Source organism: Camelus dromedarius, chromosome X (assembly GCF_036321535.1).
Source record: "Camelus dromedarius isolate mCamDro1 chromosome X, mCamDro1.pat, whole genome shotgun sequence".
NCBI classification, from domain to species: domain Eukaryota; kingdom Metazoa; phylum Chordata; class Mammalia; order Artiodactyla; family Camelidae; genus Camelus; species Camelus dromedarius.
Window position 1 is genome coordinate 2,178,337 of NC_087472.1, and position 137,788 is coordinate 2,316,124.

A 137,788-nucleotide genomic window follows, 5' to 3' on the forward strand; every position below is an offset into this window, starting at 1 on the left:
ACAGTGTACTCCGTCCTGGCATATATAGTTGAAGAGGTTTGGTAACCGCCCCAAACTTGGGGTAGGATTTACTGGGGTGTGTTCTTGGAAACGGTCTGCTGGACACTTACACTGATGGGTCAGCTCCCCTCGATGGTCAGAATCCAAAGCCATAGATGAGGAATGGTCCTGGACATCGCAGGGAGGAAACACCCACCGAGGCTGAATTCCAAACAGGGAATCCACCTCCGGCCCTCCCGACAGCCCTGGGAGACCCCCGGGCACGGGGTCCGGATGTGACGGGCGCTGATGCCCCCTCCCTGGGGGGTGAGAGAGGTGAGGGCCTGGGTGAGGGAGGCCGGCTTCAGGTCTGCACAGGGAAGGAGCCCAGCGCTGCCAGGAGTCAAGGTAGAACCGTGTGGAGGGACTCGGGTTGCAGGGAATCCAGGTCGGTTCTGCTGTCAGCCCTGGGAGACCGCAGGCAGGGTTGCGGGGATCAGTGCCCCAACCCCCACCCCCGCTTCCCTCTCGGGGGTCCTGGCTGTGGAGGGGCCTGGGTCCAAGGGGAGCAAACTGAGGTGGGCAGAGGGAGGGGCCCAGGCCCAGCCTGGAGCCCAGGTGAGGAGCAGAGGGAAGGCTGAGGGACCCCCGGGGAATCCATCTCAGCGCCTGGCGTCCACAGTCCTGGGAAGCCCTGGGCTTGGTGGCCTGCTGTGAGTCCACAGACGCCCCTGGGGGTCTCTGGGCAGTGAGGGCCTTGGTGTGAAGGTGTGGGCTCGGCTCAACAAGGGGGCGTCCCAGGACCCGCCGGGGCTCAAGGTGAGGACCCTGACGGAGGACAGCATGGGCCCCACAGATCCCCGCCCCTGCTGTCAGCCCTGGGAGGGCCTGGGTGGGATGAGCACTCGTGGGGCCCTGACTTCCTCACACCCGGGTCTCCGAGGGACGGGGGTCCTGCGATGAGGGGCGGGGCCTCGGGTGGCCAGAGGCTAGACGACACGACGCCTAAGTGACGACCCTGAGGGAAAACTGAGGGGACCCCGAACCCGGAAAAGAGGCCATCCCACAGAAAGGGGCCCTTGCTATCAGCTGTCCGGAGGCCCGAGGGCAGGACAGGCCCCCGAGTTGTGTCGTGACTGCGGCACCCTGGTCTCACAGAGACCGGGGACTTCGTGTGAGATGAGGGGGGGACCCTCAGATCTGCAGAGGAGAGAATCCCAGGTCCCACTGGGAGTGAAGGTGACGACCGCGAGCGAGCAGTGAGGGACCCTGGACCCCAAAACACAGTCGGTCCTGGGAGGCCATAGGTCGGAATAAGCACCGGCGGCGTTTCCCGCCATCCGGGTCTCGGAGGGACTGGGGTCCTGGGATGAGGGGCGGGGCTTCGGGGGTTCCAAGGGGAGGCTACATGCCGCCTGAGTCAAAGTGAGGACCCCGAGGGAGAACGGAGGGACCCTGGACCCCAAAACACAGTCGGTCCTGGGAGGCCATAGGTCGGAATAAGCACCGGCGGCATTTCCCGCCATCCGGGTCTCGGAGGGACTGGGGTCCTGGGATGAGGGGCGGGGCTTCGGGGGTTCCAAGGGGAGGCTACATGCCGCCTGAGTCAAAGTGAGGACCCCGAGGGAGAACGGAGGGATCCTGGACCCCAAGACAGTGTTGGATCTTGGAGGCCTAGGGGCAGGGTGACCACCTGCGGCGTTTCCTGCCATCCGGGTCTCGGAGGGACTGGGGTCCTGGGATGAGGGGCGGGGCCTCGGGGGCTCCAAGGGGAGGCTATCTGCCGCCTGAGTCAAAGTGAGGACCCCGAGGGGGAACGGACGGATCTTGCACCCCGGGACAGTGTTGGACCTTGGAGGCCTTGGGGCAGGGTGACCACCTGCGGCGTTTCCTGCCATCCGGGTCTCGGAGGGACTGGGGTCATGGGATGAGGGGCGGGGCCTCGGGGGCTCCAAGGGGAGGCTACATGCCGCCTGAGTCAAAGTGAGGACCCTCAAGCAGGAAGGAGGGGCCCCTGAACCCAGAAAAGTGGCCATCCCACAGAGAGTCGCCCTTGCTTTCAGCTGTCCGGCGGCCCGAGGGGACGACAGCCCACGTGGTTTGTCCTGACTTCCGCATCCGAGTCTCAGACAGACCTGGGACATAGTGAAAGGGCGGGGGCCTCAGGTCTGCGGAGGAGAGAATCTCAGGGCCGCCTGGGAGTGAAGGTGACGACCGCGAGTTAGCATTCAGGGACCCTGGACCCCAAAACAGAGTCAGTCCTGGGAGGCCATGGGGCGGGAGGACCTCGGGCAGCAGTTCCTGAAATGCGGGTCTCAGAGGGACTGGGGTCTTGGTATGACGGGCGGGGCCTCAGGTGGGCTGAGAGGGGAATCCCAGGTCCTGCCAGGAGTCAAGGTGACCCCGAGGGAGGAGTGAGGGACCCGAGATCCCAGAACAGAGGGGACGCAACCGATCCTGCCCCTGCTGTCAGCCCTGGGAGGCCTCAATGCGGGATGAGCACACGTGGTGTGTCCTGACTTCGGCATCCAGGGCTCAGAGAGACCGGGGACCTACTATCAGGATGGGGCCCTCAGGTGGTTGCAGAGCAGAATCCCAGGTCCCGCTTGGAGTCCCGGTGAGGACCCTGAGTTAGCGCGGACAGGACCTCCCACCCTAGAAGAGTGGGAACCTGCCAGAGCCCAGGCCTCCTGCCAGCACGCGGGTCCAGGGCTGTGCCACAGTGTAGATCCGAGGTCTCCCCTCCTTTCTCTCCCAGGGGCTCCAGACACCGGGAAGGCCTAGGTCTGAGACACGTGTTCTCGGGTCACAGAGCACAGGAGGCTGGCAGTGCCAGGACTGAAGGTGAGGTGTGGGCCCTGAGTGTGTACCCGGGGGCTCCCGGAACAGAGGGGACCCCGCGAGGCCAACGTCCACTCCACACACCCCGTGTTGCCCCCAGAACCTCGGGCTGTGCCGGCTGCACCCTGAGGAGCCGCCTCACTTCCCCCGTCAGGTTCACAGACGACCGTCCACCAGGAGGAGAGCCCCTGTGAGGCCGAGGGCACCCCTGAAGAGGAGACCTGTAAGTAGCCTTTGTCAGAGCCCCCCACGGTGGGTTTCTCAGCCCGGGCCACTGACACTCCCTTTCTTCCCCAGGCCCGTGGGTCCCCATCTGTCACCCCTGCCCTCGCTGCTCTCAGCTGCCCGACACCACTCACCGTGCCTCCCGTTCAGATGCGTGACCTCCACCACACTGAAGCCGACTTTCACGACCCAAGAGAGGCTGAGGATTCCGAGGATGAGCAGGACATTTGGGTTGAGGAGGAGGAGGGCGCATCCCCGTTGTCTCCCTCCTCCTCCTCCTCCTCCTCCTCCTTCTCCTCCTCGTCTTCCTACTCAGTCCTGTTCCTGGGCAGTGGCGAGGAGGTGGCTGATTCTGGGACACCCAGTCCCGCGCAGAGCCCTCAGGGTGTCTGCCCCTCCCCCACAGCCGTGGCAGCCCCTCCCTGGAGCCAGTCGGAAGACAATGGCCTCAGAAGCCAAGGTGAGGAGGGGCCCAGCACCGGGCAGGACCCGGCAGATGCCGAGTCCCGGCTCCACGATGCATTACATTTGATGATGGTTGACCTGATGGGCTTCCTGCTCCACAAGTACCGCACAAAGCAGCCGACCTCAAAAGAGGAAATGCTGAATGCGGTCCTCAGAGATGACCGGGACCACTTCCCTGCGGTCTTGAGCCAAGCCTCTGAGTGTCTGCAGCTGGTCTTTGGGGTGGATGTGAAGGAGGTGGACCCCAGGGAGCACTTGTATGTCCTGGTCCCCACCCTGGGCCTCACCTACGATGGCATGCAGGACGATGGGCAGAGCATTCCCAAGACTGGCCTCCTGCTGATACTTCTGGGTGTGATTGTCCTGGAGGGCGACTTTGCTCCTGAGGAGGCAGTCTGGGGAGCACTTAGCAAGATGGGGCTGTGTGCTGGGAGGGAGCACTTCATCTATGGGGAGCCCAGGGAGCTCATCACCAACGTGTGGGTGCGGGAGGGGTACGTGGAGTACCGGCAGGTGGCCAACAGCGATCCCGCTCGCCACGAGTTCCTGTGGGGTCCCCGGGCCTACACGGAGACCAGCAAGCTGCAAGTCCTGGAACATTTCCTCAGGATCAATAGAAGGGGTCCCAGTTCTTTCCCGTCCCTGTCTGAAGAGCGAGTGAGTGATGAGGAAGAGGGGGCCTGAGCCAGACTTGCAGCTGGGCTCCTTCTAGGCCCCTGTCCGGCAGCTTCTCCTGCCGGGCAGGAAGTGAGGCTGACTCTTCACTGTGTGTCTGAGGAGCAAGGAGTCAGCATCCTAAGTAGTGAGGGCCCGGGCCAGTGGGGGGGACACGGTGTACAGCATCTCTGGGCTCCTGTTCTCTACAATGATATGGAAGTTCATCTTCATTTCCTTTAGTGATGTTTCAGATGTTATTCGTTTTAATAAATATCAATATACTTTATTTTATTATACAGTCTTTTTAAAGATTACATTTTATTTACAGTTATGAGAAAATATTGGTTATATACCCCTTGTTCTGCAATACATTCTTGAACCTTCCTTACACCCAATAGTTTGTACTTCCCACTCCCTCACCCCTGTATTGCCCCTTGCCCCTCACCCCTCCCCACTGGTAATCACTAGTTTGTTCTCTATGAGCCTGCTTCTTCTTTGTTATACTCACTAGTTTGTTGTATTTTTTAGAGTCCACATATAAATTGATATCATACAGTATTTGTCTTTCTCTGTCTGATTTATTTCACTTAGCATAATGTCCTCCAAGTCCATCCATCTTGCTGCAAACGGCAAAATTTTGTTTTTTATGGCTGAGTAGTATTCCGGGGTGTGTGTGTGTGTGTGTGTGTGTGTGTGTGTGTGTCTGTGTGTGTGTCCATTCATCTGCTGATGGACATTTAGGTTCCTTCCACATCTTGGCAATTGTAGATAACGCTGCTATGAATATTGGGTGCGTGTATCTTTTCAAATTAGTATCTGGTTTTTTTTTTTGTTTTTTTTTTTTTTTGAGATGTATACCCAGGAATGGAATTGCTGGGTCACTTGGTAGTTCTAGTTTTAGTTTTTTGAGAAACGGCATACTGTTTTCCAGAGTGGTCACACCAATTTACATCCCCACCAACAGTGTAGGAGGGATCCCTTCTCTCCACATCTTCACCAACATTTGCTATTTGCGTTCCTTTTGAAGGTAGCCATTCTGACAGGTATAAGGTGATATGTCATTGTGGTTTTGATTTGCATTTCCCTGATGGTTAATTATACTGAGCATCTTTTCACGTGCCTGCTGGCCACCTGCATTTCCTCTTTGGACAAATGTCTATTGTGTTGTTCTGCCCGTTTTTAGTTGGGTCATTTGTTTTTTTGATGTTGAATTGTATGAGCTGTTTATATATGGTGGTTATTGCTCCCTTGTCAGTTGTAACGTTTGCAAATATTTTCTCCCCTTCAGTAGGTTGTTGTTTTAATTTAGTCAGTGGGTTCCCTTGCTGTGCAGAAGCTTTTAAGTATAATTAGGTCCCCGCTGTTTATTTTTCCTTTTATTTCCTTTGTTTTTGGACATGGATCCAAAAAGTTATTGCTGTAATTTATGTCAGAGAGTGTTCTGCCTATGTTTTCCTCTAGGAGTATTATAGTATCCAGTCTTAAATGTAGATCTTTAATCTATTTTGAGTTTATTTTTGTATATGGTGTTAGAGAATGTTCTAAGTTCATTGTTTGACAGGTAGCTGTCCAGTTTTCCCAGAGCCACTTATTGAAGAGACTGTCTTTTCTCCATTCAATATCCTTGCTTCCTTTGTCGTACATTAATTGACGGTAAGTGTGTGGGTTTACTTCTCGCCTCTCTATCCTGTTCCATTGATCTGTGTGTCTGTTTGGGGGCCAGAACCGCACTGTTTTGATTACTACAGCTTTGTAGTATAGTCCAATGTCAGGGAGCATGATTTCTCCAGCTCTGTTCTTCATTCCCAAGATTGTTTTAGCTATTGGGGTTCTTTTCTTTTTCCAGACACTTTTTTAAATTATTTGTTCTGGTTCTGAGAAAAATGCCATTGTTATTTTGACAGGGATTGCTTTGAATCTGTAGATTGCCTTGGGTAGTATGGTCACTGGGTTGTTTGGTCAACAACACTGATTCTTCCAATCCAAGAACACGGTATATCTTTCCATCTGTTGGTGTCATCTTCAGCTTCTTGCATCAGTGTCTTGTAGTTATTGGAGTACAGGTCTTTGGTCTCCTTAGCTAGGTTTATTACTAGATTATTTATTCTCTTTGATGTGATGGTAAATGGGATTGTTTCCTTAATTTCTCTTTCTGATACTCCTTTGTTAGTGTGTAAGATGCAACAGATTTCTGTATATTAATAATAATATTAAATAAGCTTCAGTATCTTAGTTTGTGAATGATATTGATTATACACGTACTGGTACTTAGGCAGCCCAAGACTGAGTTTTGCTATTTTGTAAAACAAATTGGGAAAGTTTCCATCATACTGTGTCATGCCAAAGTAGGTAACACCGCATCGGAATAGAAATTTACTTGGAAATGTGAGAGTGATCAGCACTAAAATCGGTGGGGTCAAGAAAGAGAGAAGTAAAAGTAAACGATAGGTAATTATTGGCTCCTTATCCCTTTTCTTCTGTCAGTCTATAAAATTATAATTATGTGTGTATAACCTGGATTTGTCTGGCTTAGTTAAGAAAGTAGGAGAAAATCAACCTGGATCAGTAGGATCCCTGCTCACCATCTCAGTTCATCCGCAGACGTTCACCGAGCCTCTCCTCTCTGGAGGGCTCGGTGTTAGCAGTGGGGACACTCGGAAAAGCAGGACAGCCCACACCTAGGATAGTCTAGGAGCCGCAGTCACATCGGGAAGTTGGTGAAAGGTCTCCTAAGTCCCATAGGGCAAATAAAAATAGGGCGAGGGGGTGGGGGTCCGGGAGAGAGCACCCAAGTGTAAGTGCCCAGCGCCAGGGCAGTTCGGGGCTTTGGGAAGCTGGGGGGGAGGTCCTTCTGTGGGAGGTGATGGTAATGAAGCTGGGTGGTGGCGGCAGGCAGACGTGCAGACGGCGCTTGTTAGTGGTGAGAGGAACGTGTCAGGTGGGAGATTGCTCTGAGAAGTCCCTCTGGGATCGTGGATACATCTCCTGGGCGAGGGGGGAAGGTGTACTTTGTTCAGGGATGCTTAGAGACCTGGTTATCCTGCCTGAGCTGCTAGGACACTCAGAATGCTCCAACTGCAGGGAGGAGTGGCGTTTGACGTGGCTCACAGTGTACTCCGTCCTGGCATATATAGTTGAAGAGGTTTGGTAACCGCCCCAAACTTGGGGTAGGATTTACTGGGGTGTGTTCTTGGAAACGGTCTGCTGGACACTTACACTGATGGGTCAGCTCCCCTCGATGGTCAGAATCCAAAGCCATAGATGAGGAATGGTCCTGGACATCGCAGGGAGGAAACACCCACCGAGGCTGAATTCCAAACAGGGAATCCACCTCCGGCCCTCCCGACAGCCCTGGGAGACCCCCGGGCACGGGGTCCGGATGTGACGGGCGCTGATGCCCCCTCCCTGGGGGGTGAGAGAGGTGAGGGCCTGGGTGAGGGAGGCCGGCTTCAGGTCTGCACAGGGAAGGAGCCCAGCGCTGCCAGGAGTCAAGGTAGAACCGTGTGGAGGGACTCGGGTTGCAGGGAATCCAGGTCGGTTCTGCTGTCAGCCCTGGGAGACCGCAGGCAGGGTTGCGGGGATCAGTGCCCCAACCCCCACCCCCGCTTCCCTCTCGGGGGTCCTGGCTGTGGAGGGGCCTGGGTCCAAGGGGAGCAAACTGAGGTGGGCAGAGGGAGGGGCCCAGGCCCAGCCTGGAGCCCAGGTGAGGAGCAGAGGGAAGGCTGAGGGACCCCCGGGGAATCCATCTCAGCGCCTGGCGTCCACAGTCCTGGGAAGCCCTGGGCTTGGTGGCCTGCTGTGAGTCCACAGACGCCCCTGGGGGTCTCTGGGCAGTGAGGGCCTTGGTGTGAAGGTGTGGGCTCGGCTCAACAAGGGGGCGTCCCAGGACCCGCCGGGGCTCAAGGTGAGGACCCTGACGGAGGACAGCATGGGCCCCACAGATCCCCGCCCCTGCTGTCAGCCCTGGGAGGGCCTGGGTGGGATGAGCACTCGTGGGGCCCTGACTTCCTCACACCCGGGTCTCCGAGGGACGGGGGTCCTGCGATGAGGGGCGGGGCCTCGGGTGGCCAGAGGCTAGACGACACGACGCCTAAGTGACGACCCTGAGGGAAAACTGAGGGGACCCCGAACCCGGAAAAGAGGCCATCCCACAGAAAGGGGCCCTTGCTATCAGCTGTCCGGAGGCCCGAGGGCAGGACAGGCCCCCGAGTTGTGTCGTGACTGCGGCACCCTGGTCTCACAGAGACCGGGGACTTCGTGTGAGATGAGGGGGGGACCCTCAGATCTGCAGAGGAGAGAATCCCAGGTCCCACTGGGAGTGAAGGTGACGACCGCGAGCGAGCAGTGAGGGACCCTGGACCCCAAAACACAGTCGGTCCTGGGAGGCCATAGGTCGGAATAAGCACCGGCGGCGTTTCCCGCCATCCGGGTCTCGGAGGGACTGGGGTCCTGGGATGAGGGGCGGGGCTTCGGGGGTTCCAAGGGGAGGCTACATGCCGCCTGAGTCAAAGTGAGGACCCCGAGGGAGAACGGAGGGACCCTGGACCCCAAAACACAGTCGGTCCTGGGAGGCCATAGGTCGGAATAAGCACCGGCGGCATTTCCCGCCATCCGGGTCTCGGAGGGACTGGGGTCCTGGGATGAGGGGCGGGGCTTCGGGGGTTCCAAGGGGAGGCTACATGCCGCCTGAGTCAAAGTGAGGACCCCGAGGGAGAACGGAGGGATCCTGGACCCCAAGACAGTGTTGGATCTTGGAGGCCTTGGGGCAGGGTGACCACCTGCGGCGTTTCCTGCCATCCGGGTCTCGGAGGGACTGGGGTCCTGGGATGAGGGGCGGGGCCTCGGGGGCTCCAAGGGGAGGCTATCTGCCGCCTGAGTCAAAGTGAGGACCCCGAGGGGGAACGGACGGATCTTGCACCCCGGGACAGTGTTGGACCTTGGAGGCCTTGGGGCAGGGTGACCACCTGCGGCGTTTCCTGCCATCCGGGTCTCGGAGGGACTGGGGTCATGGGATGAGGGGCGGGGCCTCGGGGGCTCCAAGGGGAGGCTACATGCCGCCTGAGTCAAAGTGAGGACCCTCAAGCAGGAAGGAGGGGCCCCTGAACCCAGAAAAGTGGCCATCCCACAGAGAGTCGCCCTTGCTTTCAGCTGTCCGGCGGCCCGAGGGGACGACAGCCCACGTGGTTTGTCCTGACTTCCGCATCCGAGTCTCAGACAGACCTGGGACATAGTGAAAGGGCGGGGGCCTCAGGTCTGCGGAGGAGAGAATCTCAGGGCCGCCTGGGAGTGAAGGTGACGACCGCGAGTTAGCATTCAGGGACCCTGGACCCCAAAACAGAGTCAGTCCTGGGAGGCCATGGGGCGGGAGGACCTCGGGCAGCAGTTCCTGAAATGCGGGTCTCAGAGGGACTGGGGTCTTGGTATGACGGGCGGGGCCTCAGGTGGGCTGAGAGGGGAATCCCAGGTCCTGCCAGGAGTCAAGGTGACCCCGAGGGAGGAGTGAGGGACCCGAGATCCCAGAACAGAGGGGACGCAACCGATCCTGCCCCTGCTGTCAGCCCTGGGAGGCCTCAATGCGGGATGAGCACACGTGGTGTGTCCTGACTTCGGCATCCAGGGCTCAGAGAGACCGGGGACCTACTATCAGGATGGGGCCCTCAGGTGGTTGCAGAGCAGAATCCCAGGTCCCGCTTGGAGTCCCGGTGAGGACCCTGAGTTAGCGCGGACAGGACCTCCCACCCTAGAAGAGTGGGAACCTGCCAGAGCCCAGGCCTCCTGCCAGCACGCGGGTCCAGGGCTGTGCCACAGTGTAGATCCGAGGTCTCCCCTCCTTTCTCTCCCAGGGGCTCCAGACACCGGGAAGGCCTAGGTCTGAGACACGTGTTCTCGGGTCACAGAGCACAGGAGGCTGGCAGTGCCAGGACTGAAGGTGAGGTGTGGGCCCTGAGTGTGTACCCGGGGGCTCCCAGAACAGAGGGGACCCCGCGAGGCCAACGTCCACTCCACACACCCCGTGTTGCCCCCAGAACCTCGGGCTGTGCCGGCTGCACCCTGAGGAGCCGCCTCACTTCCCCCGTCAGGTTCACAGACGACCGTCCACCAGGAGGAGAGCCCCTGTGAGGCCGAGGGCACCCCTGAAGAGGAGACCTGTAAGTAGCCTTTGTCAGAGCCCCCCACGGTGGGTTTCTCAGCCCGGGCCACTGACACTCCCTTTCTTCCCCAGGCCCGTGGGTCCCCATCTGTCACCCCTGCCCTCGCTGCTCTCAGCTGCCCGACACCACTCACCGTGCCTCCCGTTCAGATGCGTGACCTCCACCACACTGAAGCCGACTTTCACGACCCAAGAGAGGCTGAGGATTCCGAGGATGAGCAGGACATTTGGGTTGAGGAGGAGGAGGGCGCATCCCCGTTGTCTCCCTCCTCCTCCTCCTCCTCCTCCTCCTTCTCCTCCTCGTCTTCCTACTCAGTCCTGTTCCTGGGCAGTGGCGAGGAGGTGGCTGATTCTGGGACACCCAGTCCCGCGCAGAGCCCTCAGGGTGTCTGCCCCTCCCCCACAGCCGTGGCAGCCCCTCCCTGGAGCCAGTCGGAAGACAATGGCCTCAGAAGCCAAGGTGAGGAGGGGCCCAGCACCGGGCAGGACCCGGCAGATGCCGAGTCCCGGCTCCACGATGCATTACATTTGATGATGGTTGACCTGATGGGCTTCCTGCTCCACAAGTACCGCACAAAGCAGCCGACCTCAAAAGAGGAAATGCTGAATGCGGTCCTCAGAGATGACCGGGACCACTTCCCTGCGGTCTTGAGCCAAGCCTCTGAGTGTCTGCAGCTGGTCTTTGGGGTGGATGTGAAGGAGGTGGACCCCAGGGAGCACTTGTATGTCCTGGTCCCCACCCTGGGCCTCACCTACGATGGCATGCAGGACGATGGGCAGAGCATTCCCAAGACTGGCCTCCTGCTGATACTTCTGGGTGTGATTGTCCTGGAGGGCGACTTTGCTCCTGAGGAGGCAGTCTGGGGAGCACTTAGCAAGATGGGGCTGTGTGCTGGGAGGGAGCACTTCATCTATGGGGAGCCCAGGGAGCTCATCACCAACGTGTGGGTGCGGGAGGGGTACGTGGAGTACCGGCAGGTGGCCAACAGCGATCCCGCTCGCCACGAGTTCCTGTGGGGTCCCCGGGCCTACACGGAGACCAGCAAGCTGCAAGTCCTGGAACATTTCCTCAGGATCAATAGAAGGGGTCCCAGTTCTTTCCCGTCCCTGTCTGAAGAGCGAGTGAGTGATGAGGAAGAGGGGGCCTGAGCCAGACTTGCAGCTGGGCTCCTTCTAGGCCCCTGTCCGGCAGCTTCTCCTGCCGGGCAGGAAGTGAGGCTGACTCTTCACTGTGTGTCTGAGGAGCAAGGAGTCAGCATCCTAAGTAGTGAGGGCCCGGGCCAGTGGGGGGGACACGGTGTACAGCATCTCTGGGCTCCTGTTCTCTACAATGATATGGAAGTTCATCTTCATTTCCTTTAGTGATGTTTCAGATGTTATTCGTTTTAATAAATATCAATATACTTTATTTTATTATACAGTCTTTTTAAAGATTACATTTTATTTACAGTTATGAGAAAATATTGGTTATATACCCCTTGTTCTGCAATACATTCTTGAACCTTCCTTACACCCAATAGTTTGTACTTCCCACTCCCTCACCCCTGTATTGCCCCTTGCCCCTCACCCCTCCCCACTGGTAATCACTAGTTTGTTCTCTATGAGCCTGCTTCTTCTTTGTTATACTCACTAGTTTGTTGTATTTTTTAGAGTCCACATATAAATTGATATCATACAGTATTTGTCTTTCTCTGTCTGATTTATTTCACTTAGCATAATGTCCTCCAAGTCCATCCATCTTGCTGCAAACGGCAAAATTTTGTTTTTTATGGCTGAGTAGTATTCCGGGGGGTGTGTGTGTGTGTGTGTGTGTGTGTGTGTGTGTCTGTGTGTGTGTCCATTCATCTGCTGATGGACATTTAGGTTCCTTCCACATCTTGGCAATTGTAGATAACGCTGCTATGAATATTGGGTGCGTGTATCTTTTCAAATTAGTATCTGGTTTTTTTTTTGTTTTTTTTTTTTTTTGAGATGTATACCCAGGAATGGAATTGCTGGGTCACTTGGTAGTTCTAGTTTTAGTTTTTTGAGAAACGGCATACTGTTTTCCAGAGTGGTCACACCAATTTACATCCCCACCAACAGTGTAGGAGGGATCCCTTCTCTCCACATCTTCGCCAACATTTGCTATTTGCGTTCCTTTTGAAGGTAGCCATTCTGACAGGTATAAGGTGATATGTCATTGTGGTTTTGATTTGCATTTCCCTGATGGTTAATTATACTGAGCATCTTTTCACGTGCCTGCTGGCCACCTGCATTTCCTCTTTGGACAAATGTCTATTGTGTTGTTCTGCCCGTTTTTAGTTGGGTCATTTGTTTTTTTGATGTTGAATTGTATGAGCTGTTTATATATGGTGGTTATTGCTCCCTTGTCAGTTGTAACGTTTGCAAATATTTTCTCCCCTTCAGTAGGTTGTTGTTTTAATTTAGTCAGTGGGTTCCCTTGCTGTGCAGAAGCTTTTAAGTATAATTAGGTCCCCGCTGTTTATTTTTCCTTTTATTTCCTTTGTTTTTGGACATGGATCCAAAAAGTTATTGCTGTAATTTATGTCAGAGAGTGTTCTGCCTATGTTTTCCTCTAGGAGTATTATAGTATCCAGTCTTAAATGTAGATCTTTAATCTATTTTGAGTTTATTTTTGTATATGGTGTTAGAGAATGTTCTAAGTTCATTGTTTGACAGGTAGCTGTCCAGTTTTCCCAGAGCCACTTATTGAAGAGACTGTCTTTTCTCCATTCAATATCCTTGCTTCCTTTGTCGTACATTAATTGACGGTAAGTGTGTGGGTTTACTTCTCGCCTCTCTATCCTGTTCCATTGATCTGTGTGTCTGTTTGGGGGCCAGAACCGCACTGTTTTGATTACTACAGCTTTGTAGTATAGTCCAATGTCAGGGAGCATGATTTCTCCAGCTCTGTTCTTCATTCCCAAGATTGTTTTAGCTATTGGGGTTCTTTTCTTTTTCCAGACACTTTTTTAAATTATTTGTTCTGGTTCTGAGAAAAATGCCATTGTTATTTTGACAGGGATTGCTTTGAATCTGTAGATTGCCTTGGGTAGTATGGTCACTGGGTTGTTTGGTCAACAACACTGATTCTTCCAATCCAAGAACACGGTATATCTTTCCATCTGTTGGTGTCATCTTCAGCTTCTTGCATCAGTGTCTTGTAGTTATTGGAGTACAGGTCTTTGGTCTCCTTAGCTAGGTTTATTACTAGATTATTTATTCTCTTTGATGTGATGGTAAATGGGATTGTTTCCTTAATTTCTCTTTCTGATACTCCTTTGTTAGTGTATAAGATGCAACAGATTTCTGTATATTAATAATAATATTAAATAAGCTTCAGTATCTTAGTTTGTGAATGATATTGATTATACACGTACTGGTACTTAGGCAGCCCAAGACTGAGTTTTGCTATTTTGTAAAACAAATTGGGAAAGTTTCCATCATACTGTGTCATGCCAAAGTAGGTAACACCGCATCGGAATAGAAATTTACTTGGAAATGTGAGAGTGATCAGCACTAAAATCGGTGGGGTCAAGAAAGAGAGAAGTAAAAGTAAACGATAGGTAATTATTGGCTCCTTATCCCTTTTCTTCTGTCAGTCTATAAAATTATAATTATGTGTGTATAACCTGGATTTGTCTGGCTTAGTTAAGAAAGTAGGAGAAAATCAACCTGGATCAGTAGGATCCCTGCTCACCATCTCAGTTCATCCGCAGACGTTCACCGAGCCTCTCCTCTCTGGAGGGCTCGGTGTTAGCAGTGGGGACACTCGGAAAAGCAGGACAGCCCACACCTAGGATAGTCTAGGAGCCGCAGTCACATCGGGAAGTTGGTGAAAGGTCTCCTAAGTCCCATAGGGCAAATAAAAATAGGGCGAGGGGGTGGGGGTCCGGGAGAGAGCACCCAAGTGTAAGTGCCCAGCGCCAGGGCAGTTCGGGGCTTTGGGAAGCTGGGGGGGAGGTCCTTCTGTGGGAGGTGATGGTAATGAAGCTGGGTGGTGGCGGCAGGCAGACGTGCAGACGGCGCTTGTTAGTGGTGAGAGGAACGTGTCAGGTGGGAGATTGCTCTGAGAAGTCCCTCTGGGATCGTGGATACATCTCCTGGGCGAGGGGGGAAGGTGTACTTTGTTCAGGGATGCTTAGAGACCTGGTTATCCTGCCTGAGCTGCTAGGACACTCAGAATGCTCCAACTGCAGGGAGGAGTGGCGTTTGACGTGGCTCACAGTGTACTCCGTCCTGGCATATATAGTTGAAGAGGTTTGGTAACCGCCCCAAACTTGGGGTAGGATTTACTGGGGTGTGTTCTTGGAAACGGTCTGCTGGACACTTACACTGATGGGTCAGCTCCCCTCGATGGTCAGAATCCAAAGCCATAGATGAGGAATGGTCCTGGACATCGCAGGGAGGAAACACCCACCGAGGCTGAATTCCAAACAGGGAATCCACCTCCGGCCCTCCCGACAGCCCTGGGAGACCCCCGGGCACGGGGTCCGGATGTGACGGGCGCTGATGCCCCCTCCCTGGGGGGTGAGAGAGGTGAGGGCCTGGGTGAGGGAGGCCGGCTTCAGGTCTGCACAGGGAAGGAGCCCAGCGCTGCCAGGAGTCAAGGTAGAACCGTGTGGAGGGACTCGGGTTGCAGGGAATCCAGGTCGGTTCTGCTGTCAGCCCTGGGAGACCGCAGGCAGGGTTGCGGGGATCAGTGCCCCAACCCCCACCCCCGCTTCCCTCTCGGGGGTCCTGGCTGTGGAGGGGCCTGGGTCCAAGGGGAGCAAACTGAGGTGGGCAGAGGGAGGGGCCCAGGCCCAGCCTGGAGCCCAGGTGAGGAGCAGAGGGAAGGCTGAGGGACCCCCGGGGAATCCATCTCAGCGCCTGGCGTCCACAGTCCTGGGAAGCCCTGGGCTTGGTGGCCTGCTGTGAGTCCACAGACGCCCCTGGGGGTCTCTGGGCAGTGAGGGCCTTGGTGTGAAGGTGTGGGCTCGGCTCAACAAGGGGGCGTCCCAGGACCCGCCGGGGCTCAAGGTGAGGACCCTGACGGAGGACAGCATGGGCCCCACAGATCCCCGCCCCTGCTGTCAGCCCTGGGAGGGCCTGGGTGGGATGAGCACTCGTGGGGCCCTGACTTCCTCACACCCGGGTCTCCGAGGGACGGGGGTCCTGCGATGAGGGGCGGGGCCTCGGGTGGCCAGAGGCTAGACGACACGACGCCTAAGTGACGACCCTGAGGGAAAACTGAGGGGACCCCGAACCCGGAAAAGAAGCCATCCCACAGAAAGGGGCCCTTGCTATCAGCTGTCCGGAGGCCCGAGGGCAGGACAGGCCCCCGTGTTGTGTCGTGACTGCGGCACCCTGGTCTCACAGAGACCGGGGACTTCGTGTGAGATGAGGGGGGGACCCTCAGATCTGCAGAGCAGAGAATCCCAGGTCCCACTGGGAGTGAAGGTGACGACCGCGAGCGAGCAGTGAGGGACCCTGGACCCCAAAACACAGTCGGTCCTGGGAGGCCATAGGTCGGAATAAGCACCGGCGGCATTTCCCGCCATCCGGGTCTCGGAGGGACTGGGGTCCTGGGATGAGGGGCGGGGCTTCGGGGGTTCCAAGGGGAGGCTACATGCCGCCTGAGTCAAAGTGAGGACCCCGAGGGAGAACAGAGGGATCCTGGACCCCAAGACAGTGTTGGATCTTGGAGGCCTTGGGGCAGGGTGACCACCTGTGGCGTTTCCTGCCATCCGGGTCTCGGAGGGACTGGGGTCCTGGGATGAGGGGCGGGGCCTCGGGGGCTCCAAGGGGAGGCTATCTGCCGCCTGAGTCAAAGTGAGGACCCCGAGGGAGAACGGAGGGATCCTGGACCCCAAGACACTGTTGGATCTTGGAGGCCTTGGGGCAGGGTGACCACCTGCGGCGTTTCCTGCCATCCGGGTCTCGGAGGGACTGGGGTCCTGGGATGAGGGGCGGGGCCTCGGGGGCTCCAAGGGGAGGCTATCTGCCGCCTGAGTCAAAGTGAGGACCCCGAGGGGGAACGGACGGATCTTGCACCCCGGGACAGTGTTGGACCTTGGAGGCCTTGGGGCAGGGTGACCACCTGCGGCGTTTCCTGCCATCCGGGTCTCGGAGGGACTGGGGTCATGGGATGAGGGGCGGGGCCTCGGGGGCTCCAAGGGGAGGCTACATGCCGCCTGAGTCAAAGTGAGGACCCTCAAGCAGGAAGGAGGGGCCCCTGAACCCAGAAAAGTGGCCATCCCACAGAGAGTCGCCCTTGCTTTCAGCTGTCCGGCGGCCCGAGGGGACGACAGCCCACGTGGTTTGTCCTGACTTCCGCATCCGAGTCTCAGACAGACCTGGGACATAGTGAAAGGGCGGGGGCCTCAGGTCTGCGGAGGAGAGAATCTCAGGGCCGCCTGGGAGTGAAGGTGACGACCGCGAGTTAGCATTCAGGGACCCTGGACCCCAAAACAGAGTCAGTCCTGGGAGGCCATGGGGCGGGAGGACCTCGGGCAGCAGTTCCTGAAATGCGGGTCTCAGAGGGACTGGGGTCTTGGTATGACGGGCGGGGCCTCAGGTGGGCTGAGAGGGGAATCCCAGGTCCTGCCAGGAGTCAAGGTGACCCCGAGGGAGGAGTGAGGGACCCGAGATCCCAGAACAGAGGGGACGCAACCGATCCTGCCCCTGCTGTCAGCCCTGGGAGGCCTCAATGCGGGATGAGCACACGTGGTGTGTCCTGACTTCGGCATCCAGGGCTCAGAGAGACCGGGGACCTACTATCAGGATGGGGCCCTCAGGTGGTTGCAGAGCAGAATCCCAGGTCCCGCTTGGAGTCCCGGTGAGGACCCTGAGTTAGCGCGGACAGGACCTCCCACCCTAGAAGAGTGGGAACCTGCCAGAGCCCAGGCCTCCTGCCAGCACGCGGGTCCAGGGCTGTGCCACAGTGTAGATCCGAGGTCTCCCCTCCTTTCTCTCCCAGGGGCTCCAGACACCGGGAAGGCCTAGGTCTGAGACACGTGTTCTCGGGTCACAGAGCACAGGAGGCTGGCAGTGCCAGGACTGAAGGTGAGGTGTGGGCCCTGAGTGTGTACCCGGGGGCTCCCGGAACAGAGGGGACCCCGCGAGGCCAACGTCCACTCCACACACCCCGTGTTGCCCCCAGAACCTCGGGCTGTGCCGGCTGCACCCTGAGGAGCCGCCTCACTTCCCCCGTCAGGTTCACAGACGACCGTCCACCAGGAGGAGAGCCCCTGTGAGGCCGAGGGCACCCCTGAAGAGGAGACCTGTAAGTAGCCTTTGTCAGAGCCCCCCACGGTGGGTTTCTCAGCCCGGGCCACTGACACTCCCTTTCTTCCCCAGGCCCGTGGGTCCCCATCTGTCACCCCTGCCCTCGCTGCTCTCAGCTGCCCGACACCACTCACCGTGCCTCCCGTTCAGATGCGTGACCTCCACCACACTGAAGCCGACTTTCACGACCCAAGAGAGGCTGAGGATTCCGAGGATGAGCAGGACATTTGGGTTGAGGAGGAGGAGGGCGCATCCCCGTTGTCTCCCTCCTCCTCCTCCTCCTCCTCCTCCTCCTCCTTCTCCTCCTCGTCTTCCTACTCAGTCCTGTTCCTGGGCAGTGGCGAGGAGGTGGCTGATTCTGGGACACCCAGTCCCGCGCAGAGCCCTCAGGGTGTCTGCCCCTCCCCCACAGCCGTGGCAGCCCCTCCCTGGAGCCAGTCGGAAGACAATGGCCTCAGAAGCCAAGGTGAGGAGGGGCCCAGCACCGGGCAGGACCCGGCAGATGCCGAGTCCCGGCTCCACGATGCATTACATTTGATGATGGTTGACCTGATGGGCTTCCTGCTCCACAAGTACCGCACAAAGCAGCCGACCTCAAAAGAGGAAATGCTGAATGCGGTCCTCAGAGATGACCAGGACCACTTCCCTGCGGTCTTGAGCCAAGCCTCTGAGTGTCTGCAGCTGGTCTTTGGGGTGGATGTGAAGGAGGTGGACCCCAGGGAGCACTTGTATGTCCTGGTCCCCACCCTGGGCCTCACCTACGATGGCATGCAGGACGATGGGCAGAGCATTCCCAAGACTGGCCTCCTGCTGATACTTCTGGGTGTGATTGTCCTGGAGGGCGACTTTGCTCCTGAGGAGGCAGTCTGGGGAGCACTTAGCAAGATGGGGCTGTGTGCTGGGAGGGAGCACTTCATCTATGGGGAGCCCAGGGAGCTCATCACCAACGTGTGGGTGCGGGAGGGGTACGTGGAGTACCGGCAGGTGGCCAACAGCGATCCCGCTCGCCACGAGTTCCTGTGGGGTCCCCGGGCCTACACGGAGACCAGCAAGCTGCAAGTCCTGGAACATTTCCTCAGGATCAATAGAAGGGGTCCCAGTTCTTTCCCGTCCCTGTCTGAAGAGCGAGTGAGTGATGAGGAAGAGGGGGCCTGAGCCAGACTTGCAGCTGGGCTCCTTCTAGGCCCCTGTCCGGCAGCTTCTCCTGCCGGGCAGGAAGTGAGGCTGACTCTTCACTGTGTGTCTGAGGAGCAAGGAGTCAGCACCCTAAGTAGTGAGGGCCCGGGCCAGTGGGGGGGACACGGTGTACAGCATCTCTGGGCTCCTGTTCTCTACAATGATATGGAAATTCATCTTCATTTCCTTTAGTGATGTTTCAGATGTTATTCGTTTTCATAAATATCAATATACTTTATTTTATTATACAGTCTTTTTAAAGATTACATTTTATTTACAGTTATGAGAAAATATTGGTTATATACGCCTTGTTCTGCAATACATTCTTGAACCTTCCTTACACCCAATAGTTTGTACTTCCCACTCCCTCACCCCTATATTGCCCCTTGCCCCTCACCCCTCCCCACTGGTAATCACTAGTTTGTTCTCTATGAGCCTGCTTCTTCTTTGTTATACTCACTAGTTTGTTGTATTTTTTAGAGTCCACATATAAATTGATATCATACAGTATTTGTCTTTCTCTGTCTGATTTATTTCACTTAGCATAATGTCCTCCAAGTCCATCCATCTTGCTGCAAACGGCAAAATTTTGTTTTTTATGGCTGAGTAGTATTCCGGGGTGTGTGTGTGTGTGTGTGTGTCTGTGTGTCTGTGTGTGTGTGTGTCCATTCATCTGCTGATGGACATTTAGGTTCCTTCCACATCTTGGCAATTGTAGATAACACAGCTATGAATATTGGGTGCGTGTATCTTTTCAAATTAGTATCTGGTTTTTTTTTTGTTTTTTTTTTTTTTTGAGATGTATACCCAGGAATGGAATTGCTGGGTCACTTGGTAGTTCTAGTTTTAGTTTTTTGAGAAACGGCATACTGTTTTCCAGAGTGGTCACACCAATTTACATCCCCACCAACAGTGTAGGAGGGATCCCTTCTCTCCACATCTTCGCCAACATTTGCTATTTGCGTTCCTTTTGAAGGTAGCCATTCTGACAGGTATAAGGTGATATGTCATTGTGGTTTTGATTTGCATTTCCCTGATGGTTAATTATACTGAGCATCTTTTCACGTGCCTGCTGGCCACCTGCATTTCCTCTTTGGACAAATGTCTATTGTGTTGTTCTGCCCGTTTTTAGTTGGGTCATTTGTTTTTTTGATGTTGAATTGTATGAGCTGTTTATATATGGTGGTTATTGCTCCCTTGTCAGTTGTAACGTTTGCAAATATTTTCTCCCCTTCAGTAGGTTGTTGTTTTAATTTAGTCAGTGGGTTCCCTTGCTGTGCAGAAGCTTTTAAGTATAATTAGGTCCCCGCTGTTTATTTTTCCTTTTATTTCCTTTGTTTTAGGACATGGATCCAAAAAGTTATTGCTGTAATTTATGTCAGAGAGTGTTCTGCCTATGTTTTCCTCTAGGAGTATTATAGTATCCAGTCTTAAATGTAGATCTTTAATCTATTTTGAGTTTATTTTTGTATATGGTGTTAGAGAATGTTCTAAGTTCATTGTTTGACAGGTAGCTGTCCAGTTTTCCCAGAGCCACTTATTGAAGAGACTGTCTTTTCTCCATTCAATATCCTTGCTTCCTTTGTCGTACATTAATTGACGGTAAGTGTGTGGGTTTACTTCTCGCCTCTCTATCCTGTTCCATTGATCTGTGTGTCTGTTTGGGGGCCAGAACCGCACTGTTTTGATTACTACAGCTTTGTAGTATAGTCCAATGTCAGGGAGCATGATTTCTCCAGCTCTGTTCTTCATTCCCAAGATTGTTTTAGCTATTGGGGTTCTTTTCTTTTTCCAGACACTTTTTTAAATTATTTGTTCTGGTTCTGAGAAAAATGCCATTGTTATTTTGACAGGGATTGCTTTGAATCTGTAGATTGCCTTGGGTAGTATGGTCACTGGGTTGTTTGGTCAACAACACTGATTCTTCCAATCCAAGAACACGGTATATCTTTCCATCTGTTGGTGTCATCTTCAGCTTCTTGCATCAGTGTCTTGTAGTTATTGGAGTACAGGTCTTTGGTCTCCTTAGCTAGGTTTATTACTAGATTATTTATTCTCTTTGATGTGATGGTAAATGGGATTGTTTCCTTAATTTCTCTTTCTGATACTCCTTTGTTAGTGTGTAAGATGCAACAGATTTCTGTATATTAATAATAATATTAAATAAGCTTCAGTATCTTAGTTTGTGAATGATATTGATTATACACGTACTGGTACTTAGGCAGCCCAAGACTGAGTTTTGCTATTTTGTAAAACAAATTGGGAAAGTTTCCATCATACTGTGTCATGCCAAAGTAGGTAACACCGCATCGGAATAGAAATTTACTTGGAAATGTGAGAGTGATCAGCACTAAAATCGGTGGGGTCAAGAAAGAGAGAAGTAAAAGTAAACGATAGGTAATTATTGGCTCCTTATCCCTTTTCTTCTGTCAGTCTATAAAATTATAATTATGTGTGTATAACCTGGATTTGTCTGGCTTAGTTAAGAAAGTAGGAGAAAATCAACCTGGATCAGTAGGATCCCTGCTCACCATCTCAGTTCATCCGCAGACGTTCACCGAGCCTCTCCTCTCTGGAGGGCTCGGTGTTAGCAGTGGGGACACTCGGAAAAGCAGGACAGCCCACACCTAGGATAGTCTAGGAGCCGCAGTCACATCGGGAAGTTGGTGAAAGGTCTCCTAAGTCCCATAGGGCAAATAAAAATAGGGCGAGGGGGTGGGGGTCCGGGAGAGAGCACCCAAGTGTAAGTGCCCAGCGCCAGGGCAGTTCGGGGCTTTGGGAAGCTGGGGGGGAGGTCCTTCTGTGGGAGGTGATGGTAATGAAGCTGGGTGGTGGCGGCAGGCAGACGTGCAGACGGCGCTTGTTAGTGGTGAGAGGAACGTGTCAGGTGGGAGATTGCTCTGAGAAGTCCCTCTGGGATCGTGGATACATCTCCTGGGCGAGGGGGGAAGGTGTACTTTGTTCAGGGATGCTTAGAGACCTGGTTATCCTGCCTGAGCTGCTAGGACACTCAGAATGCTCCAACTGCAGGGAGGAGTGGCGTTTGACGTGGCTCACAGTGTACTCCGTCCTGGCATATATAGTTGAAGAGGTTTGGTAACCGCCCCAAACTTGGGGTAGGATTTACTGGGGTGTGTTCTTGGAAACGGTCTGCTGGACACTTACACTGATGGGTCAGCTCCCCTCGATGGTCAGAATCCAAAGCCATAGATGAGGAATGGTCCTGGACATCGCAGGGAGGAAACACCCACCGAGGCTGAATTCCAAACAGGGAATCCACCTCCGGCCCTCCCGACAGCCCTGGGAGACCCCCGGGCACGGGGTCCGGATGTGACGGGCGCTGATGCCCCCTCCCTGGGGGGTGAGAGAGGTGAGGGCCTGGGTGAGGGAGGCCGGCTTCAGGTCTGCACAGGGAAGGAGCCCAGCGCTGCCAGGAGTCAAGGTAGAACCGTGTGGAGGGACTCGGGTTGCAGGGAATCCAGGTCGGTTCTGCTGTCAGCCCTGGGAGACCGCAGGCAGGGTTGCGGGGATCAGTGCCCCAACCCCCACCCCCGCTTCCCTCTCGGGGGTCCTGGCTGTGGAGGGGCCTGGGTCCAAGGGGAGCAAACTGAGGTGGGCAGAGGGAGGGGCCCAGGCCCAGCCTGGAGCCCAGGTGAGGAGCAGAGGGAAGGCTGAGGGACCCCCGGGGAATCCATCTCAGCGCCTGGCGTCCACAGTCCTGGGAAGCCCTGGGCTTGGTGGCCTGCTGTGAGTCCACAGACGCCCCTGGGGGTCTCTGGGCAGTGAGGGCCTTGGTGTGAAGGTGTGGGCTCGGCTCAACAAGGGGGCGTCCCAGGACCCGCCGGGGCTCAAGGTGAGGACCCTGACGGAGGACAGCATGGGCCCCACAGATCCCCGCCCCTGCTGTCAGCCCTGGGAGGGCCTGGGTGGGATGAGCACTCGTGGGGCCCTGACTTCCTCACACCCGGGTCTCCGAGGGACGGGGGTCCTGCGATGAGGGGCGGGGCCTCGGGTGGCCAGAGGCTAGACGACACGACGCCTAAGTGACGACCCTGAGGGAAAACTGAGGGGACCCCGAACCCGGAAAAGAAGCCATCCCACAGAAAGGGGCCCTTGCTATCAGCTGTCCGGAGGCCCGAGGGCAGGACAGGCCCCCGTGTTGTGTCGTGACTGCGGCACCCTGGTCTCACAGAGACCGGGGACTTCGTGTGAGATGAGGGGGGGACCCTCAGATCTGCAGAGCAGAGAATCCCAGGTCCCACTGGGAGTGAAGGTGACGACCGCGAGCGAGCAGTGAGGGACCCTGGACCCCAAAACACAGTCGGTCCTGGGAGGCCATAGGTCGGAATAAGCACCGGCGGCATTTCCCGCCATCCGGGTCTCGGAGGGACTGGGGTCCTGGGATGAGGGGCGGGGCTTCGGGGGTTCCAAGGGGAGGCTACATGCCGCCTGAGTCAAAGTGAGGACCCCGAGGGAGAACAGAGGGATCCTGGACCCCAAGACAGTGTTGGATCTTGGAGGCCTTGGGGCAGGGTGACCACCTGTGGCGTTTCCTGCCATCCGGGTCTCGGAGGGACTGGGGTCCTGGGATGAGGGGCGGGGCCTCGGGGGCTCCAAGGGGAGGCTATCTGCCGCCTGAGTCAAAGTGAGGACCCCGAGGGAGAACGGAGGGATCCTGGACCCCAAGACACTGTTGGATCTTGGAGGCCTTGGGGCAGGGTGACCACCTGCGGCGTTTCCTGCCATCCGGGTCTCGGAGGGACTGGGGTCCTGGGATGAGGGGCGGGGCCTCGGGGGCTCCAAGGGGAGGCTATCTGCCGCCTGAGTCAAAGTGAGGACCCCGAGGGGGAACGGACGGATCTTGCACCCCGGGACAGTGTTGGACCTTGGAGGCCTTGGGGCAGGGTGACCACCTGCGGCGTTTCCTGCCATCCGGGTCTCGGAGGGACTGGGGTCATGGGATGAGGGGCGGGGCCTCGGGGGCTCCAAGGGGAGGCTACATGCCGCCTGAGTCAAAGTGAGGACCCTCAAGCAGGAAGGAGGGGCCCCTGAACCCAGAAAAGTGGCCATCCCACAGAGAGTCGCCCTTGCTTTCAGCTGTCCGGCGGCCCGAGGGGACGACAGCCCACGTGGTTTGTCCTGACTTCCGCATCCGAGTCTCAGACAGACCTGGGACATAGTGAAAGGGCGGGGGCCTCAGGTCTGCGGAGGAGAGAATCTCAGGGCCGCCTGGGAGTGAAGGTGACGACCGCGAGTTAGCATTCAGGGACCCTGGACCCCAAAACAGAGTCAGTCCTGGGAGGCCATGGGGCGGGAGGACCTCGGGCAGCAGTTCCTGAAATGCGGGTCTCAGAGGGACTGGGGTCTTGGTATGACGGGCGGGGCCTCAGGTGGGCTGAGAGGGGAATCCCAGGTCCTGCCAGGAGTCAAGGTGACCCCGAGGGAGGAGTGAGGGACCCGAGATCCCAGAACAGAGGGGACGCAACCGATCCTGCCCCTGCTGTCAGCCCTGGGAGGCCTCAATGCGGGATGAGCACACGTGGTGTGTCCTGACTTCGGCATCCAGGGCTCAGAGAGACCGGGGACCTACTATCAGGATGGGGCCCTCAGGTGGTTGCAGAGCAGAATCCCAGGTCCCGCTTGGAGTCCCGGTGAGGACCCTGAGTTAGCGCGGACAGGACCTCCCACCCTAGAAGAGTGGGAACCTGCCAGAGCCCAGGCCTCCTGCCAGCACGCGGGTCCAGGGCTGTGCCACAGTGTAGATCCGAGGTCTCCCCTCCTTTCTCTCCCAGGGGCTCCAGACACCGGGAAGGCCTAGGTCTGAGACACGTGTTCTCGGGTCACAGAGCACAGGAGGCTGGCAGTGCCAGGACTGAAGGTGAGGTGTGGGCCCTGAGTGTGTACCCGGGGGCTCCCGGAACAGAGGGGACCCCGCGAGGCCAACGTCCACTCCACACACCCCGTGTTGCCCCCAGAACCTCGGGCTGTGCCGGCTGCACCCTGAGGAGCCGCCTCACTTCCCCCGTCAGGTTCACAGACGACCGTCCACCTGGAGGAGAGCCCCTGTGAGGCCGAGGGCACCCCTGAAGAGGAGACCTGTAAGTAGCCTTTGTCAGAGCCCCCCACGGTGGGTTTCTCAGCCCGGGCCACTGACACTCCCTTTCTTCCCCAGGCCCGTGGGTCCCCATCTGTCACCCCTGCCCTCGCTGCTCTCAGCTGCCCGACACCACTCACCGTGCCTCCCGTTCAGATGCGTGACCTCCACCACACTGAAGCCGACTTTCACGACCCAAGAGAGGCTGAGGATTCCGAGGATGAGCAGGACATTTGGGTTGAGGAGGAGGAGGGCGCATCCCCGTTGTCTCCCTCCTCCTCCTCCTCTTCCTCCTCCTCCTTCTCCTCCTCGTCTTCCTACTCAGTCCTGTTCCTGGGCAGTGGCGAGGAGGTGGCTGATTCTGGGACACCCAGTCCCGCGCAGAGCCCTCAGGGTGTCTGCCCCTCCCCCACAGCCGTGGCAGCCCCTCCCTGGAGCCAGTCGGAAGACAATGGCCTCAGAAGCCAAGGTGAGGAGGGGCCCAGCACCGGGCAGGACCCGGCAGATGCCGAGTCCCGGCTCCACGATGCATTACATTTGATGATGGTTGACCTGATGGGCTTCCTGCTCCACAAGTACCGCACAAAGCAGCCGACCTCAAAAGAGGAAATGCTGAATGCGGTCCTCAGAGATGACCAGGACCACTTCCCTGCGGTCTTGAGCCAAGCCTCTGAGTGTCTGCAGCTGGTCTTTGGGGTGGATGTGAAGGAGGTGGACCCCAGGGAGCACTTGTATGTCCTGGTCCCCACCCTGGGCCTCACCTACGATGGCATGCAGGACGATGGGCAGAGCATTCCCAAGACTGGCCTCCTGCTGATACTTCTGGGTGTGATTGTCCTGGAGGGCGACTTTGCTCCTGAGGAGGCAGTCTGGGGAGCACTTAGCAAGATGGGGCTGTGTGCTGGGAGGGAGCACTTCATCTATGGGGAGCCCAGGGAGCTCATCACCAACGTGTGGGTGCGGGAGGGGTACGTGGAGTACCGGCAGGTGGCCAACAGCGATCCCGCTCGCCACGAGTTCCTGTGGGGTCCCCGGGCCTACACGGAGACCAGCAAGCTGCAAGTCCTGGAACATTTCCTCAGGATCAATAGAAGGGGTCCCAGTTCTTTCCCGTCCCTGTCTGAAGAGCGAGTGAGTGATGAGGAAGAGGGGGCCTGAGCCAGACTTGCAGCTGGGCTCCTTCTAGGCCCCTGTCCGGCAGCTTCTCCTGCCGGGCAGGAAGTGAGGCTGACTCTTCACTGTGTGTCTGAGGAGCAAGGAGTCAGCACCCTAAGTAGTGAGGGCCCGGGCCAGTGGGGGGGACACGGTGTACAGCATCTCTGGGCTCCTGTTCTCTACAATGATATGGAAATTCATCTTCATTTCCTTTAGTGATGTTTCAGATGTTATTCGTTTTCATAAATATCAATATACTTTATTTTATTATACAGTCTTTTTAAAGATTACATTTTATTTACAGTTATGAGAAAATATTGGTTATATACGCCTTGTTCTGCAATACATTCTTGAACCTTCCTTACACCCAATAGTTTGTACTTCCCACTCCCTCACCCCTATATTGCCCCTTGCCCCTCACCCCTCCCCACTGGTAATCACTAGTTTGTTCTCTATGAGCCTGCTTCTTCTTTGTTATACTCACTAGTTTGTTGTATTTTTTAGAGTCCACATATAAATTGATATCATACAGTATTTGTCTTTCTCTGTCTGATTTATTTCACTTAGCATAATGTCCTCCAAGTCCATCCATCTTGCTGCAAACGGCAAAATTTTGTTTTTTATGGCTGAGTAGTATTCCGGGGTGTGTGTGTGTGTGTGTGTGTCTGTGTGTCTGTGTGTGTGTGTGTCCATTCATCTGCTGATGGACATTTAGGTTCCTTCCACATCTTGGCAATTGTAGATAACACAGCTATGAATATTGGGTGCGTGTATCTTTTCAAATTAGTATCTGGTTTTTTTTTTGTTTTTTTTTTTTTTTGAGATGTATACCCAGGAATGGAATTGCTGGGTCACTTGGTAGTTCTAGTTTTAGTTTTTTGAGAAACGGCATACTGTTTTCCAGAGTGGTCACACCAATTTACATCCCCACCAACAGTGTAGGAGGGATCCCTTCTCTCCACATCTTCGCCAACATTTGCTATTTGCGTTCCTTTTGAAGGTAGCCATTCTGACAGGTATAAGGTGATATGTCATTGTGGTTTTGATTTGCATTTCCCTGATGGTTAATTATACTGAGCATCTTTTCACGTGCCTGCTGGCCACCTGCATTTCCTCTTTGGACAAATGTCTATTGTGTTGTTCTGCCCGTTTTTAGTTGGGTCATTTGTTTTTTTGATGTTGAATTGTATGAGCTGTTTATATATGGTGGTTATTGCTCCCTTGTCAGTTGTAACGTTTGCAAATATTTTCTCCCCTTCAGTAGGTTGTTGTTTTAATTTAGTCAGTGGGTTCCCTTGCTGTGCAGAAGCTTTTAAGTATAATTAGGTCCCCGCTGTTTATTTTTCCTTTTATTTCCTTTGTTTTAGGACATGGATCCAAAAAGTTATTGCTGTAATTTATGTCAGAGAGTGTTCTGCCTATGTTTTCCTCTAGGAGTATTATAGTATCCAGTCTTAAATGTAGATCTTTAATCTATTTTGAGTTTATTTTTGTATATGGTGTTAGAGAATGTTCTAAGTTCATTGTTTGACAGGTAGCTGTCCAGTTTTCCCAGAGCCACTTATTGAAGAGACTGTCTTTTCTCCATTCAATATCCTTGCTTCCTTTGTCGTACATTAATTGACGGTAAGTGTGTGGGTTTACTTCTCGCCTCTCTATCCTGTTCCATTGATCTGTGTGTCTGTTTGGGGGCCAGAACCGCACTGTTTTGATTACTACAGCTTTGTAGTATAGTCCAATGTCAGGGAGCATGATTTCTCCAGCTCTGTTCTTCATTCCCAAGATTGTTTTAGCTATTGGGGTTCTTTTCTTTTTCCAGACACTTTTTTAAATTATTTGTTCTGGTTCTGAGAAAAATGCCATTGTTATTTTGACAGGGATTGCTTTGAATCTGTAGATTGCCTTGGGTAGTATGGTCACTGGGTTGTTTGGTCAACAACACTGATTCTTCCAATCCAAGAACACGGTATATCTTTCCATCTGTTGGTGTCATCTTCAGCTTCTTGCATCAGTGTCTTGTAGTTATTGGAGTACAGGTCTTTGGTCTCCTTAGCTAGGTTTATTACTAGATTATTTATTCTCTTTGATGTGATGGTAAATGGGATTGTTTCCTTAATTTCTCTTTCTGGTACTCCTTTGTTAGTGTATAAGATGCAACAGATTTCTGTATATTAATAATAATATTAAATAAGCTTCAGTATCTTAGTTTGTGAATGATATTGATTATACACGTACTGGTACTTAGGCAGCCCAAGACTGAGTTTTGCTATTTTGTAAAACAAATTGGGAAAGTTTCCATCATACTGTGTCATGCCAAAGTAGGTAACACCGCATCGGAATAGAAATTTACTTGGAAATGTGAGAGTGATCAGCACTAAAATCGGTGGGGTCAAGAAAGAGAGAAGTAAAAGTAAACGATAGGTAATTATTGGCTCCTTATCCCTTTTCTTCTGTCAGTCTATAAAATTATAATTATGTGTGTATAACCTGGATTTGTCTGGCTTAGTTAAGAAAGTAGGAGAAAATCAACCTGGATCAGTAGGATCCCTGCTCACCATCTCAGTTCATCCGCAGACGTTCACCGAGCCTCTCCTCTCTGGAGGGCTCGGTGTTAGCAGTGGGGACACTCGGAAAAGCAGGACAGCCCACACCTAGGATAGTCTAGGAGCCGCAGTCACATCGGGAAGTTGGTGAAAGGTCTCCTAAGTCCCATAGGGCAAATAAAAATAGGGCGAGGGGGTGGGGGTCCGGGAGAGAGCACCCAAGTGTAAGTGCCCAGCGCCAGGGCAGTTCGGGGCTTTGGGAAGCTGGGGGGGAGGTCCTTCTGTGGGAGGTGATGGTAATGAAGCTGGGTGGTGGCGGCAGGCAGACGTGCAGACGGCGCTTGTTAGTGGTGAGAGGAACGTGTCAGGTGGGAGATTGCTCTGAGAAGTCCCTCTGGGATCGTGGATACATCTCCTGGGCGAGGGGGGAAGGTGTACTTTGTTCAGGGATGCTTAGAGACCTGGTTATCCTGCCTGAGCTGCTAGGACACTCAGAATGCTCCAACTGCAGGGAGGAGTGGCGTTTGACGTGGCTCACAGTGTACTCCGTCCTGGCATATATAGTTGAAGAGGTTTGGTAACCGCCCCAAACTTGGGGTAGGATTTACTGGGGTGTGTTCTTGGAAACGGTCTGCTGGACACTTACACTGATGGGTCAGCTCCCCTCGATGGTCAGAATCCAAAGCCATAGATGAGGAATGGTCCTGGACATCGCAGGGAGGAAACACCCACCGAGGCTGAATTCCAAACAGGGAATCCACCTCCGGCCCTCCCGACAGCCCTGGGAGACCCCCGGGCACGGGGTCCGGATGTGACGGGCGCTGATGCCCCCTCCCTGGGGGGTGAGAGAGGTGAGGGCCTGGGTGAGGGAGGCCGGCTTCAGGTCTGCACAGGGAAGGAGCCCAGCGCTGCCAGGAGTCAAGGTAGAACCGTGTGGAGGGACTCGGGTTGCAGGGAATCCAGGTCGGTTCTGCTGTCAGCCCTGGGAGACCGCAGGCAGGGTGGCGGAGATCAGTGCCCCAACCCCCACCCCCGCTTCCCTCTCGGGGGTCCTGGCTGTGGAGGGGCCTGGGTCCAAGGGGAGCAAACTGAGGTGGGCAGAGGGAGGGGCCCAGGCCCAGCCTGGAGCCCAGGTGAGGAGCAGAGGGAAGGCTGAGGGACCCCCGGGGAATCCATCTCAGCGCCTGGCGTCCACAGTCCTGGGAAGCCCTGGGCTTGGTGGCCTGCTGTGAGTCCACAGACGCCCCTGGGGGTCTCTGGGCAGTGAGGGCCTTGGTGTGAAGGTGTGGGCTCGGCTCAACAAGGGGGCGTCCCAGGACCCGCCGGGGCTCAAGGTGAGGACCCTGACGGAGGACAGCATGGGCCCCACAGATCCCCGCCCCTGCTGTCAGCCCTGGGAGGGCCTGGGTGGGATGAGCACTCGTGGGGCCCTGACTTCCTCACACCCGGGTCTCCGAGGGACGGGGGTCCTGCGATGAGGGGCGGGGCCTCGGGTGGCCAGAGGCTAGACGACACGACGCCTAAGTGACGACCCTGAGGGAAAACTGAGGGGACCCCGAACCCGGAAAAGAGGCCATCCCACAGAAAGGGGCCCTTGCTATCAGCTGTCCGGAGGCCCGAGGGCAGGACAGGCCCCCGTGTTGTGTCGTGACTGCGGCACCCTGGTCTCACAGAGACCGGGGACTTCGTGTGAGATGAGGGGGGGACCCTCAGATCTGCAGAGGAGAGAATCCCAGGTCCCACTGGGAGTGAAGGTGACGACCGCGAGCGAGCAGTGAGGGACCCTGGACCCCAAAACACAGTCGGTCCTGGGAGGCCATAGGTCGGAATAAGCACCGGCGGCATTTCCCGCCATCCGGGTCTCGGAGGGACTGGGGTCCTAGGATGAGGGGCGGGGCTTCGGGGGTTCCAAGGGGAGGCTACATGCCGCCTGAGTCAAAGTGAGGACCCCGAGGGAGAACGGAGGGATCCTGGACCCCAAGACAGTGTTGGACCTTGGAGGCCTAGGGGCAGGGTGACCACCAGTGGCATTTCCCGACATCCGGGTCTCGGAGGGACTGGGGTCCTGGGATGAGGGGCGGGGATTGGGGTGGCCAGAGGGGAGACCACATGCTGCCTGAGTCAAGGTGAGGACCCCGAGGGAGAACGGAGGGATCCTGGACCCCAAGACAGTGTTGGACCTTGGAGGCCTTGGGGCAGGGTGACCACCTGTGGCGTTTCCTGCCATCCGGGTCTCGGAGGGACTGGGGTCCTTGGATGAGGGGCGGGGCCTCGGGGGCTCCAAGGGGAGGCTACATGCCGCCTGAGTCAAAGTGAGGACCCTCAAGCAGGAAGGAGGGGCCCCTGAACCCAGAAAAGTGGCCATCCCACAGAGAGTCGCCCTTGCTTTCAGCTGTCCGGCGGCCCGAGGGGACGACAGGCCCACGTGGTTTGTCCTGACTTCCGCATTCGAGTCTCAGACAGACTGGAGACTTAGTGAAAGGGAGGGGGCCTCAGGTCTGCGGAGGAGAGAATCTCAGGGCCGCCTGGGAGTGAAGGTGACAACCGCGAGTTTGCATTCAGGGACCCTGGACCCCAGAACAGAGTCAGTCCTGGAAGGCCATGGGGCGGGAGGACCTCGGGCAGCAGTTCCTGAAATGCGGGTCTCAGAGGGACTGGGGTCTTGGTATGACGGGCGGGGCCTCAGGTGGGCTGAGAGGGGAATCCCAGGTCCTGCCAGGAGTCAAGGTGACCCCGAGGGAGGAGTGAGGGACCCGAGATCCCAGAACAGAGGGGACGCAACCGATCCTGCCCCTGCTGTCAGCCCTGGGAGGCCTCAATGCGGGATGAGCACACGTGGTGTGTCCTGACTTCGGCATCCAGGGCTCAGAGAGACCGGGGACCTACTATCAGGATGGGGCCCTCAGGTGGTTGCAGAGCAGAATCCCAGGTCCCGCTTGGAGTCCCGGTGAGGACCCTGAGTTAGCACGGACAGGACCTCCCACCCTAGAAGAGTGGGAACCTGCCAGAGCCCAGGCCTCCTGCCAGCACGCGGGTCCAGGGCTGTGCCACAGTGTAGATCCGAGGTCTCCCCTCCTTTCTCTCCCAGGGGCTCCAGACACCGGGAAGGCCTAGGTCTGAGACACGTGTTCTCGGGTCACAGAGCACAGGAGGCTGGCAGTGCCAGGACTGAAGGTGAGGTGTGGGCCCTGAGTGTGTACCCGGGGGCTCCCGGAACAGAGGGGACCCCGCGAGGCCAACGTCCACTCAACACACCCCGTGTTGCCCCCAGAACCTCGGGCTGTGCCGGCTGCACCCTGAGGAGCCGCCTCACTTCCCCCGTCAGGTTCACAGACGACCGTCCACCTGGAGGAGAGCCCCTGTGAGGCCGAGGGCACCCCTGAAGAGGAGACCTGTAAGTAGCCTTTGTCAGAGCCCCCCACGGTGGGTTTCTCAGCCCGGGCCACTGACACTCCCTTTCTTCCCCAGGCCCGTGGGTCCCCATCTGTCACCCCTGCCCTCGCTGCTCTCAGCTGCCCGACACCACTCACCGTGCCTCCCGTTCAGATGCGTGACCTCCACCACACTGAAGCCGACTTTCACGACCCAAGAGAGGCTGAGGATTCCGAGGATGAGCAGGACATTTGGGTTGAGGAGGAGGAGGGCGCATCCCCGTTGTCTCCCTCCTCCTCCTCCTCTTCCTCCTCCTCCTTCTCCTCCTCGTCTTCCTACTCAGTCCTGTTCCTGGGCAGTGGCGAGGAGGTGGCTGATTCTGGGACACCCAGTCCCGCGCAGAGCCCTCAGGGTGTCTGCCCCTCCCCCACAGCCGTGGCAGCCCCTCCCTGGAGCCAGTCGGAAGACAATGGCCTCAGAAGCCAAGGTGAGGAGGGGCCCAGCACCGGGCAGGACCCGGCAGATGCCGAGTCCCGGCTCCACGATGCATTACATTTGATGATGGTTGACCTGATGGGCTTCCTGCTCCACAAGTACCGCACAAAGCAGCCGACCTCAAAAGAGGAAATGCTGAATGCGGTCCTCAGAGATGACCAGGACCACTTCCCTGCGGTCTTGAGCCAAGCCTCTGAGTGTCTGCAGCTGGTCTTTGGGGTGGATGTGAAGGAGGTGGACCCCAGGGAGCACTTGTATGTCCTGGTCCCCACCCTGGGCCTCACCTACGATGGCATGCAGGACGATGGGCAGAGCATTCCCAAGACTGGCCTCCTGCTGATACTTCTGGGTGTGATTGTCCTGGAGGGCGACTTTGCTCCTGAGGAGGCAGTCTGGGGAGCACTTAGCAAGATGGGGCTGTGTGCTGGGAGGGAGCACTTCATCTATGGGGAGCCCAGGGAGCTCATCACCAACGTGTGGGTGCGGGAGGGGTACGTGGAGTACCGGCAGGTGGCCAACAGCGATCCCGCTCGCCACGAGTTCCTGTGGGGTCCCCGGGCCTACACGGAGACCAGCAAGCTGCAAGTCCTGGAACATTTCCTCAGGATCAATAGAAGGGGTCCCAGTTCTTTCCCGTCCCTGTCTGAAGAGCGAGTGAGTGATGAGGAAGAGGGGGCCTGAGCCAGACTTGCAGCTGGGCTCCTTCTAGGCCCCTGTCCGGCAGCTTCTCCTGCCGGGCAGGAAGTGAGGCTGACTCTTCACTGTGTGTCTGAGGAGCAAGGAGTCAGCATCCTAAGTAGTGAGGGCCCGGGCCAGTGGGGGGGACACGGTGTACAGCATCTCTGGGCTCCTGTTCTCTACAATGATATGGAAGTTCATCTTCATTTCCTTTAGTGATGTTTCAGATGTTATTCGTTTTAATAAATATCAATATACTTTATTTTATTATACAGTCTTTTTAAAGATTACATTTTATTTACAGTTATGAGAAAATATTGGTTATATACGCCTTGTTCTGCAATACATTCTTGAACCTTCCTTACACCCAATAGTTTGTACTTCCCACTCCCTCACCCCTGTATTGCCCCTTGCCCCTCACCCCTCCCCACTGGTAATCACTAGTTTGTTCTCTATGAGCCTGCTTCTTCTTTGTTATACTCACTAGTTTGTTGTATTTTTTAGAGTCCACATATAAATTGATATCATACAGTATTTGTCTTTCTCTGTCTGATTTATTTCACTTAGCATAATGTCCTCCAAGTCCATCCATCTTGCTGCAAACGGCAAAATTTTGTTTTTTATGGCTGAGTAGTATTCCGGGGTGTGTGTGTGTGTGTGTGTGTGTGTGTGTGTGTGTGTCTGTGTGTGTGTCCATTCATCTGCTGATGGACATTTAGGTTCCTTCCACATCTTGGCAATTGTAGATAACGCTGCTATGAATATTGGGTGCGTGTATCTTTTCAAATTAGTATCTGGTTTTTTTTTTGTTTTTTTTTTTTTTTGAGATGTATACCCAGGAATGGAATTGCTGGGTCACTTGGTAGTTCTAGTTTTAGTTTTTTGAGAAACGGCATACTGTTTTCCAGAGTGGTCACACCAATTTACATCCCCACCAACAGTGTAGGAGGGATCCCTTCTCTCCACATCTTCGCCAACATTTGCTATTTGCGTTCCTTTTGAAGGTAGCCATTCTGACAGGTATAAGGTGATATGTCATTGTGGTTTTGATTTGCATTTCCCTGATGGTTAATTATACTGAGCATCTTTTCACGTGCCTGCTGGCCACCTGCATTTCCTCTTTGGACAAATGTCTATTGTGTTGTTCTGCCCGTTTTTAGTTGGGTCATTTGTTTTTTTGATGTTGAATTGTATGAGCTGTTTATATATGGTGGTTATTGCTCCCTTGTCAGTTGTAACGTTTGCAAATATTTTCTCCCCTTCAGTAGGTTGTTGTTTTAATTTAGTCAGTGGGTTCCCTTGCTGTGCAGAAGCTTTTAAGTATAATTAGGTCCCCGCTGTTTATTTTTCCTTTTATTTCCTTTGTTTTTGGACATGGATCCAAAAAGTTATTGCTGTAATTTATGTCAGAGAGTGTTCTGCCTATGTTTTCCTCTAGGAGTATTATAGTATCCAGTCTTAAATGTAGATCTTTAATCTATTTTGAGTTTATTTTTGTATATGGTGTTAGAGAATGTTCTAAGTTCATTGTTTGACAGGTAGCTGTCCAGTTTTCCCAGAGCCACTTATTGAAGAGACTGTCTTTTCTCCATTCAATATCCTTGCTTCCTTTGTCGTACATTAATTGACGGTAAGTGTGTGGGTTTACTTCTCGCCTCTCTATCCTGTTCCATTGATCTGTGTGTCTGTTTGGGGGCCAGAACCGCACTGTTTTGATTACTACAGCTTTGTAGTATAGTCCAATGTCAGGGAGCATGATTTCTCCAGCTCTGTTCTTCATTCCCAAGATTGTTTTAGCTATTGGGGTTCTTTTCTTTTTCCAGACACTTTTTTAAATTATTTGTTCTGGTTCTGAGAAAAATGCCATTGTTATTTTGACAGGGATTGCTTTGAATCTGTAGATTGCCTTGGGTAGTATGGTCACTGGGTTGTTTGGTCAACAACACTGATTCTTCCAATCCAAGAACACGGTATATCTTTCCATCTGTTGGTGTCATCTTCAGCTTCTTGCATCAGTGTCTTGTAGTTATTGGAGTACAGGTCTTTGGTCTCCTTAGCTAGGTTTATTACTAGATTATTTATTCTCTTTGATGTGATGGTAAATGGGATTGTTTCCTTAATTTCTCTTTCTGGTACTCCTTTGTTAGTGTATAAGATGCAACAGATTTCTGTATATTAATAATAATATTAAATAAGCTTCAGTATCTTAGTTTGTGAATGATATTGATTATACACGTACTGGTACTTAGGCAGCCCAAGACTGAGTTTTGCTATTTTGTAAAACAAATTGGGAAAGTTTCCATCATACTGTGTCATGCCAAAGTAGGTAACACCGCATCGGAATAGAAATTTACTTGGAAATGTGAGAGTGATCAGCACTAAAATCGGTGGGGTCAAGAAAGAGAGAAGTAAAAGTAAACGATAGGTAATTATTGGCTCCTTATCCCTTTTCTTCTGTCAGTCTATAAAATTATAATTATGTGTGTATAACCTGGATTTGTCTGGCTTAGTTAAGAAAGTAGGAGAAAATCAACCTGGATCAGTAGGATCCCTGCTCACCATCTCAGTTCATCCGCAGACGTTCACCGAGCCTCTCCTCTCTGGAGGGCTCGGTGTTAGCAGTGGGGACACTCGGAAAAGCAGGACAGCCCACACCTAGGATAGTCTAGGAGCCGCAGTCACATCGGGAAGTTGGTGAAAGGTCTCCTAAGTCCCATAGGGCAAATAAAAATAGGGCGAGGGGGTGGGGGTCCGGGAGAGAGCACCCAAGTGTAAGTGCCCAGCGCCAGGGCAGTTCGGGGCTTTGGGAAGCTGGGGGGGAGGTCCTTCTGTGGGAGGTGATGGTAATGAAGCTGGGTGGTGGCGGCAGGCAGACGTGCAGACGGCGCTTGTTAGTGGTGAGAGGAACGTGTCAGGTGGGAGATTGCTCTGAGAAGTCCCTCTGGGATCGTGGATACATCTCCTGGGCGAGGGGGGAAGGTGTACTTTGTTCAGGGATGCTTAGAGACCTGGTTATCCTGCCTGAGCTGCTAGGACACTCAGAATGCTCCAACTGCAGGGAGGAGTGGCGTTTGACGTGGCTCACAGTGTACTCCGTCCTGGCATATATAGTTGAAGAGGTTTGGTAACCGCCCCAAACTTGGGGTAGGATTTACTGGGGTGTGTTCTTGGAAACGGTCTGCTGGACACTTACACTGATGGGTCAGCTCCCCTCGATGGTCAGAATCCAAAGCCATAGATGAGGAATGGTCCTGGACATCGCAGGGAGGAAACACCCACCGAGGCTGAATTCCAAACAGGGAATCCACCTCCGGCCCTCCCGACAGCCCTGGGAGACCCCCGGGCACGGGGTCCGGATGTGACGGGCGCTGATGCCCCCTCCCTGGGGGGTGAGAGAGGTGAGGGCCTGGGTGAGGGAGGCCGGCTTCAGGTCTGCACAGGGAAGGAGCCCAGCGCTGCCAGGAGTCAAGGTAGAACCGTGTGGAGGGACTCGGGTTGCAGGGAATCCAGGTCGGTTCTGCTGTCAGCCCTGGGAGACCGCAGGCAGGGTGGCGGAGATCAGTGCCCCAACCCCCACCCCCGCTTCCCTCTCGGGGGTCCTGGCTGTGGAGGGGCCTGGGTCCAAGGGGAGCAAACTGAGGTGGGCAGAGGGAGGGGCCCAGGCCCAGCCTGGAGCCCAGGTGAGGAGCAGAGGGAAGGCTGAGGGACCCCCGGGGAATCCATCTCAGCGCCTGGCGTCCACAGTCCTGGGAAGCCCTGGGCTTGGTGGCCTGCTGTGAGTCCACAGACGCCCCTGGGGGTCTCTGGGCAGTGAGGGCCTTGGTGTGAAGGTGTGGGCTCGGCTCAACAAGGGGGCGTCCCAGGACCCGCCGGGGCTCAAGGTGAGGACCCTGACGGAGGACAGCATGGGCCCCACAGATCCCCGCCCCTGCTGTCAGCCCTGGGAGGGCCTGGGTGGGATGAGCACTCGTGGGGCCCTGACTTCCTCACACCCGGGTCTCCGAGGGACGGGGGTCCTGCGATGAGGGGCGGGGCCTCGGGTGGCCAGAGGCTAGACGACACGACGCCTAAGTGACGACCCTGAGGGAAAACTGAGGGGACCCCGAACCCGGAAAAGAAGCCATCCCACAGAAAGGGGCCCTTGCTATCAGCTGTCCGGAGGCCCGAGGGCAGGACAGGCCCCCGTGTTGTGTCGTGACTGCGGCACCCTGGTCTCACAGAGACCGGGGACTTCGTGTGAGATGAGGGGGGGACCCTCAGATCTGCAGAGCAGAGAATCCCAGGTCCCACTGGGAGTGAAGGTGACGACCGCGAGCGAGCAGTGAGGGACCCTGGACCCCAAAACACAGTCGGTCCTGGGAGGCCATAGGTCGGAATAAGCACCGGCGGCATTTCCCGCCATCCGGGTCTCGGAGGGACTGGGGTCCTGGGATGAGGGGCGGGGCTTCGGGGGTTCCAAGGGGAGGCTACATGCCGCCTGAGTCAAAGTGAGGACCCCGAGGGAGAACAGAGGGATCCTGGACCCCAAGACAGTGTTGGATCTTGGAGGCCTTGGGGCAGGGTGACCACCTGTGGCGTTTCCTGCCATCCGGGTCTCGGAGGGACTGGGGTCCTGGGATGAGGGGCGGGGCCTCGGGGGCTCCAAGGGGAGGCTATCTGCCGCCTGAGTCAAAGTGAGGACCCCGAGGGAGAACGGAGGGATCCTGGACCCCAAGACACTGTTGGATCTTGGAGGCCTTGGGGCAGGGTGACCACCTGCGGCGTTTCCTGCCATCCGGGTCTCGGAGGGACTGGGGTCCTGGGATGAGGGGCGGGGCCTCGGGGGCTCCAAGGGGAGGCTATCTGCCGCCTGAGTCAAAGTGAGGACCCCGAGGGGGAACGGACGGATCTTGCACCCCGGGACAGTGTTGGACCTTGGAGGCCTTGGGGCAGGGTGACCACCTGCGGCGTTTCCTGCCATCCGGGTCTCGGAGGGACTGGGGTCATGGGATGAGGGGCGGGGCCTCGGGGGCTCCAAGGGGAGGCTACATGCCGCCTGAGTCAAAGTGAGGACCCTCAAGCAGGAAGGAGGGGCCCCTGAACCCAGAAAAGTGGCCATCCCACAGAGAGTCGCCCTTGCTTTCAGCTGTCCGGCGGCCCGAGGGGACGACAGCCCACGTGGTTTGTCCTGACTTCCGCATCCGAGTCTCAGACAGACCTGGGACATAGTGAAAGGGCGGGGGCCTCAGGTCTGCGGAGGAGAGAATCTCAGGGCCGCCTGGGAGTGAAGGTGACGACCGCGAGTTAGCATTCAGGGACCCTGGACCCCAAAACAGAGTCAGTCCTGGGAGGCCATGGGGCGGGAGGACCTCGGGCAGCAGTTCCTGAAATGCGGGTCTCAGAGGGACTGGGGTCTTGGTATGACGGGCGGGGCCTCAGGTGGGCTGAGAGGGGAATCCCAGGTCCTGCCAGGAGTCAAGGTGACCCCGAGGGAGGAGTGAGGGACCCGAGATCCCAGAACAGAGGGGACGCAACCGATCCTGCCCCTGCTGTCAGCCCTGGGAGGCCTCAATGCGGGATGAGCACACGTGGTGTGTCCTGACTTCGGCATCCAGGGCTCAGAGAGACCGGGGACCTACTATCAGGATGGGGCCCTCAGGTGGTTGCAGAGCAGAATCCCAGGTCCCGCTTGGAGTCCCGGTGAGGACCCTGAGTTAGCGCGGACAGGACCTCCCACCCTAGAAGAGTGGGAACCTGCCAGAGCCCAGGCCTCCTGCCAGCACGCGGGTCCAGGGCTGTGCCACAGTGTAGATCCGAGGTCTCCCCTCCTTTCTCTCCCAGGGGCTCCAGACACCGGGAAGGCCTAGGTCTGAGACACGTGTTCTCGGGTCACAGAGCACAGGAGGCTGGCAGTGCCAGGACTGAAGGTGAGGTGTGGGCCCTGAGTGTGTACCCGGGGGCTCCCGGAACAGAGGGGACCCCGCGAGGCCAACGTCCACTCCACACACCCCGTGTTGCCCCCAGAACCTCGGGCTGTGCCGGCTGCACCCTGAGGAGCCGCCTCACTTCCCCCGTCAGGTTCACAGACGACCGTCCACCAGGAGGAGAGCCCCTGTGAGGCCGAGGGCACCCCTGAAGAGGAGACCTGTAAGTAGCCTTTGTCAGAGCCCCCCACGGTGGGTTTCTCAGCCCGGGCCACTGACACTCCCTTTCTTCCCCAGGCCCGTGGGTCCCCATCTGTCACCCCTGCCCTCGCTGCTCTCAGCTGCCCGACACCACTCACCGTGCCTCCCGTTCAGATGCGTGACCTCCACCACACTGAAGCCGACTTTCACGACCCAAGAGAGGCTGAGGATTCCGAGGATGAGCAGGACATTTGGGTTGAGGAGGAGGAGGGCGCATCCCCGTTGTCTCCCTCCTCCTCCTCCTCCTCCTCCTCCTCCTCCTTCTCCTCCTCGTCTTCCTACTCAGTCCTGTTCCTGGGCAGTGGCGAGGAGGTGGCTGATTCTGGGACACCCAGTCCCGCGCAGAGCCCTCAGGGTGTCTGCCCCTCCCCCACAGCCGTGGCAGCCCCTCCCTGGAGCCAGTCGGAAGACAATGGCCTCAGAAGCCAAGGTGAGGAGGGGCCCAGCACCGGGCAGGACCCGGCAGATGCCGAGTCCCGGCTCCACGATGCATTACATTTGATGATGGTTGACCTGATGGGCTTCCTGCTCCACAAGTACCGCACAAAGCAGCCGACCTCAAAAGAGGAAATGCTGAATGCGGTCCTCAGAGATGACCAGGACCACTTCCCTGCGGTCTTGAGCCAAGCCTCTGAGTGTCTGCAGCTGGTCTTTGGGGTGGATGTGAAGGAGGTGGACCCCAGGGAGCACTTGTATGTCCTGGTCCCCACCCTGGGCCTCACCTACGATGGCATGCAGGACGATGGGCAGAGCATTCCCAAGACTGGCCTCCTGCTGATACTTCTGGGTGTGATTGTCCTGGAGGGCGACTTTGCTCCTGAGGAGGCAGTCTGGGGAGCACTTAGCAAGATGGGGCTGTGTGCTGGGAGGGAGCACTTCATCTATGGGGAGCCCAGGGAGCTCATCACCAACGTGTGGGTGCGGGAGGGGTACGTGGAGTACCGGCAGGTGGCCAACAGCGATCCCGCTCGCCACGAGTTCCTGTGGGGTCCCCGGGCCTACACGGAGACCAGCAAGCTGCAAGTCCTGGAACATTTCCTCAGGATCAATAGAAGGGGTCCCAGTTCTTTCCCGTCCCTGTCTGAAGAGCGAGTGAGTGATGAGGAAGAGGGGGCCTGAGCCAGACTTGCAGCTGGGCTCCTTCTAGGCCCCTGTCCGGCAGCTTCTCCTGCCGGGCAGGAAGTGAGGCTGACTCTTCACTGTGTGTCTGAGGAGCAAGGAGTCAGCACCCTAAGTAGTGAGGGCCCGGGCCAGTGGGGGGGACACGGTGTACAGCATCTCTGGGCTCCTGTTCTCTACAATGATATGGAAATTCATCTTCATTTCCTTTAGTGATGTTTCAGATGTTATTCGTTTTCATAAATATCAATATACTTTATTTTATTATACAGTCTTTTTAAAGATTACATTTTATTTACAGTTATGAGAAAATATTGGTTATATACGCCTTGTTCTGCAATACATTCTTGAACCTTCCTTACACCCAATAGTTTGTACTTCCCACTCCCTCACCCCTATATTGCCCCTTGCCCCTCACCCCTCCCCACTGGTAATCACTAGTTTGTTCTCTATGAGCCTGCTTCTTCTTTGTTATACTCACTAGTTTGTTGTATTTTTTAGAGTCCACATATAAATTGATATCATACAGTATTTGTCTTTCTCTGTCTGATTTATTTCACTTAGCATAATGTCCTCCAAGTCCATCCATCTTGCTGCAAACGGCAAAATTTTGTTTTTTATGGCTGAGTAGTATTCCGGGGTGTGTGTGTGTGTGTGTGTGTCTGTGTGTCTGTGTGTGTGTGTGTCCATTCATCTGCTGATGGACATTTAGGTTCCTTCCACATCTTGGCAATTGTAGATAACACAGCTATGAATATTGGGTGCGTGTATCTTTTCAAATTAGTATCTGGTTTTTTTTTTGTTTTTTTTTTTTTTTGAGATGTATACCCAGGAATGGAATTGCTGGGTCACTTGGTAGTTCTAGTTTTAGTTTTTTGAGAAACGGCATACTGTTTTCCAGAGTGGTCACACCAATTTACATCCCCACCAACAGTGTAGGAGGGATCCCTTCTCTCCACATCTTCGCCAACATTTGCTATTTGCGTTCCTTTTGAAGGTAGCCATTCTGACAGGTATAAGGTGATATGTCATTGTGGTTTTGATTTGCATTTCCCTGATGGTTAATTATACTGAGCATCTTTTCACGTGCCTGCTGGCCACCTGCATTTCCTCTTTGGACAAATGTCTATTGTGTTGTTCTGCCCGTTTTTAGTTGGGTCATTTGTTTTTTTGATGTTGAATTGTATGAGCTGTTTATATATGGTGGTTATTGCTCCCTTGTCAGTTGTAACGTTTGCAAATATTTTCTCCCCTTCAGTAGGTTGTTGTTTTAATTTAGTCAGTGGGTTCCCTTGCTGTGCAGAAGCTTTTAAGTATAATTAGGTCCCCGCTGTTTATTTTTCCTTTTATTTCCTTTGTTTTAGGACATGGATCCAAAAAGTTATTGCTGTAATTTATGTCAGAGAGTGTTCTGCCTATGTTTTCCTCTAGGAGTATTATAGTATCCAGTCTTAAATGTAGATCTTTAATCTATTTTGAGTTTATTTTTGTATATGGTGTTAGAGAATGTTCTAAGTTCATTGTTTGACAGGTAGCTGTCCAGTTTTCCCAGAGCCACTTATTGAAGAGACTGTCTTTTCTCCATTCAATATCCTTGCTTCCTTTGTCGTACATTAATTGACGGTAAGTGTGTGGGTTTACTTCTCGCCTCTCTATCCTGTTCCATTGATCTGTGTGTCTGTTTGGGGGCCAGAACCGCACTGTTTTGATTACTACAGCTTTGTAGTATAGTCCAATGTCAGGGAGCATGATTTCTCCAGCTCTGTTCTTCATTCCCAAGATTGTTTTAGCTATTGGGGTTCTTTTCTTTTTCCAGACACTTTTTTAAATTATTTGTTCTGGTTCTGAGAAAAATGCCATTGTTATTTTGACAGGGATTGCTTTGAATCTGTAGATTGCCTTGGGTAGTATGGTCACTGGGTTGTTTGGTCAACAACACTGATTCTTCCAATCCAAGAACACGGTATATCTTTCCATCTGTTGGTGTCATCTTCAGCTTCTTGCATCAGTGTCTTGTAGTTATTGGAGTACAGGTCTTTGGTCTCCTTAGCTAGGTTTATTACTAGATTATTTATTCTCTTTGATGTGATGGTAAATGGGATTGTTTCCTTAATTTCTCTTTCTGGTACTCCTTTGTTAGTGTATAAGATGCAACAGATTTCTGTATATTAATAATAATATTAAATAAGCTTCAGTATCTTAGTTTGTGAATGATATTGATTATACACGTACTGGTACTTAGGCAGCCCAAGACTGAGTTTTGCTATTTTGTAAAACAAATTGGGAAAGTTTCCATCATACTGTGTCATGCCAAAGTAGGTAACACCGCATCGGAATAGAAATTTACTTGGAAATGTGAGAGTGATCAGCACTAAAATCGGTGGGGTCAAGAAAGAGAGAAGTAAAAGTAAACGATAGGTAATTATTGGCTCCTTATCCCTTTTCTTCTGTCAGTCTATAAAATTATAATTATGTGTGTATAACCTGGATTTGTCTGGCTTAGTTAAGAAAGTAGGAGAAAATCAACCTGGATCAGTAGGATCCCTGCTCACCATCTCAGTTCATCCGCAGACGTTCACCGAGCCTCTCCTCTCTGGAGGGCTCGGTGTTAGCAGTGGGGACACTCGGAAAAGCAGGACAGCCCACACCTAGGATAGTCTAGGAGCCGCAGTCACATCGGGAAGTTGGTGAAAGGTCTCCTAAGTCCCATAGGGCAAATAAAAATAGGGCGAGGGGGTGGGGGTCCGGGAGAGAGCACCCAAGTGTAAGTGCCCAGCGCCAGGGCAGTTCGGGGCTTTGGGAAGCTGGGGGGGAGGTCCTTCTGTGGGAGGTGATGGTAATGAAGCTGGGTGGTGGCGGCAGGCAGACGTGCAGACGGCGCTTGTTAGTGGTGAGAGGAACGTGTCAGGTGGGAGATTGCTCTGAGAAGTCCCTCTGGGATCGTGGATACATCTCCTGGGCGAGGGGGGAAGGTGTACTTTGTTCAGGGATGCTTAGAGACCTGGTTATCCTGCCTGAGCTGCTAGGACACTCAGAATGCTCCAACTGCAGGGAGGAGTGGCGTTTGACGTGGCTCACAGTGTACTCCGTCCTGGCATATATAGTTGAAGAGGTTTGGTAACCGCCCCAAACTTGGGGTAGGATTTACTGGGGTGTGTTCTTGGAAACGGTCTGCTGGACACTTACACTGATGGGTCAGCTCCCCTCGATGGTCAGAATCCAAAGCCATAGATGAGGAATGGTCCTGGACATCGCAGGGAGGAAACACCCACCGAGGCTGAATTCCAAACAGGGAATCCACCTCCGGCCCTCCCGACAGCCCTGGGAGACCCCCGGGCACGGGGTCCGGATGTGACGGGCGCTGATGCCCCCTCCCTGGGGGGTGAGAGAGGTGAGGGCCTGGGTGAGGGAGGCCGGCTTCAGGTCTGCACAGGGAAGGAGCCCAGCGCTGCCAGGAGTCAAGGTAGAACCGTGTGGAGGGACTCGGGTTGCAGGGAATCCAGGTCGGTTCTGCTGTCAGCCCTGGGAGACCGCAGGCAGGGTGGCGGAGATCAGTGCCCCAACCCCCACCCCCGCTTCCCTCTCGGGGGTCCTGGCTGTGGAGGGGCCTGGGTCCAAGGGGAGCAAACTGAGGTGGGCAGAGGGAGGGGCCCAGGCCCAGCCTGGAGCCCAGGTGAGGAGCAGAGGGAAGGCTGAGGGACCCCCGGGGAATCCATCTCAGCGCCTGGCGTCCACAGTCCTGGGAAGCCCTGGGCTTGGTGGCCTGCTGTGAGTCCACAGACGCCCCTGGGGGTCTCTGGGCAGTGAGGGCCTTGGTGTGAAGGTGTGGGCTCGGCTCAACAAGGGGGCGTCCCAGGACCCGCCGGGGCTCAAGGTGAGGACCCTGACGGAGGACAGCATGGGCCCCACAGATCCCCGCCCCTGCTGTCAGCCCTGGGAGGGCCTGGGTGGGATGAGCACTCGTGGGGCCCTGACTTCCTCACACCCGGGTCTCCGAGGGACGGGGGTCCTGCGATGAGGGGCGGGGCCTCGGGTGGCCAGAGGCTAGACGACACGACGCCTAAGTGACGACCCTGAGGGAAAACTGAGGGGACCCCGAACCCGGAAAAGAAGCCATCCCACAGAAAGGGGCCCTTGCTATCAGCTGTCCGGAGGCCCGAGGGCAGGACAGGCCCCCGTGTTGTGTCGTGACTGCGGCACCCTGGTCTCACAGAGACCGGGGACTTCGTGTGAGATGAGGGGGGGACCCTCAGATCTGCAGAGCAGAGAATCCCAGGTCCCACTGGGAGTGAAGGTGACGACCGCGAGCGAGCAGTGAGGGACCCTGGACCCCAAAACACAGTCGGTCCTGGGAGGCCATAGGTCGGAATAAGCACCGGCGGCATTTCCCGCCATCCGGGTCTCGGAGGGACTGGGGTCCTGGGATGAGGGGCGGGGCTTCGGGGGTTCCAAGGGGAGGCTACATGCCGCCTGAGTCAAAGTGAGGACCCCGAGGGAGAACAGAGGGATCCTGGACCCCAAGACAGTGTTGGATCTTGGAGGCCTTGGGGCAGGGTGACCACCTGCGGCGTTTCCTGCCATCCGGGTCTCGGAGGGACTGGGGTCCTGGGATGAGGGGCGGGGCCTCGGGGGCTCCAAGGGGAGGCTATCTGCCGCCTGAGTCAAAGTGAGGACCCCGAGGGAGAACGGAGGGATCCTGGACCCCAAGACACTGTTGGATCTTGGAGGCCTTGGGGCAGGGTGACCACCTGCGGCGTTTCCTGCCATCCGGGTCTCGGAGGGACTGGGGTCCTGGGATGAGGGGCGGGGCCTCGGGGGCTCCAAGGGGAGGCTATCTGCCGCCTGAGTCAAAGTGAGGACCCCGAGGGGGAACGGACGGATCTTGCACCCCGGGACAGTGTTGGACCTTGGAGGCCTTGGGGCAGGGTGACCACCTGCGGCGTTTCCTGCCATCCGGGTCTCGGAGGGACTGGGGTCATGGGATGAGGGGCGGGGCCTCGGGGGCTCCAAGGGGAGGCTACATGCCGCCTGAGTCAAAGTGAGGACCCTCAAGCAGGAAGGAGGGGCCCCTGAACCCAGAAAAGTGGCCATCCCACAGAGAGTCGCCCTTGCTTTCAGCTGTCCGGCGGCCCGAGGGGACGACAGCCCACGTGGTTTGTCCTGACTTCCGCATCCGAGTCTCAGACAGACCTGGGACATAGTGAAAGGGCGGGGGCCTCAGGTCTGCGGAGGAGAGAATCTCAGGGCCGCCTGGGAGTGAAGGTGACGACCGCGAGTTAGCATTCAGGGACCCTGGACCCCAAAACAGAGTCAGTCCTGGGAGGCCATGGGGCGGGAGGACCTCGGGCAGCAGTTCCTGAAATGCGGGTCTCAGAGGGACTGGGGTCTTGGTATGACGGGCGGGGCCTCAGGTGGGCTGAGAGGGGAATCCCAGGTCCTGCCAGGAGTCAAGGTGACCCCGAGGGAGGAGTGAGGGACCCGAGATCCCAGAACAGAGGGGACGCAACCGATCCTGCCCCTGCTGTCAGCCCTGGGAGGCCTCAATGCGGGATGAGCACACGTGGTGTGTCCTGACTTCGGCATCCAGGGCTCAGAGAGACCGGGGACCTACTATCAGGATGGGGCCCTCAGGTGGTTGCAGAGCAGAATCCCAGGTCCCGCTTGGAGTCCCGGTGAGGACCCTGAGTTAGCGCGGACAGGACCTCCCACCCTAGAAGAGTGGGAACCTGCCAGAGCCCAGGCCTCCTGCCAGCACGCGGGTCCAGGGCTGTGCCACAGTGTAGATCCGAGGTCTCCCCTCCTTTCTCTCCCAGGGGCTCCAGACACCGGGAAGGCCTAGGTCTGAGACACGTGTTCTCGGGTCACAGAGCACAGGAGGCTGGCAGTGCCAGGACTGAAGGTGAGGTGTGGGCCCTGAGTGTGTACCCGGGGGCTCCCGGAACAGAGGGGACCCCGCGAGGCCAACGTCCACTCCACACACCCCGTGTTGCCCCCAGAACCTCGGGCTGTGCCGGCTGCACCCTGAGGAGCCGCCTCACTTCCCCCGTCAGGTTCACAGACGACCGTCCACCAGGAGGAGAGCCCCTGTGAGGCCGAGGGCACCCCTGAAGAGGAGACCTGTAAGTAGCCTTTGTCAGAGCCCCCCACGGTGGGTTTCTCAGCCCGGGCCACTGACACTCCCTTTCTTCCCCAGGCCCGTGGGTCCCCATCTGTCACCCCTGCCCTCGCTGCTCTCAGCTGCCCGACACCACTCACCGTGCCTCCCGTTCAGATGCGTGACCTCCACCACACTGAAGCCGACTTTCACGACCCAAGAGAGGCTGAGGATTCCGAGGATGAGCAGGACATTTGGGTTGAGGAGGAGGAGGGCGCATCCCCGTTGTCTCCCTCCTCCTCCTCCTCCTCCTCCTCCTCCTCCTTCTCCTCCTCGTCTTCCTACTCAGTCCTGTTCCTGGGCAGTGGCGAGGAGGTGGCTGATTCTGGGACACCCAGTCCCGCGCAGAGCCCTCAGGGTGTCTGCCCCTCCCCCACAGCCGTGGCAGCCCCTCCCTGGAGCCAGTCGGAAGACAATGGCCTCAGAAGCCAAGGTGAGGAGGGGCCCAGCACCGGGCAGGACCCGGCAGATGCCGAGTCCCGGCTCCACGATGCATTACATTTGATGATGGTTGACCTGATGGGCTTCCTGCTCCACAAGTACCGCACAAAGCAGCCGACCTCAAAAGAGGAAATGCTGAATGCGGTCCTCAGAGATGACCAGGACCACTTCCCTGCGGTCTTGAGCCAAGCCTCTGAGTGTCTGCAGCTGGTCTTTGGGGTGGATGTGAAGGAGGTGGACCCCAGGGAGCACTTGTATGTCCTGGTCCCCACCCTGGGCCTCACCTACGATGGCATGCAGGACGATGGGCAGAGCATTCCCAAGACTGGCCTCCTGCTGATACTTCTGGGTGTGATTGTCCTGGAGGGCGACTTTGCTCCTGAGGAGGCAGTCTGGGGAGCACTTAGCAAGATGGGGCTGTGTGCTGGGAGGGAGCACTTCATCTATGGGGAGCCCAGGGAGCTCATCACCAACGTGTGGGTGCGGGAGGGGTACGTGGAGTACCGGCAGGTGGCCAACAGCGATCCCGCTCGCCACGAGTTCCTGTGGGGTCCCCGGGCCTACACGGAGACCAGCAAGCTGCAAGTCCTGGAACATTTCCTCAGGATCAATAGAAGGGGTCCCAGTTCTTTCCCGTCCCTGTCTGAAGAGCGAGTGAGTGATGAGGAAGAGGGGGCCTGAGCCAGACTTGCAGCTGGGCTCCTTCTAGGCCCCTGTCCGGCAGCTTCTCCTGCCGGGCAGGAAGTGAGGCTGACTCTTCACTGTGTGTCTGAGGAGCAAGGAGTCAGCACCCTAAGTAGTGAGGGCCCGGGCCAGTGGGGGGGACACGGTGTACAGCATCTCTGGGCTCCTGTTCTCTACAATGATATGGAAATTCATCTTCATTTCCTTTAGTGATGTTTCAGATGTTATTCGTTTTCATAAATATCAATATACTTTATTTTATTATACAGTCTTTTTAAAGATTACATTTTATTTACAGTTATGAGAAAATATCGGTTATATACGCCTTGTTCTGCAATACATTCTTGAACCTTCCTTACACCCAATAGTTTGTACTTCCCACTCCCTCACCCCTATATTGCCCCTTGCCCCTCACCCCTCCCCACTGGTAATCACTAGTTTGTTCTCTATGAGCCTGCTTCTTCTTTGTTATACTCACTAGTTTGTTGTATTTTTTAGAGTCCACATATAAATTGATATCATACAGTATTTGTCTTTCTCTGTCTGATTTATTTCACTTAGCATAATGTCCTCCAAGTCCATCCATCTTGCTGCAAACGGCAAAATTTTGTTTTTTATGGCTGAGTAGTATTCCGGGGTGTGTGTGTGTGTGTGTGTGTCTGTGTGTCTGTGTGTGTGTGTGTCCATTCATCTGCTGATGGACATTTAGGTTCCTTCCACATCTTGGCAATTGTAGATAACACAGCTATGAATATTGGGTGCGTGTATCTTTTCAAATTAGTATCTGGTTTTTTTTTTGTTTTTTTTTTTTTTTGAGATGTATACCCAGGAATGGAATTGCTGGGTCACTTGGTAGTTCTAGTTTTAGTTTTTTGAGAAACGGCATACTGTTTTCCAGAGTGGTCACACCAATTTACATCCCCACCAACAGTGTAGGAGGGATCCCTTCTCTCCACATCTTCGCCAACATTTGCTATTTGCGTTCCTTTTGAAGGTAGCCATTCTGACAGGTATAAGGTGATATGTCATTGTGGTTTTGATTTGCATTTCCCTGATGGTTAATTATACTGAGCATCTTTTCACGTGCCTGCTGGCCACCTGCATTTCCTCTTTGGACAAATGTCTATTGTGTTGTTCTGCCCGTTTTTAGTTGGGTCATTTGTTTTTTTGATGTTGAATTGTATGAGCTGTTTATATATGGTGGTTATTGCTCCCTTGTCAGTTGTAACGTTTGCAAATATTTTCTCCCCTTCAGTAGGTTGTTGTTTTAATTTAGTCAGTGGGTTCCCTTGCTGTGCAGAAGCTTTTAAGTATAATTAGGTCCCCGCTGTTTATTTTTCCTTTTATTTCCTTTGTTTTAGGACATGGATCCAAAAAGTTATTGCTGTAATTTATGTCAGAGAGTGTTCTGCCTATGTTTTCCTCTAGGAGTATTATAGTATCCAGTCTTAAATGTAGATCTTTAATCTATTTTGAGTTTATTTTTGTATATGGTGTTAGAGAATGTTCTAAGTTCATTGTTTGACAGGTAGCTGTCCAGTTTTCCCAGAGCCACTTATTGAAGAGACTGTCTTTTCTCCATTCAATATCCTTGCTTCCTTTGTCGTACATTAATTGACGGTAAGTGTGTGGGTTTACTTCTCGCCTCTCTATCCTGTTCCATTGATCTGTGTGTCTGTTTGGGGGCCAGAACCGCACTGTTTTGATTACTACAGCTTTGTAGTATAGTCCAATGTCAGGGAGCATGATTTCTCCAGCTCTGTTCTTCATTCCCAAGATTGTTTTAGCTATTGGGGTTCTTTTCTTTTTCCAGACACTTTTTTAAATTATTTGTTCTGGTTCTGAGAAAAATGCCATTGTTATTTTGACAGGGATTGCTTTGAATCTGTAGATTGCCTTGGGTAGTATGGTCACTGGGTTGTTTGGTCAACAACACTGATTCTTCCAATCCAAGAACACGGTATATCTTTCCATCTGTTGGTGTCATCTTCAGCTTCTTGCATCAGTGTCTTGTAGTTATTGGAGTACAGGTCTTTGGTCTCCTTAGCTAGGTTTATTACTAGATTATTTATTCTCTTTGATGTGATGGTAAATGGGATTGTTTCCTTAATTTCTCTTTCTGGTACTCCTTTGTTAGTGTATAAGATGCAACAGATTTCTGTATATTAATAATAATATTAAATAAGCTTCAGTATCTTAGTTTGTGAATGATATTGATTATACACGTACTGGTACTTAGGCAGCCCAAGACTGAGTTTTGCTATTTTGTAAAACAAATTGGGAAAGTTTCCATCATACTGTGTCATGCCAAAGTAGGTAACACCGCATCGGAATAGAAATTTACTTGGAAATGTGAGAGTGATCAGCACTAAAATCGGTGGGGTCAAGAAAGAGAGAAGTAAAAGTAAACGATAGGTAATTATTGGCTCCTTATCCCTTTTCTTCTGTCAGTCTATAAAATTATAATTATGTGTGTATAACCTGGATTTGTCTGGCTTAGTTAAGAAAGTAGGAGAAAATCAACCTGGATCAGTAGGATCCCTGCTCACCATCTCAGTTCATCCGCAGACGTTCACCGAGCCTCTCCTCTCTGGAGGGCTCGGTGTTAGCAGTGGGGACACTCGGAAAAGCAGGACAGCCCACACCTAGGATAGTCTAGGAGCCGCAGTCACATCGGGAAGTTGGTGAAAGGTCTCCTAAGTCCCATAGGGCAAATAAAAATAGGGCGAGGGGGTGGGGGTCCGGGAGAGAGCACCCAAGTGTAAGTGCCCAGCGCCAGGGCAGTTCGGGGCTTTGGGAAGCTGGGGGGGAGGTCCTTCTGTGGGAGGTGATGGTAATGAAGCTGGGTGGTGGCGGCAGGCAGACGTGCAGACGGCGCTTGTTAGTGGTGAGAGGAACGTGTCAGGTGGGAGATTGCTCTGAGAAGTCCCTCTGGGATCGTGGATACATCTCCTGGGCGAGGGGGGAAGGTGTACTTTGTTCAGGGATGCTTAGAGACCTGGTTATCCTGCCTGAGCTGCTAGGACACTCAGAATGCTCCAACTGCAGGGAGGAGTGGCGTTTGACGTGGCTCACAGTGTACTCCGTCCTGGCATATATAGTTGAAGAGGTTTGGTAACCGCCCCAAACTTGGGGTAGGATTTACTGGGGTGTGTTCTTGGAAACGGTCTGCTGGACACTTACACTGATGGGTCAGCTCCCCTCGATGGTCAGAATCCAAAGCCATAGATGAGGAATGGTCCTGGACATCGCAGGGAGGAAACACCCACCGAGGCTGAATTCCAAACAGGGAATCCACCTCCGGCCCTCCCGACAGCCCTGGGAGACCCCCGGGCACGGGGTCCGGATGTGACGGGCGCTGATGCCCCCTCCCTGGGGGGTGAGAGAGGTGAGGGCCTGGGTGAGGGAGGCCGGCTTCAGGTCTGCACAGGGAAGGAGCCCAGCGCTGCCAGGAGTCAAGGTAGAACCGTGTGGAGGGACTCGGGTTGCAGGGAATCCAGGTCGGTTCTGCTGTCAGCCCTGGGAGACCGCAGGCAGGGTGGCGGAGATCAGTGCCCCAACCCCCACCCCCGCTTCCCTCTCGGGGGTCCTGGCTGTGGAGGGGCCTGGGTCCAAGGGGAGCAAACTGAGGTGGGCAGAGGGAGGGGCCCAGGCCCAGCCTGGAGCCCAGGTGAGGAGCAGAGGGAAGGCTGAGGGACCCCCGGGGAATCCATCTCAGCGCCTGGCGTCCACAGTCCTGGGAAGCCCTGGGCTTGGTGGCCTGCTGTGAGTCCACAGACGCCCCTGGGGGTCTCTGGGCAGTGAGGGCCTTGGTGTGAAGGTGTGGGCTCGGCTCAACAAGGGGGCGTCCCAGGACCCGCCGGGGCTCAAGGTGAGGACCCTGACGGAGGACAGCATGGGCCCCACAGATCCCCGCCCCTGCTGTCAGCCCTGGGAGGGCCTGGGTGGGATGAGCACTCGTGGGGCCCTGACTTCCTCACACCCGGGTCTCCGAGGGACGGGGGTCCTGCGATGAGGGGCGGGGCCTCGGGTGGCCAGAGGCTAGACGACACGACGCCTAAGTGACGACCCTGAGGGAAAACTGAGGGGACCCCGAACCCGGAAAAGAGGCCATCCCACAGAAAGGGGCCCTTGCTATCAGCTGTCCGGAGGCCCGAGGGCAGGACAGGCCCCCGTGTTGTGTCGTGACTGCGGCACCCTGGTCTCACAGAGACCGGGGACTTCGTGTGAGATGAGGGGGGGACCCTCAGATCTGCAGAGGAGAGAATCCCAGGTCCCACTGGGAGTGAAGGTGACGACCGCGAGCGAGCAGTGAGGGACCCTGGACCCCAAAACACAGTCGGTCCTGGGAGGCCATAGGTCGGAATAATCACTGGCGGCATTTCCCGCCATCCGGGTCTCGGAGGGACTGGGGTCCTGGGATGAGGGGCGGGGCTTCGGGGGTTCCAAGGGGAGGCTACATGCCGCCTGAGTCAAAGTGAGGACCCCGAGGGAGAACGGAGGGATCCTGGACCCCAAGACAGTGTTGGACCTTGGAGGCCTAGGGGCAGGGTGACCACCGGTGCCATTTCCCGACATCCGGGTCTCGGAGGGACTGGGGTCCTGGGTTGAGGGGCGGGGCTTCGGGGGTTCCAAGGGGAGGCTACATGCCGCCTGAGTCAAAGTGAGGACCCCGAGGGAGAACGGAGGGATCCTGGACCCCAAAACAGTGTTGGACCTTGGAGGCCTAGGGGCAGGGTGACCACCAGTGGCATTTCCCGACATCCGGGTCTCGGAGGGACTGGGGTCCTGGGTTGAGGGGCGGGGATTGGGGTGGCCAGAGGGGAGACCACATGCTGCCTGAGTCAAGGTGAGGACCCCGAGGGGGAACGGACGGATCTTGCACCCCGGGACAGTGTTGGACCTTGGAGGCCTTGGGGCAGGGTGACCACCTGTGGCGTTTCCTGCCATCCGGGTCTCGGAGGGACTGGGGTCCTGGGATGAGGGGCGGGGCCTCGGGGGCTCCAAGGGGAGGCTACATGCCGCCTGAGTCAAAGTGAGGACCCTCAAGCAGGAAGGAGGGGCCCCTGAACCCAGAAAAGTGGCCATCCCACAGAGAGTCGCCCTTGCTTTAAGCTGTCCGGCGGCCCGAGGGGACGACAGGCCCATGTGGTTTTTCCTGACTTCCGCATTCGAGTCTCAGACAGAATGGAGACATAGTGAAAGGGAGGGGGCCTCAGGTCTGCGGAGGAGAGAATCTCAGGGCCGCCTGGAAGTGAAGGTGACAACCGCGAGTTTGCATTCAGGGACCCTGGACCCCAGAACAGAGTCAGTCCTGGGAGGCCATGGGGCGGGAGGACCTCGGGCAGCAGTTCCTGAAATGCGGGTCTCAGAGGGACTGGGGTCTTGGTATGACGGGCGGGGCCTCAGGTGGGCTGAGAGGGGAATCCCAGGTCCTGCCAGGAGTCAAGGTGACCCCGAGGGAGGAGTGAGGGACCCGAGATCCCAGAACAGAGGGGACGCAACCGATCCTGCCCCTGCTGTCAGCCCTGGGAGGCCTCAATGCGGGATGAGCACACGTGGTGTGTTCTGACTTCGGCATCCAGGGCACAGAGAGACCGGGGACCTACTATCAGGATGGGGCCCTCAGGTGGTTGCAGAGCAGAATCCCAGGTCCCGCTTGGAGTCCCGGTGAGGACCCTGAGTTAGCGCGGACAGGACCTCCCACCCTAGAAGAGTGGGAACCTGCCAGAGCCCAGGCCTCCTGCCAGCACGCGGGTCCAGGGCTGTGCCACAGTGTAGATCCGAGGTCTCCCCTCCTTTCTCTCCCAGGGGCTCCAGACACCGGGAAGGCCTAGGTCTGAGACACGTGTTCTCGGGTCACAGAGCACAGGAGGCTGGCAGTGCCAGGACTGAAGGTGAGGTGTGGGCCCTGAGTGTGTACCCGGGGGCTCCCGGAACAGAGGGGACCCCGCGAGGCCAACGTCCACTCAACACACCCCGTGTTGCCCCCAGAACCTCGGGCTGTGCCGGCTGCACCCTGAGGAGCCGCCTCACTTCCCCCGTCAGGTTCACAGACGACCGTCCACCAGGAGGAGAGCCCCTGTGAGGCCGAGGGCACCCCTGAAGAGGAGACCTGTAAGTAGCCTTTGTCAGAGCCCCCCACGGTGGGTTTCTCAGCCCGGGCCACTGACACTCCCTTTCTTCCCCAGGCCCGTGGGTCCCCATCTGTCACCCCTGCCCTCGCTGCTCTCAGCTGCCCGACACCACTCACCGTGCCTCCCGTTCAGATGCGTGACCTCCACCACACTGAAGCCGACTTTCACGACCCAAGAGAGGCTGAGGATTCCGAGGATGAGCAGGACATTTGGGTTGAGGAGGAGGAGGGCGCATCCCCGTTGTCTCCCTCCTCCTCCTCCTCCTCCTTCTCCTCCTCGTCTTCCTACTCAGTCCTGTTCCTGGGCAGTGGCGAGGAGGTGGCTGATTCTGGGACACCCAGTCCCGCGCAGAGCCCTCAGGGTGTCTGCCCCTCCCCCACAGCCGTGGCAGCCCCTCCCTGGAGCCAGTCGGAAGACAATGGCCTCAGAAGCCAAGGTGAGGAGGGGCCCAGCACCGGGCAGGACCCGGCAGATGCCGAGTCCCGGCTCCACGATGCATTACATTTGATGATGGTTGACCTGATGGGCTTCCTGCTCCACAAGTACCGCACAAAGCAGCCGACCTCAAAAGAGGAAATGCTGAATGCGGTCCTCAGAGATGACCAGGACCACTTCCCTGCGGTCTTGAGCCAAGCCTCTGAGTGTCTGCAGCTGGTCTTTGGGGTGGATGTGAAGGAGGTGGACCCCAGGGAGCACTTGTATGTCCTGGTCCCCACCCTGGGCCTCACCTACGATGGCATGCAGGACGATGGGCAGAGCATTCCCAAGACTGGCCTCCTGCTGATACTTCTGGGTGTGATTGTCCTGGAGGGCGACTTTGCTCCTGAGGAGGCAGTCTGGGGAGCACTTAGCAAGATGGGGCTGTGTGCTGGGAGGGAGCACTTCATCTATGGGGAGCCCAGGGAGCTCATCACCAACGTGTGGGTGCGGGAGGGGTACGTGGAGTACCGGCAGGTGGCCAACAGCGATCCCGCTCGCCACGAGTTCCTGTGGGGTCCCCGGGCCTACACGGAGACCAGCAAGCTGCAAGTCCTGGAACATTTCCTCAGGATCAATAGAAGGGGTCCCAGTTCTTTCCCGTCCCTGTCTGAAGAGCGAGTGAGTGATGAGGAAGAGGGGGCCTGAGCCAGACTTGCAGCTGGGCTCCTTCTAGGCCCCTGTCCGGCAGCTTCTCCTGCCGGGCAGGAAGTGAGGCTGACTCTTCACTGTGTGTCTGAGGAGCAAGGAGTCAGCATCCTAAGTAGTGAGGGCCCGGGCCAGTGGGGGGGACACGGTGTACAGCATCTCTGGGCTCCTGTTCTCTACAATGATATGGAAGTTCATCTTCATTTCCTTTAGTGATGTTTCAGATGTTATTCGTTTTAATAAATATCAATATACTTTATTTTATTATACAGTCTTTTTAAAGATTACATTTTATTTACAGTTATGAGAAAATATCGGTTATATACGCCTTGTTCTGCAATACATTCTTGAACCTTCCTTACACCCAATAGTTTGTACTTCCCACTCCCTCACCCCTATATTGCCCCTTGCCCCTCACCCCTCCCCACTGGTAATCACTAGTTTGTTCTCTATGAGCCTGCTTCTTCTTTGTTATACTCACTAGTTTGTTGTATTTTTTAGAGTCCACATATAAATTGATATCATACAGTATTTGTCTTTCTCTGTCTGATTTATTTCACTTAGCATAATGTCCTCCAAGTCCATCCATCTTGCTGCAAACGGCAAAATTTTGTTTTTTATGGCTGAGTAGTATTCCGGGGTGTGTGTGTGTGTGTGTGTGTGTCTGTGTGTCTGTGTGTCTGTGTGTGTGTGTCCATTCATCTGCTGATGGACATTTAGGTTCCTTCCACATCTTGGCAATTGTAGATAACACTGCTATGAATATTGGGTGCGTGTATCTTTTCAAATTAGTATCTGGTTTTTTTTTTGTTTTTTTTTTTTTTTTGAGATGTATACCCAGGAATGGAATTGCTGGGTCACTTGGTAGTTCTAGTTTTAGTTTTTTGAGAAACGGCATACTGTTTTCCAGAGTGGTCACACCAATTTACATCCCCACCAACAGTGTAGGAGGGATCCCTTCTCTCCACATCTTCGCCAACATTTGCTATTTGCGTTCCTTTTGAAGGTAGCCATTCTGACAGGTATAAGGTGATATGTCATTGTGGTTTTGATTTGCATTTCCCTGATGGTTAATTATACTGAGCATCTTTTCACGTGCCTGCTGGCCACCTGCATTTCCTCTTTGGACAAATGTCTATTGTGTTGTTCTGCCCGTTTTTAGTTGGGTCATTTGTTTTTTTGATGTTGAATTGTATGAGCTGTTTATATATGGTGGTTATTGCTCCCTTGTCAGTTGTAAAGTTTGCAAATATTTTCTCCCCTTCAGTAGGTTGTTGTTTTAATTTAGTCAGTGGGTTCCCTTGCTGTGCAGAAGCTTTTAAGTATAATTAGGTCCCCCGCTGTTTATTTTTCCTTTTATTTCCTTTGTTTTAGGACATGGATCCAAAAAGTTATTGCTGTAATTTATGTCAGAGAGTGTTCTGCCTATGTTTTCCTCTAGGAGTATTATAGTATCCAGTCTTAAATGTAGATCTTTAATCTATTTTGAGTTTATTTTTGTATATGGTGTTAGAGAATGTTCTAAGTTCATTGTTTGACAGGTAGCTGTCCAGTTTTCCCAGAGCCACTTATTGAAGAGACTGTCTTTTCTCCATTCAATATCCTTGCTTCCTTTGTCGTACATTAATTGACGGTAAGTGTGTGGGTTTACTTCTCGCCTCTCTATCCTGTTCCATTGATCTGTGTGTCTGTTTGGGGGCCAGAACCGCACTGTTTTGATTACTACAGCTTTGTAGTATAGTCTAACGTCAGGGAGTATGATTTCTCCAGCTCTGTTCTTCATTCCCAAGATTGTTTTAGCTATTGGGGTTCTTTTCTTTTTCCAGGCACTTTTTTAAATTATTTGTTCTGGTTCTGAGAAAAATGCCATTGTTATTTTGACAGGGATTGCTTTGAATCTGTAGATTGCCTTGGGTAGTATGGTCACTGGGTTGTTTGGTCAACAACACTGATTCTTCCAATCCAAGAACACGGTATATCTTTCCATCTGTTGGTGTCATCTTCAGCTTCTTGCATCAGTGTCTTGTAGTTATTGGAGTACAGGTCTTTGGTCTCCTTAGCTAGGTTTATTACTAGATTATTTATTCTCTTTGATGTGATGGTAAATGGGATTGTTTCCTTAATTTCTCTTTCTGATACTCCTTTGTTAGTGTATAAGATGCAACAGATTTCTGTATATTAATAATAATATTAAATAAGCTTCAGTATCTTAGTTTGTGAATGATATTGATTATACACGTACTGGTACTTAGGCAGCCCAAGACTGAGTTTTGCTATTTTGTAAAACAAATTGGGAAAGTTTCCATCATACTGTGTCATGCCAAAGTAGGTAACACCGCATCGGAATAGAAATTTACTTGGAAATGTGAGAGTGATCAGCACTAAAATCGGTGGGGTCAAGAAAGAGAGAAGTAAAAGTAAACGATAGGTAATTATTGGCTCCTTATCCCTTTTCTTCTGTCAGTCTATAAAATTATAATTATGTGTGTATAACCTGGATTTGTCTGGCTTAGTTAAGAAAGTAGGAGAAAATCAACCTGGATCAGTAGGATCCCTGCTCACCATCTCAGTTCATCCGCAGACGTTCACCGAGCCTCTCCTCTCTGGAGGGCTCGGTGTTAGCAGTGGGGACACTCGGAAAAGCAGGACAGCCCACACCTAGGATAGTCTAGGAGCCGCAGTCACATCGGGAAGTTGGTGAAAGGTCTCCTAAGTCCCATAGGGCAAATAAAAATAGGGCGAGGGGGTGGGGGTCCGGGAGAGAGCACCCAAGTGTAAGTGCCCAGCGCCAGGGCAGTTCGGGGCTTTGGGAAGCTGGGGGGGAGGTCCTTCTGTGGGAGGTGATGGTAATGAAGCTGGGTGGTGGCGGCAGGCAGACGTGCAGACGGCGCTTGTTAGTGGTGAGAGGAACGTGTCAGGTGGGAGATTGCTCTGAGAAGTCCCTCTGGGATCGTGGATACATCTCCTGGGCGAGGGGGGAAGGTGTACTTTGTTCAGGGATGCTTAGAGACCTGGTTATCCTGCCTGAGCTGCTAGGACACTCAGAATGCTCCAACTGCAGGGAGGAGTGGCGTTTGACGTGGCTCACAGTGTACTCCGTCCTGGCATATATAGTTGAAGAGGTTTGGTAACCGCCCCAAACTTGGGGTAGGATTTACTGGGGTGTGTTCTTGGAAACGGTCTGCTGGACACTTACACTGATGGGTCAGCTCCCCTCGATGGTCAGAATCCAAAGCCATAGATGAGGAATGGTCCTGGACATCGCAGGGAGGAAACACCCACCGAGGCTGAATTCCAAACAGGGAATCCACCTCCGGCCCTCCCGACAGCCCTGGGAGACCCCCGGGCACGGGGTCCGGATGTGACGGGCGCTGATGCCCCCTCCCTGGGGGGTGAGAGAGGTGAGGGCCTGGGTGAGGGAGGCCGGCTTCAGGTCTGCACAGGGAAGGAGCCCAGCGCTGCCAGGAGTCAAGGTAGAACCGTGTGGAGGGACTCGGGTTGCAGGGAATCCAGGTCGGTTCTGCTGTCAGCCCTGGGAGACCGCAGGCAGGGTTGCGGGGATCAGTGCCCCAACCCCCACCCCCGCTTCCCTCTCGGGGGTCCTGGCTGTGGAGGGGCCTGGGTCCAAGGGGAGCAAACTGAGGTGGGCAGAGGGAGGGGCCCAGGCCCAGCCTGGAGCCCAGGTGAGGAGCAGAGGGAAGGCTGAGGGACCCCCGGGGAATCCATCTCAGCGCCTGGCGTCCACAGTCCTGGGAAGCCCTGGGCTTGGTGGCCTGCTGTGAGTCCACAGACGCCCCTGGGGGTCTCTGGGCAGTGAGGGCCTTGGTGTGAAGGTGTGGGCTCGGCTCAACAAGGGGGCGTCCCAGGACCCGCCGGGGCTCAAGGTGAGGACCCTGACGGAGGACAGCATGGGCCCCACAGATCCCCGCCCCTGCTGTCAGCCCTGGGAGGGCCTGGGTGGGATGAGCACTCGTGGGGCCCTGACTTCCTCACACCCGGGTCTCCGAGGGACGGGGGTCCTGCGATGAGGGGCGGGGCCTCGGGTGGCCAGAGGCTAGACGACACGACGCCTAAGTGACGACCCTGAGGGAAAACTGAGGGGACCCCGAACCCGGAAAAGAGGCCATCCCACAGAAAGGGGCCCTTGCTATCAGCTGTCCGGAGGCCCGAGGGCAGGACAGGCCCCCGTGTTGTGTCGTGACTGCGGCACCCTGGTCTCACAGAGACCGGGGACTTCGTGTGAGATGAGGGGGGGACCCTCAGATCTGCAGAGCAGAGAATCCCAGGTCCCACTGGGAGTGAAGGTGACGACCGCGAGCGAGCAGTGAGGGACCCTGGACCCCAAAACACAGTCGGTCCTGGGAGGCCATAGGTCGGAATAAGCACCGGCGGCATTTCCCGCCATCCGGGTCTCGGAGGGACTGGGGTCCTGGGATGAGGGGCGGGGCTTCGGGGGTTCCAAGGGGAGGCTACATGCCGCCTGAGTCAAAGTGAGGACCCCGAGGGAGAACGGAGGGATCCTGGACCCCAAGACAGTGTTGGACCTTGGAGGCCTAGGGGCAGGGTGACCACCGGTGCCATTTCCCGACATCCGGGTCTCGGAGGGACTGGGGTCCTGGGTTGAGGGGCGGGGCCTCGGGGGTTCCAAGGGGAGGCTTCATGCCGCCTGAGTCAAAGTGAGGACCCCGAGGGAGAACGGAGGGATCCTGGACCCCAAAACAGTGTTGGACCTTGGAGGCCTAGGGGCAGGGTGACCACCAGTGGCATTTCCCGACATCCGGGTCTCGGAGGGACTGGGGTCCTGGGTTGAGGGGCGGGGATTGGGGTGGCCAGAGGGGAGACCACATGCTGCCTGAGTCAAGGTGAGGACCCCGAGGGAGAACGGACGGATCTTGCACCCCGGGACAGTGTTGGACCTTGGAAGCCTTGGGGCAGGGTGACCACCTGTGGCGTTTCCTGCCATCCGGGTCTCGGAGGGACTGGGGTCCTGGGATGAGGGGCGGGGCCTCGGGGGCTCCAAGGGGAGGCTACATGCCGCCTGAGTCAAAGTGAGGACCCTCAAGCAGGAAGGTGGGGCCCCTGAACCCAGAAAAGTGGCCATCCCACAGAGAGTCGCCCTTGCTTTAAGCTGTCGGGCGGCCCGAGGGGACGACAGGCCCACGTGGTTTGTCCTGACTTCCGCATTCGAGTCTCAGACAGACTGGAGACATAGTGAAAGGGAGGGGGCTCAGGTCTGCGGAGGAGAGAATCTCAGGGCCGCCTGGGAGTGAAGGTGACAACCGCGAGTTTGCATTCAGGGACCCTGGACCCCAGAACAGAGTCAGTCCTGGGAGGCCATGGGGCGGGAGGACCTCGGGCAGCAGTTCCTGAAATGCGGGTCTCAGAGGGACTGGGGTCTTGGTATGACGGGCGGGGCCTCAGGTGGGCTGAGAGGGGAATCCCAGGTCCTGCCAGGAGTCAAGGTGACCCCGAGGGAGGAGTGAGGGACCCGAGATCCCAGAACAGAGGGGACGCAACCGATCCTGCCCCTGCTGTCAGCCCTGGGAGGCCTCAATGCGGGATGAGCACACGTGGTGTGTCCTGACTTCGGCATCCAGGGCTCAGAGAGACCGGGGACCTACTATCAGGATGGGGCCCTCAGGTGGTTGCAGAGCAGAATCCCAGGTCCCGCTTGGAGTCCCGGTGAGGACCCTGAGTTAGCGCGGACAGGACCTCCCACCCTAGAAGAGTGGGAACCTGCCAGAGCCCAGGCCTCCTGCCAGCACGCGGGTCCAGGGCTGTGCCACAGTGTAGATCCGAGGTCTCCCCTCCTTTCTCTCCCAGGGGCTCCAGACACCGGGAAGGCCTAGGTCTGAGACACGTGTTCTCGGGTCACAGAGCACAGGAGGCTGGCAGTGCCAGGACTGAAGGTGAGGTGTGGGCCCTGAGTGTGTACCCGGGGCTCCCGGAACAGAGGGGACCCCGCGAGGCCAACGTCCACTCCACACACCCCGTGTTGCCCCCAGAACCTCGGGCTGTGCCGGCTGCACCCTGAGGAGCCGCCTCACTTCCCCCATCAGGTTCACAGACGACCGTCCACCAGGAGGAGAGCCCCTGTGAGGCCGAGGGCACCCCTGAAGAGGAGACCTGTAAGTAGCCTTTGTCAGAGCCCCCCACGGTGGGTTTCTCAGCCCGGGCCACTGACACTCCCTTTCTTCCCCAGGCCCGTGGGTCCCCATCTGTCACCCCTGCCCTCGCTGCTCTCAGCTGCCCGACACCACTCACCGTGCCTCCCGTTCAGATGCGTGACCTCCACCACACTGAAGCCGACTTTCACGACCCAAGAGAGGCTGAGGATTCCGAGGATGAGCAGGACATTTGGGTTGAGGAGGAGGAGGGCGCATCCCCGTTGTCTCCCTCCTCCTCCTCCTCCTCCTCCTCCTCCTCCTTCTCCTCCTCGTCTTCCTACTCAGTCCTGTTCCTGGGCAGTGGCGAGGAGGTGGCTGATTCTGGGACACCCAGTCCCGCGCAGAGCCCTCAGGGTGTCTGCCCCTCCCCCACAGCCGTGGCAGCCCCTCCCTGGAGCCAGTCGGAAGACAATGGCCTCAGAAGCCAAGGTGAGGAGGGGCCCAGCACCGGGCAGGACCCGGCAGATGCCGAGTCCCGGCTCCACGATGCATTACATTTGATGATGGTTGACCTGATGGGCTTCCTGCTCCACAAGTACCGCACAAAGCAGCCGACCTCAAAAGAGGAAATGCTGAATGCGGTCCTCAGAGATGACCAGGACCACTTCCCTGCGGTCTTGAGCCAAGCCTCTGAGTGTCTGCAGCTGGTCTTTGGGGTGGATGTGAAGGAGGTGGACCCCAGGGAGCACTTGTATGTCCTGGTCCCCACCCTGGGCCTCACCTACGATGGCATGCAGGACGATGGGCAGAGCATTCCCAAGACTGGCCTCCTGCTGATACTTCTGGGTGTGATTGTCCTGGAGGGCGACTTTGCTCCTGAGGAGGCAGTCTGGGGAGCACTTAGCAAGATGGGGCTGTGTGCTGGGAGGGAGCACTTCATCTATGGGGAGCCCAGGGAGCTCATCACCAACGTGTGGGTGCGGGAGGGGTACGTGGAGTACCGGCAGGTGGCCAACAGCGATCCCGCTCGCCACGAGTTCCTGTGGGGTCCCCGGGCCTACACGGAGACCAGCAAGCTGCAAGTCCTGGAACATTTCCTCAGGATCAATAGAAGGGGTCCCAGTTCTTTCCCGTCCCTGTCTGAAGAGCGAGTGAGTGATGAGGAAGAGGGGGCCTGAGCCAGACTTGCAGCTGGGCTCCTTCTAGGCCCCTGTCCGGCAGCTTCTCCTGCCGGGCAGGAAGTGAGGCTGACTCTTCACTGTGTGTCTGAGGAGCAAGGAGTCAGCATCCTAAGTAGTGAGGGCCCGGGCCAGTGGGGGGGACACGGTGTACAGCATCTCTGGGCTCCTGTTCTCTACAATGATATGGAAGTTCATCTTCATTTCCTTTAGTGATGTTTCAGATGTTATTCGTTTTAATAAATATCAATATACTTTATTTTATTATACAGTCTTTTTAAAGATTACATTTTATTTACAGTTATGAGAAAATATCGGTTATATACGCCTTGTTCTGCAATACATTCTTGAACCTTCCTTACACCCAATAGTTTGTACTTCCCACTCCCTCACCCCTATATTGCCCCTTGCCCCTCACCCCTCCCCACTGGTAATCACTAGTTTGTTCTCTATGAGCCTGCTTCTTCTTTGTTATACTCACTAGTTTGTTGTATTTTTTAGAGTCCACATATAAATTGATATCATACAGTATTTGTCTTTCTCTGTCTGATTTATTTCACTTAGCATAATGTCCTCCAAGTCCATCCATCTTGCTGCAAACGGCAAAATTTTGTTTTTTATGGCTGAGTAGTATTCCGGGGTGTGTGTGTGTGTGTGTGTGTGTCTGTGTGTCTGTGTGTCTGTGTGTGTGTGTCCATTCATCTGCTGATGGACATTTAGGTTCCTTCCACATCTTGGCAATTGTAGATAACACTGCTATGAATATTGGGTGCGTGTATCTTTTCAAATTAGTATCTGGTTTTTTTTTTTGTTTTTGAGATGTATACCCAGGAATGGAATTGCTGGGTCACTTGGTAGTTCTAGTTTTAGTTTTTTGAGAAACGGCATACTGTTTTCCAGAGTGGTCACACCAATTTACATCCCCACCAACAGTGTAGGAGGGATCCCTTCTCTCCACATCTTCGCCAACATTTGCTATTTGCGTTCCTTTTGAAGGTAGCCATTCTGACAGGTATAAGGTGATATGTCATTGTGGTTTTGATTTGCATTTCCCTGATGGTTAATTATACTGAGCATCTTTTCACGTGCCTGCTGGCCACCTGCATTTCCTCTTTGGACAAATGTCTATTGTGGTGTTCTGCCCGTTTTTAGTTGGGTCATTTGTTTTTTTGATGTTGAATTGTATGAGCTGTTTATATATGGTGGTTATTGCTCCCTTGTCAGTTGTAAAGTTTGCAAATATTTTCTCCCCTTCAGTAGGTTGTTGTTTTAATTTAGTCAGTGGGTTCCCTTGCTGTGCAGAAGCTTTTAAGTATAATTAGGTCCCCGCTGTTTATTTTTCCTTTTATTTCCTTTGTTTTTGGACATGGATCCAAAAAGTTATTGCTGTAATTTATGTCAGAGAGTGTTCTGCCTATGTTTTCCTCTAGGAGTATTATAGTATCCAGTCTTAAATGTAGATCTTTAATCTATTTTGAGTTTATTTTTGTATATGGTGTTAGAGAATGTTCTAAGTTCATTGTTTGACAGGTAGCTGTCCAGTTTTCCCAGAGCCACTTATTGAAGAGACTGTCTTTTCTCCATTCAATATCCTTGCTTCCTTTGTCGTACATTAATTGACGGTAAGTGTGTGGGTTTACTTCTCGCCTCTCTATCCTGTTCCATTGATCTGTGTGTCTGGGGGCCAGAACCGCACTGTTTTGATTACTACAGCTTTGTAGTATAGTCTAACGTCAGGGAGTATGATTTCTCCAGCTCTGTTCTTCATTCCCAAGATTGTTTTAGCTATTGGGGTTCTTTTCTTTTTCCAGACACTTTTTTAAATTATTTGTTCTGGTTCTGAGAAAAATGCCATTGTTATTTTGACAGGGATTGCTTTGAATCTGTAGATTGCCTTGGGTAGTATGGTCACTGGGTTGTTTGGTCAACAACACTGATTCTTCCAATCCAAGAACACGGTATATCTTTCCATCTGTTGGTGTCATCTTCAGCTTCTTGCATCAGTGTCTTGTAGTTATTGGAGTACAGGTCTTTGGTCTCCTTAGCTAGGTTTATTACTAGATTATTTATTCTCTTTGATGTGATGGTAAATGGGATTGTTTCCTTAATTTCTCTTTCTGGTACTCCTTTGTTAGTGTATAAGATGCAACAGATTTCTGTATATTAATAATAATATTAAATAAGCTTCAGTATCTTAGTTTGTGAATGATATTGATTATACACGTACTGGTACTTAGGCAGCCCAAGACTGAGTTTTGCTATTTTGTAAAACAAATTGGGAAAGTTTCCATCATACTGTGTCATGCCAAAGTAGGTAACACCGCATCGGAATAGAAATTTACTTGGAAATGTGAGAGTGATCAGCACTAAAATCGGTGGGGTCAAGAAAGAGAGAAGTAAAAGTAAACGATAGGTAATTATTGGCTCCTTATCCCTTTTCTTCTGTCAGTCTATAAAATTATAATTATGTGTGTATAACCTGGATTTGTCTGGCTTAGTTAAGAAAGTAGGAGAAAATCAACCTGGATCAGTAGGATCCCTGCTCACCATCTCAGTTCATCCGCAGACGTTCACCGAGCCTCTCCTCTCTGGAGGGCTCGGTGTTAGCAGTGGGGACACTCGGAAAAGCAGGACAGCCCACACCTAGGATAGTCTAGGAGCCGCAGTCACATCGGGAAGTTGGTGAAAGGTCTCCTAAGTCCCATAGGGCAAATAAAAATAGGGCGAGGGGGTGGGGGTCCGGGAGAGAGCACCCAAGTGTAAGTGCCCAGCGCCAGGGCAGTTCGGGGCTTTGGGAAGCTGGGGGGGAGGTCCTTCTGTGGGAGGTGATGGTAATGAAGCTGGGTGGTGGCGGCAGGCAGACGTGCAGACGGCGCTTGTTAGTGGTGAGAGGAACGTGTCAGGTGGGAGATTGCTCTGAGAAGTCCCTCTGGGATCGTGGATACATCTCCTGGGCGAGGGGGGAAGGTGTACTTTGTTCAGGGATGCTTAGAGACCTGGTTATCCTGCCTGAGCTGCTAGGACACTCAGAATGCTCCAACTGCAGGGAGGAGTGGCGTTTGACGTGGCTCACAGTGTACTCCGTCCTGGCATATATAGTTGAAGAGGTTTGGTAACCGCCCCAAACTTGGGGTAGGATTTACTGGGGTGTGTTCTTGGAAACGGTCTGCTGGACACTTACACTGATGGGTCAGCTCCCCTCGATGGTCAGAATCCAAAGCCATAGATGAGGAATGGTCCTGGACATCGCAGGGAGGAAACACCCACCGAGGCTGAATTCCAAACAGGGAATCCACCTCCGGCCCTCCCGACAGCCCTGGGAGACCCCCGGGCACGGGGTCCGGATGTGACGGGCGCTGATGCCCCCTCCCTGGGGGGTGAGAGAGGTGAGGGCCTGGGTGAGGGAGGCCGGCTTCAGGTCTGCACAGGGAAGGAGCCCAGCGCTGCCAGGAGTCAAGGTAGAACCGTGTGGAGGGACTCGGGTTGCAGGGAATCCAGGTCGGTTCTGCTGTCAGCCCTGGGAGACCGCAGGCAGGGTGGCGGAGATCAGTGCCCCAACCCCCACCCCCGCTTCCCTCTCGGGGGTCCTGGCTGTGGAGGGGCCTGGGTCCAAGGGGAGCAAACTGAGGTGGGCAGAGGGAGGGGCCCAGGCCCAGCCTGGAGCCCAGGTGAGGAGCAGAGGGAAGGCTGAGGGACCCCCGGGGAATCCATCTCAGCGCCTGGCGTCCACAGTCCTGGGAAGCCCTGGGCTTGGTGGCCTGCTGTGAGTCCACAGACGCCCCTGGGGGTCTCTGGGCAGTGAGGGCCTTGGTGTGAAGGTGTGGGCTCGGCTCAACAAGGGGGCGTCCCAGGACCCGCCGGGGCTCAAGGTGAGGACCCTGACGGAGGACAGCATGGGCCCCACAGATCCCCGCCCCTGCTGTCAGCCCTGGGAGGGCCTGGGTGGGATGAGCACTCGTGGGGCCCTGACTTCCTCACACCCGGGTCTCCGAGGGACGGGGGTCCTGCGATGAGGGGCGGGGCCTCGGGTGGCCAGAGGCTAGACGACACGACGCCTAAGTGACGACCCTGAGGGAAAACTGAGGGGACCCCGAACCCGGAAAAGAGGCCATCCCACAGAAAGGGGCCCTTGCTATCAGCTGTCCGGAGGCCCGAGGGCAGGACAGGCCCCCGTGTTGTGTCGTGACTGCGGCACCCTGGTCTCACAGAGACCGGGGACTTCGTGTGAGATGAGGGGGGGACCCTCAGATCTGCAGAGGAGAGAATCCCAGGTCCCACTGGGAGTGAAGGTGACGACCGCGAGCGAGCAGTGAGGGACCCTGGACCCCAAAACACAGTCGGTACTGGGAGGCCATAGGTCGGAATAATCACTGGCGGCATTTCCCGCCATCCGGGTCTCGGAGGGACTGGGGTCCTGGGATGAGGGGCGGGGCTTCGGGGGTTCCAAGGGGAGGCTACATGCCGCCTGAGTCAAAGTGAGGACCCCGAGGGAGAACGGAGGGATCCTGGACCCCAAGACAGTGTTGGACCTTGGAGGCCTAGGGGCAGGGTGACCACCGGTGCCATTTCCCGACATCCGGGTCTCGGAGGGACTGGGGTCCTGGGTTGAGGGGCGGGGCTTCGGGGGTTCCAAGGGGAGGCTACATGCCGCCTGAGTCAAAGTGAGGACCCCGAGGGAGAACGGAGGGATCCTGGACCCCAAAACAGTGTTGGACCTTGGAGGCCTAGGGGCAGGGTGACCACCAGTGGCATTTCCCGACATCCGGGTCTCGGAGGGACTGGGGTCCTGGGTTGAGGGGCGGGGATTGGGGTGGCCAGAGGGGAGACCACATGCTGCCTGAGTCAAGGTGAGGACCCCGAGGGAGAACGGACGGATCTTGCACCCCGGGACAGTGTTGGACCTTGGAGGCCTTGGGGCAGGGTGACCACCTGTGGCGTTTCCTGCCATCCGGGTCTCGGAGGGACTGGGGTCCTGGGATGAGGGGCGGGGCCTCGGGGGCTCCAAGGGGAGGCTACATGCCGCCTGAGTCAAAGTGAGGACCCTCAAGCAGGAAGGAGGGGCCCCTGAACCCAGAAAAGTGGCCATCCCACAGAGAGTCGCCCTTGCTTTAAGCTGTCCGGCGGCCCGAGGGGACGACAGGCCCACGTGGTTTTTCCTGACTTCCGCATTCCAGTCTCAGACAGACTGGAGACATAGTGAAAGGGAGGGGGCCTCAGGTCTGCGGAGGAGAGAATCTCAGGGCCGCCTGGGAGTGAAGGTGACAACCGCGAGTTTGCATTCAGGGACCCTGGACCCCAGAACAGAGTCAGTCCTGGGAGGCCATGGGGCGGGAGGACCTCGGGCAGCAGTTCCTGAAATGCGGGTCTCAGAGGGACTGGGGTCTTGGTATGACGGGCGGGGCCTCAGGTGGGCTGAGAGGGGAATCCCAGGTCCTGCCAGGAGTCAAGGTGACCCCGAGGGAGGAGTGAGGGACCCGAGATCCCAGAACAGAGGGGACGCAACCGATCCTGCCCCTGCTGTCAGCCCTGGGAGGCCTCAATGCGGGATGAGCACACGTGGTGTGTTCTGACTTCGGCATCCAGGGCACAGAGAGACCGGGGACCTACTATCAGGATGGGGCCCTCAGGTGGTTGCAGAGCAGAATCCCAGGTCCCGCTTGGAGTCCCGGTGAGGACCCTGAGTTAGCGCGGACAGGACCTCCCACCCTAGAAGAGTGGGAACCTGCCAGAGCCCAGGCCTCCTGCCAGCACGCGGGTCCAGGGCTGTGCCACAGTGTAGATCCGAGGTCTCCCCTCCTTTCTCTCCCAGGGGCTCCAGACACCGGGAAGGCCTAGGTCTGAGACACGTGTTCTCGGGTCACAGAGCACAGGAGGCTGGCAGTGCCAGGACTGAAGGTGAGGTGTGGGCCCTGAGTGTGTACCCGGGGGCTCCCGGAACAGAGGGGACCCCGCGAGGCCAACGTCCACTCAACACACCCCGTGTTGCCCCCAGAACCTCGGGCTGTGCCGGCTGCACCCTGAGGAGCCGCCTCACTTCCCCCGTCAGGTTCACAGACGACCGTCCACCAGGAGGAGAGCCCCTGTGAGGCCGAGGGCACCCCTGAAGAGGAGACCTGTAAGTAGCCTTTGTCAGAGCCCCCCACGGTGGGTTTCTCAGCCCGGGCCACTGACACTCCCTTTCTTCCCCAGGCCCGTGGGTCCCCATCTGTCACCCCTGCCCTCGCTGCTCTCAGCTGCCCGACACCACTCACCGTGCCTCCCGTTCAGATGCGTGACCTCCACCACACTGAAGCCGACTTTCACGACCCAAGAGAGGCTGAGGATTCCGAGGATGAGCAGGACATTTGGGTTGAGGAGGAGGAGGGCGCATCCCCGTTGTCTCCCTCCTCCTCCTCCTCCTCCTTCTCCTCCTCGTCTTCCTACTCAGTCCTGTTCCTGGGCAGTGGCGAGGAGGTGGCTGATTCTGGGACACCCAGTCCCGCGCAGAGCCCTCAGGGTGTCTGCCCCTCCCCCACAGCCGTGGCAGCCCCTCCCTGGAGCCAGTCGGAAGACAATGGCCTCAGAAGCCAAGGTGAGGAGGGGCCCAGCACCGGGCAGGACCCGGCAGATGCCGAGTCCCGGCTCCACGATGCATTACATTTGATGATGGTTGACCTGATGGGCTTCCTGCTCCACAAGTACCGCACAAAGCAGCCGACCTCAAAAGAGGAAATGCTGAATGCGGTCCTCAGAGATGACCAGGACCACTTCCCTGCGGTCTTGAGCCAAGCCTCTGAGTGTCTGCAGCTGGTCTTTGGGGTGGATGTGAAGGAGGTGGACCCCAGGGAGCACTTGTATGTCCTGGTCCCCACCCTGGGCCTCACCTACGATGGCATGCAGGACGATGGGCAGAGCATTCCCAAGACTGGCCTCCTGCTGATACTTCTGGGTGTGATTGTCCTGGAGGGCGACTTTGCTCCTGAGGAGGCAGTCTGGGGAGCACTTAGCAAGATGGGGCTGTGTGCTGGGAGGGAGCACTTCATCTATGGGGAGCCCAGGGAGCTCATCACCAACGTGTGGGTGCGGGAGGGGTACGTGGAGTACCGGCAGGTGGCCAACAGCGATCCCGCTCGCCACGAGTTCCTGTGGGGTCCCCGGGCCTACACGGAGACCAGCAAGCTGCAAGTCCTGGAACATTTCCTCAGGATCAATAGAAGGGGTCCCAGTTCTTTCCCGTCCCTGTCTGAAGAGCGAGTGAGTGATGAGGAAGAGGGGGCCTGAGCCAGACTTGCAGCTGGGCTCCTTCTAGGCCCCTGTCCGGCAGCTTCTCCTGCCGGGCAGGAAGTGAGGCTGACTCTTCACTGTGTGTCTGAGGAGCAAGGAGTCAGCATCCTAAGTAGTGAGGGCCCGGGCCAGTGGGGGGGACACGGTGTACAGCATCTCTGGGCTCCTGTTCTCTACAATGATATGGAAGTTCATCTTCATTTCCTTTAGTGATGTTTCAGATGTTATTCGTTTTAATAAATATCAATATACTTTATTTTATTATACAGTCTTTTTAAAGATTACATTTTATTTACAGTTATGAGAAAATATCGGTTATATACGCCTTGTTCTGCAATACATTCTTGAACCTTCCTTACACCCAATAGTTTGTACTTCCCACTCCCTCACCCCTATATTGCCCCTTGCCCCTCACCCCTCCCCACTGGTAATCACTAGTTTGTTCTCTATGAGCCTGCTTCTTCTTTGTTATACTCACTAGTTTGTTGTATTTTTTAGAGTCCACATATAAATTGATATCATACAGTATTTGTCTTTCTCTGTCTGATTTATTTCACTTAGCATAATGTCCTCCAAGTCCATCCATCTTGCTGCAAACGGCAAAATTTTGTTTTTTATGGCTGAGTAGTATTCCGGGGTGTGTGTGTGTGTGTGTGTGTGTCTGTGTGTCTGTGTGTCTGTGTGTGTGTGTCCATTCATCTGCTGATGGACATTTAGGTTCCTTCCACATCTTGGCAATTGTAGATAACACTGCTATGAATATTGGGTGCGTGTATCTTTTCAAATTAGTATCTGGTTTTTTTTTTTGTTTTTGAGATGTATACCCAGGAATGGAATTGCTGGGTCACTTGGTAGTTCTAGTTTTAGTTTTTTGAGAAACGGCATACTGTTTTCCAGAGTGGTCACACCAATTTACATCCCCACCAACAGTGTAGGAGGGATCCCTTCTCTCCACATCTTCGCCAACATTTGCTATTTGCGTTCCTTTTGAAGGTAGCCATTCTGACAGGTATAAGGTGATATGTCATTGTGGTTTTGATTTGCATTTCCCTGATGGTTAATTATACTGAGCATCTTTTCACGTGCCTGCTGGCCACCTGCATTTCCTCTTTGGACAAATGTCTATTGTGGTGTTCTGCCCGTTTTTAGTTGGGTCATTTGTTTTTTTGATGTTGAATTGTATGAGCTGTTTATATATGGTGGTTATTGCTCCCTTGTCAGTTGTAAAGTTTGCAAATATTTTCTCCCCTTCAGTAGGTTGTTGTTTTAATTTAGTCAGTGGGTTCCCTTGCTGTGCAGAAGCTTTTAAGTATAATTAGGTCCCCGCTGTTTATTTTTCCTTTTATTTCCTTTGTTTTAGGACATGGATCCAAAAAGTTATTGCTGTAATTTATGTCAGAGAGTGTTCTGCCTATGTTTTCCTCTAGGAGTATTATAGTATCCAGTCTTAAATGTAGATCTTTAATCTATTTTGAGTTTATTTTTGTATATGGTGTTAGAGAATGTTCTAAGTTCATTGTTTGACAGGTAGCTGTCCAGTTTTCCCAGAGCCACTTATTGAAGAGACTGTCTTTTCTCCATTCAATATCCTTGCTTCCTTTGTCGTACATTAATTGACGGTAAGTGTGTGGGTTTACTTCTCGCCTCTCTATCCTGTTCCATTGATCTGTGTGTCTGGGGGCCAGAACCGCACTGTTTTGATTACTACAGCTTTGTAGTATAGTCTAACGTCAGGGAGTATGATTTCTCCAGCTCTGTTCTTCATTCCCAAGATTGTTTTAGCTATTGGGGTTCTTTTCTTTTTCCAGACACTTTTTTAAATTATTTGTTCTGGTTCTGAGAAAAATGCCATTGTTATTTTGACAGGGATTGCTTTGAATCTGTAGATTGCCTTGGGTAGTATGGTCACTGGGTTGTTTGGTCAACAACACTGATTCTTCCAATCCAAGAACACGGTATATCTTTCCATCTGTTGGTGTCATCTTCAGCTTCTTGCATCAGTGTCTTGTAGTTATTGGAGTACAGGTCTTTGGTCTCCTTAGCTAGGTTTATTACTAGATTATTTATTCTCTTTGATGTGATGGTAAATGGGATTGTTTCCTTAATTTCTCTTTCTGGTACTCCTTTGTTAGTGTATAAGATGCAACAGATTTCTGTATATTAATAATAATATTAAATAAGCTTCAGTATCTTAGTTTGTGAATGATATTGATTATACACGTACTGGTACTTAGGCAGCCCAAGACTGAGTTTTGCTATTTTGTAAAACAAATTGGGAAAGTTTCCATCATACTGTGTCATGCCAAAGTAGGTAACACCGCATCGGAATAGAAATTTACTTGGAAATGTGAGAGTGATCAGCACTAAAATCGGTGGGGTCAAGAAAGAGAGAAGTAAAAGTAAACGATAGGTAATTATTGGCTCCTTATCCCTTTTCTTCTGTCAGTCTATAAAATTATAATTATGTGTGTATAACCTGGATTTGTCTGGCTTAGTTAAGAAAGTAGGAGAAAATCAACCTGGATCAGTAGGATCCCTGCTCACCATCTCAGTTCATCCGCAGACGTTCACCGAGCCTCTCCTCTCTGGAGGGCTCGGTGTTAGCAGTGGGGACACTCGGAAAAGCAGGACAGCCCACACCTAGGATAGTCTAGGAGCCGCAGTCACATCGGGAAGTTGGTGAAAGGTCTCCTAAGTCCCATAGGGCAAATAAAAATAGGGCGAGGGGGTGGGGGTCCGGGAGAGAGCACCCAAGTGTAAGTGCCCAGCGCCAGGGCAGTTCGGGGCTTTGGGAAGCTGGGGGGGAGGTCCTTCTGTGGGAGGTGATGGTAATGAAGCTGGGTGGTGGCGGCAGGCAGACGTGCAGACGGCGCTTGTTAGTGGTGAGAGGAACGTGTCAGGTGGGAGATTGCTCTGAGAAGTCCCTCTGGGATCGTGGATACATCTCCTGGGCGAGGGGGGAAGGTGTACTTTGTTCAGGGATGCTTAGAGACCTGGTTATCCTGCCTGAGCTGCTAGGACACTCAGAATGCTCCAACTGCAGGGAGGAGTGGCGTTTGACGTGGCTCACAGTGTACTCCGTCCTGGCATATATAGTTGAAGAGGTTTGGTAACCGCCCCAAACTTGGGGTAGGATTTACTGGGGTGTGTTCTTGGAAACGGTCTGCTGGACACTTACACTGATGGGTCAGCTCCCCTCGATGGTCAGAATCCAAAGCCATAGATGAGGAATGGTCCTGGACATCGCAGGGAGGAAACACCCACCGAGGCTGAATTCCAAACAGGGAATCCACCTCCGGCCCTCCCGACAGCCCTGGGAGACCCCCGGGCACGGGGTCCGGATGTGACGGGCGCTGATGCCCCCTCCCTGGGGGGTGAGAGAGGTGAGGGCCTGGGTGAGGGAGGCCGGCTTCAGGTCTGCACAGGGAAGGAGCCCAGCGCTGCCAGGAGTCAAGGTAGAACCGTGTGGAGGGACTCGGGTTGCAGGGAATCCAGGTCGGTTCTGCTGACAGCCCTGGGAGACCGCAGGCAGGGTGGCGGAGATCAGTGCCCCAACCCCCACCCCCGCTTCCCTCTCGGGGGTCCTGGCTGTGGAGGGGCCTGGGTCCAAGGGGAGCAAACTGAGGTGGGCAGAGGGAGGGGCCCAGGCCCAGCCTGGAGCCCAGGTGAGGAGCAGAGGGAAGGCTGAGGGACCCCCGGGGAATCCATCTCAGCGCCTGGCGTCCACAGTCCTGGGAAGCCCTGGGCTTGGTGGCCTGCTGTGAGTCCACAGACGCCCCTGGGGGTCTCTGGGCAGTGAGGGCCTTGGTGTGAAGGTGTGGGCTCGGCTCAACAAGGGGGCGTCCCAGGACCCGCCGGGGCTCAAGGTGAGGACCCTGACGGAGGACAGCATGGGCCCCACAGATCCCCGCCCCTGCTGTCAGCCCTGGGAGGGCCTGGGTGGGATGAGCACTCGTGGGGCCCTGACTTCCTCACACCCGGGTCTCCGAGGGACGGGGGTCCTGCGATGAGGGGCGGGGCCTCGGGTGGCCAGAGGCTAGACGACACGACGCCTAAGTGACGACCCTGAGGGAAAACTGAGGGGACCCCGAACCCGGAAAAGAGGCCATCCCACAGAAAGGGGCCCTTGCTATCAGCTGTCCGGAGGCCCGAGGGCAGGACAGGCCCCCGTGTTGTGTCGTGACTGCGGCACCCTGGTCTCACAGAGACCGGGGACTTCGTGTGAGATGAGGGGGGGACCCTCAGATCTGCAGAGGAGAGAATCCCAGGTCCCACTGGGAGTGAAGGTGACGACCGCGAGCGAGCAGTGAGGGACCCTGGACCCCAAAACACAGTCGGTCCTGGGAGGCCATAGGTCGGAATAATCACTGGCGGCATTTCCCGCCATCCGGGTCTCGGAGGGACTGGGGTCCTGGGATGAGGGGCGGGGCTTCGGGGGTTCCAAGGGGAGGCTACATGCCGCCTGAGTCAAAGTGAGGACCCCGAGGGAGAACGGAGGGATCCTGGACCCCAAGACAGTGTTGGACCTTGGAGGCCTAGGGGCAGGGTGACCACCGGTGCCATTTCCCGACATCCGGGTCTCGGAGGGACTGGGGTCCTGGGTTGAGGGGCGGGGCTTCGGGGGTTCCAAGGGGAGGCTACATGCCGCCTGAGTCAAAGTGAGGACCCCGAGGGAGAACGGAGGGATCCTGGACCCCAAAACAGTGTTGGACCTTGGAGGCCTAGGGGCAGGGTGACCACCAGTGGCATTTCCTGCCATCCGGGTCTCGGAGGGACTGGGGTCCTGGGTTGAGGGGCGGGGATTGGGGTGGCCTGAGGGGAGACCACATGCTGCCTGAGTCAAGGTGAGGACCCCGAGGGAGAACGGACGGATCTTGCACCCCGGGACAGTGTTGGACCTTGGAGGCCTTGGGGCAGGGTGACCACCTGTGGCGTTTCCTGCCATCCGGGTCTCGGAGGGACTGGGGTCCTGGGATGAGGGGCGGGGCCTCGGGGTCTCCAAGGGGAGGCTACATGCCGCCTGAGTCAAAGTGAGGACCCCGAGGGAGAACGGAGGGATCCTGGACCCCAAGACAGTTTTGGACCTTGGAGGCCTTGGGGCAGGGTGACCACCTGTGGCGTTTCCTGCTATCCGGGTCTCGGAGGGACTGGGGTCATGGGATGAGGGGCGGGGCCTCGGGGGCTCCAAGGGGAGGCTACATGCCGCCTGAGTGAAAGTGAGGACCCTCAAGCAGGAAGGAGGGGCCCCTGAACCCAGAAAAGTGGCCATCCCACAGAGAGTCGCCCTTGCTTTCAGCTGTCCGGCGGCCCGAGGGGACGACAGGCCCACGTGGTTTGTCCTGACTTCCGCATTCGAGTCTCAGACAGACTGGAGACATAGTGAAAGGGAGGGGGCCTCAGGTCTGCGGAGGAGAGAATCTCAGGGCCGCCTGGAAGTGAAGGTGACAACCGCGAGTTTGCATTCAGGGACCCTGGACCCCAGAACAGAGTCAGTCCTGGGAGGCCATGGGGCGGGAGGACCTCGGGCAGCAGTTCCTGAAATGCGGGTCTCAGAGGGACTGGGGTCTTGGTATGACGGGCGGGGCCTCAGGTGGGCTGAGAGGGGAATCCCAGGTCCTGCCAGGAGTCAAGGTGACCCCGAGGGAGGAGTGAGGGACCCGAGATCCCAGAACAGAGGGGACGCAACCGATCCTGCCCCTGCTGTCAGCCCTGGGAGGCCTCAATGCGGGATGAGCACACGTGGTGTGTCCTGACTTCGGCATCCAGGGCTCAGAGAGACCGGGGACCTACTATCAGGATGGGGCCCTCAGGTGGTTGCAGAGCAGAATCCCAGGTCCCGCCTGGAGTCCCGGTGAGGACCCTGAGTTAGCGCGGACAGGACCTCCCACCCTAGAAGAGTGGGAACCTGCCAGAGCCCAGGCCTCCTGCCAGCACGCGGGTCCAGGGCTGTGCCACAGTGTAGATCCGAGGTCTCCCCTCCTTTCTCTCCCAGGGGCTCCAGACACCGGGAAGGCCTAGGTCTGAGACACGTGTTCTCGGGTCACAGAGCACAGGAGGCTGGCAGTGCCAGGACTGAAGGTGAGGTGTGGGCCCTGAGTGTGTACCCGGGGGCTCCCGGAACAGAGGGGACCCCGCGAGGCCAACGTCCACTCAACACACCCCGTGTTGCCCCCAGAACCTCGGGCTGTGCCGCCTGCACCCTGAGGAGCCGCCTCACTTCCCCCGTCAGGTTCACAGACGACCGTCCACCAGGAGGAGAGCCCCTGTGAGGCCGAGGGCACCCCTGAAGAGGAGACCTGTAAGTAGCCTTTGTCAGAGCCCCCCACGGTGGGTTTCTCAGCCCGGGCCACTGACACTCCCTTTCTTCCCCAGGCCCGTGGGTCCCCATCTGTCACCCCTGCCCTCGCTGCTCTCAGCTGCCCGACACCACTCACCGTGCCTCCCGTTCAGATGCGTGACCTCCACCACACTGAAGCCGACTTTCACGACCCAAGAGAGGCTGAGGATTCCGAGGATGAGCAGGACATTTGGGTTGAGGAGGAGGAGGGCGCATCCCCGTTGTCTCCCTCCTCCTCCTCCTCCTCCTTCTCCTCCTCGTCTTCCTACTCAGTCCTGTTCCTGGGCAGTGGCGAGGAGGTGGCTGATTCTGGGACACCCAGTCCCGCGCAGAGCCCTCAGGGTGTCTGCCCCTCCCCCACAGCCGTGGCAGCCCCTCCCTGGAGCCAGTCGGAAGACAATGGCCTCAGAAGCCAAGGTGAGGAGGGGCCCAGCACCGGGCAGGACCCGGCAGATGCCGAGTCCCGGCTCCACGATGCATTACATTTGATGATGGTTGACCTGATGGGCTTCCTGCTCCACAAGTACCGCACAAAGCAGCCGACCTCAAAAGAGGAAATGCTGAATGCGGTCCTCAGAGATGACCAGGACCACTTCCCTGCGGTCTTGAGCCAAGCCTCTGAGTGTCTGCAGCTGGTCTTTGGGGTGGATGTGAAGGAGGTGGACCCCAGGGAGCACTTGTATGTCCTGGTCCCCACCCTGGGCCTCACCTACGATGGCATGCAGGACGATGGGCAGAGCATTCCCAAGACTGGCCTCCTGCTGATACTTCTGGGTGTGATTGTCCTGGAGGGCGACTTTGCTCCTGAGGAGGCAGTCTGGGGAGCACTTAGCAAGATGGGGCTGTGTGCTGGGAGGGAGCACTTCATCTATGGGGAGCCCAGGGAGCTCATCACCAACGTGTGGGTGCGGGAGGGGTACGTGGAGTACCGGCAGGTGGCCAACAGCGATCCCGCTCGCCACGAGTTCCTGTGGGGTCCCCGGGCCTACACGGAGACCAGCAAGCTGCAAGTCCTGGAACATTTCCTCAGGATCAATAGAAGGGGTCCCAGTTCTTTCCCGTCCCTGTCTGAAGAGCGAGTGAGTGATGAGGAAGAGGGGGCCTGAGCCAGACTTGCAGCTGGGCTCCTTCTAGGCCCCTGTCCGGCAGCTTCTCCTGCCGGGCAGGAAGTGAGGCTGACTCTTCACTGTGTGTCTGAGGAGCAAGGAGTCAGCATCCTAAGTAGTGAGGGCCCGGGCCAGTGGGGGGGACACGGTGTACAGAATCTCTGGGCTCCTGTTCTCTACAATGATATGGAAGTTCATCTTCATTTCCTTTAGTGATGTTTCAGATGTTATTCGTTTTAATAAATATCAATATACTTTATTTTATTATACAGTCTTTTTAAAGATTACATTTTATTTACAGTTATGAGAAAATATCGGTTATATACGCCTTGTTCTGCAATACATTCTTGAACCTTCCTTACACCCAATAGTTTGTACTTCCCACTCCCTCACCCCTATATTGCCCCTTGCCCCTCACCCCTCCCCACTGGTAATCACTAGTTTGTTCTCTATGAGCCTGCTTCTTCTTTGTTATACTCACTAGTTTGTTGTATTTTTTAGAGTCCACATATAAATTGATATCATACAGTATTTGTCTTTCTCTGTCTGATTTATTTCACTTAGCATAATGTCCTCCAAGTCCATCCATCTTGCTGCAAACGGCAAAATTTTGTTTTTTATGGCTGAGTAGTATTCCGGGGTGTGTGTGTGTGTGTGTGTGTGTGTGTGTCTGTGTGTCTGTGTGTGTGTGTGTCCATTCATCTGCTGATGGACATTTAGGTTCCTTCCACATCTTGGCAATTGTAGATAACACTGCTATGAATATTGGGTGCGTGTATCTTTTCAAATTAGTATCTGGTTTTTTTTTTTTTTTTTGAGATGTATACCCAGGAATGGAATTGCTGGGTCACTTGGTAGTTCTAGTTTTAGTTTTTTGAGAAACGGCATACTGTTTTCCAGAGTGGTCACACCAATTTACATCCCCACCAACAGTGTAGGAGGGATCCCTTCTCTCCACATCTTCGCCAACATTTGCTATTTGCGTTCCTTTTGAAGGTAGCCATTCTGACAGGTATAAGGTGATATGTCATTGTGGTTTTGATTTGCATTTCCCTGATGGTTAATTATACTGAGCATCTTTTCACGTGCCTGCTGGCCACCTGCATTTCCTCTTTGGACAAATGTCTATTGTGTTGTTCTGCCCGTTTTTAGTTGGGTCATTTGTTTTTTTGATGTTGAATTGTATGAGCTGTTTATATATGGTGGTTATTGCTCCCTTGTCAGTTGTAAAGTTTGCAAATATTTTCTCCCCTTCAGTAGGTTGTTGTTTTAATTTAGTCAGTGGGTTCCCTTGCTGTGCGGAAGGTTTTAAGTATAATTAGGTCCCCGCTGTTTATTTTTCCTTTTATTTCCTTTGTTTTTGGACATGGATCCAAAAAGTTATTGCTGTAATTTATGTCAGAGAGTGTTCTGCCTATGTTTTCCTCTAGGAGTATTATAGTATCCAGTCTTAAATGTAGATCTTTAATCTATTTTGAGTTTATTTTTGTATATGGTGTTAGAGAATGTTCTAAGTTCATTGTTTGACAGGTAGCTGTCCAGTTTTCCCAGAGCCACTTATTGAAGAGACTGTCTTTTCTCCATTCAATATCCTTGCTTCCTTTGTCGTACATTAATTGACGGTAAGTGTGTGGGTTTACTTCTCGCCTCTCTATCCTGTTCCATTGATCTGTGTGTCTGTTTGGGGGCCAGAACCGCACTGTTTTGATTACTACAGCTTTGTAGTATAGTCTAACGTCAGGGAGCATGATTTCTCCAGCTCTGTTCTTCATTCCCAAGATTGTTTTAGCTATTGGGGTTCTTTTCTTTTTCCAGACACTTTTTTAAATTATTTGTTCTGGTTCTGAGAATAATGCCATTGTTATTTTGACAGGGATTGCTTTGAATCTGTAGATTGCCTTGGGTAGTATGGTCACTGGGTTGTTTGGTCAACAACACTGATTCTTCCAATCCAAGAACACGGTATATCTTTCCATCTGTTGGTGTCATCTTCAGCTTCTTGCATCAGTGTCTTGTAGTTATTGGAGTACAGGTCTTTGGTCTCCTTAGCTAGGTTTATTACTAGATTATTTATTCTCTTTGATGTGATGGTAAATGGGATTGTTTCCTTAATTTCTCTTTCTGGTACTCCTTTGTTAGTGTATAAGATGCAACAGATTTCTGTATATTAATAATAATATTAAATAAGCTTCAGTATCTTAGTTTGTGAATGATATTGATTATACACGTACTGGTACTTAGGCAGCCCAAGACTGAGTTTTGCTATTTTGTAAAACAAATTGGGAAAGTTTCCATCATACTGTGTCATGCCAAAGTAGGTAACACCGCATCGGAATAGAAATTTACTTGGAAATGTGAGAGTGATCAGCACTAAAATCGGTGGGGTCAAGAAAGAGAGAAGTAAAAGTAAACGATAGGTAATTATTGGCTCCTTATCCCTTTTCTTCTGTCAGTCTATAAAATTATAATTATGTGTGTATAACCTGGATTTGTCTGGCTTAGTTAAGAAAGTAGGAGAAAATCAACCTGGATCAGTAGGATCCCTGCTCACCATCTCAGTTCATCCGCAGACGTTCACCGAGCCTCTGCTCTCTGGAGGGCTCGGTGTTAGCAGTGGGGACACTCGGAAAAGCAGGACAGCCCACACCTAGGATAGTCTAGGAGCCGCAGTCACATCGGGAAGTTGGTGAAAGGTCTCCTAAGTCCCATAGGGCAAATAAAAATAGGGCGAGGGGGTGGGGGTCCGGGAGAGAGCACCCAAGTGTAAGTGCCCAGCGCCAGGGCAGTTCGGGGCTTTGGGAAGCTGGGGGGGAGGTCCTTCTGTGGGAGGTGATGGTAATGAAGCTGGGTGGTGGCGGCAGGCAGACGTGCAGACGGCGCTTGTTAGTGGTGAGAGGAACGTGTCAGGTGGGAGATTGCTCTGAGAAGTCCCTCTGGGATCGTGGATACATCTCCTGGGCGAGGGGGGAAGGTGTACTTTGTTCAGGGATGCTTAGAGACCTGGTTATCCTGCCTGAGCTGCTAGGACACTTAGAATGCTCCAACTGCAGGGAGGAGTGGCGTTTGACGTGGCTCACAGTGTACTCCGTCCTGGCATATATAGTTGAAGAGGTTTGGTAACCGCCCCAAACTTGGGGTAGGATTTACTGGGGTGTGTTCTTGGAAACGGTCTGCTGGACACTTACACTGATGGGTCAGCTCCCCTCGATGGTCAGAATCCAAAGCCATAGATGAGGAATGGTCCTGGACATCGCAGGGAGGAAACACCCACCGAGGCTGAATTCCAAACAGGGAATCCACCTCCGGCCCTCCCGACAGCCCTGGGAGACCCCCGGGCACGGGGTCCGGATGTGACGGGCGCTGATGCCCCCTCCCTGGGGGGTGAGAGAGGTGAGGGCCTGGGTGAGGGAGGCCGGCTTCAGGTCTGCACAGGGAAGGAGCCCAGCGCTGCCAGGAGTCAAGGTAGAACCGTGTGGAGGGACTCGGGTTGCAGGGAATCCAGGTCGGTTCTGCTGTCAGCCCTGGGAGACCGCAGGCAGGGTGGCGGAGATCAGTGCCCCAACCCCCACCCCCGCTTCCCTCTCGGGGGTCCTGGCTGTGGAGGGGCCTGGGTCCAAGGGGAGCAAACTGAGGTGGGCAGAGGGAGGGGCCCAGGCCCAGCCTGGAGCCCAGGTGAGGAGCAGAGGGAAGGCTGAGGGACCCCCGGGGAATCCATCTCAGCGCCTGGCGTCCACAGTCCTGGGAAGCCCTGGGCTTGGTGGCCTGCTGTGAGTCCACAGACGCCCCTGGGGGTCTCTGGGCAGTGAGGGCCTTGGTGTGAAGGTGTGGGCTCGGCTCAACAAGGGGGCGTCCCAGGACCCGCCGGGGCTCAAGGTGAGGACCCTGACGGAGGACAGCATGGGCCCCACAGATCCCCGCCCCTGCTGTCAGCCCTGGGAGGGCCTGGGTGGGATGAGCACTCGTGGGGCCCTGACTTCCTCACACCCGGGTCTCCGAGGGACGGGGGTCCTGCGATGAGGGGCGGGGCCTCGGGTGGCCAGAGGCTAGACGACACGACGCCTAAGTGACGACCCTGAGGGAAAACTGAGGGGACCCCGAACCCGGAAAAGAGGCCATCCCACAGAAAGGGGCCCTTGCTATCAGCTGTCCGGAGGCCCGAGGGCAGGACAGGCCCCCGTGTTGTGTCGTGACTGCGGCACCCTGGTCTCACAGAGACCGGGGACTTCGTGTGAGATGAGGGGGGGACCCTCAGATCTGCAGAGCAGAGAATCCCAGGTCCCACTGGGAGTGAAGGTGACGACCGCGAGCGAGCAGTGAGGGACCCTGGACCCCAAAACACAGTCGGTCCTGGGAGGCCATAGGTCGGAATAAGCACCGGCGGCATTTCCCGCCATCCGGGTCTCGGAGGGACTGGGGTCCTGGGATGAGGGGCGGGGCTTCGGGGGTTCCAAGGGGAGGCTACATGCCGCCTGAGTCAAAGTGAGGACCCCGAGGGAGAACGGAGGGATCCTGGACCCCAAGACAGTGTTGGACCTTGGAGGCCTAGGGGCAGGGTGACCACCGGTGGCATTTCCCGACATCCGGGTCTCGGAGGGACTGGGGTCCTGGGTTGAGGGGCGGGGATTGGGGTGGCCAGAGGGGAGACCACATGCTGCCTGAGTCAAGGTGAGGACCCCGAGGGAGAACGGACGGATCTTGCACCCCGGGACAGTGTTGGACCTTGGAGGCCTTGGGGCAGGGTGACCACCTGTGGCGTTTCCTGCCATCCGGGTCTCGGAGGGACTGGGGTCCTGGGATGAGGGGCGGGGCCTCGGGGGCTCCAAGGGGAGGCTACATGCCGCCTGAGTCAAAGTGAGGAACCTGAAGCAGGAAGGAGGGGCCCCTGAACCCAGGAAAGTGGCCATCCCACAGAGAGTCGCCCTTGCTTTCAGCTGTCCGGCGGCCCGAGGGGACGACAGCCCACGTGGTTTGTCCTGACTTCCGCATTCGAGTCTCAGACAGACTGGAGACATAGTGAAAGGGAGGGGGCCTCAGGTCTGCGGAGGAGAGAATCTCAGGGCCGCCTGGGAGTGAAGGTGACGACCGCGAGTTTGTATTCAGGGACCCTGGACCCCAGAACAGAGTCAGTCCTGGGAGGCCATGGGGCGGGAGGACCTCGGGCAGCAGTTCCTGAAATGCGGGTCTCAGAGGGACTGGGGTCTTGGTATGACGGGCGATGCCTCAGGTGGGCTGAGAGGGGAATCCCAGGTCCTGCCAGGAGTCAAGGTGACCCCGAGGGAGGAGTGAGGGACCCGAGATCCCAGAACAGAGGGGACGCAACCGATCCTGCCCCTGCTGTCAGCCCTGGGAGGCCTCAATGCGGGATGAGCACACGTGGTGTGTCCTGACTTCGGCATCCAGGGCTCAGAGAGACCGGGGACCTACTATCAGGATGGGGCCCTCAGGTGGTTGCAGAGCAGAATCCCAGGTCCCGCTTGGAGTCCCGGTGAGGACCCTGAGTTAGCGCGGACAGGACCTCCCACCCTAGAAGAGTGGGAACCTGCCAGAGCCCAGGCCTCCTGCCAGCACGCGGGTCCAGGGCTGTGCCACAGTGTAGATCCGAGGTCTCCCCTCCTTTCTCTCCCAGGGGCTCCAGACACCGGGAAGGCCTAGGTCTGAGACACGTGTTCTCGGGTCACAGAGCACAGGAGGCTGGCAGTGCCAGGACTGAAGGTGAGGTGTGGGCCCTGAGTGTGTACCCGGGGGCTCCCGGAACAGAGGGGACCCCGCGAGGCCAACGTCCACTCCACACACCCCGTGTTGCCCCCAGAACCTCGGGCTGTGCCGGCTGCACCCTGAGGAGCCGCCTCACTTCCCCCGTCAGGTTCACAGACGACCGTCCACCAGGAGGAGAGCCCCTGTGAGGCCGAGGGCACCCCTGAAGAGGAGACCTGTAAGTAGCCTTTGTCAGAGCCCCCCACGGTGGGTTTCTCAGCCCGGGCCACTGACACTCCCTTTCTTCCCCAGGCCCGTGGGTCCCCATCTGTCACCCCTGCCCTCGCTGCTCTCAGGTGCCCGACACCACTCACCGTGCCTCCCGTTCAGATGCGTGACCTCCACCACACTGAAGCCGACTTTCACGACCCAAGAGAGGCTGAGGATTCCGAGGATGAGCAGGACATTTGGGTTGAGGAGGAGGAGGGCGCATCCCCGTTGTCTCCCTCCTCCTCCTCCTCCTCCTCCTCCTTCTCCTCCTCGTCTTCCTACTCAGTCCTGTTCCTGGGCAGTGGCGAGGAGGTGGCTGATTCTGGGACACCCAGTCCCGCGCAGAGCCCTCAGGGTGTCTGCCCCTCCCCCACAGCCGTGGCAGCCCCTCCCTGGAGCCAGTCGGAAGACAATGGCCTCAGAAGCCAAGGTGAGGAGGGGCCCAGCACCGGGCAGGACCCGGCAGATGCCGAGTCCCGGCTCCACGATGCATTACATTTGATGATGGTTGACCTGATGGGCTTCCTGCTCCACAAGTACCGCACAAAGCAGCCGACCTCAAAAGAGGAAATGCTGAATGCGGTCCTCAGAGATGACCAGGACCACTTCCCTGCGGTCTTGAGCCAAGCCTCTGAGTGTCTGCAGCTGGTCTTTGGGGTGGATGTGAAGGAGGTGGACCCCAGGGAGCACTTGTATGTCCTGGTCCCCACCCTGGGCCTCACCTACGATGGCATGCAGGACGATGGGCAGAGCATTCCCAAGACTGGCCTCCTGCTGATACTTCTGGGTGTGATTGTCCTGGAGGGCGACTTTGCTCCTGAGGAGGCAGTCTGGGGAGCACTTAGCAAGATGGGGCTGTGTGCTGGGAGGGAGCACTTCATCTATGGGGAGCCCAGGGAGCTCATCACCAACGTGTGGGTGCGGGAGGGGTACGTGGAGTACCGGCAGGTGGCCAACAGCGATCCCGCTCGCCACGAGTTCCTGTGGGGTCCCCGGGCCTACACGGAGACCAGCAAGCTGCAAGTCCTGGAACATTTCCTCAGGATCAATAGAAGGGGTCCCAGTTCTTTCCCGTCCCTGTCTGAAGAGCGAGTGAGTGATGAGGAAGAGGGGGCCTGAGCCAGACTTGCAGCTGGTCTCCTTCTAGGCCCCTGTCCGGCAGCTTCTCCTGCCGGGCAGGAAGTGAGGCTGACTCTTCACTGTGTGTCTGAGGAGCAAGGAGTCAGCATCCTAAGTAGTGAGGGCCCGGGCCAGTGGGGGGGACACGGTGTACAGCATCTCTGGGCTCCTGTTCTCTACAATGATATGGAAGTTCATCTTCATTTCCTTTAGTGATGTTTCAGATGTTATTCGTTTTAATAAATATCAATATACTTTATTTTATTATACAGTCTTTTTAAAGATTACATTTTATTTACAGTTATGAGAAAATATTGGTTATATACGCCTTGTTCTGCAATACATTCTTGAACCTTCCTTACACCCAATACTTTGTACCTCCCCCTCCCTCAACCCCTATACTGCCCGTTGCCCCTCACCCCTCCCCACTGGTAATCACTAGTTTGTTCTCTATGAGCCTGCTTCTTCTTTGTTATACTCACTAGTTTGTTGTATTTTTTAGAGTCCACATATAAATTGATATCATACAGTATTTGTCTTTCTCTGTCTGATTTATTTCACTTAGCATAATGTCCTCCAAGTCCATCCATCTTGCTGCAAACGGCAAAATTTTGTTTTTTATGGCTGAGTAATATTCCGGGGTGTGTGTGTGTGTGTGTGTGTGTGTGTGTGTCTGTGTGTCTGTGTGTCTGTGTGTTTGTGTGTCCATTCATCTGCTGATGGACATTTAGGTTCCTTCCACATCTTGGCAATTGTAGATAACACTGCTATGAATATTGGGTGCGTGTATCTTTTCAAATTAGTATGTGTTTTTTTTTTTTTTTGAGATATATACCCAGGAATGGAATTGCTGGGTCACTTGGTAGTTCTAGTTTTAGTTTTTTGAGAAACGGCATACTGTTTTCCAGAGTGGTCACACCAATTTACATCCCCACCAACAGTGTAGGAGGGATCCCTTCTCTCCACATCTTCGCCAACATTTGCTATTTGCGTTCCTTTTGAAGGTAGCCATTCTGACAGGTATAAGGTTATATGTCATTGTGGTTTTGATTTGCATTTCCCTGATGGTTAATTATACTGAGCATCTTTTCACGTGCCTGCTGGCCACCTGCATTTCCTCTTTGGAAAAATGTCTATTGTGTTGTTCTGCCCGTTTTTAGTTGGGTGATTTGTTTTTTTGATGTTGAATTGTATGAGCCGTTTATATATGGTGGTTATTCCTCCCTTGTCAGTTGTAACGTTTGCAAATATTTTCTCCCCTTCAGTAGGTTGTTGTTTTAATTTAGTCAGTGGGTTCCCTTGCTGTGCAGAAGCTTTTAAGTATAATTAGGTCCCCGCTGTTTATTTTTCCTTTTATTTCCTTTGTTTTAGGACATGGATCCAAAAAGTTATTGCTGTAATTTATGTCAGAGAGTGTTCTGCCTATGTTTTCCTCTAGGAGTATTATAGTATCCAGTCTTAAATGTAGATCTTTAATCTATTTTGAGTTTATTTTTGTATATGGTGTTAGAGAATATTCTAAGTCCATTCTTTGACAGGTAGCTCTCCAGTTTTTCCAGAGCCACTTATTGAAGAGACTGTCTTTTCTCCATTCAATATCCTTACTTCCTTTGTCGTACATTAATTGACGGTAAGTGTGTGGGTTTACTTCTCGCCTCTCTATCCTGTTCCATTTGATCTGCGTGTCTGTTTGGGAGCCAGAACCGCACTGTTTTGATTACTACAGCTTTGTAGTATAGTCTAACGTCAGGGAGCATGATTTCTCCAGCTCTGTTCTTCATTCCCAAGATTGTTTTAGCTATTGGGGTTCTTTTCTTTTTCCAGACACATTTTTAAATTATTTGTTCTGGTTCTGAGAAAAATGCCATTGTTATGTTGACAGGGATTGCTTTGAATCTGTAGATTGCCTTGGGTAGTATGGTCACTGGGTTGTATGGTCAACAACACTGATTCTTCCAATCCAAGAACACGGTATATCTTTCCATCTGTTGGTGTCATCTTCAGCTTCTTGCATCAGTGTCTTGTAGTTATTGGAGTACAGGTCTTTGGTCTCCTTAGCTAGGTTTATTACTAGATTATTTATTCTCTTTGATGTGATGGTAAATGGGATTGTTTCCTTAATTTCTCTTTCTGATACTCCTTTGTTAGTGTATAAGATGCAACAGATTTCTGTATATTAATAATAATATTTAATAAGCTTCAGTATCTTAGTTTGTGAATGATATTGATTATACACGTACTGGTACTTAGGCAGCCCAAGACTGAGTTTTGCTATTTTGTAAAACAAATTGGGAAAGTTTCCATGATACTCTGTCATGCCAAAGTAGGTAACGCCGCATTGGAATAGAAATTTACTTGGAAATGTGAGAGTGATCAGCACTAAAATCGGTGGGGTCAAGAAAGAGAGAAGTAAAAGTAAACGATAGGTAATTATTGGCTCCTTATCCCTTTTCTTCTGTCAGTCTATAAAATTATAATTATGTGTGTATAACCTGGATTTGTCTGGCTTAGTTAAGAAAGTAGGAGAAAATCAACCTGGATCAGTAGGATCCCTGCTCACCATCTCAGTTCATCCGCAGACGTTCACTGAGCCTCTGCTCTCTGGAGGGCTCGGTGTTAGCAGTGGGGACACTCGGAAAAGCAGGACAGCCCACACCTAGGATAGTCTAGGAGCCGCAGTCACATCGGGAAGTTGGTGAAAGGTCTCCTAAGTCCCATAGGGCAAATAAAAATAGGGCGAGGGGGTGGGGGTCCGGGAGAGAGCACCCAAGTGTAATTCCCCAGAGCCAGGGCAGCTGGGGGCTTTGCGAAGCTGGGCTTCCTTTTGTGGGATGTGATGGTAATGATGCAGTGTGGTTGCGGCGACCAGACTTGAGGAAGGCATGTTTTGGGTTTTAGAGAAAACTGAATCGGGGGATTTCTCTGAGAAGGTCATTTGGATCAAGGGTAAACCAGAGAGACTTCTCTTCCTGGACCAGGAAGGAAGATATTCTGTGTCTATTGCATTGCACTTGTCCACAATCATGTACTCAGTATTTCAAACTGACGATTTGTGAGGAGTTCTGCAGACATATGGTCACTCCCCCTTGACGTGGTACCCTGACGTCAGTGGTCGAGCTCTCCTTTCCCTGGTCTTCGGGAGCTGACTATAGAGCGAAGCGTGATTAAGTTTTCATTACCTTGATTGTAATCTTGGCAGTTGTCCTCAAGGACTAGATATTTGGTGGGCATGAAATGAAGTAAAGCCACAGTTCGGATGGAAGGGCAGCTGGGAGGGGGCAAAGGTTGTTCCGTGACTCCCTTCCTAGGAGCTCGGTGTTAAGTCCAGCTGGGAACGCTCCCCCACCCCTCAGTGTAACCTAGCCTCTAATCTGGAGAATTTATTTAGTTTTATTTACGAGATATGCTTTTTGGCTGATTAGCTCTTCCACATCCTACTGAGCTGCGTGTTCTCTAACATGACCTGGATAACAAACCAAGCAGCCAAGTCCCAGAGGTGGGAGTGGAAGGGTCTGGGGCCAAAGAAAATCAGAAGGAACTGCCAATCATCACGGTTCCAACAGGCAGCACGCCCCGCGCGAGGTGCTTGGCGCACATCGCACGCACCCCTGCAGTCTTGCGGGACGGGCCTCCTCACACCCGCCCACTTCACAGATGAAGAACCTGAGGTCGTGGGGCTCGGGAACCTTCCCAGGATCATGTGCTAGTAAGTGACGGGTCGGGGCTGGGACCCCTGGTCTGAATTCATCTAGAACCCACGCTGTGCCCACCCATCCCAGCCTGTGGCCCACCTCCTGACCCAGAGTCCACTTCTCTCCTCAGTGTCCTCATGGTGTCTCTCGGGTAAGAGAAAGGATCCTGAGGCCCAGATCTAAAAGCAGGCTTAAGGATGGAAGGTGACAAGAATCAAACACAACTTCAGTACTGCCTGTGAGCTTTATTGATCTGGGCTCAACCTGCCTGAGTCCCAGGATCCTTGAGAACAGAGGTCCCAGCATTTCTGCCCAGTCCCAGCACCTTTTTGCCTGACAGCATCCTTACCCTCATCTTCCCTTGTGTGCCCTCCTGTCCAGCTCTGGAACTTGACCTGCTGGCTTGCTCATCAATGCTGCCCCTTCTGAAGTCTGCAGCCTGCCCCCAGTAGAATTGCCCAGAATCACCTGTCTCCCCTAACAGAATTCCTACTCCTTGCAAAAGTCCCCTGAAGGTTTGTCCCTCTCCCTGGAACGTCTCCGATGGCTAAAATCTCTTCAAAATTGAACATGACCTTTAGATATTTGGTCATCCTATTGGATGTCTTCAACATGTTCTCCATGTGTTTTCCAAGGGAGTGGTGAGTCGAGTCTGATTTGGCCCATAATCTACCAATTCTTGGGATATTACCCTTAAGTTAGAGAGAGGGTTTTTGAAAACACTTGATATTTACATTAAGATTTTAATGGGAAGTCTTCTTTGAAACTGGCCCCTGGACACATTCACGGATGAATCAGCTTACCTAGGTGATCAAAACCCAAAGCTTCCTTTATTAGTCCACTCAGGGTGCCATAACAGAATACCATATTGTGTGTGGCTGAAGCCTCACACATCTATTTTTCATAGTTTTGGAGACTGTGAAGCCAGAGATCAAGATGCCAGCATGGTTGGTTCCTGGTGTGAGCTCTCTACCTGACTCATAGATGGCTGTCTTCTCCCTGTGCCCTCACATGGCAGAGGGAGAGAGGGGAAGCAAGCTCTCTAGTGTCATTTTGTATAAGAGCACTGATCTCATACTGAGGGCCCTGCCCTCATGACCTCATCTAAACCTTTTACTTCCCAAGGGCTCCATCTCGAAATACATCACACTGGAATGGATGACGAGGGGATTCCACAGTGCTTATGTCTCACCCAGGGAAGCGAATGCTGCCAAGGCCATCCATGGTGGAGCTACTCCTACCCTGAGATGCCGCCTGGTCCTAGACCCTGAGTCATGAAACCCAAAATTCCTCAGCGTCTGATGAAGGCCCAGTTTAGGTGCTGCCAGGTCAAACTTGGAGCAGGAGAGAGCCTAGAACAGCAGACAACAGAGCAGGATGTTGGTGGAGGATCAACCAACCCCACTGGGCCAAGGAGACGACAGGCACGTCCATCCTGAACTCCTTCCTGACACTCCCCTGCAGCCCTCCCTCCATTGCCTGTGTGCCCAGCGTCTCCAGTGACACCTCCATGTCTGCAGCTCTTTCCACATGGCCCAGATCTCCCCAGATGCAGGGTTTCTGTAGACCAATCAGGAGGTCACAGGCCCTGGCCTCAGCTCCCTGAAAGACCCTCATCCTGACTCATCAGCTGCTTTGAGGACTGTGTCCTTCATCTGCAAGCTGGGAAGTCACAGGCTTTGTCCTTTCAGAACGTCTGGAGGAGCCCTCTGGGCACAGACTGAGAGAGCACCCGAGGGCCCCTAACCATTTCTGGATCAAAGGCAACGTCCTTCCCCTCCTTGCACATAGGCACACATTGGACAGGGAGAGGCCCAATCACTCCTTCTGTCTCCCAGAGACTCTGAATCAGTTCAAAGGCAGTTGGAGGGCACCCCTCAATTTGCACTGGGCTCACCCGTCCCCTGGGGTGAGAAGGCAGGACCAAGGATGGTTGAGAAGGACGGTTCCTGGCTCCTCACTCCCGATTACAGGCCCCTCTGAGAGCTGCCCTTCCAGCCACTGTGCTCAGGTAGGGGGTCTCCCAGATCAGCAGTGCCTTCCACCCTGGCCGATGCCCCCCTCAGGTGGCACTGAGGGCTCTCAGGGCCCAGAGTCAGCCTCTGGACAGGAAGGGGCCATCCCCAGGCCCTGCCTACAGCCCCCTACTTACAGTCCTCCACCTCCTGCCTGCTCCCAGGACACATGACTGTGCAGGGGAGTGGGACAGAGAGGAGGCGCCCCTGCCCTTCTGGGGGCCGCCTTGCCCTGGAATTTAAGTGGAGGACACCTCCCCTGCCTTTCCCCACCCCCACCCAGGGCATGAGGGCTGTGGAACTCCTGCTGGCCTGCCCTCCTTCCATCGGCCATCACACACCCCCGGGTCACCAAAAGTCTCTCAGTGCCTACACCAACCCCAGCCACTGTTGGCTGGCAGGGGACACTGATCACAGGCAGGTGGACAAACCCCCCCACCCCAGAGTCCTGCACTGAGGTCCTGGCAGGGGCTTCTGACCTCACGCCTGGACCCTTCTGTGGCCAGCTGGTCCTTGGGACTGCACACGTGACCTCCCTGAAGGATCTGGGTGCCCTGAAAACACACAGTGCTACCAGGGATCCTGTGGCTTCGGGTCCTGCCTGCGGTCCCCCCCCCATCCAACGTGCAACCACTTATTCCTGGGGGCTCCCCCAGTTTCCTGGGACCCAGCCAACCACTGGCTGTGCCCACAAGTCCTGTCACCTGGCTCTGTCCAGCCCAGGGGACCACACAGACCCTCTTGGACCCTGCTCTAACCAGACTCCAGTGCTGACTCGAGGTCCCAGGCCACTGTCACCTCCCCCTACTCCCATCCCCAGTAGACCCTTCCCTCAAATGCCCACAGCAGAGGCCAGACTCAGCTGAAACTTTCAATGAAATCTATTGAAGAGAAACATTGACTGAGACCACTGAAGAGAGGGAATGACCACACAGACAGGAACTTCTAACGGCCACTAAAGCCCACAGGTCTTGGCCCCGCCCCATTTGGTGTCTAACATGGAAGGACTCATGGTGGTGGGTGGGGTCTCTTGCAGGTGATGGGGGGCCCAGGGAGTTGCTTTGGGCTGGGCTGGCCCTTCCCTCCACCCTGCTCCCCACCTGGGGTGAGGTGGTTGCCTGGCCTGGCCTCTACCTGCCTCCAGGCCAGGGAGGCCCTGGGCCTGCTGAGCCTATTGACCCGAGGAGGACTTGGGAGGGCTCATCTCCACAGCCCTGTCCTCATTTCCCGGGTCCTCTGGGATGGGCTTGAGCCCCTCCTCTGGTGGCCCCTCACCCTCCTGATCTCCTGCAGGGGCAGGCCCTCTGGCCCATAGGCAGGACCTCCTAGGGCTGCCCTGGGAGTACTGCCCATCTGGATAGGTGTGGGGGCCCCCAGGGCCTCTGAGGTTCCTGCCTGACCTAGGCCCATAGAAGTGGGGTTGTGGTCGTGATGGACCTCATCATTTAGCTCCTCCACCTCCTGCTCCTGCTCCTCCTGCTCCTTCTCCTCCACCTTGCTGTCCTCTACCTTAGCTTTGGCTCTGGCATCAGTATGGGCATTAGTCCAGGCACCAGCCCCTTCCTCTGCCTGGGATCTCTCACTCCTGGGTAGACTGGCCTCCCATGTCTCAGACTCTCGAACAAGCTCCAGCACCTCCAGGAAACTTGGAGACCTCCCAACCATTCTCAGCTTCTTCAGTGCTTCATCCAGTGGCCCACTGAGGTTGGCTCTGGTGAGCACCTGCCTCAGATGAACATGGTCAGCTGAGGCTCTGGCCAGAGCCCCTCTCTGGATGGCTTTCTGCAGCAGGACTTCCAGCCGCAACACGAAAGCAGAGAGTCCCTCTCCTGACTGCTGTTGAGCAGTCAAACAGTTCACACAGATGGTCGCCTGGGACTCATTGTCTCCAAACACCTGAATCAGAGCCTCCAGACAGTCCTGGGCAGTCCTGCCAGGGTTCTCTGCCAGGAGCCTGCGCACGAGCTGCAAGGCCGTCCCCCGAAGACCTTCCATCAGCCTCCGCCTCCTCTCCCTTTCAGCAACCCCCTGCCACACGTGCAGCATGTCAGCGGTGTGGTCTAGCCAGGCCTCAAAGGACTCCTCCTCGGGGGCTGGCTGCTCTCTTCCGGAGAACATGCCTAGGCGCTGGTACCGCATGGTTTCCACCCAGGGCTGGATGGCCTGACCGATGGATCGGAGCCAGCACATCCTACGTAGCCCCAGCCCCAGGGCGCCAGCCACACTCTCCACCGTCTGTCCCTGTTGCTCCAGAAAGTGGAGCACACGACGGAGAAACTCCTCTCCTGAGCAACTGGGCACAAAGACCATGTTCTATGGACCCCCAGTGCCCGAGATTTCTCTGGGGACCAAAGCATAGTTGACTTCCTGGTCAAGCTCCACCAGGGCCGGAGTGGCATTATCCTCCTCTCGAAACACTTTGCCCGGTATGGTCAAGTGGCCAATGGGCCACAGGGTGGCCTCCAGGGACTCTTGGAGTTCGGCTTCATCACAGTCCTCCGGGATGCCCAGGATGAGCAGGCCCCTGCGAGCGCTGACGCCCATCCACCTGCACCAGTCCCGCAGCATCCTCACTGCCATCGCTCGAATTTCCGCCTGGGCGGGGCTAATACTAAGGGTAGGAAAGGTTCCCGGTGCAGACCGGGATGGCACTCAGGGGTTGGGTGAACTGGGGCAAGAGACTAAGACTCAAGAGAGAAAGACCCAGGACTCCACAGCCTGTGAATGCGAACCGGACAAGAGCGAGGTTAAGGCCGCCCCGCCCCCGCCCCCGCCCCCGCCCCCACCCGGTGCTGCCCCTCCTCCCCCCACCGCGCCTCTGCGGTCCAGGGTAGACGCCCCCGCCCCGCTCTCCGCCTGCCCCTCGGGGACCACAGCGCCTGCCCCTCGGGGACCACAGCCCCTCCCCACGCCGTCCCCGTCCCCGTCCCCGTCCCCGCAGGCTGTGGCAGTCCCGCCGAGGCTGGCGGAGGGCGGTGGGGGTCTCCCGGGGCCAAGCGCACCCTCCCGGGGTCTGGTACCTTCGTCTCGGTCGGGCTCCTTCCTGGCCGAGGTCCCAGCAGGAGGGGCCCGGGGCAGCTCTGAGTGCCCACAGGGTCCGGCGCCCCACTTTCCCCCGCTGTCTCCCGCTCCCGGCCCCTGTCTCCCCGCCGCACGTGGACCAGCGCTCCAGCGCCTGCTCGCCACCGCTCACTGCAGTGGGGACCCAGGGCGGGGGCGCAGTGGCAGCGGAGCGCGGACCCTCCGCGTCGCCCTGGAGACCGCAGGGCCATTGGAGTGCGCAGGTCACGCTGCCCGGCTGCCGCCACCGCCGCAGACGCCCTTGGAACCGCGGGTGATGTCACCTGTGCCTTCCCCCGCCCCCGAGGGGGTGCGGGCACAGGTGGGGACCCCCGGGGCCCAGGACCCGGCCCTGTCTCCTGCCCCTCCCAGAACGTGTCCTCAGGGAGCCAGCATGTCGAGGGGTGCATTCGCCAGGGTTCCCACCACCAGAGAGCAGCTGGGCGCCAGGAGGTGCGTTCATACCGGGGGTGGGGAGCAGTGGAGTGGAGTATCCCTCTGGGCCTTTTTCACCTGCTCTTCCCCTCCCCCTCCCCACCCAGGACGGGTCCTGTCCTGTCCCAAGGCTAGGTGAGGAGCACCTCGTCCAGGTGTGATTCCCCAGAGCAGATGTCCCATAGGTGCACGCGTGTTCACACACACCACCCCAGTGGAGGGTCCACCGTCCCCACGTTGCCCTCCCAGCTCGCCTGGGGGGCCTGGAACCGCAGGCACCACCGCTGTGGGTGCTTGACCGGCAAAGGAGTTTCGCTGCCCCAGTGCCAGTGGCCAGCCCTAAAAATGATGACCTAATGTCTGGGTTTGGCCTGTCCTTTCCCATTTTGTGCGCTGCAAGTCCAGTGTCGGGAAACTACTTTCGCCACTTGGAGCCCAACCCCTTGGACCTTTCTGCCTTTCCCTGGGAACAGTGGGCTGTGGGTTGTGATGTATCTGTGGGGTCCCAGATGGAGGTGTCAGAAGGAGAGATGGTGTGATTGACCTTCAGGCAGAGGACATGGTGGTGCGCGTGCTCCTGCCTACTTTTTGAACTACATACTTGCCTTGTGTGGGCAGGGCTCTCCTCCACCACACAAGGAAGGGCTTGTGTGATGCCCAGGCAGGATGCACTCACCCAGCCAGGACTGAGAATCCACCTTGTACTGGGTGTGGGACAGAACCGCTTAAGTGTCTTCTCACCCCATATTGTGATGGTGTATTCTGCTTGCCTGCCTGCCAGTTGTCAGAAACCGAGTAGAAATGATCCCTAAGGGCTTTTCCCTGCTCAATCTGGATAATCATTCCTACAATGTCTTCATAAGAGTTATTTCATTTACCCCCCCCCCATCAGAACCCTGGGAGGTGGGTATTAACATTATCCTTATTTGACTCATGAGGCTCAGAGGACTTGAGGGACATGTTCAAGGTCATGCACCTTTCTGCAGGTAGAGCTGAAGATGGATCCAAAATTGGTCCCCATTGCCTTTTGAGTAGACTTGGGACCTTTTCTTCTCTGGTTGTTTTATCCACATTAGAATTTACTTCCCTTATTTCTGTCTATTCATAGTCCCTGTGAGAAGGAAAAATCATCCTCACATTTACTCAAGAGGAAATTGGCTCAACTTCACATGTGTAGGTTTCCTTTCAGCTCAATCACGCAGGAAGATGGGGAAATCATCTAAAATTGTCTCCCTCCAAAGGTGATGATTTGCTTTTTGTGGCATATGGAATTAGACCTTGTCAGGAACGCTTTCAAAGTCTACCATGTGTGTCTTTTCCCCTAAAAACATCTAAGAGGTTACTCAGAATCCATCTCTCATAAAATACTTGCTAGCCAATTTCCAAATCACCATTTTGTGATCCTAGAAAGGCAATGAAATAGCATGATGATCTAGAGGACTACATCCTGGTCCCAGTTTTGCCTGAGGGCTCAATCATCTACTCAACTTACAGAGGCAGAAAGTGAAGCTCAGGATGAAACACAACCAGCCCAAAGTAACAAAGTGAGTAAATGGCAGTTAAGAGACATTGAGGAGAGATGACAGTACAGCTAAAGCAGAGGGGGGCATCCAGAATTTCTCTGGGAAGAGGCATGTAGAGGTCCAAGCCAGGTGCACTGAGGCAGATCTGTGGATGTCCTGGATGTCAAGAAGAAAGGATTTGGGGACTCCAAGTTCAAAGTGAAAGATTTTAATATGTTCAGTTTGAAAGTTTTTGCAATTGGGGTTAACCTTTGTATGATTTTGGAGCTCCTCCACTCTGTGCCCAAAGGACAGTGAAGAATATTGTCTCCTCCACTCAAACAGAAGACCATTAAAGCCAGTAAAAATGTCTTATTTGCTTTTATGTCCCCATTGCCTTGCATAGTACTAGCACAAAGGCACCAAAATTGGGTAACTGATGGATAAACGTCTCTTATAAGGTGGAAAGTTTAATAGACAGTGAAGAAAGCCATCTCCACTGGGATGACCTTCCCCTGGCTTAGACCAGTGGCAGAGTCGTCCAGGGGGCAGATTACTGGAGAGTCTGTTCTGCTGAGTCTGAGATAGGCCTGGGAATTTTTTACAAGAGCTTCTGGTAATTCAATACTTTCAAAAATACATTCTGCAATATTTAAAATCCAAAATGTATAAGGAAAAGTGTAACCAATACTCCTATGTGTAGTACCTAAGAAATAAAACACTGCCACCAAAGGTTCACCCCCTTGTGTACTCCTTCCCAACTGTCTCGCACTCTCTGCCCCACAGAGGGAAGCACTGGTCTGCATTTGCATTTCTTTGTCCTTCCACTGCAAATAAATCCTTCAACAATTGGTAGTATTGTGTTCTCATGTTTTAAGCTTTACATAAATGGTATGTTCTCCATATTTATCCATTTTATTAGCCAACCATTATGTTTGTGAAAATCACCATTTTGATACATGCAAATCTGATTCATTAATTTTCACTTCTGTATAGTATCCGTTATGGTGAATGGATATGTGTGTACCAAAATTTATTTATCAATTTTTCCCATTGACAGATATTTAAGTTGTTTCCCATTTTCAGCTATCACAAACAGTGCAGCTCCGAATATTCTTGGAGAGTTTCACTGGGCTTGTACCTAGCAGTGGCATTGCTGGGTCAAAGACTGTCTTCAGTTTTAAGAGAATGTCTTCAGTTTTAAGAGATATCGCCAAATTGTTTTCCACTTTGCTATACCAATTTATACCTCCATCAATCTCCATATCATCATGAACATTTTATATTGTGTGACTTAAATATTGCCAGTTCTGAGGGATGTCAATTGTTATTTTATTGTACCTTTATTTTGAATTTCTCTAATCATAAATGAGGTTTAATACCTTAGTTAGGGGGCTACTTCTGATTCTTTTTGTTTGAAATTCTTAATAATGTTTTTTCCCATTTCTTAGTTGGGAAGTTTATCATTTTTAATGCTTCATAGGAGTTCTTTACATGATCTGGATACTTCTTTCTATTAAGTTACTGTTGCTGTGTAACCAATTACCCAAAACATACTGTCTTACGGAAACCATTTTACTCTGCTGACAAATTTGTGAGTCAGGAACTGGAGGAAAGTTTAGCTGGGAAGTTCTTTCTTGGGATTTCTTATGTGGTTGCAAATGTGATCTGGGAATTTAATGATCTGAAGGCTCAGCTGGGCTGGACACCCAATATAGTTCACTCACATGGCCGACAGAGTCACGTTTTTGGTACTCACAGCCAAGAGCATCCTAATTTTTACAGACACCCTCTGAATCACCATTCTTGGGTCAGTGAAGTTTTTGATGTGGAGTATAAGAAATTTCTGTGTCTTCCTAAAATCACATGGTGAAGTTCTAACCCCCAGTACCTCATATTGTGACCTTATTTAGACATGTATCCACCATTACAGTATCATACACAGTAGTTTCACTGCCCTAAAAGTCTTCCATGTTCCTCCTATTCATCCCTTCCTCCCCACTAAACTCTGGCAACCAGTGATCTTTTTACTATCTCCATAGTTTTGCCTTTTCCAGAATGTCATAGATTTAGGAGTCATACAGGATGTAGCCTTTCACATTGGCTTCTTTCACACAGTAATGTGCAATTAACGTTCCTCTATATCTTTTCATGGCTTGATAGCTCATTTTTTTTTTTTGTGGTTCTAGAACTTCATTTATGACACTCAGCAGTTAGTTCTCATCCACATTAACTGTCTGTAGATTTTTGAAAGTGGTGACAGGTACATAGGTAACCAATGTATAGAGCTTGTTTGGTGAATCTTCATCCTCATTCCGTTTTCTGGACAATCGCACACGGGTATGGTATGGGACGTTCCTTATTGGTTTGGCCCAGACAGCTTTGTTGAGCCTGGTGTCAATGCGCACATCTGGAGTTCTCATCCCCTTCATGGCAAATTTCCGGATTTCTCTGAGTGCCCGAGGCGCACACTTCTTGAAACCCACTCCATGGATGCGCTTGTGAATGTTGATAGTGTATTCTCTGGTCACCACCTCGTTGATGGCGGACCAGCCCTTCTTCTTCTCACCAGCCTTCTTTGCGGGAGCCATCCTGCTGGGCCCAAGTCAGAAAGAAAGCAATTGCTCATTTCTTTTTAATGTTGAATAATATTTCATTGTCTGGATGTACCACAATTTATCCACTCACCCACCAAAAGACATCTTGGTTGCTTCCAGTTTGGGCAATTATGACTAAAGCTGCTATGAACATCCGTGTGCAGGTTTTTGTGTGGACATATGTTTTCAGCTCCTTTAGGTGGATACAATACCAAGGAGCATGCTTGCTAGATCGTATGGTAAGAGCATGCTTAGTTTTTTCAGAAACCGACAGTCTTCCAAAGTGTCTGTACCATTTTGCATTCCCAGTAGCAATGAATGAGAGTTCCTGTTGTTCCACATCTTCAAAATCATTTTGTGTTGTCAGTGTTCCAGATTTTGGCCATTCTAATATATTAGTGGTATCTCATTGTTGTTTTAATTTGCATTTCCCTGATGACATATGATGGAAAGCATCATTTCAGGTGCTTACTTGCCATCTGTGTGTCTTCTTTGTTGCAGTGTCTTTCCAGGTCTTCTGCCCATTTTTAACTGGGTTGTTTGTTTTCTTACAAGAGCTGAAGAAGGTCATCTAGGCACCACCTGGCTGGACACGCAGGCCAAGAGAACCATATAGAATAATTAACTGTTACATACCAATGACCTTTGAGAAATTCCAATGTCCTTGTTGACGGCTTGGGGTGGCTCTGGCAAAGGGATCACTGTAATCATGACCATTGGCACCCTGGGTCCGTGTATTTATGGCAGAGATAGGGGAATCATGATGATTTTGTGGGTCCAAAGGTGAGGCAGCTCCACTACCAGATCTAGATTACAGGTGCTTGTAGGACTGACTTCTGTTTAAGTATTTTTTTTTTTAAAAAAAGCATGTCTACCATTTGTACTTAAGCATTATTCTCTTTTGCACAACCAAATATTTGCAATTATACTCTATGTCCGGCATTCTGCTGCAAAATCATAAAACGAGGACACAGACAAAACAAAAACAAGCAACAATAACAACAAAAAGCCCTTGAAGCTCTATCCATTGGCAAAATCTTCCCTTCCTATTCTTTGGGTACAAGTTGAAAATGGATGGCAGTCGCAGCATTTCAACCACACCCAAATACCAACCCAATACATCCCAAAGCCAAGATTAGGCCTTTTCCTTCTCCCTTATCTGGTCATATGCAATCATGTGGCCATAGCGTGACCTGAGGGAGGAGTGGTAGTGTAACTACGATGGATAGCATGAGGGTCTGGGCTACTGCTCAAAAAGCTTACTCATACCTCTGTCCCTGCCCAGATTGTATTCCATATGCACCATTTCCATCCTACAATCAGTTGCTGATCAGCCATTTGACTTTGACTTGATGAGTCTGACAGGACCCAGCTTATAATGGGAAGTCCCAGATGCACAGTCACTTAATGTCCCATAGTTCAGCATCTGTCTCTACCAGGACCCAGAAGCACACCAGGAAGTATTTCTAGAAAGGCGTATAATCTCTGATACTGATGGCATGGCCTCGCCCCAGAACCCCAGGGGCCTGAGTAGCAATTCTCTTACAGGGGCCAGCTTTGAACTTTACATGCATCCTTGCCCATCACTGATACATTTAACACCATGGGGTCTGTCAGATAAGACAGTCCACACGGCCGCTTGCATGGCAGCCTGGACCTGCGGCAGTTTCCTCTCCTGCACCTCACCTCTCCCAAGGCTCTCAGACTTCTGTGCCACCTGGTGTATGGGCCAGAGCACTACTTTCTTTTTCGTGCTGGAGGATTCAAGGCGAAAGATTTGTCTTTCACTTTGGAGGGGACATCTGGTATGCCTCTGATTACTGGACTTTAAAAATGTTATTGAAATGTTAGGTCCCTGAATCCTCGTGGGGTTTATCTCCCATGTTCTTGAGCTCATGTGTCTTACAGAAGCCTCTACTTGTCCTGTCCAATCAGTATGATGGTGCCAGTGCAATGGATCTGAGTGATGTTCTATGGGCTGTCTAGATGATCCACATCTCTTGGTACTATATTTTTTTATTTTTTAGTTGAAGTATAGTCATTTTACAATTTTGTGTCAGTTTCTGGTGTACAGCATGTTTCAGTCATTATACTCTTTATATTCATTCATTATATACTGAATTCATTCAATCAGTATATGTATACATATACATGCATATATTCATTTTCATATTCTTTTCCATTATAGGTTACTACAAGATATTGAATATAGTTCCCTGTGCTATACAGTAGGACCTTGTTGTTTATCTATTTTATATGTAGTAGTGTGTATCTGCAAATCTCAGACTCCCAATTTATCCCTCCCCCCCTTTCCCCTGTGGTAACCATAAGTTTATTTACTATATCTGTGAGTCTATTTCTGTTTTGTAAATAAGTTCATTTGTCTTTTTTTTTAGATTCCACATATAAGTGATATCATATGGTATTTTTCTTTATCTTTCTGGCTTACTTCACTTAGAACGACGATTTCCAGGTCCATTCATGTTGCTGCAAATGGCATTACTGTATTATTTTTAATGGCTGAGTAGTATTCCATTGCATGTACGTATGTATATATACATACATACAATGGAACTTCTTAATCTAGTTATTCGTTGATGGACATTTAGGTTGTTTCCATGTCTTGGCTATTGTATATTATGAGAAAGGAGAGGTAGCAGAGTTAACATGGTAGTGAAGCAAATTGTAAATAAAGATTTTTTGTCTGTCCACATGATTGAGAACTGCTTCTAATCCTCTTTTCTTGATGGTTTGGAATAAAAAGAAATGCAGTCATCAAATCAATGGCCACATACCAGGGACCTAAGGCCCTATTAATCTGCTTGAGCAACAATACCAGGTCCACAACTGAAATTACTAGTTGGTGAAGCCTGGGGTATTATATAGTCATTCTTCCCAAATCACCCAATTTCTGCAGTGAACAGATTGGCAAAGTAAATGGACGTATGATGAGGACCAACACCCTACATCTTTCAGATCTTTAAGAGTGGCTCTAATCTCTGCCATGCCTCTTGTGATATTGTTTCTAATATATTCTCTTAGTTGTGTGTGTGTGGGGGTGCATAGTTTCACAGACTTGAACGTAACTTTCACAAATTTATGGTCACCTGAAATACAGATAGACCACCACCTAAGATGTGGTTTGGGTGTGGAGACTGATGATACTACACAAACACCAAGAAGGCAAGAAATGGTTCAATACTTACATAATTGAAGGTTTGGAAGAGAGCAAGACAAGCCTCTCAACCAGTTGCAAAGTGGCTTGTGAGAGCAAGGAATAGACTGTCCTGGGATTTTATCATGGTGAGGAGGTAGGACCTAGATGAGAGTTCTCAGAGGTGGTCAGGAGCATGCAATGGTTTGAATCTCCCTCTGGTGCCAGAAGAGGAAGCACCCAGGCTTTCTTATCAGTTTTCCCCAACATGGAGCACATGGGAAAGAGGGAAGGCTAGCTGAAAAGGTCAGTTTCCAGGGAGAATAAGGAATGGAGGCAGTAATCCTCCCTGCACTGCTGGTGCTCTGGGAAATGGAGGCTCTTAGGACTTAAAGATAAATCTCAAAATGGCCTGTGTTGTGCATGTCCTTAAGTCAGGGAGAGGTTTTGATAGAAGGAATAAAAGTCAAATAAGATTGAGAGGAAGAAACTGACTATGGAAAGGGAGATGACATTGAGCCCTCTCAGCTGCGTGGTACCAATGCCAGCACAGAAACTACCTGCCTTAGTGTCAGTGGACCAGTAAGACACTGTGGACAGGCACACAACAAAAGAGTCACAACCATGTCACGTCAAGTATAACAGATGAGCCTTAGTTAAATGATACACAGGGTCTGTCTGGGCATAAATAGTAACAGTAGATTTCTAAATAGAATAAAAGTATTGGAGAACCAACATAAGCATCTTGGGGGCAGGAGGTAAGATAACAAATAGGACAGTTTAAGAGGCACCCCTCCCTCACGTTTGTACCAACAGCTAGAGCAACAGGTTCACCAGGGTCATCAAAGCCTTGGTGGTAGTAACTACTCACAAATTGGAAGCAGTATATAATGTGATGACAGGGGCAGAAGTCTAGACTTAAGAAGCCTAGCTCTGAAACTCGGTAACCAGGCAATTCCCTTATTTCTCTTTCACTCGGTTTATACCACTAAACAAGGAAAGGCTCCACGATCTCTGAGCTAGTCAAACGCTCCAAAGCTCTGCAGATCTCCCTGCCCACCCCCATGAGCCTCCTCACCCTCCCTCGCCTAACTCCTGGGAACTAAGCCCCTCCCCCAGGAAGCCCCCCAGCCCAGCGCAGGCAGGTCCTCCTAGGGGTGGGCGTGAGTGGTCCCTCGTGGTTGGAGCGTCCAGCTGCCCTCCCCGCGTGTCCACAGCTCGTGCCCCCGGCCGGTTCTGAAGACCCGCGCCCAGGGTCCAGAGACTACCAAGCGGGCTCGGGCCGCAGGAGCCCCTCTCGGCTCCTCGCGGGCACCGAGCTCCCTTGCTCTCCCCTTCACCGCGGCGCGGTGGTCCACACGTGGTCGGGCGTGCGGAGCGGGGGGCGGCTTCAACCCCAAGCCGGTGGGACCGCCGGGCCCTCCGGGCCAGGCGGGGGAAGTGCAGCGGCAGCCTCGGGCGGCCCGAGAGCTGAGGGGCGGCTCGGCCCAATTGTGATCCTCGCGCGACATCTGGCGGCCGGCGCGGGCACCGCCGCGGGAGAAGCGCCTCCGAGGCCTCTCGCGCCCAGGGAAGCCATTTCGCTTTGCGAACCGTCGCGTTTCCCGACAGGCACCGCGAGGCAAGCTCGCCGCTGCAGTTAATGGCGGCGCGCGCAGGCGCCCTCACGCGGAATCCAAGCGCGCACGGGCCAGAGAGGCGCAGGCGCAGGCGCACACAGGGCAGTCTCCGTTAGACCTGAATGCACCCAGGCGCATATGTTCTCTGACGGTTGCTCAGGTCCCTGCTGCTCAGGTGGGAACTATTTGTCTCCACTATTTTCCTCCCCAGTTCAGAATCTGCTTCTTGCCCTCAGAGATCGTGTGACAGCTCGAGGAAAATAATTCTTGACACTGCATAGAAGTGACAATAAACGGAGGCGCTATTAAAAGTAAATCTATGCTGGAGCATCAAACCATGACACTATCCTGAATCCGGTCCCTTATACTCCTTTCAGTGTCTAATCAATTTATTTTCTGGGCGTTCAGTGTATACTCCAGGTACCCAAAGCCCTGCCCAAACCCACCAGAGTACTATTGATTGGCACAATAGAGCCTGCTCAGCTGAGTTCCTTTACCTGTGTCTACAAGCCAGGTCATGGTGGATAGTAAAAACATTTTGAAACTAAGCCACCCAACCAGCCATTGACTGGGCCCACAGTCCGTCATACAGATCCGTCCAGCCCAGGAGACCACACAGACCCTCTTGGACCCTGCTCTAACCATACTCCAGTGCTGACTCGAGGTCCCAGGCCACTGTCACCTCCCCCTACCCCCATCCCCAGTAGACCCTTCCTTCAAATGCCCACAGCAGAGGCCAGACTCAGCTGAAACTTTCAACGAAATTTATTAAAGAGAAACATTGACTGAAACAACTGAAAAGAGGGAATGACCACACAGACAGGAACTTCTAACGGCCACTAAAGCCCACAGATCTCAGCCACCTCCTCCTCCCGGGGTCCCTCACCAGGTGTCTCAGCTGCCTCCCACCATGCTGTGGCGCTCCCCGCGTAGTCTCCCTTCCTGAGGGCCCCACGGTCAGCCTCTGGCCAGGACGGTGGACCCCAGCAATGACCGCTGCCCCCAGGGCACCCCTCCACCTCTGGCCCACATCCTGGGGCCTGGCCCTGCCCTCTGGCCCCCACAGGACAGTCCAGGACACTGGAGAACACGGCGGGGAACACTCCCCCAAGCCCAGGACAAGGGGTCACGAGGAGCAGCGATGTCAGATCACAGCACGGTCCCCGAGGACCCTCCGCAGCCCCTGACCTTCCCCGGCCCAGTTCTTCCTTCCCGAGGCCACCAGGTGGGCGTCGTCCATCTGTCCTTCCTGCCGTCTCCTGGGACCGGGCTGGGGTCTCCGGGCTGGGCTGGGGGTACTGCTCAGAGAAGAACACACACACATCTCCACAAGAACAAGCAGCGGTTGGCCTAAATCTACTCCAACACAGCGGACGTGGAGCTCACGACACTGGGCCAGAGCGAGCAGAGCCTTGGTGCCCTGAGCTCAGGGCACGTGGCCGGGCCCAGAGGTGGCGGCCCGGGTAGGAGGGACACCCGGCCTGGGTCCACGGGCACCTCAGGGCTCTGCACGGGAACGGGGGCTGGTGTGGGGGTGGTGAGGAGATCACTATGGGGCCACAGAGACACAGGCTTCCTATGGGCTTCCTAGTACAGGGAGCAGCCTGCCCCAGGGGACGGTGACTAGGGGCCCCTCTCAGAGGCCCAGGCACCTTGACATGGCCCCTGACATCTCCCAGGGCAGTGTGGGGGCAGACGTCTTCAGGTGGCCCTCACCAAGGCCGGGGCTGGGCACTCAGGGATCCTCCTGGGCTGGCTGCCCCAGTTGGCAGGGCTTGGGGCTGAGGCTGGTGTGGTGTTGCCATGGTGGGGGAGGGGCACCTCTCCCCGCCCCATTTGGTGTCTAACATGGAAGGACTCATGGTGGTGGGTGGGGTCTCTTGCAGGTGATGGGGGGCCCAGGGAGTTGCTTTGGGCTGGGCTGGCCCTTCCCTCCACCCTGCTCCCCACCTGGGGCGAGGTGGCTGCCTGGCCTGGCCTCTACATGCCTCCAGGCCAGGGAGGCCCTGGGCCTGCTGAGCCTATTGACCCGAGGAGGACTTGGGAGGGCTCATCTCCACAGCCCTGTCCTCATTTCCCGGGTCCTCTGGGATGGGCTTGAGCCCCTCCTCGGGGGGCCCCTCAGCCTCCTGGTCTCCTGCCTGGTTGAGGTTCTCTGGCTCACAGCCAGGACCTCCTGGTGCCTCCCGGGAAGCACTACCCATCTGGGCAGTTGGGGGCGCCTGGGGGTGTCTGAGGGTCCTGACTCCCAGGAAGCCCTGCCTATCTGGGCAGGGGTGGGGGCCCCAGAGGCCTCTGACAGTCCTACCCCCCAGGAAGCCCTGTCCATCTGGGCAGGGGTAGAGGCTCCAGAAACCTCTGAGGGTCCTGACTCCCAGGAAGCCCTGCCCATCTGTGCAGGAGAGGGGGCCCCAGGGGCCTCTGAGGGTACTGACTCCCAGGAAGCCCTGTCCATCTGGGCAGGGGTGGGAGCCCCGGGGGCCTCTGAGGGTCCTACCCCCCAGGAAGCCCTGCCCATCTGTGCAGGAGAGGGAGCCCCGGGGGCCTCTGAGGGTACTGACTCCCAGGAAGCCCTGCCCATCTGGGCAGGAGAGGGAGCCCCGGGGGCCTCTGAGGGTACTGACTCCCAGGAAGCCCTGCCCATCTGGGCAGGGGTGGGAGCCCTGGGGGCCTCTGAGGGTACTGACTCCCAGGAAGCCCTGTCCATCTGGGCAGGGGTAGAGGCTCCAGAAACCTCTGAGGGTCCTGACTCCCCAGAAGCCCTGCCCATCTGGGCAGGAGAGGGGGCCCCGGGGGCCTCTGAGGGTCCTGACACCCAGGAAGCCCTGCCCATCTGGGCAGGGGTGGGAGCCCCAGGGGCCTCTGAGGGTACTGACTCCCAGGAAGCCCTGACCATCTGTGCAGGTGTGGGAGCCCCAGGGGCCTCTGAGGGTCCTACCCCCCAGGAAGCCCTGCCCATCTGGGCAGGAGAGGGGGCCCCGGGGGCCTCTGAGGGTACTGACTCCCAGGAAGCCCTGCCCATGTGGGCAGGGGTGGGAGCCCTGGGGGCCTCTGAGGGTCCTACCCCCCAGGAAGCCCTGCCCATCTGGGCAGGAGAGGGGGCCCCAGGGGCCTCTGAGGGTCCTACTCCCCAGGAAGCCCTGTCCATCCGGGCAGGGATGGGGGCCCCAGGGGCCTCTGAGGGAGCTGCCTGACCTAGGCCTGCAGGGATGGGAGGATTTTCGTCTCCCTGAGTGGCAGAGGAGGACTTGCTGGTCTCCCCAGGCGCAGGGGCTGCCCCAGAGGCAAAGTGGGTTTCAGGGGCAGCCTCACCAGCCTCACCAGTGCCAGGAGCCGCCTCGCTGGCCTCTTCACAGGCTGGGGTGGCCTCAGTGCTACCTTCCTTGGAAAGGGCACCCTGGGCGGTCCCTTCACCTGCTGGGGAGGCCTTGGCTCCATCTGCAGTGGTGCCCCCGGTGACGACCTCCTGGGCTGAGGAGGCCTGGGCACCATATTCCTGGGCCGGGACAGCTGGGGCACCTGCCAGGTCTCCAGGGTTCACGCGGGCCTCTTCTTCCACTTGGAGCTGCTCGCTGCCCGCTGGGCCAGCCTCCGGTGCCTCGGTCTCCCGGATGAGCCGCAGCATCCCCACGAAGCCCGGGGGTCTCCTCTCCAGCCTCATCCTCCTCAGCCTGTTCTGGAGTGCAGCACTCGGGCGGGCCCGCATCAGCACCTGCCGGGCGCGCACCTGGTCTGCGATGGCCGGGTGGATGGCCCCCTTCTCCAGGGCCGACTGCAGCAGGCCTTCCAGGCGCATCATGTAGGCAAAGAGAGTCTCCTGGGGCCGCTGGGCGCAAGTCATGAACTTCAGCCGTGCGGTCACCCGGGTGTCCTTGTTCCCAAACGCCTGCACCAGCGCGGCCAGGCAGTCGTGTGCGGCCATGTCGGGATCTTCCACCAGGAGGCCACACAGGAGATCCAGCGCGGGGCCGCCCAGGCTCTCCACCAGCCTCCTCCTCCTCTCCCTCTCAGACACGTGGCGCCACAGGTACAGCATGTCGTTGGCGTGGTCCAGCCAGCTCTCAAAGGACTCCTCCCCGGGGCCAGGCTCTTCCAGCCCAGAGAAGGGTCTCAGGCCCTGAGAGCCCATGTTTTCCAGCACACGCTGCAAGACCTGCCTCCATGGCCGGCTCCCGGCTCTCACCTTGACTATGGCTGCTGCTGCTGCCCCCGCAGCTGCTTCCTCACCTGGGGCTCCTGCCTCACCTCCAGCTCCCGCCTCACCTGTGACCTCTACTTCCTGTGCAACATCTTCCTCACCTGGCGTTCCTGCCGCGTCTTCAGCTCCTGCCTCACCCTCAGCTCCTGCCTCATCTGCAGCTCCTGCCTCACCTGCCCTGCCAACCAATGCTGGTCTCTGGGGCTGGGCAGGGAAATTGGGTCTATCCTGTGACTCAGAATCGGGGGCCTGGGGCAGGAAGACCACAGGCCAGGCCCCTCCCGTGCCTGGTATTTGTCGAGGAATCAAGCTTCGGTTTAAATACTCAGCACACTCGACCAAGGCAACCCTGGACCCCAGCTCCTTTCTGAAGACCTTGCCCAGCACTCGGTACCTGCCCAGGTGCCACAGGGCAGCCCGCACGGCCTCCTGGAATTCCTGGTCCTTGCAGTCCTCCGGGATGCCCAGGATGAGCAGAGAGCGCTGAGCGTTCACGCCCATCCAGCCGCACCAGTCCCGCAGCACCGCCAGTGCCATCGCAGGGACCTGGGGGGAGGGTGCGCGGCGATCCGACAGGGAAGCGCAGACTGTCGCAGTCTCTGCGCCTGCTGCAGAGGGGAGAGAGGGACATTAGTACCAGACAGCCTGCCCCACCGCTCCCCACAGCGGCGGCCTGGCGCCCTTCTCCCGCCACTTCACGTTCCCCACTCTCCACTGCAGCGACTCAGAGCCCCCCGACCCGTGCACCCCTCACCTCCGCAGCGAGAAGATCCTCTTTCGCCTTGGCCGACGCCCCTGATCCTGCCATAGCAGCCAGAGCCCCTCTCACCACCATCTGAAACCCCCGCAGTCGCCAGGAGCCCTCCCCGCCCCTCCCAGACCCCCTAGCTAGGGGTCCTGCCACCCTCTTTCCTAGTGCAGGACCTGGAGCGCCCCTGCTCCCTACACCGACCCTGGCAACCTGGAGATTCCCCTCCCACGCCCCCCAAACCGGAGTCTGGAGCCCCTCCCCCACCCCACCAGCCCCTGCCCCTCTGCAGCTGGAGCCGCCCTCCCCTCCTGCATCCCGAAGGCAGGAGCCCCACCTCCCCTCCTCGCCAGCGTTGGACCAGGACCCTCTCCCCCACCACTGCCTGTTGGGGCAGCGATGCGGCCCCTACCCTGGGCGCCCGCGGTAATTCGGGGTGGGGGGGTGTCCCACCGGAGCCAAGCCCCGGGTCGCCTGCTCACTTTCTCTGACTCTGCGGGTGCTGCCTGCGGGCTGCGGAGCGGACTCCAAAGGCCACCTCAAAGCCCTGGGGCCAGAGAGTCAGAAGAATGCGCCTCAGGGCTGTGCAGTCCAGGGTTCTCCCAGGCCCTCCGTGCCGAGGCCACTGTGGGCTCCTCAGTGCTCCCAGAAGCCCCAAGTAGTTGAGGGAGCCAGGTCTCAGCCTCTCTGTGCAGGACAAATGGCTGGATCAGGAGAGCATTTGAGGTGTCAGTGTTGCTGCCACGGGACCTGCTTGGTAAGGGCTTGCTGTGGCAAGGTTTGGAGCCTGCAGAAGCAACAGGCACACCCATTGGCCCTCCAGCAACAAAATGGCCTACTGGGTATTTGGGAAGGTAAGGAGGGAAGGTAGCAGAGAGGAAACTCCTAGTTAGGAGTGGGGGTTGGAAGATAGGAAGCACTGGACACATGTGTGCTAGTGTCTCTAGTGTCACTCTGCATTCACAGGCCAACCTCATCATGCCAGGAACCTCAACAATAGACAGGCTGGCTGTTGCCAACTTAAGAGGCTCATCATAGCTCCTATTCTGCAAAGCCAGCCCTCACCACTTAGGAAGTCATTGCATGTGAAAAGTTGCATTGAAATCTGGCAGAGCTGGATTCTCCTAGCAGCTGGGTGGCCTTGCACAAATCATTGAACGTCCCTGTCCATCATCTGTAAATGGGCAATAAGAACATTCTTCTTGCAGGGTAGTCATGGAGCTTTACCTTCCACTGGGCACATAGTAAGCTTTTTGGAATGGCCTCAAGGACACAGGAATAGAAAGATGTAGTGAGGCCAGCAATGGTGTGGGTATTGGAGGCTGCTTGTTGCAGCCAGCTCAGTTGTCCCGAGTCTGAGCCCTGAGGAAAGGAGAGACGGAGAGGGTAACATTGGAAGTGTTTTTCCAAGGAGCATAACGATTGACTGATGTGACAGGTTAGGACTCTCTGCTTCTGTAGACTGTAGTCAGAAGCCTCTGAGGAACTCGGCCAATCTCTACCGTGTCCAGGCCTGGCTCAGCACCAGGCCAGCAACTTTAGAGGTTTCCCTGGATTGGATCCTTGGTGGACCCTTGAGCACTGCTGCACAGGCACTGCTAAAGTGGCAGTGGTGGGGAGCTACACTCACCTGGCTCCCTGGGCACAAACATGGACACTTGGGGGCAGGAACACAGAGGAAGAATACATCTAATATTCATTGTGAACCATATGTGAGGAACTTGGTCATGAACTCTTGTGGTAGACTGAGTTTTTTAATGTCCCAAATTCTCCAGCACTCCTTGTATCAGCACCATTTGCAATGACTTTGGAATTCCTCCCATCACGAGCTAGTTTATTTCCCCACCGCTGGAATCTAGGCTGGTCTAGTGACTTGCTTTGGTAAATAGAATATAAAAGAAGTGATAGGGTGCCAATTGCTGTTGATCATGGGTCATGTTTTCCTGTTGCTTCACATGTTTTGAGTTTTTAAAAATTGCGTATCAAGTATTACGTTTAAAAGAGTCATAGGAATTGAAGTAAATAATTCCTCCCAGAGAGGGTACACCCTTTCCTCAGTCAGGCACGATTCAGGCGTATCTTGGCAACATTGCAGGTTCAGTTCCAGACCACAGCAATAAAGCAAGTCACATAAATTTTTGGTTTCCCATTGCATATAAAAGTTATCTTTACACTATACTGTATGTAGTCTATTAAGTGTGCAATAGCATTATGTCTAAAAAAAGTGCACATACCCTAATTTAAAAATACTTTATTGCTAAAAAATGCTAGCCATCACCTGAGCCCTCAGCAAGTCATAATCTTTTTGCAACAGTAGCATCAAAGATCACTGATCACAGGTCACCATAGCAACTATAATAATGATGAAAAAGTTTGAAATATTGCAAGAATTACCAAAATGTGACTCAGAGACATGAAATCAGCAAATGCTGTTGGAAAAAAATGGTACCACAGACTTGCTTGATGGAGGGTTGCCCCAAAATTTCATTTTGTATAAGTCACAATGTCTATGAAGCACAATAAAACGAGGTATGTTTCTCACTTTCCTGAGGTATATAATTTCAATCCAATCAGGATTTGAACTGGATCATGGATTGGGCGCAGCTTTAGTTAGTATACGATTCTAAATACGTCGAGGATGAGATCTGCCCTCGAGGGCAAGAGCTGCCCCCTCTAATTGCTAGAGTCAAGCAGGACTCTGAGATCTAAACATATAGGAGACTATAGCTCTCTTCAGAAACCTACAGTGCCCTTTTGAGCAAGATGCCCCATGGCTGTCTTTTGTGGTGTGTGAGAGGGCAGCTCATTTGGCTGTTGATGTTGCCCCTACTGAGATGCCTGGCAAAAGTGTAGCTCCTCCTTTGATGAGCAAGGCAGAGCTGTTCCTCCAGACCCCAGGCTACTCAAAGTTTATCTGCCATTGTCCCCTACTGGCTGCTGCCATCAACACATCTAGTGCCCTGCCCAAAGGACAGAGGAATTTTGACCCTTTCCTCCCCTTTCTTGATAGTGTCCTTTGGTGCACAGAAGTTTTAAATTTTAAGTCCAGTTTATATATTTTTCCCTTGGTTGCCTGTGCTTTTGGTGTCATATCTAAAATGTAAGATAACAAAAATTTATACCTATGTTTTCTTCTGTTTTAGAGTTTTACCTCTTACATTTAGATGTTTGATATTTTGAGTTAATTTTTGCACAGGGTGTGAGGTAGAGTCAAAATCCACTGTTTTACATATGAATATCCAGCTGCTTCTGCACCACTTGTTGAAAAACTGTTCTTTCCTTGTGGAAGGTCTTGGCACTCTTGTCAAAAATCAGTTGACCATACATGTATGGGTTTATTTATGGACTTCTATTGATCTATATGTCTAATTCTATACCATTAGCACACAGACTTGATTACTGTAGATTTGTATTAAGTTTAGAAATCAGGAGGTGGTGAGTCCTCTAACCTTTTTCTTATTTTTCAAGATTGTATGAGCTATTACAGCCCCTTTAAAATTCAATTTAAACTTTAGGTTTTGCTTTTCCATTTCTGAAAAAAAAAAAAAAAAAAGGCCATCAGGATTTTTACAGGGAATGCTTTGAGTCTTTGGATCAACTTAGAAAATAATGTCATCTTAACAGTATTGTCTTCTAATCTATAAGCACAGATGTATTTCTATTTATGTAGGTATTCTTTAATTTCATTCAAAAATGTTTTATAGTTTTCAGGGTTCAGGTCTTGCACTTTTGATTAAATTTATTCCTAAGTACTTTATTCTTTTTGATGCTATTGTAAATGAATTTGTTTTCTTAACTTCATTTTCATATTGTTCATTGCTGATGTGTAGAAACACAACTGATTTTTATATATTGATCTCATAGCCTACAATTTTGCTGAACTCATTTATTAGCTCTAACAGGTTTTTTTTTTGTATTCTTTAAGGTTTTCTATATATGATTATGTCATCTGCAAGTAGAGAGAGTTTTATTTCTTCCTTTCCAATCTTAATGCATTTTATTTCATTCTTGTTGCTAATTTCCCTGAATAGACCTTCCCAGAGCAATGTTGACTAGAAGTCATGAGAGCAAACATCTTTGTTTTGTTCCTGATATCAGGGAAAATTTTTTTATTTTTTCACCATTAAGTATGAAGTAAGCTATGAGTTTTTCCTAGATGCTCCAGATCAGGTTAAGGAAGTTCCCTTCTACTTCTAGTTTTTTTTTTTTAATTGCTTTTATCATGATGTAGTATTGGATTCTGTGAAATGATGATCATGCAGGGTTTTTTTCCCTTTTATTCTAAACACAGTGTATTACATTGATTGATTTTTGTATGTCAAACCAACCTTGCATTCCTGGAATAAATGGCAGTTGGTCATGTATTGGTCTTTTATATTCTGCTCAATTCAGTTTGCCAGTATTTTGGTAAGGATATTTCCATCTATATTCATGAGGGAAATTGGCTGTAGTTTTGTTTTTTTCTTTTCTTCTGATGTCTTCATCTGGTGATTTGGTAGAGTAGTAGTGGCCTCATAAAATAAGAAGTGTTTTTTCCTATTATTTGGAAGAGTTTGAGAAGGTTGTCATTTTAATTCTTCTTTAAGTATTGTTAGAATTCATAAGTGAAGCCATCTAGTTCTGGGCTTTATTTTTATGGGAATTTTTTTTATTATTAACTCAATCTCTATATTTGTTGTAATGCTATTTGTATTTTTCATTTCTTCTTGAATCAGTTTTGGTAGTTTGTGCCTTTCTAGGAATTTCTCAATGTCATCTAGTTTATCTAATTTGTTGGCATACAATTGTTTACAGTATTCCCTATACTCCTTTTTCTTTCTGCAAGATTGGTAGTAATGTCCCCTCTTCCATTCCTGATATTAGTAGTTTGAGACTCCTCTAGTTTTTTCTTGGTCAGTATCATTAAAAGTTGTCAACATTGTTGATCTCTTCACAGAAACAACTTTTAGTTTTATTGATTTTCTTTATTGTTTTTCTTTCTCTGTTTTATTTATTTCCTATTAAATTTTTATTATTTTTCCTTATGATATATTTGGATTTAGTGTGTTCTTCTTTTTACATTTTTAAGGGGAAAAATTAGGTTATTATTTGAAATCCTTCTCTTTTTAAGTGTATGTGTTTACAGCTATAATTTCCCTCTGATCACTGCTTTGCTGCATTGCATAAGTTTTGATATTTTGTCTTTTCATTTTCATTTATCTCAGAGTATTTTGTAATTTCTCTGTAATTTCTTCTTTGATCTATTTGTTATATATGAATGTGTTCTTTAATTTCCACATATTTGTGAATTTTCTACTTTTCCTTCTGTTGTTGAATTCTAATTTTATTCCATTGTGGTCAAAGAGCATACTTTGTATAATTACAATACTTTTCAATGTGTTGAGACATTTTATAGCCAAACATATCCTAGAGAATTTTCCATGTCCATTTCAGAAGAATGTGTATTTTGCTCTTCTTGGGGGGAGTGTTTTATAGATGTCTATTAGATTTAGTTGATGTATAATGGTGTTCAAATGTTCTGTTTCCTTGCTGATTTTCTATTTGTTCTATCCATTTTTGAAAGTGAAATAGATGTCTCCAACTATACTTTTGGAACTGTTCTTTTCTTACTTCAGTTCTGCTAGTTTTTGCTTCATGTTTTGGGGCTCTGTTGTTAAGTGCATATATGTTTATCCTTGTGATTTCTTCTTGATGAATTTATCCTTTTATCATTATGAAATATCCTCTTTGCCTCTAGTATAAATTTTTGTTTTAAGTCTATTTTGTCTAATATTAGTATAGCCCATCCAGCCTCCATTTTGGTTAGTTTGTATGATATAAATTGTCCATAATTTTACTTTCAAGTTACTTTGTCTTTGAACCTAAAGTGACTTTCTTGTATACTGCATAAAGATCTTTTCCCTCTCCTTTATGTTGTTATTGTCAAAAATTACATCTTTATAGATGTGTTCCCATCAACATAGATTTATAATTATTGCTTTAGGCAGTTTCCTTTTAAATCAGATAGCATTAAAAGTGAAAAATATATTTATAGTCTTGTATACTTAACTTATATAGTTACCTTTATTAGTGCTCTTATTTCTTCATGTGGATTTGAGTTACTCTCTTCACTTCTTACTTATGCAGAGCCTTAAGATCAGCCAGAGGTGAAAGTTTAGAGCTTTCTAAGGTCTTTCTGGTGGATATACATAGCCCTACAAAGGTACATGACCTCCTAGATTCCCAGGAATATGTCAAAGCTTTCCAAAGCCCCTATGGAAATCTGTAGTATAATAAGAAATATATATATTTTGTATTTGCCCCCAGTTCTTGGCACAGCACTTCTAAAACCCTTGTAATTTCCTGCGTGATGGGAGCATGTTTTGTTCTCACATTTGGTCTTCATTCCTGGTTCATGAGACAGAACTCCTAGACCCCCATGGAATTGCCTAGGTCATAGTGGTGATAGGAGTGTCTTTTGTTCCAATAGGTGGTTCTTGGTGGGCCCATAGTTTCAAGACAGGGCCGGTCAACAGAAAGACCAAGCCTTGATTAGAAGGCTGCAAATTTTAGTCCCACTGCCTAAACTCCAGGGAAGAGACAGGGGCTGAATATTGAGTAAATAATTGATCACGCCTACATGATAAAACCTCCAGAAACCCCCCTAACTGGTGGAGCGTAGGGAGATTCTGGGTTAGCAAGCATATCCACACCCTGGGAGGAAGTCACTCCATGAAACAGAGGCTTCTGCACTGAGGACATTTCTGGATTCTGCATTATGTACCTTGTTATCTGACTGCTCATTTGTAGCCTTTATAATAAACTGATAAATGTAAGTTAACTCTTTCCTAAGTTTTGTGAGCCATTTTAGCAAATTAAAAACCTGAAAGAGATTGTGGGAACTCCCAACTTTGTAGCCAAGTTGGACAGAAATGTGAGTCACCTGAGGTCCCAATACTTGCAACTGGTGTTTGATATGTGGGCAGTCTCATTGGACTGAGCCCTTAAACCTGTGGAGTCACATGCTAACTCTGAGTAGTTAATGTTAGAATTGATTTGAATTGTAGGATACCTATTGGTATCCAAACTGGCTGGTGTCAAGAGGGAGAAAAACATCTCAACATTTTATTCCTCAGCTTTTTCTTTTAAACAATTTGGTTGATCTATTGTTTACCCTAGTTGTTATTCATTGCCTCACACAATTATGTTAAAACACTTGCAACTAAATAATTTCAGTAGACACCCCAGTGCTAAGATTTTTTAAACTTAACACTCACTCCAAGTCAAGTCAAAAAAGACAAGCCTTTTGAGTGGGAAACCAACAGACAGGTCAAATAGTGACAGTTCTTTAGGGCTGAGATTTTTTAAAGCTCCATTCTTTCCCTCTGGTACCAGGAATGTGAGTTGTTATTTTTCAAGTCATCTGCTGAGGGGATGGGGTTAAGGAAAATTAAAATACCACAAAGCTCATTCTTTGCTTTTAAGATGCAGCCATTTTTAAAAGTAAATGTACCGTGGCCTGGTGCAAGCAATTAATTTCCAAAGTTCTGAAAAAGTTAATTTTTTACAATTTCTGATAGTTTTTCCATTGCTTTTATGAACAGGCAAATTCTACAGGTCCTTACTTCATCACTTTAGCTAACATTTTCATGCCATTTTTCTCTCTTTCTGCTGACACCCAAGATCACGGAAACTGGATGCTTTTCTGCATCAGCTTTCCAGAGTCCTTTCTCCAGTTCTCTGAATATCGAGAGAGTGATGACTACTTGGTTTGTGTTTTCTTATTCCTGATTCACAGCTAATTGTATCCGTTCACAAGTCTGGTCCATAGTCAGGATCTCAAGTAAAAATTTTTTTTCTCTTATAGGAAGGAGTAAACAAGACTAGAACAAACCAGAGGAGGAAGAAGTGGGATAAAAGGGTGGCAAGATAAGATTGTAGATCAAAGAATGTTTTACCCTGAGGCTTGCCTATTTTAAGGAAGGGTTGTATGTTTGATCAGACTGGTAGTGAACCACAGTTCAGGCACCTTGGAGAAGAAGAGGCACTTAACCCAACTTTGTCCAGCAAGTATTTGCTCCAGTTGATTAGTAGGGACAAAATAATTTAGTGAGTAATCTATGAGACAAAGAATGGGAATTTGGAGTCTGTGACTGGTTTTGTCATACATAAATAAGATGGACATGTCACTGAATCTTATCTAATTCATATGGGCAAGGGGGATTCTGTGCAGTAACCTGTTTCCCAGAATACAAAAGGAAGGAAGATTTCTTAACCTTTGCTATTTTCCAGAATCACAGGGTTCAGATAAAATTCAAGATTTTCAGTGCCCCATTTTGTTCAAGATGAATGATATTCATCATCGTTGAACAACTCAGAGGATTATAAATCTCCTGACTGAGGAAAGAAGGGCCCAAGAAATCATCTCCTGACGACTCATATTGGTGTTACTCTTGCAAAATCATCTAAATCATCTGCTGAGAGGTGGTGGCAAAGGTCAGTGGTTTTAGGCACCTTAAAAGAAGGGTGCCTAACATGGAAGAGAGATATATTAATGTAAAAGCTCATATTAAAGTCTAAGAGAACAGCTGATGAATATCTTTTGATTGTGCAGCACAGCCTGTCCAGTTTTTTGATGCTCTTTGCAATATAGTTCACAGTCTCGGTTACTCTCATAAGAGGCATGCATGATCTGAACATTTTTCCAGATTTCCCTAGTGGCCCAGAGAGTGGGTTGGCCAAAGAGAAATCTGGCCCATGTAGTGTCCATTCTGAGGAGTCTGTCAAGATTTATATCAAGTCTTCAGATTTGCCTTGCAATGCTTCAGATTCTAGGGAGAAAAGCCAGCTTCAGGTCAACCTAGAATCCAGATAAGGATCTGGGCAGTCAGGTTTTAGTTTTCAATGATGCCAGGTGAGATAAAAGGGGGAAGATTAGTCACAGTATTTCAGAGGGATGTAGCCAAATATTGAAGGAAACTTGAAGAACTGAAATTTTGGCAAGGGTTGACAATTTGTGCAAGGTGACAAGATCCAGGCCAATTTACAGGTAGGTAACAACACCATCAGTTACTTGTAATTTACAAAAAGGTGCAAAATAGCTCGACAACAATGAACAGGAACAAAATCTGACAAACCATAGCAGTGTGCTACAGCTTTCTATTGAAACATAAAATTTCTAAGTCACTCCTTTCAATTGAAGGTTATTCTTGATCACGAAATAAACTGATCTCATTATATTTGGCCTTACATAGGTGCAACAAGGATGATAATTTACTATATAGGTCTTTTTTTAAAAGGTTTATTGAGATGTAAATTCACATGCTATTCAATTCAAACATCTGAAGTATATAATTCAATGGGTTTGAGCAATTACATAAATAATTTTTAAAATTATGTTAAAATATAAATAACATAAAATTTTCCATTTTGACCATTTAAAGTGTATGATCCAGTGGCATTAATTACATTCACAGTGTTATGACAGATATAATTTTTTAAGTTTGCTTTGCTGGAATATTTTATAAGGATTCTCAGATTGAACATCTGAAAACCTCTCAAGGTTAGGAAGCTAACCCAAGAATTCACCAAATTTCACCTGAATTACCTATACATTTGGATGAGTCCTCTCTTTTTGAGGTCCCCCAAATATCTTGAGGTTCCTGGGCTTCCCAGGATGTGAACTTTCTTACCCACTTGTAAGGGTGGGAACCATGTAAGCCGTTATCAGGCTGGCTTCCCCAAGGGGGCTTTGTAAGTGAGCACTGGCTCCATTAAGGCAATCTTAATCCCTTATTAAAAGTGCCTGGTCACATATAGTTCAATGAACATCATTATTAAATAAGATATTCTAGTGAAAACCTTGGTTATGTCATATAAAAAGAAATCTGGACTAAGGGAGAGACTGTAATTTGAAAGAGAGAATGCTCTGATCACAGAAATCTGCAAGCATCTCAAAATCAAATGGAAAAAGGCCTTTCTTTTATAGGGTAAGGAGGAGCAAGATGAGATGAGCAGAATCTTTTAAGGAAAGATTCTGGAAAAGCAAGGAAAAATGACCACTGGGGCCTGACAGGAAAAGTGCCTGTCTGTGGTCAGCTGACTCTCATAATAAGCTGAAGAGGTAGATGTTCTACATCTCCATAATTGTTCAGGCTTGAGAACAAGCAGAGTTTCGGAGCCTGCAGAAAGGAGAGAAATTTGCCTACAGTTTGGTCAAGACAAAGCAGAAAGTAAGTAATGGGTAATTGTGAACACTTGGTCAGTCCCTCCTGGTGTTTAAGACAGACAAAATGTATCCTTAAACAATATTAGAAATGGGATAAGAGTCACTGTGAGGTTGAGGTTGGCCCAAATAGTTTTCTACAGTTAACTGGCCTTCATATTCTTGTTGACTTTGAAGGACTGGTTGTATTGTCTGTTGAGAGTGCTACTGGACTGACAGCTGTTGTGGGGTCTTCAGAATTTAACGAGAGATATACTTAGGAAAATAATAATAAAAATAGTTACTAAAGGTTGAATAAGTAAGTAAAACCAAGGCTTGAGCTCTAGTGGAAGTCAGTCAAAAAGATTCCTAGAAATTGTACCTAAAGCATCTTGATGGTGGAATGAGGATAGTGGCATTAGACAAATTTCTTAGAATATTTGAATATTTTTAGTGATAGCATGAGCTTCAGAGAAGATTTGGGGAACAAATGCACAGCAACCACTTTGGAATACTGCACAAGTGCTTCCTTGAGAAACCAGAATCATGTCTAATGCTAGGCAATTTTAGAGGACCACTCACCAGAGTTCCTGGAGTTCTCTGGTGATGATGTTGTTGGCTTCAGTAAGATTTTCAACAGTCACAGTTATTTCCTGGAGCAGAGCCTATAAAATAGGGAAGTTCTGGGAAACTTCCTGTGTGGCCCACACAGTAGCAGCTCCAGGCATGAAGCTGCCTATACACGATTTACTGCATCAGTCAAGTCCTTTAGGTTTCCTCCCAAACTTTTAGCTTTTTATCCTAAGGCTTATTGAGAACCTAGAGGGAAAGGAAGTCTACAGCCTCCTTCTGGAGCTGGGACTCTGTGCCTAGACTTGTAGCTATAACACATTTTTGTAGACCTTTGGAATCATCTCCTGCCTGGAAAGAGATAATAGAGTGATATACAGTGAGCAAAGAAAGTAGTGTAAGATCTGATAAGATTAGCTAGATAACAAGTTCCAGTCCAAGGAATATGTACTCTTGCCACCCAGAGTTAAAGGGTATTTATTTGGATTGATGGCAAGGTACATATGATTGTAAATACTTAAGCCCACGAAAAGACTCTTGATTTTGTTGTGGTGGCAACACAGATTGCCTTTTTCTGAAATATTTGTATTAATAAAAATTTACCCATACAAACTATAGAAATGATCCCTGAAAGTGTAGCCTTAAAAAAAAAAAAGAGAAAGAAAGAAAGAAAAATGCCATATGATATCACTTACATGTGGAATCTTAAAAAAGGGACACAAATGAACTACTTACTATTTATACTTAGATGATTGATATCTTCAATATGTGTAAGCACATTTGACTGTCCTTTATGATTGGATTACCGCATTCTGTTGATTCTTGTTTTGTGGTTGGTTTATTCCTTTGATAACTATGTAAGTTTAAAAAGCTAAAGCTCTAAACTGTTCTTAGAAACAATGAACAGTACATATACATAAATTTTAAATTGAAAAAAAAAAAAAAAACGTTAACCATGGCTTTTACTGGATCCAACAAGTTTTTATATATCATTATTTCATTATCATTCACTTCAAAATATTTTCCAGTTTCTATTATGATTTTATCTTTGATCCAAGTGTCATTTAGATGTTTCTAAATTTCTAAATATAGAGACATTTTCTAGTTATCTTTTTGTTAATGATTACTGGTATAACAATATTGAGGTGATAAAACATATTTTGTATGATTTAAATCCTTTAAAAACTGATACAGTTTGCTCTGTGGCCCAGTATATGTTGATCTTGGTAAATGTTTCATAAGTGTTTGAAAAGATTATATACTTTGCAACTCCGAGGTTCTGTGTTCTGTGAATGGAATTAGGTCAAGTTTATTTTTAAAAAAAAGATAGATGACTAAAAATAATTTACCCATACAAATCTCATCTAGGGACTGCTGAGCATTATTAAAATTTTGACAACATTTCTATGCAAATTATAATACTAAATAAACCTAATTATTTTGACACCTCTCTATTTACAAGATGAAAAAACAAATCCTTTTTGATTTTCCAGCGACCTTCTGGGAGATCCCAAAACTTTGAGATCAAGAAGACATTAATTAGAATATGATTTTAGGAAAGCAAAATGCCAAAAGTTGTCAGGAGGCTTGAACACTTGGTTAAATAAGATCACGTGTCATTGAGAAATCCACTCGGCTGCCTATTTAACCAAAGTGACAGTGAAAGATTCTAAAAGTAAACATGAGATAACAGGGTTGTAAAACAAACACTTTTTTTAAAATACACTCTTTTAGAGAAAAGAAAACTTGGTTCCTCTTAAGCAATTAAGAACATGATAAAGTTAATATAAGCATAGGAAAGTATTCTGATAAAACAGAATCTGTGCCTTCAAGGGCAAAGTACCCAGAAGGTAAGGAAAACCTTTTAAAACCTACTAAGAGCAGTCCAATAATGCAAGAAGATTCTGTCACTTTAACAGAGAGAAACCAAATTCTAGTTTTGCATCTGTATACTATTTGATACTAAAGCTGTTTTTTTTAAACTTATAAACAAACTCATTAAATTTTGGCCATGAGTAATAAAGCTCATTTTCCATAAATCTTCTACAACTCTCCACATACATTCAGGTTTTGTCCTGCATTTTCTTCACTCTCATTTTTGAACAACCAGTCATTTCACTTTGAGACAAAATTACTCTCTTTTTCCTTAACAAAAACATAGTTTGCATACCTTGCAAACAAAGTTGTTTCACTTTGCCATTATTGTTTCCAGTAGTTTCATTTACCCATTTGATTATAATTTTTACCACTGGTAACTTTTAACTTTACAGAGAAAACTAGGAAGTAGATAATTGTGATCTATCATATGCCAGCATTTTGTGGCAGACTAGCAAAGATTATAAATATACATTTCATAATATTTATAGGTAGATACTTCCTTACAATACAATTTCCCAGTGTGCCAAAAAGTAACATGTTTATTAACACACCTGAATATATTTAGCCTCTCTGTACCATATAAAAATAAGAAGTAAAACATACGTAAAGTTAAGCTTATTCCTAGTAATTAATGTTGCATTTCATCTTACTTAGAAATGATCTAGGGGAGAGAAGCATGATGGCGGAGTAGAAAGACGCTTGTAGCTCACCCTCTCCCACAAATCCACCAAAACTCACACCTAAGGACCCACTCAGCCAACCAGAGCACCTGCCGAACTCCAACAGAACATCACCCTCTTCGAAAGACAAAGACACCAAAAATCTGGTAGGAAAAAAGGAAAAAAAAAAAAAGAAGAAAAAGCAAAACAGTGCGGGACCGATCCCGCAGAGAGGGAGTGGCAAAGGAGGACTGGCGCTTGTTCACTGGGTCTCCCCTCTCCAACGGAGAGGCCAGCAGGACGGAGGGGAAACCTCCGAGGCTCAGATCTGCCCCGAGCACCCCTTGACTGATAGAACTGAGTTAAATGGGCACAAAGGGTCCCCGCGACACCCAGCCCGAGATGCGAGCCAGCAGCTGGGGCCGGGCCAGGCAGCCCGAGCCAGGTGGACGACTGGGGAGGCTGCACTGACGCAGCCCCTGGAGACTGCAGGGGGCTGCGCTCCATGGCTGGGAGGGGATACAGAGCAGAACAAGCTCAGTCCCACATAAACTGTGAAAAAAGCAAAGCAACACGGCTGGTGTGCCCTGGGGGGAGGGGCGCCATAGCCTTTGTCTCCTCAGACCTGTGCCGCCATTACTGGCACTTCGAGAAGAGAGGCGGGGCTCAGCCACAGCCACCATATTCTCCTGTGCACAGTGCCCAGGCAGGGGCGGGGCTGAGCCCTGAATCTGCACCCAGGGGCTCCGCGGCCTCCTGGGCAGGACTGAGACTTGTTTACAGCCCGAGGCAGATAGGATCTTTCTGCCCTGGCACCTCAGAGAACTCGTGCCGCCAAGACAAACAAGGAGCTGAGATTTGGCACAAGAGCAGAGGCGGGGCTGTTCCGCGGTCTTCCCTGAGCCCGCCTTTGGAACGCTGACCCGAGGTGGAGCGGGCAGCTGCACAGAGCAGCGGAGCGACCGGTGCTGGGAAAGGGCGGGCAGCAACCCACTTTCCTGGCAGGAATGCAGCACCTGAACGCAGCACCTGGGAGGGGGTGCAATCCGCCCACCTACCTCCCCCAAGCACAGCATCTGACTGTGGCATCAGGAGGGGGAGTGACCTGCCTGCCCACTGGATAAGAGCTCAGCACATGACCCAGTGTTGGGAGGGGGCGCGATCTGCTGGCTGACAGCCACTGGGAGCAGCACAGAAGAGGGTGCCAACAGAGGGCCTCTGGAAACAGCAAGCTGAGTTCGCAAAACAGGGCAAAGACACAGAGACCTCTTAATAAAATCATTAAGAGCACAGCATCTCCAGGGGAACTAGATAACTGATACTCCTAAGCCACAGTGCCAGAGAGATATGAGCAATATGAAGAAGCAGAGGAACCACTCCCAATTAAAAGATCAAGAGAAATCCCCTGAAAGCACAATCAAGGAAATAGACATCAATGGCCTACTAGATCAAGATTTAAAAAAAGGAGTGATCAAAGTGCTGAAGGAACTAAAAGAAATAGTGTTTAGAGATATAAAATATGTCAAAAATGAAATAGAAGCTATAAAGAAGAACCAAGTAGAATTAGTAAACTCACTTGCTGAGATGAGAGCTGACCTAAAGGCTGTACAAAGCAGGCCAGATAATGAAGAGGAACGAATAAGTGACCTAGAAGACAGGACAACAGAAAGCACCCAAGCAGAACAGCTGAGAGAAAAACAAATAAAAAACAATGAAAACAATATAAGGGACCTATGGGATAATATAAAGCATACCAATCTATGCATAGCAGGGGTTCCAGAAGGGGAAGAAAGAACAAAGGTAATTGAAAAGGTATTAGAAGAAATCATGACTGAAAACTTTCCAAACCTAAAGGAATCAGATATCCAAGTACAGGAGGCTCAGAGGGTCCCAAACAGGAAGAACCCAAACAGACCCACACCAAGACATATCATAATCAAGATGGCCAGAGTCAAGGATAAAGAAATGACCCTAAAGGCAGCAAGAGAAAAACAAAGAGTAAGTTACAAGGGAACCCCCCATAAGGCTCTCAGCTGATTTTTCTACACAAACACTACAGGCCAGAAGGGAGTGGCAAGACATGTTCACAGTCCTGAATGAAAAAAAGATGCAGCCTAGGATATTCTATCCAGCAAAGCTATCCTTTAGAATAGAAGGAGAGATAAAGAATTTCACAGACAAGCAAAAACTAAAAGAGTTTAGTAACACTCAACACATGCTAAAAGAAATATTCACAGGTGTACTCTAAATAGAAAAGCAGCAGGATGCTACAAAAATGAGAAACTCATAACTGGAAAGGAGATAACTGCCATGAATTACTAAAAGAATAAACACAAAATTGTACAAAGAAGACATCTAAATCATTAAAAGTGGGAGAGGGAAGCAAGGAAAGCCATTGTGGAAAACAGTATGGAGATTCCTCAAAAGACTAGGAATAGACTTACCATATGACCCAGGAATCCCGCTCCTGGGCATAAATCCAGAAGGAACCCTACTTCAAAATGACACCTGCACCCCAATGTTCATAGCAGCTCTATTTACAATAGCCAAGACATGGAAACAGCTTAAATGTCCATCAACAGATGACTGAGTAAAGAAGGTGTGGGAGAGACGGAGAAGATGGCGGAGTAGAAGGGCGCTCACAGCTCACCCTCTCCCACAAATACACCAAGACCCACATCTACAGACCCACTCAGCCAACCAGAGCACCTGCAGAACTCCGACAGAACATCGTCCTCTTCAAAAGATAAAGACGCCAAAAATCTGGTAGGAGAAAAGGAAAAAAGAAAGAACAAAAGGCAAAGCAGAGCGAGATGGGTCCCGCGGGGAGGGAGCGGCAAAGGAGGACTGGTGCTCGCTCGCTGGGTCTCCCCTCTCCAACTGAGAGGCCAGCCTCTGAGGCTCGGATCTGTACAGAGCAGCCCTAGACCAGCAGAACTAAGTTAAACGGGCACAGAGCGTCCCCCCCGACACCCAGCCTGAGACGCGGGCCGGCAGCGGCGGGCAGGGCCAGGCTGCACAAGCCGGGCAGAGGACGGGGGATGGCTGCAAGGAGGCAGCCCCGGGGGAACGCAAGGGGCTGCGCGTCATGGCTGCGGGTGCACAGGGCAAAACAACCTGGGCCTCCCATAAAACAGCAAGGTTGTTGTGCTCTCGGGCGAAGGGTGCATACCCCCATCTCTGAAAACCCGCGGAAAGTTTTCCGGGGAAGAGAGGCGGGGCGCCCAGCCGCACAGAGCAGCGGAGCTACCGGCGGCGCAGGTAGAGGGAGTGGCCCCTCGCCTTTCAGGCAGGAACACAGCCCCTGACTGAGGTGCTGGGAGGGGGCACAACCCTCCCTCCTACCTGACCAGTCTGCAACATCTGACTGCGGCATGCGGAGGGGCAGCGACCCGCCCGCCCACAGCAGAGGAGAGCTGCACCTGACCCAGTGTTAGGAGGAGGCGCGATCTGCTTGCCGACAGGTGCTCGGAGCAGCACAGAAGAGGGCGCCAACGGAGGGCCTCTGAAAACAGCAAGCTGAGCTTCCAAAACAGGACGAAGACAGAAAGACTTCACATTAAAAGCACACAGACTCCAGGAGAACACCTACAACCCCCCCGTTTTTTTTTTTTTTAAATCTGTTTTTACCTGTTCTATTTTCTATTACTCTCTTAATTTTTACTTCTTAATTCATTTCTATTTCTCTTGGGTTTTGATGTCCTGTTATTGATTAGACACAGGTTTCAAATACATGTATTCATCTCCCCCCCCCTTTTTTAAAGGTTTTAAAAGGAAGTCTCAACCCGATTAATACTCTGCTTCAACTCGCTCTTCTATTATTCATTATACACTGTTTTCAAACCCTCTTTCTCCCTTCTTTTAAAATTCTTTCTCTCTCTCTCTTATTATTTTTTCTTTTTTTCCTAAGTTCTATTCCTAAATAGGCATTAGATAGATAAAACCCTTAAGGTCCAAAATAGACAACTGATACTCCATAAACCACAGTGCCAGAGAGGTATGAGCAAGATGAAGAAGCAGAGAAACCTTTCCCAATTAAAAGAACAAGAGAAATCCGCTGAAAGAAAGATCAATGAAATAGACATTGATAGCCTACTAGATCAAGATTTCAAAAAAGGAGTGATCAAATTGCTGAAGGAATTAAAAGAGATAGTGTTTAGAGATATAAAATATGTCAAAAATGAAATTGAAGCTATAAAGAAGAGCCAAGTAGAATGGGTAAACTCATTGACAGAGATGAGGAATGACCTAATAGCTGTGCAAAGCCGACTAGATAAAGCAGAGGAACGAATAAGTGATCTAGAAGACAGGGTAGTAGAAAGCACCCATTCAGAAGAACTACAAGATAAGCAAATAAAAAATAATGAGAATAGCATAAGGGACCTATGGGATAATATAAAGGGTGCCAATCTTTGCATAATAGGGGCCCCAGAAGGGGAAGAAAGATCAAAGGGAATTGAAAAGGTTTTTGAAGAAATCATGACTGAAAACTTCCCAAACTTAAAGAAGGAATCAGATATCCAAGTACAGGAAGCTCAGAGTGTCCCAAACAGGAAGAACCCAAATAGACCCACACCAAGACATACCATAATCAAGATGGCCAGAGTCAAGGATAAAGAAATGATTCTAAAGGGAGCAAGAGAAAAGCAAAGAGTAAGTTACAAGGGAACCCCCATAAGGCTCTCAGCTGATTTCTCTACACAAACACTACAGGCCAGAAGGGAGTGGCAAGATACAATCAAAGCCCTGAATGAAAAAAAGATGCAGCCTAGGATGCTTTATCCAGCAAGGCTATCCTTTAGGATAGAAGGAGAAATAAAGAGTTTCACAGACAAAAAAAAAAAAAAAAAAAAAAAAAAGCTGCAGGAGTTTAGCAACACTAAACCCATGCTAAAAGAAATATTGAAAGGGCTATTCTAAATAGAAAAGCAGCAGGATGCCACAGAAATGAGAAACTCACAACTGGAGAGGTGATAACTCATGAATTACAAATAAAGAAAACACGAAGTTATAAAAGAAGACATACAAATCACTGAGAGTGGGAGAGGGAGGCAGGGAAACATAGAATATTTTTTTCTTTCTTTTTTAAATTTTTTTAACAGTAGGATGGGTTTGAGATCATGTTACTATCAGTTTAATAAAAACAGTTATAGTAATGGGTTAATAGATTTACAAAAAAGGGTGACCACAAGCCAAAAATTTACAAGGGAGTCACAAAAATTAAATAAAATCCATGATAATACAAAGGAAAATTACCAAACCACAAAAGGAAGAAGAAAGGAACAAAGAGGATATACCAATTCAACTGCAAAGATAGTTCAAAATGGCAATAAACACAAATCTATCATTAATTACTGTAAATGTTAATGGACTAAGTGCTCCAGTCAAAAGACATAGAGTGGCAGAGTGGATAATAAAGCAAGAACCTTCAATATGCTGCATACAAGAGACCCACTTTAGGGAGAAGGACACATATAGATTGAGAGTGAAAGGATGAAAAAGGATATTCCATGCAAATGGAAAAGCCAAAAAAGCAGGTGTTGCAGTACTGATTTCAGACAAAATAGACTTTAAAACAAAGGCCATAAACAAAGATAAAGAAGGACATTTTATAATGATTAAAGGAGTGATACAAGATGAGGATATTACACTCGTTAATATATATGCACCCAATATAGGAGCACCTAAGTACATACAAGAATTACTAACAGAGATAAAGGGGGATATTGATGGGAATACAATCATAGTTGGAGATTTTAACACTGCATTAACATCACTAGACAGATCTTCCAGACAGAAAATAAACAAGGCAACAGAGAAATTAAATACTACAATAGAAAAACTAGATTTGGTGGATATTTTCAGAGCATTACACCCCCCAAAAATAGGATATACATTCTTTTCAAGTGTACATGGAACATTTTCCAGGATCGATCATGTACTTGGGCACAAAAGAAACCTCAACAATTTTAAGAAGATAGAAATTATCTCAAGCATCTTTACTGACCACAATGCCATGAAACTGGAAATCAACAACAGAGAAACAAAGGAGAAAAAAAGGAAAGCATGGAGATTAAGCAATATGTTATTGAAAAAACAATGGATCAATGAGGAAATCAAAGCTGAAATTAAAAAATACCTTGAGACAAATGATAATGAAAGCACAACCACTCAAAACCTATGGGACACAGCAAAGGCAGTGCTAAGAGGGAAATTTATAGCGATACAGACCTTCCTCAAAAAAGAAGAACAATCTCAAATAAACAAGTTAACCCACCACCTGAATGAATTAGAAAAAGAAGAACAAAAAGCCCCAAAAAGCAGCAGAAGGAAGGAAATAATAAAGATCAGAGAGGAATTAAATACAATAGAGATTAACAAGACTGTAGAAAAAATCAACCAAACCAAAAGCTGGTTTTTTGAAAAAGTAAATAAAATCGACAAACCTCTGGCCAAACTCACAAAGAAGAAAAAAGAGAGAGCACAAATTAGCAAAATAAGAAAGGAAAATGGAGAAATTACAACAAACAAAATAGAAATACAGAATATCATACAAGAATATTATGAAAAACTATATGGAACCAAACTGGATAACCTAGAGGAGATGGACAAGTTTCTGGAAACATACTGTCCACCAAAACTGAATCAAGAAGAATCTGAACACTTGAACAATCCGATCACTAGAAATGAAATAGAAATAGCAATTAAAAACCTCCCTACAAATAAAAGTCCAGGACCGGACGGCTTCACTGGGGAATTCTACCAAACATACAAAGAAGAACTCATACCAGTCCTTCTCAAACTCTTCCAGACGATTGAAAAGGAGGGAATACTCCCAAACTGATTCTATGAAGCCACCATCACCCTGATACCAAAACCAGGCAAAGACACTACAAAAAAAGAGAATTATAGGCCAATATCACTGATGAACATAGACGCCAAAATCCTCACCAAAATTTTAGCAAATGGAATCCAACAACACATAAAAAAGATTATACATCATGACCAAGTGGGGTTCATCCAAGGGACACAAGGCTGGTTCAACATACGCAAATCAATCAGTGTAATACATCACATCAACAAGAGAAAGGACAAAAACCACATGATCATCTCAATCGATGCAGAAAAAGCATTTGATAAAATACAACACCCATTTATGATAAAAACTCTCGCCAAAGTGGGTATAGAGGGAACATATCTCAACATAATAAAAGCTATATATGACAAACCTACAGCCAGCATAGTACTCAATGGTGAAAAACTCAAAAGCTTCCCACTAAAATCTGGGACAAGACAAGGATGCCCACTATCACCACTCCTATTCAACATAGTCCTGGAAGTCCTAGCCACAGCAGTCAGGCAAGAGAAAGAAATAAAAGGGATCCAAATTGGAAAAGAAGAGGTAAAAGTGTCATTATATGCTGATGACATGTTACTATATATAGAAAACCCTGAAAGGTCCACACAAAAGCTACTAGAGCTGATTGAAGAATTCAGCAAGGTAGCAGGTTACAAAATTAACGTTCAAAAATCAGTTGCATTTCTTTACACTAACGATAAATCAACAGAAAAAGAAAGTAAAGAAACAATCCCCTTTAAAATAGCACCCAAAGTAATAAAATATCTGGGAATAAATCTAACCAAGGAGGTGAAAGAATTATACACAGAAAACTATAAACCACTGATGAAGGAAATTAAAGAAGACTTTAAAAAATGGAAAGATATTCCATGCTCTTGGATTGGAAGAATCAATATTGTTAAAATGGTCACACTGCCCAAGACAATCTACAGATTTAATCCAATCTCTATCAAATTACCCAGGACATATTTCACAGAACTAGAACAAATCATAATAAAATTTATATGGAACCATCAAAGACCTAGAATTGCCAAAGCTTTACTGAAGAGAAAGAAAGAGGCTGGAGGAATAACTCTCCCAGACTTCAGACAATACTATAGAGCTACAGTCATCAAGACAGCATGGTATTGGTACCAAAACAGACATATAGACCAATGGAACAGAATAGAGAGCCCAGAAATGAACCCACAAACTTTTGGTCAACTCATCTTCGACAAAGGAGGCAAGAATATACAATGGAATAAAGACAGTCTCTTCAGCAAATGGTGTTGGGGAAACTGGACAGCAGCACGTAAAACAATGAAGCTAGAACACTCCCTTACACCATATACAAAAATCAACTCAAAATGCATTAAAGACTTAAACATAAGACAAGATACAATAAACCTCCTAGAGGAAAACATAGGCAAAACATTATCTGACATACATTTCAAAAAGTTTCTCCTAGAAGAAATAAAAGCAAGAATAAACAAATGGGACCTAATGAAACTTACAAGCTTCTGCACAGCAAAGGAAACCATAAGTAAAACAAGAAGAAAACCTACGGAATGGGAGAAAATTTTTGCAAGTGAAACCGACAAAGGCTTGATCTCCAGAATATATAAGCAGCTCATACGACTCAATAAGAAAAAAATAAACAACCCAATCCAAAAATGGGCAGAAGACCTAAACAAGCAATTCTCCAAGGAAGACATACAAATGATCAAAAAGCACATGAAAAAATGCTCAATATCACTAATTATCAGAGAAATGCAAATCAAAACTACAATGAGGTATCACCTCACACCAGTCAGAATGGCCATCATTCAAAAATCCACAAATGACAAATGCTGGAGAGGCTGTGGAGAAAGGGGAACCTTCCTACACTGCTGGTGGGAATGTAGTTTGGTGCAGCCACTGTGGAAAACAGTGTGGAGATTCCTCAAAAGACTAGGAATAGACTTACCATATGACCCAGGAATCCCACTCCTGGGCTTGTATCCAGAAGGAACCCTACTTCAGGATGACACCTGCACCCCAATGTTCATAGCAGCACTATTTACAATAGCCAAAACATGGAAACAGCCTAAATGTCCATCAACAGGTGACTGGATAAAGAAGAGGTGGTATATTTATACAATGGAATACTACTCAGACATAAAAACCGACAACATAACGCCATTAGCAGCAACATGGATGCTCCTGGAGAATGTCATTCTAAGTGAAGTAAGCCAGAAAGAGAAAGAAAAATACCATATGAGATCGCTCATATGTGGAATCTAAAAAACAAAAACAAAAACAAACAAACAAACAAAAACAAAGCGTAAATGCAGGACAGAAATAGACTCACTGACAGAGAATACAGACTTGTGGTTACCAGGGGGGTGGAGGGTGGGAAGGAATAGACTGGGATTTCAAAATTGTAGAATAGGTAAACAAGATTACACTGTATATTACAGGGAAATATACACAAAATGTTATGATAACTCACAGAGAAAAAAATGTGACAATGAGTGTGTGTATGTCTATGAATGACTGAAAAATTGTGCTGAACACTGGAATGTGATACAACATTGTAAAATGATTATAAATCAATAAAAAATGTTAAAAAAAGCTAAAGCTCAAATCTGTTCTTAGAAACAATAATCAGTACGTATATGTAAACTAAAAACAAGTGCAGTGTACCGTGGATATGTATCTACACGCAATATAATGTGTATGTGCAGTCGCACTGTAATAATTCTACCTGATAAAGCTGGAAAAGGAGAAAAAAACATGTGCTGAATGGGGAAATGGAAATTAAAGGGATTTAATAGACTTAAGCGGATTTAAATATGCAATAAAGGAAAGTGAGAGAAATAAAATTCAAGGGAAACTCAAATAATGATAGTTGTAAAGAAAGAAAAAAAGCAGAGCTCCCACAGAGATGGAGGTGACATCTGGATGCTACCTGGGATACTAGTGGCTTCCATTCAAAAGTAGCCTATTAAAACAGCCACTCCAGAGGTGGTCATAGGTACACTTGACCCCATACAGACAGAAGTGACAGAGGCCTCAGTTTCGAATTGAATAATTTGCCAGCATGCTGAATCACCTCATGCAAATAGCATTTAGTATTCAAGCCATTTCTTAGAGTTGGGTCTGGCTGAATTCCACAAGACAAAATCTTTAATCCTGGCTATGGAACAAGTCATTTTGAATGATGAGACCCCTTGAATAAATGTGCAATAGGACATAACAAATCTAGGCTGCAAAAAACGAGGCCTTCTCATCTAAAAACCATTACACTAATTGATTCCTTGCCCCAAACTATTTATCTCTTTGATTAAATCACTCATAAGAAATACTGACCATGTAAACAGTTCTTCAATAAAGGAGATCTCAAACTGTAAAAAAAAAAAAAAAAAAAAAAAAGGTGTGGTATATTTATACAATGGAATACTATTCAGCTATAAAAACTGACAACATAACACCATTAGCAGCAACATGGATGCTCCTGAAGAATGTCATTCTAAGTGAAGTAAGCCAGAAAGAGAAAGAAAAATACCATATGAGATCGCTTATATGAGGAATCTAAAAACAAAACAAAACAAAACAAAACATAAATACAAAACAGAAACAGACTCATAGACATAGAATACAAACTTGTGGTTGCCAAGGGGGCGGAGGGTGGGAAGGGACAGACTGGGATTTTAAAATGCAGAATAGATAAACAAGATTATATTGTACAGCACAGGGAAATATAAACAAGATCTTGTGGTAGCTCGTAGCGAAAAAAAATGTGACTGAATATATATATGTTCATATATAACTGAAAAATTGTGCTCTACACTGGAATTTGACACAACATTGTAAAATGACTATTACTCAATAAAAGTTAAAAAAAAAAAAGAAATGATCTAGATATGTAATGATTATCTATTACTTAATTCACTGTAAGTCTAAGATTGTAAGTTATAAAAAAATTGTAAATGATTTTTAATCAGACATAACACACAATTTTTAAATAAAGGTTTTCAGAATAATGACTTAATTTGGATAAATTCAGGTTTACTTTTTTGTAGATATAATATTAATTTTTTTGACTAGTAAACTTGTTTAAGAAGAATACACCCAAGTAAAATAAAAGTGAATGCTAGTATATGCTTAATGCTGGTAACTGAAAGACTGGTTTTACTAAACCAAAATATTAAACTTTCCTTCTTTGCCAAAGCATTACCTTAATTAGTGAATTGCTAAAAATATTTGTGTTACTTTCTACATTCCCAGGAGTTTTAAGAATATTTAATGTATATAAGCACTTATTTATCTCTAGGCCAATTAAAATACAGCTCCTTTAAGGGATTTTATAAATTAATTTGATAATATCATCTGAAGGCAGGAAAATATGACATATCCATACACATATACAGAGGTAAACACACAAACAGATGTAAATAGTGATCTTGTGGCTTTCATTCTAAAATGTTCAGTTATGACTCAGGATTTAAAGACAGAAATGCAAAACTCACTCAAGTTGGCTCATTTCTTTGCCCAGCCTTTACAGTTTTACCAGTATTATGTCTCTGGCCAACAGGACAAGTTGTGTTTAGTTGTTCAATATGAGGGCCACCAATATTTGTAGAGGTGACTTCTCAAGATTTTATTTAGCTACAGATTTTGGGTGAGGGACAGAAGAGACATCAAGCAGCCATCAAAATGTCTCCAAAACTATCTGAGTAAATAAAATATCCAGAGTGCTTCAATTAGATTTTTTAGCCTTAGATGGTTGCTTTGGGGTTCCTGAGCCCCTGGAGAGCCTCCAGTGGGGGCAAGGGCTTAAAGGTCTGATGACTATAGGCAGTTGAGAGGCTGGAGTTTGAAGAGCTGGCAGGGATGGATAGAAGGATGAGGAAAGTAGGAGTGTTGAAGGGGGATGGAGCAAAGGATTCGGGGGAGCTGAAGGTACAAGTGGGCAAAAAGAGTGGGGAGGAAGGAGGACCATGGATGATGAGAAGGGAAAAATCTTAGATGAACCAGTTTTGGGAAATCTCAAGTTTCATAAAGAAGCCATGTAAGTTCTAAACTGCCTTTGGTAAAAGTTTGCCAATTTTAGAGTTATCAAATGGAATTAGTTATGTAATGTAAAAGCATGTAGTGAGCAGAAAGGAGGAAAGGAAAGGAAAAGGGTGCCTGATAGGGTAAATTACTCATGGGATAAATGCATAGTTAAATCAAAGAGAAAAGACGTTTACAGGAACAGGAAATAGCCTTGGTCATTCAAGTTCCCACAGTCTCTGGGCCTGAGATCCAGGGGAACATCCCACACAATCCTGGGATTTGGAAGTCTAAGGATCCCCCACCCTTGATATTTAGAGTCTGAAAGACAAGGGAATCCTTCTACGAATCACTGAACTCAGAGAGTTGAGAAATTCCCAGTCCCAACTCCCACCTTAGGTACGATCTCTGGGACAGGGAGCAAGGGGACTTCCCTCAGTCTCCCAGTGCATAGAGCCAAAAAAGCACCCCCTGCAGTTTCTGCAATCAGAGAACCTAGGGAAGTCCCCCTCAACCTCCTGGGAGGGAGAGCCAGGGAATCCTCCCTTCACCCACATAAATCTGGAATCAGAGAGCATGGCACAACCTCCTTCAATCCTCCAGTTGAAACTGAGCAGGACCCTGCAGGAAATAGATCCCCCCTGCCCTGGTGACCCCTGTGTCTTGTTTGTAGAAAGTGCCTTCAACCATGGCCGATGCCCCCCTCAGGTGGCACTGAGGGCTCTCAGGGCCCAGAGTCAGCCTCTGGACAGGAAGGGGCCATCTCCAGGCCCTGCCTACAGCCCCCTACTTACAGCCCTCCACCTCCGGCCTGATTCCAGGACACATGACTGTGCAGGGGAGTGGGAAAGGGAGGAGGCGCCCCTGCTCCTATGGGTGCCGCCTTGCCCTGGAATTTAAGGCGAAGAGAGCTCCCCTGCCTTTCTCCAACCCGACCCAGGGCATGAGGGCTGTGGAACTCCTACTGGCCCACCCTCCTTCCATCAGCCATCACAACGCCCAGGTCAACAAAGGTCTCTCAGAGCCTACACCAACCCCAGCCACTGCTGACTGGCAGGGGAGACTGATCACAGGCAGGTGGACAAACCCCCCACCCCGGAGTCCTGCACTGAGGTCCTGGCAGGGGCTTCTGACCTCACGCCTGGACCCTTCTGTGGCCGGCTGGTCCTTGGGACTGCACACGTGACCTCCCTGAAGGAAAACACACAGTGCTACCAGGGATCCTGTGGCTTCGGGTCCTGCCTGCGGTCCCCCCCAACCAACGTGCAACCACTTATTCCTGGGGGCTCCCCCAGTTTCCTGGGACCCAGCCAACCACTGGGCATGCCCACAAGTCCTGTCACCTGGCTCCGTCCAGCCCAGGGTACCACACAGACCCTCTTGGACCCTGCTCTAACCATACTCCAGTGCTGACTCGAGGTCCCAGGCCACTGTCACCTCCCCCTACCCCCATCCCCAGTAGACCCTTCCTTCAAACGCCCACAGCAGAGGCCAGACTCAGCTGAAACTTTCAACGAAATTTATTAAAGAGAAACATTGACAGAAACTACTGAAGAGAGGGAATGACCACACAGACAGGAACTTCTAACGGCCACTAAAGCCCACAGATCTCAGCCCCCTCCTCCTCCCGGGGTCCCTCACCAGGTGTCTCAGCTGCCTCCCACCATGCTGTGGCCCTCCCCGCGTAGTCTCCCTTCCTGAGGGCCCCACGGTCAGCCTCTGGCCAGGACGGTGGACCCCAGCAATGACCGCTGCCCCCAGGGCACCCCTCCACCTCTGGCCCACGTGCTGGGGCCTGGCCCTGCCCTCTGGCCCCCACAGGACACTGGAGAACACGGCGGGGAACGCTCCCCCAAGCCCAGGACAAGGGGTCACGAGGAGCAGCGATGGCAGATCACAGCACGGTCCCCGAGGACCCTCCGCAGCCCCCGACCTTCCCCGGCCCAGTTCTTCCTTCCCGAGGCCACCACGTGGGCGTCGTCCATCTGTCCTTCCCGCCGTCTCCTGGGACCGGGCTGGGGTCTCCGGGCTGGGCTGGGGGTACTGCTCAGAGAAGAACACACACACATCTCCACAAGAACAAGCAGCGGTTGGCCTAAATCTACTCCGACACAGCGGACGTGGAGCTCACGACACTGGGCCAGAGCGAGCAGAGCCTTGGTGCCCTGAGCTCAGGGCACGTGGCCGGGCCCAGAGGTGGCGGCCCGGGTAGGAGGGACACCCGGCCTGGGTCCACGGGCACCTCAGGGCTCTGCACGGGAACGGGGGCTGGTGTGGGGGTGGTGAGGAGATCACTATGGGGCCACAGAGACACAGGCTTCCTATGGGCTTCCTAGTACAGGGAGCAGCCTGCCCCAGGGGACGGTGACTAGGGGCCCCTCTCGGAGGCCCAGGCACCTTGACATGGCCCCTGACATCTCCCAGGGCAGTGTGGGGGCAGACGTCTTCAGGTGGCCCTCACCAAGGCCGGGGCTGGGCTCTCAGGGGTGCTCCGAGGACGGCCGCCCGAGTTGGCAGGGTCTGGCGGTGGCCTTGGCATTGGCAGCTGGTGAGCTGTGGTTGGCCAGGTCAGTCCCAGGTCGCCTTGCCTGTTCTCTGCACGTCTCCAGTGGCCATACACAAACACAAGAACGAAACACCCCTCCCTCCCACCAACGAATCCTCCACCCTCCTGCTTCTCCACCACTACCTCCTCCTCCTTCTCCACCTTCACCTCCGCCTGTCTCCTCCTCGTCTTCCTCCTGCTCCTCCTCTGTCTCCTACTCTCCCTCCTCCTCCCCTTCCTCCTCTCCTCCTCCTCCTCCTGCTTTGGAACAAGTTTCCCTGCACACCCACTCACACCAAAGCCTGTTGTGGGGTACTGGCCCACCAGGTACCCAGGAGCCCTGCCTGCCAAGCTGAGCTGCAGCTCTTGTCTGCGCATCTTCTCCTTACAGTCTTGGTGCTCCTTGCCCCCACGGCCCTTCCTGGGGGCAGGGGGAGGAGACTGCCTGTAGGCCGGTGCTTGGTCCCTGGGGCCGCTGGGTCTCCTGCCCTCACTGGCGCAGAGGCTCCAGGGTGCTGCCTTCCTGGGGCCCCCCTGGAGCAGTGTAGATGATCCTGAAGATGGGCTGGACCCTACGAACCCCTCTCCGGGGCATCGCCCCTCTGCCACGCAGCTCTTCCTCACCGGTGCTGGCTCCTTCTGGCAGGGATGGCCCCGGGGAAGGCTCCTCTAGGCCCCGCGTGGCCTGGGGGCCTGTCAGCATCATTAGCTGAGAGCCCACGGGGTGGGTGTTTGGGGGTGGCCAGAAGATGGGGCCGAGGCCAGAGCCCTTGGCCGCACCCTCTTCAGCCTCTGCTGCACTGGGGTCTCTGTCTGAGGCTTGGGCAGCCTGTGTGCTGGATGTGGCGGCCCTCTGTTTGCGTCGCCAGTACCTTCCTGAGCTGGTTTTGGCTTGGATGGAGTCCTTTCCGGCTGGTGGAGGCCGACGGGGCTCGGCCTGGGCCTGGCTGCCCTGCCCCTCTTCCCCACTCAAGCCCCTTGCTATTTTTGTGCACTGCCCCTTTCCCTCATTAAAAATTTTCCATTGCCTGCAAGGGGAGAGGATGCCTGGATCTGTTGAGCCTAAGCTTCCTAGGGCTCGGGATGGCTCATAGCCCCAGCCCCTGTCCCGTTTCCCGACTCTTCTGCTGCAAGCTGAGGACTCTGCTTTGGTGAAGGTTGGTTCTTGGCCCGAGGACACGCCCCCTGGCTGGGGCCTTCCTCCCCGGTACTGTAGCAGCAGGACAGTCGCCTGCGCTTCAGTGTCGGGACAGCCCCTTTCTGGATGGTCTGAGCGCTCTTCTCACTAAATGGCCCTGCCTGTAGGATGACCTGAGGTGTTGGGACAGTGGCCTCAGCCACTACGTGCCTGCCCGGTGCCTTGCGGCCCCTTCCTACTTGCTTCTGCCCCTCCTTGGTCACAGCCATGGTGGTCTCCCACTCCTCTTCATCCCGAATGAGCTTCATTAACTCCAGGAAGGTGGGAGCGCACCCTCGCTGATCCAGGAGCTCTAGCTTGCCCCGGAGGGCAGCAGTCATGGAGGCCCGAGCCAGGATGTGTTTCAGGCGAATCATGTCTGTGCTTCTCACTGACAAGGGGCTGTGCCGCACGGCTCTCTGCAGCAGGGGCTCTAAGCGCAGCAAAAACCCCGAGATTTTCTCCCCAGACTTCTGAAGGGTCTGGAGGAACTTAAACTGTGAGGTTCTATAGTCCTCTTTATTCCCGAAGATCTGCTTCAGGGCGTCCAGGCACTGCTCCACAGTCATGGCGTCATCATTGGCCTGGAGCACCCGCATGACGGACAGGGCAGAGCCGCGCAAGCTCTCCACCAAACGGCGCCTCTTCTCTGCCTCAGACACTTGCCACATCTGCATCATCTCAGTGACCTGCTCCAGCCAGGCTTCAAAGTTCTCTTCGCCCGGGCTGGGGCTAGCGCTCCCTGAAAACACTTTCAGTTTCCGGTACCACATGCTTTCTGTCACAGGCTGCCAAACGGGTGCCTTGACTTGAGCCAAGCCGTCTGGCTCTATGCCCTCGGTGGGGGTGGTGTACCCCAGGGTCTTGACCACATCGACCATTCTCCGGCCCTCGTCTTTCAGGAAGTAGTTCAGTCTATGGAGAAATTCATCATCCGGGCTACGGGGTTTCACCACCACTTCCCAGGCACCTCCCTTTCCTAGTATCTGACTGGGCATCATAGCATAATTGATGGTGTCAGCTAATTCAATGAAAACTGCCTTAGCATTGTCTTCCCTTCTGAACATTCTGCCCAGCACCCTGTAGTTGCACAAGGGCTGTAAGCCTGCCTTCAAGGTCTCCTTAATTTCAGCCTCACTACACTCCACAGGGATCCCCACGATCAGCAGGGCCTTCCTGGGGTCCAGGTCCATCCCCTTGCACCAATCCTCCAACAGTGACAAGGCCATCGCTCCCGCTTTCTATGGACCGATCTAACACCGGGGGCAGGAATCAGCTCACAGTGTTGGACCAGGACTCAAAAAATCCTGAGCCAGTGCCAAGTATGAAGGCAGAATCGTCCCAGGTTTCCACAGCCTGCAATGCAAACGGGATGAGAGCATCATTAATGCCCACCCTCCCACCCCCACCAAAAGCCCCTCCTCTTCCCCCACTTCCACTCACAGGGATCCCTGCTTCTCAGGGCTTCCCCAATCATTTGGTGGAGGGGTCTCTTCAGGCCAAGTTACCCCCAACTCATCCCCTCCCTGCTGACCTCCTCTTGCTGTGGGTTCCTCCTCAAAGTCCGAGAACTCTGCTGTGTGTACTGGAGGTGCCTGTGGTGGAAAGGCTAGAGTCAAGAGGTGGGGCCAGATGCCGAGGAACACTGCCAAAGCCCTCCAAGCAGGAGTGAACAGGTGGCTGTCCCACTCCCTGGCTCAGGGCTCTGCAGGCCCAGGGCACCTGATACCCTCTTCACTGGGGCGAAGGTCGGAGGATGGAGACGTGGCGTTCCCTCCTTTCTCAGAAAATGCCTGACAAATGAGAAAGATGGCTGGAGTTCTGCACCATGCAACGAAACTGGTGGGTGTGGAGAAGGTGTGACAAGCGGCAGTGTTGCC

General features: G+C 52.0%; 16 protein-coding genes across 17 annotated transcripts in view; 12 read left to right on the top strand and 4 right to left on the bottom strand.

Annotated features, from left to right (window-relative positions):
• The first annotated feature begins 3,195 nt into the window (after positions 1–3,195).
• On the top strand, positions 3,196–4,194 carry LOC135320182 (melanoma-associated antigen 8-like). Its single transcript, XM_064482875.1, has one exon. It carries the CDS (start codon positions 3,196–3,198, stop codon positions 4,192–4,194), a length of 999 nt encoding a protein of 332 aa, XP_064338945.1.
• A 6,274-nt stretch (positions 4,195–10,468) lies between these two features.
• Positions 10,469–11,467, top strand: LOC135320183 (melanoma-associated antigen 8-like). Its single transcript, XM_064482876.1, has one exon. It carries the CDS (start codon positions 10,469–10,471, stop codon positions 11,465–11,467), a length of 999 nt encoding a protein of 332 aa, XP_064338946.1.
• A 6,083-nt stretch (positions 11,468–17,550) lies between these two features.
• On the top strand, positions 17,551–18,842 carry LOC116150914 (melanoma-associated antigen 8-like). Its single transcript, XM_064482687.1, has one exon. It carries the CDS (start codon positions 17,741–17,743, stop codon positions 18,743–18,745), a length of 1,005 nt encoding a protein of 334 aa, XP_064338757.1. The 5' UTR covers positions 17,551–17,740; the 3' UTR covers positions 18,746–18,842.
• Positions 18,843–24,874: 6,032 nt separating this feature from the next.
• Positions 24,875–26,115, top strand: LOC135320123 (melanoma-associated antigen 8-like). Its single transcript, XM_064482745.1, has one exon. It carries the CDS (start codon positions 25,017–25,019, stop codon positions 26,016–26,018), a length of 1,002 nt encoding a protein of 333 aa, XP_064338815.1. The 5' UTR covers positions 24,875–25,016; the 3' UTR covers positions 26,019–26,115.
• Positions 26,116–31,962: 5,847 nt separating this feature from the next.
• On the top strand, positions 31,963–33,341 carry LOC135320114 (melanoma-associated antigen 8-like). Its single transcript, XM_064482703.1, has one exon. The coding sequence runs from the start codon at positions 32,105–32,107 to the stop codon at positions 33,104–33,106; it is 1,002 nt and encodes a 333-aa protein (XP_064338773.1). The 5' UTR covers positions 31,963–32,104; the 3' UTR covers positions 33,107–33,341.
• Positions 33,342–39,191: 5,850 nt separating this feature from the next.
• LOC135320110 (melanoma-associated antigen 8-like) lies at positions 39,192–40,483 on the top strand. Its single transcript, XM_064482689.1, has one exon. It carries the CDS (start codon positions 39,382–39,384, stop codon positions 40,384–40,386), a length of 1,005 nt encoding a protein of 334 aa, XP_064338759.1. The 5' UTR covers positions 39,192–39,381; the 3' UTR covers positions 40,387–40,483.
• A 5,984-nt stretch (positions 40,484–46,467) lies between these two features.
• LOC135320111 (melanoma-associated antigen 8-like) lies at positions 46,468–47,759 on the top strand. Its single transcript, XM_064482690.1, has one exon. The coding sequence runs from the start codon at positions 46,658–46,660 to the stop codon at positions 47,660–47,662; it is 1,005 nt and encodes a 334-aa protein (XP_064338760.1). The 5' UTR covers positions 46,468–46,657; the 3' UTR covers positions 47,663–47,759.
• Positions 47,760–53,792: 6,033 nt separating this feature from the next.
• LOC135320287 (melanoma-associated antigen 8-like) lies at positions 53,793–55,496 on the top strand. Its single transcript, XM_064483368.1, has one exon. The coding sequence runs from the start codon at positions 53,935–53,937 to the stop codon at positions 54,925–54,927; it is 993 nt and encodes a 330-aa protein (XP_064339438.1). The 5' UTR covers positions 53,793–53,934; the 3' UTR covers positions 54,928–55,496.
• A 5,494-nt stretch (positions 55,497–60,990) lies between these two features.
• On the top strand, positions 60,991–62,781 carry LOC135320286 (melanoma-associated antigen 8-like). Its single transcript, XM_064483332.1, has one exon. The coding sequence runs from the start codon at positions 61,208–61,210 to the stop codon at positions 62,210–62,212; it is 1,005 nt and encodes a 334-aa protein (XP_064339402.1). The 5' UTR covers positions 60,991–61,207; the 3' UTR covers positions 62,213–62,781.
• A 5,556-nt stretch (positions 62,782–68,337) lies between these two features.
• LOC135320288 (melanoma-associated antigen 8-like) lies at positions 68,338–70,041 on the top strand. Its single transcript, XM_064483369.1, has one exon. The coding sequence runs from the start codon at positions 68,480–68,482 to the stop codon at positions 69,470–69,472; it is 993 nt and encodes a 330-aa protein (XP_064339439.1). The 5' UTR covers positions 68,338–68,479; the 3' UTR covers positions 69,473–70,041.
• Positions 70,042–75,783: 5,742 nt separating this feature from the next.
• LOC135320115 (melanoma-associated antigen 8-like) lies at positions 75,784–77,029 on the top strand. The gene has a single exon (XM_064482711.1). The coding sequence runs from the start codon at positions 75,926–75,928 to the stop codon at positions 76,916–76,918; it is 993 nt and encodes a 330-aa protein (XP_064338781.1). The 5' UTR covers positions 75,784–75,925; the 3' UTR covers positions 76,919–77,029.
• A 5,836-nt stretch (positions 77,030–82,865) lies between these two features.
• On the top strand, positions 82,866–84,001 carry LOC116150884 (melanoma-associated antigen 8). Its single transcript, XM_064482877.1, has one exon. The coding sequence runs from the start codon at positions 83,003–83,005 to the stop codon at positions 83,999–84,001; it is 999 nt and encodes a 332-aa protein (XP_064338947.1). The 5' UTR covers positions 82,866–83,002.
• A 6,907-nt stretch (positions 84,002–90,908) lies between these two features.
• PNMA6A (PNMA family member 6A) lies at positions 90,909–92,288 on the bottom strand. The gene is given in 1 exon segment (XM_031446206.2): positions 90,909–92,288. A coding segment is annotated over 1 exon segment (1,380 nt).
• Positions 92,289–96,872: 4,584 nt separating this feature from the next.
• LOC105105182 (large ribosomal subunit protein eL31-like) lies at positions 96,873–97,306 on the bottom strand. Its single transcript, XM_064482821.1, has one exon. The coding sequence runs from the start codon at positions 97,294–97,296 to the stop codon at positions 96,919–96,921; it is 378 nt and encodes a 125-aa protein (XP_064338891.1). The 5' UTR covers positions 97,297–97,306; the 3' UTR covers positions 96,873–96,918.
• A 6,790-nt stretch (positions 97,307–104,096) lies between these two features.
• On the bottom strand, positions 104,097–107,115 carry LOC105106302 (paraneoplastic antigen Ma6F-like). The gene is made up of 3 exons (XM_064482849.1): positions 107,028–107,115; positions 105,271–106,881; positions 104,097–104,341 (listed from the first exon to the last, which is right to left on the bottom strand). Exons 2-3 carry the CDS (start codon positions 106,808–106,810, stop codon positions 104,097–104,099), a joined length of 1,785 nt encoding a protein of 594 aa, XP_064338919.1. The 5' UTR covers positions 106,811–106,881; positions 107,028–107,115.
• Positions 107,116–133,695: 26,580 nt separating this feature from the next.
• The window catches only part of PNMA5 (PNMA family member 5), a 6,937-nt gene continuing 2,844 nt past the window's right edge, over positions 133,696–137,788 (bottom strand). For both annotated transcript variants that reach the window (XM_064482984.1, XM_064482983.1), the window contains exons 4-5: positions 137,443–137,503; positions 133,696–137,264 (exon numbers count right to left, since the gene is read on the bottom strand). In XM_064482984.1, the coding sequence (XP_064339054.1) occupies positions 135,803–137,137 (1,335 nt within the window). In that variant the 5' untranslated portion in view covers positions 137,138–137,264; positions 137,443–137,503 and the 3' untranslated portion in view covers positions 133,696–135,802. The remainder of the gene's footprint in view (positions 137,265–137,442; positions 137,504–137,788) is intronic.

Bases quoted from the DNA above. Each gene is read 5' to 3' on its own strand.
- LOC116150884 (XM_064482877.1), top strand. From the start codon at position 83,003: ATGCGTGACCTCCACCACACTGAAGCCGACTTTCACGACCCAAGAGAG.
- LOC135320286 (XM_064483332.1), top strand. From the start codon at position 61,208: ATGCGTGACCTCCACCACACTGAAGCCGACTTTCACGACCCAAGAGAG.
- LOC135320123 (XM_064482745.1), top strand. From the start codon at position 25,017: ATGCGTGACCTCCACCACACTGAAGCCGACTTTCACGACCCAAGAGAG.
- LOC135320115 (XM_064482711.1), top strand. From the start codon at position 75,926: ATGCGTGACCTCCACCACACTGAAGCCGACTTTCACGACCCAAGAGAG.
- LOC135320183 (XM_064482876.1), top strand. From the start codon at position 10,469: ATGCGTGACCTCCACCACACTGAAGCCGACTTTCACGACCCAAGAGAG.
- LOC135320111 (XM_064482690.1), top strand. From the start codon at position 46,658: ATGCGTGACCTCCACCACACTGAAGCCGACTTTCACGACCCAAGAGAG.
- LOC116150914 (XM_064482687.1), top strand. From the start codon at position 17,741: ATGCGTGACCTCCACCACACTGAAGCCGACTTTCACGACCCAAGAGAG.
- LOC135320110 (XM_064482689.1), top strand. From the start codon at position 39,382: ATGCGTGACCTCCACCACACTGAAGCCGACTTTCACGACCCAAGAGAG.
- LOC105105182 (XM_064482821.1), bottom strand. From the start codon at position 97,296: ATGGCTCCCGCAAAGAAGGCTGGTGAGAAGAAGAAGGGCTGGTCCGCC.
- LOC135320182 (XM_064482875.1), top strand. From the start codon at position 3,196: ATGCGTGACCTCCACCACACTGAAGCCGACTTTCACGACCCAAGAGAG.
- LOC135320287 (XM_064483368.1), top strand. From the start codon at position 53,935: ATGCGTGACCTCCACCACACTGAAGCCGACTTTCACGACCCAAGAGAG.
- LOC105106302 (XM_064482849.1), bottom strand. From the start codon at position 106,810: ATGGCACTGGCGGTGCTGCGGGACTGGTGCGGCTGGATGGGCGTGAAC. The intron at 104,342-105,270 runs GTCAGGCAGCTC...ACCCCTGCCCAG, and splicing joins TCCCATCCCTGCAGGCCTAG to ATAGGCAGGGCTTCCTGGGA.
- LOC135320114 (XM_064482703.1), top strand. From the start codon at position 32,105: ATGCGTGACCTCCACCACACTGAAGCCGACTTTCACGACCCAAGAGAG.
- LOC135320288 (XM_064483369.1), top strand. From the start codon at position 68,480: ATGCGTGACCTCCACCACACTGAAGCCGACTTTCACGACCCAAGAGAG.